We start from the raw sequence: 144,179 nt of genomic DNA, 5'->3' as shown, positions 1-144,179 counted from the left end.
TGTAAAAAGAAAATGAGTCTAACTTTTAGGACATAAGATCTGTGAGCTTATGGTCCATTAAATGTATAACAATCTTCATTCTCATAATTTTGCTACCTTGTTGGCTAAGAGATCTGTCTAGGTAGGGTTGCCAATATCCAGCATGAATATTAGCAATAGGCACTGCTCCTCACTGACTCCCCTTTATCAGTTTGCTCAGGTTTATGAGCAAATGTGATAACTATTAAAGAATCTTGCATTTTGACCTAGTCTTTTCCTCCTTCTTATCTTCCATGGCCAGAATTCATCAGGCTTCACTGTTTCTAATCTCCTCATTCATGGTTCCTCTACCCTGCCTATAAAAGTGGGGAAGAACAGAGTGCTACAAGTGCTTCAGGGATGGTCCACGGTTCTATACTATAAACTTCTCTATACCGTGAACTCCCTCACATGAAGGAATTTCTTCCTCCTGTTTGGTTTTAACCCACTGTCCAAAACTAATCGCTCAATAAAAGCATTAAAAGAAAACTGAATATGTTGAGTTAATTCCCTTCTTTGACTTTATTTCTCCCTGCAGCTAGATTAACAACCCAATATTTGCTCTCTTTTTTGAACAACTACATTTAATTTAATATGGGTTTTGTATCATGTTACCCTCCTAGGCTTGTACTGAGTTTCATAGTACCCCATGAGTTGGCAGCACAAGTAGCCAAAGTAGTGAAACCTCACTGTCCAGGACTCTACTATTGTGTAATGAAAATCATCAGATCATCATCAGTTGTTTCTGTCTGCCTGGCTTTCCTTCCTCCTTCCCTTATATCTGCAAACCCCTTGTTCTAGAGAGTTTTCTTCAGCAGCTCCATGTAAGTCTGATGTAATTGCAATACTCAGGAACTTCCCCTTTTGAACACAGGCACAATCATGATGTGCACATGCATGACATACACATTCCCCAGGAGGTACCATAATTCTTCCTGCAATTGATTGGGGCTTAAAGTTCCTTGTTATATACGCTACACAGCATTTAGGACAGTAATTTATAACAAAGGAGGACAAAGTCCTAAAGAAAAATAACTTGGAGAATTATTCAGAATGAGACAGATTGCCAAAGTCACTGAGATCCCTGGACTAGAGATATTTTGTTTGTTTGTTTGTTTTTAATCAGGACTAATTGTGATTAGGTACTAACAGACATTGATATCTGAGAAACAACACAGAGCAGCGCCACCTGCTGAGATCCAATGTTGCTCCCATGTTGATATCCCAGAATCCATCTGTGACTCTGTGCTCGCCCTCAACACCATCTGCAAAGTTTATACTTTCATTATTGATAACAGCTTCTCTTCCTGTTTTTATTACAATCTAGCATCCCTACAAGCAAAGAGGTGACTTAACAGTGACAAAGCTTCATATCTGAAGGCTGAGGTCTGATCCTTGCTCTTGTCCCTGTGATAATTGATTCTTGAATAGTTGTTGACTTTTATTTACTTTATTTATGCCTTCTTATACACATTTTTATCTATCATACAAGCATGCACTCCTACAAATCACACATATTCATTAGTAAATATGATCATAATACGATGTCCCTCAATTTAAAAATATAATTTATGAATGATCATAATTTTAGTTCTACTTATGTTTCTGATAATTTATTTCTTTGTTTTGTTCTGTTAGATTCGTAATATGTTACTTCATTTTTCATTGTAGTTAAAACATACATAACTGCGGGGCTAGATCTCCGGCAGGAGGTAAGCATGAACGACTCGCCGGGAGGACAAGCTTGAAGCAGGTCTCGTTTATTGTTGCGCAGTTCCGGAATTATATAGCCCCCAGCACTCCAACCTCCTGAATCCTCCCGGAGTTGATGTAAGGCACTAGTGGCAGGCACCGATTGGTCCCCCGGGGGAGTGTGGGGAGCGTGGACAGATCGTGGCCGGCAAGCCGGGCAGACGTGCCTGTGGGCTACATTTCCATGAGCAGGAAGTGTGCTTCTACTGCTACTCCAGCTGACTCAACCAGATCTGACCAACTCTACCCACACATAACATAATTTTACTATATAGTAAAGATTTGTGGATAATAAATGTACTCACTGCCTTACATCTGAAACTGTTACCTCTCTGTACTTCACTTTGACAATAAAGGAAAAAAATTAAAAAGGACAAGAAACAAACAATATTCATAACCAGGACCTTTTTCATCTTCCCAATGAATATTGCATAACCATACACATGAATCACCCATTCTGCTCTGCCTCAACCCAACAGTTTATATCCTGCTGAATTTTACTACTGTAGTTGTTTCTTAAAGGTGGGCTTATTTTCATCCATGGTATAGCATACATCAAGATCCTCTTCCTTTTTAGGAGGAACAATATTCACATTTTTTACAAAGTTGTCCATTGAGGTACATTTGGTTTGCTTATACCTTTTGTCTACTTGTGTATAATGGTTCCATGAATATAGTTGACAATTTTTTTGTCAGTCCTGGGGCTTGAACTCAGGGCCTGAGCTCTGTTCCTGAGCTTGTGTTACTCAAGAAAAGTGCTCTACCACTTGAGCCACAGTGCCACTTCTAGCTCTATTGAGTAGTTTATTAGACATAAGAATCTCACAGAGTTTCCTCCCATTCACATGTTATTATTATTAATTATACTCTATTGCCTTGTTTGTTTCTTGTCTTTAATTTTTTTCTTTATTGTCAAAGTGAAGTACAGAGGAGTTACAATTTCATATGTAAGGCAGTGAGCACATTTCTTATCCAACTTGTTACCTCCTCCCGTATTTCCCCCTCCCCCCACCCCCTTTCTTCTCCCCACCCACCATGAGTTGTACAGTTGTTTAGACCAAATTGTTTTGCAAGTATTGCTTTTGCAATGGTTTGTCTTTTTATCCTTTGTCTCTCAGTTTTGGTATTCCCTTTCCCTTCCCTAGTTTTAATACACCTATATATGGTATCCAGGGTACTAAGATCAGATACAGTGATAGCAGGGGTATAACCATAGGGCGGGAATACAAGAGAAAAAAAAAGAGGGTACTGTTTCACACAGCATGCTGAAAATAATTACAACAATGATAAACCACTTGTTTCCATAATGTGGAGTTCATTTCACTTAGCAGCATCTTATGTGTTCATACGGGCATAGCTATTGGGCTATTGTGATCTTCTGCTATGACTTGCCTAAAAATATGCTAATTATTCCCTATCAGACCCAAAGAAACATGGACTCTATTTTTCTTGTCCTTATAATGTCACACTGCTATCAATGTGTTTGGGTCTATGAGTGTTTTTAGAGTCAGTAGTGTTTGTTTGATGAAGTTGGGTGCTCCTGCATTTGGGGTATAGATATTTAGAATGGTTATATCTTCCTGTAGGAGATATCCCTTTACCAGTATGTAGTAACCTTCTTTGTCTCTTCTTACCTTTTTTAATTTGAAGTCAATTTTGTCTGATACTAGGATTGCAACTCCAGCCTGCATATGGGGACCATTTGCTTGATAGATTTGATTCCAGCCTTTCACTTTTAGAAGATGTTTACTTTTGCTGGATAGATGTGCCTCTTGGAGGCAGCAGAAAGATGGATCTTGATTTTTGATCCAACTTCTAAGCCTATGTAGTTTGATTGGAGAATTAAGTCCATTAATGTTGAGAGTTAGGATTGAGAGATGATCGTTTGTTCCTTTCATTACCACTATCTTGTTTAAAGTTGTGTCTTTCCATTTCTTGATCTGATGTTTATTACTTAGGGTTCATTTCTCTGTCTGTATTGGGATCTTGATTATTTTCCCTGTATAGTACATCTTTGGAGATTTTCTGTAAAGCTGGTTTGGTGGAGATATATTGTTTCAGTTTTTCCTTACTGTGGAAGACTTTTTTTGACCTTCTGCTATGAATGAGAGTTTGGCTGGGTACAGAATTCTTGGTTGGTAGTTATTTTTATTTAGTGTTATAAAATACCTAGGAATAACCTTAACCAAAGAAGTGAAAGACCTCTTTGATAAGAACTTTAAAAGCTTGAAAAACGAAATTAAGTCAGAACTAAGGAAATGGAAAACCTTCCCATGCTCCTGGATTAGGAGGATTAATATAATCAAAATGGAAATATTGCCAAAAGCTATCTACAAATTCAATGCAATACCCACTAATATTCCAACACCATTTTTTAATGAAATAGAGGAAGCAATCCAGAAATTCATATGGAAGAATAAAAGACCTAGAATAGCAAAAAAAATCCTAAGCAGAAAGAACAGTGCTGGAGGAATTACAATACCCAACTTCAAGCTGTATTATAAAGCTATAGTAATAAAAACAGCTTGGTATTGGCACCAGAACAGGCCTGAAGACCAATGGAACAGAATTGAAGACCCAGAAATGAACCTACAGAACTACGCCTACTTAATCTTTGATAAAGGAACTAAAACAATAGTATGGAAGAAAGATAGCTTCTTTAACAAATGGTGCTGGCAAAACTGGCTCAACACATGCAACAAACTAAAACTAGATCCTTATATATCACCCTGCATCAAAATCAATTCCAAGTGGATTAAAGACCTCAAAATCAAAACAGACACCCTGAAAACAATAAAGGAAGAAGTAGGAGAAACACTTGGGCTCCTTGGCACAGGACGGAACTTCCTTAACAAAGAACCAGAAAGGCTACAAATCAAAGAAAGGTTGGACAAATGGGACTGCATCAAACTGCAGAGCTTCTGCATGGCAAAGGACATAGCTAGCAAGATAAACAGAAAGCCCACAGACTGGGAGACGATCTTTACCAGCCATTCAATGGACAAAGGCCTCATATCTAAAATATATGCAGAACTAAAAACTTACCCTCTTCCAAAACAAAACCGCAAAGAATCAATAGCCCCTTCATCAAGTGGGCAAGACTTAACAAAGAGATTTCTCTGATGAGGAAATGAGAATGGCCAGGAGACATATGAAAAAATGCTCTACATCACTGGCCATAAAATAAATGCAAATCAAAACAACATTGAGATTCCATCTCACCCCAGTAAGAATGTCATATATCAAGAAAACTAACAATAACAAATGTTGGAGGGGATGCGGCCAAAAGGGAACCCTACTTCATTGTTGGTGGGAATGTAAACTGGTTCAGCCACTCTGGCAAGCAGTATGGAGATTCCTCAGAAGGCTAAATATAGAACTCCCCTATGACCCAGCAGCCCCACTTTTGGGTATCTATCCAAAAGACCACAAACAAAATCACAGTAATGCCACCAGCACAACAATGTTCATCGCAGCACAATTTGTCATAGTGAGAATCTGGAACCAACCCAGATGCCCCTCAGTAGACGAATGGATCAGGAAAATGTGGTACATATACACAATGGAATTTTATGCCTCTATCAGAAAGAATGACATTGTCCCATTTGTAAGGAAATGGAAGGACTTGGAAAAAATTATACTAAGTGAAGTGAGCCAGACCCAAAGAAACATGGACTCTATGGTCTCCCTTATTGGGAATAATTAGTACAGGTTTAGGCAAGTCATAGCAGAGCATCACAAGGCCCAATAGCTATACCCTTTATGAACACCTAAGGTGATGCTAAGTAAAATGAACTCCATGTTATGGAGACAATCGTTATATCACAGTTGTAACTCCTTTCAAAGTCCCATGTGTATCTGTAGCTTCTATTATTGATGATGTTCTTGTATCACCTTCTTGTGGTTGTACCTACACTATCTCTGTAATCTTATCTGAGTATATTGGAAACCGTGTATACTGGTATTGGAACTAGGAAATTGAAAGGGAATACCAAAATTGGGAGACACAGGGAAAAAAAGACAAACAACTACAAAAGCAATACTTGCAAAACTATTTGGTGTAAGTGAACTGAACACCTCAGAGGGGGAAAGGGGAAGGGGAAGGGGGGAGGGGGGTGTGAGGGACAAGGTAACAAACAGTACAAGAAATGTATCCAATGCCTAACATATGAAACTGTAACCTCTCTGTACATCAGTTTGATAATAAAAATTTGAAAAAAAGAAAAAAAAAGAAAACAAAGGACAAAGTGTGAGCCAATGCAACAGCAATACTTACAGACACTAAATTGAGGGTGGCTGGGGACTAGTGGAGGAGGGAAAGTGGGACAAAATGAGGGAGGGGGTAACATTGTTCAACCGAAAAAATGTACTCATTACCTTATTTATGTAACTGTAACCCCTCTATACATCACCTTCACAGTAAAATTTAAAACAAACAAACAAAAATAATGTCATACTGCTATCATTTCAAAACCCTTATTTGAATCAGAAGATTTTTATTTTGGAGCCAGATGCTATCAAATGCACCTATAATGCTAAATAGTCATAAAACTGAGATCCAGATATCATTTATGAAGTCAATCTAGAGAGAACTTCTATGAGATTTTATTCCAAAATAAACTGCAAAAAGCTGGGCTAGTGCTCATGCCTGTGATCCTAGCTACACAGAATGCTGATGTCTGAGGACCTCAGTTCAAAGCCTGTCCATCCAGGATGGTCCATGAGACTCTTATCTCTAAATAATCATCAAAAACTGAAGTGGAGCTATAGCTCAAGTGGCAGAGTGCTAGCCTTGAGCAAAAGCTCAGGGACAGGGCCCCGACCCTAAGTTCAAGCCCCAGGACTGTCACAAATGAAAGCTAGGCTGGAAATGTGACTCAAGTTGTAGATTAGCATCCTATAGAGAATATCTGAAATTTTCTCTCTAAGATCTCAAAGAAGACAAGAATGTCTACACTTCACTACTGTAATATATCATATGCATAGAAGTGCTGGCTAGATTCATTAGCAATAGAAAGAAATAAAAGGCAATTGAACTGGAAACAAGGATATTAAACTGTCACTGTTTACAAATGGTATGATTTTATGTTCAGAATATCCAAACATTCCACAAATAAATAAATTCATAAAAATTGCAAGATATAACATCAACAGAAAATTTGGCATTGTTGCTGTATAGCCAACAACCAGAAAAGAAATCAAATTAAAACAGCTACAAATAAAATAAAGTGCCTGCCAATAACCTTACCTACAGAAGTAAAAATTCTTTATAACAAAGCTATAAAATATGAATGAAAGAAATTGAAGAGGACACCAAAAATAGAAACACATGTCCATAATACCCAAATGATTTATAAAGTCAGGGTGATATGTGCAAAAATAACAATAACATTTTCCATGGAAGTAGAAAAAAATCTAAAATGCATATGGAGGCATAAAAGTACAGCTAAAGCAGTCTGAACAAAATAATGTTACACCAGATGTTATTTCACTACCTGGTTCAGTGGAATAATAAAAATCTGTAATATTTAAAGTGGGAAAAAAGGCTATAGTAATTAAACCAACACAAAAGTAGGCATACAACAATAACATACATAGGCATACAATAGTAGGCATACAATAATAATCAATGGAATAGACAATATGACTTAGAAGTAAACCCACACTTCCACATCTGCTACGGTTTGGATTGAAACTGTCATTCAAAGGCTTATGAGAGCAGTAATATTATGGATGGAATAATCTATAACAGGGTTCATAATTGAATAGTCTATCAGGAGGTAGTAGAAACTATAAGAGCTAAGGCCTAATTGGAGGAAGTAGTCACTGGTCTTCTGCACTTGAAGAATGATTCATGTTCTTGGCCTCTTTCCTATCTGTCTCTGCTTTCCAGACAATGTGAGCTCTGTCCAAAGTAATAGACATAGACTGAAACCTGGATCCAAACTAAATCCTTCCTCCTTTTAAATTTTTTCTGTCTTCTCTTAAATTCTGTTTATCACAGTGATAAAAATCTAACACCAAAGTAACTGGATTGCCCCACAATGACTAGGATTATACACTGAGAAAATGATTATCTTTTCAATATAGGGTGTTGGTAAAATTAGATGAGCACATGTAGAACTGAATTAAATCCCTCTCTCAACACAGTTCAAAAAAGCTTAAGTGAAAAGCTTAAAACAATGAGACTAACAGAAAAAATTATGGAGGAAACTTTTTGAGACATTGGAATATGCAAAACTTTTTTTTGGAAATACATAAAATCAAAGTAAAAATAGACATCAAAATAAAAATGTTCTTCAGTACAAGGGAAGTAATCAATAGAGTTAAAAGATCACCAACAGAAAGGGAGAAAAAAATACCTAAATAGACATTGACTAGAAGAAAACATTTATGTAGTCAAAAAATATGTTTTCAGGGACAATGCTCAGGCCCTGAGTTCAAGCCCCAGGACTGGTGTGTGTGTGTGTGTGTGTGTGTGTGTGTGTGTGTGTGTGTGTGTGTGTGTAATGTGTATATGTATATATTATAAAATGCTCAGCAGAACCAATCATCAGGAAAATACAAAAGAAAAGCTTGAAAGACAAGAGAGACTCATGTCAATGGCTCATGCCTGTAGTCTTAGATACTGAAGAGTCTGAACTTTAATCATGGCTCAAGTAGTAGAGCACTAGCCTTGAAGAAAAATGCCCATGCCTAAAGTTCAAGACCAAGCTCAACATAAAAAGATAGACAAAAAAAAAAAAAAGAAAGACAAGAGAGGCAAGGACAGGTGGCTCAAGCTTGTTATTGTAGCTCAGAAGGCCAAGACCTGGAGTATCATGGTTCACATTTAATCTAGGTCCATGAGACTCCATTTTCAATCAAGCATCAAAATGCTGGGCTGGTGGCAAAACTCAAGTGGGAGAATGCCAGTGTGAGCAAGAAAGTTGAGTGAAATCATGAGCCTGGAGTTCAAACGCTGGTACCAAAATAAAACAACAAGAATTTAAAAGACAAATGATAACAAGAACATGAAAAAAACAACTCTTCTAAAATGAGAGTGAAAATGTAAATAATAGAATGTAAATAATAGAAAACAGTATGGAAATAACCTCAAAAGTTAAAATTTGGCCAGGCACTCCCATACCAATCATACTTGCTTCTCAAAAGGCTGATATATGAGGAGTGGCTGCATAAGACTCTTATCTCAAATTTACCAGCAAAATGCTGGAGTTGGAGCTGTGGCTCAAGTGATGAGAGTGCCAGCCTTGCATGGTAAAAGCCAAGCAACAGTGGTAGAACCTGAGTTTGAGTCTCAGTACCAAAGGAGAAAAAGAAAACCAAACAATTTCCACTCTCATATGGTCCAGCAATTCTACTCCTGACTATGAATCCAAAGGAAATGAAATTGGTGGGTCAAGGAGTTGTCTGCTCTCCCACACTCATTGCAGAACCGTTCACAAAGTCTCCATCAATGCATGGATGGATAGACAAAATGATGCTTATGCACAATGAAATAATATTCTGCCATGAAATACAAATGACTATTCATGAAGAAACACTCAACTTTATTAGCCATCAAGGAAAGGCAAATCCAGACAACACTGAAATTTTATCTCATCAACATCAGAATAACAATCATCAAAAACACAAACAACAAAAATTGATGAGGTTGTGCGGGAAAAGAAACTTCATAAAGTGGTACTGGGAATGTATACTGGTGCAAATGCTAAGAAAGTCAGTATGTAGATTACTCAAAAATCCAAACATGCATCTAGCATTATCCCACTATTCCACTCTTGGGTATATTTGCAAATGAGTCAAATCCGTACACAAGACAGACATCTGCCTACCCATGTTTACAGCAGCTTTGTTTAAAATAGCAACAGTGGAGCTGCCCAAAGTATATATGTGTGCACATGCATGTGCACATGCACAGATGCACACACACACACACTCACACTAACATGTAACAAGATTGTAACTGTGAGACTTTTGGAGTGGAGGAGGAGGGAGCTTTCTGCCTTTCATGGTGATGGCAGGTGAATGATATTGAAATACATTGCATCTATGCATGAAGATGACATAGATAATCTCATTCAAAGATACTTAACAAAGTGGGTTAGATGATGAGGAAAAGAGAGAAGGGGAAGGAATTATAATTTAAATGTAATACAAAATCAATATGTGAAATAGCATGGTTAAACTCCTCTATATGATATGTAGACACTGAAAGAATGACGAGAGTAGAACAAGCTCACGTGGATCGGAGGAAGAAGAAGGGCATAAAGAACATAAATGATAAACAAGGTGTTTTATATGCATATATGAAAATAAAGCAATGCAACCTATTAAAATTCTTTTTAACAGGAAGGAACTAAAAAGTGGTTGTCACAAAAGCCTTCAATGTGGATATTGTATACTACCAGTGTCTTACAAGGTATGATAGATTTACAATAGCATTTCAAAATTTATATAAAAATCCCAATATAATTAAATTCTGGGAAATTTTTCTTTCACTATTAATAATTTTGTTTAGAATTCTGGAAAGTTAATAGTTCCAATTTTTTTCTTATTTATTGTCAAAGTGATGTACAGAGAGGTTACAGTTTCATATGTTAGGCATTGGATACATTTCTTGTACTGTTTGTTAACTCCTCCCTCATTTCCCCTCCCCCCTCCCACTTTCCCTCTCCCCCCCCCCCATGTGAGTTTTTCAGTTGTTTTACACCAGACAGTTTTTCAAGTATTGCTTTTGTAGTCGTTTGTCTTTTTATCCTGTGTCTCTCGATTTTGGTATTCCCTTTCACTTATCTAGTTCTAATACCAGTATTTACAGTTTCCAATGGACTCAGATAAGATACAGTGATAGTTCAGGTACAACCACCGGAAGGGGATACAAGAGAATCATCAACAATAGATGCTAAAGTTTCACATGGCACGTTGAAAATAATTACAACAGTGATATGACACTCATTTCCATAACATGGAGTTCATTCATGGGGCATAGCTATTAGGCTCTTGTGATCCTCTGCTGTGACTAGCCTAAACCTGTGCTAATTATTCCGTATGAGGGAGACCATAGAGTCCATGTTTCATTGTGTCTGGCTCACTTCACTTAGTATGATTTTTTTCCAAGTTTTTCCATTTCCTTATGAATGGGGCAATGTCATTCTTTCTGATAGAGGCATACAATTCCATTGTGTATATGTACCACATTTTCCTGATCCATTCGTCTACTGAGGGGCATCTGGGTTGGTTCCATATTTTAGCTATGACAAATTGTGCTGCGATGAACATTGTTGTGCTGGTCCAAAATTCTTTTCTTGTTGATAGAGACTAGTTTTTTTACTCATGCAATTTTCAAAAGACAAATCTGCATTTCAAAAGCTGAATTAAATCTTTCCATTTTCTTACCAATGGGGCAATGTCATTCTTTCTGATAGAAGCATAAAATTCCATTGTGTATATATACCACAATTTCTTGATCCATTCATCTACTGAAGAGCAGTTGGGTTGGTTCCATATTTTAGTTATGGAGAATTGTGCTGAGATGAACATAGCTGTGCGAATAACTTTAGTATGGTCTTCTTTGTGATCCTTTGGATAAATGCCCTGAAGTGGGATAGCTGGGTCATAGGGAAGTTCTATGATTAGTCTACTGAGGAACCTCCAAACTGCTTTCCATAGTGGCTGAACACTCCCACCAACAGTGTAGTAACTTTCCCTTTTGGCCCCATCTCTGCAAGAAACTATTGCTATTAGTTTTCTTAATAATGGCCATTCTTACTGGGGTGAGGTAGAATGTTGTTTTAATTTACATTTATTTTATGGCCAGAAATGTTGAGCAATTCTTCATGTGCCTCTTGGCCATTCTCATTTCCTCTTCAGAGAAGTCTCTAAGTCTTTAGCCCACTTATTAAGGTTGCAGTTGTTTCTTTGAGGATTTGCTTTGGGAGAACTTAATTTTTGAATTCTAAATATATTTTAGATATGAGGCCCTTATCTGATGTATGGCCAGTGGAAATCTTCTCCAAGTCTTCTATTTATCTTACAAGCTATGCCCTTTGCCATACAGAAGCTCTACAGTTTGATACAATCCCATTTGTCCAACCTTTCTTTAAATTGTGTTTCTAGGTCTTCATTAAGCAATTTTAACCCATGCCAAGGAGCCCTAGTGTTTCTCCCTCTCCTTCCTGCAGTGTTTTCAGGGTATCAGCTTTTACCTTGAGGTCCTTGGTCCATTTGGAATTGATTCTGGTGTGGGGTGATATATAAGAATCTAGCTTTAGTTTTTTACAGGTGTTGAACCAATTTTGTCAGCACCATTTGTTGTAGAGGCTGTCTTTCTTCCATCCTATCTTTTTAGCTCCTTAATCAACGTTTAAGTACCCATAGTTCTGCAGGTTCATTTCTGGGTCTTCAGTTCTGTTCCATTGGTCCTCAGGCCTGTTCTTGTGCCAATACTAAGCTGTTTTTATTACTATCGCTTTGTAATAGTTTGAAGTTTGGTATTTACATTCCTCCAGCACTGTTCTTTCTGCTAAGGATTGTTTTTGCTGTTTGGGGTCTTTTATTGTTTCATATGATTTTTTTTGGATTGCTTCCTCTATTCCATTAAATAATGGTGTTGGGATCTTGATGGGTATTGCATTGAATTTTTAGATAGCCTTTGGCACTATTGCCATTTACAAAATGGTCAGACTCACCCAAAGAAACATAAACTCTATGGTCTCCCTTATTGGTAATAATTAGCATATGTCTAGGATAGTCCTAGCAGGTGATCACAATAGCTCAAAAACTATGTACATATGATCACAGAAGATGACGCTAAGAGAAATGATCTCCAAAATATGGAAACAAGTGGATTATCATTATTGTTGTTATTTTCAATATACTATTATTTCAGTATACTAAATTATTTCTTTTTTTATGTCCATCTTCTCTGATTTAGCACCTGTTGTCACTGTATTTGATTCTGGCACCCTGGATATTCTATATATGTCTGAATTAGGGAAGGGAAGGAGAACATTAAAATGTTGAGACAAAGAGTAAAAGGCAAAGCAATGCAACAGCAATACTTACAGGACAATATGTTGTAGACTAACTGTACAACTGATGGGGATGGGGAGGAGGGAAGATGGGAGAACAAATGAGAGAAGGAGTAAAAAGGTGGAAAAGAAATGTACTCACTACTTAACGCATGTAACTGTAATCCCTCTGTACTTTACCTTGACAATAAAAATTAAGCTTTTTTAAAAAGAGAAAAAAGCTGGATTATCAGTCAAAGAGGAATAGCCCTGAGATACAACTGTAGTTCTTATCCAGTCAAAATTTGCCTAGTAACCAAAATTCTCAGAGTTTCTTAAGCCTTCTCTACAATCTCTTTTCAGTTTTGATTTTCTACTTTTGCAGACCACAGATATCTGAATCATAGGCTAACTGTCTCAAGGAGAGGGCAATTGAGAGAGCAGAATGTCTCAACGTTTGACTAAGTTTAAAATTTGAAGACTAGAAACCATACCTGAAATTTTTCACCTAAGGTAATTAATCAGGTTAAGAAGTGATTTCATCTGTTAATTCATTTTCAGTGTTTCTTTATATCTAGACCACATAGATTCAGAATTTATTTTTTGCCTCTTCCTTCTCTTTCTAGTGGTATATCTCTTGTCCCTTTGGTAACTTAGCCAGTACATAATACCAGAGCTGTTCAAACATATTAACATCCAAATGCTGAAGTACACTTTATATCTGTAAATGACTAGTTATTTAAATGTTTGACTTAGCACAAATTAATGACTCATTTGTTCCAGTTGGTTTTTGAAATAATAAAAACCAATTTAGGTGTAACTTTACATAGTTTAAGCTAGGAAAGGTGGATTTCCTAAAAATTAATGATGGAAAAATTTTTGGATCTGATTAATTAAGTATAACAAATTATTACTCAGCAATACAACACATTTAACTAACTTGTGCATATTCATAAATATATCAGGTGGAAGTAATGCACAGACTGATCTTAATAAGGAAAGCAGATATAATATCAACTAACAAATGAATTTCTTCATATTCTAGAACCAGTGATATAACAAGGTGAAATAAAAAGAGTTCAAGTGTTGGCATCTGATGCATTTTCAAATACAGCCTATCAATGGAATAATCTACTAAGAAAATAATCTATGATACTGAGAAAATTATTTACTTGTTTTGAGTTCTAACATATATATCATAATATGGACAAATATAACTAAATCTGAGGACTGTTCTAAGAATGATAATAATAATCTTAAACAACATACAGCAATAGCAAAATATGATAAGCATTTGGAGTCTTTAGAATTGATAACAAGAGTCCCATCATTTTAATCTGTTATCAAATATCCAAAAGTCATTCTTAGGCTACTAACACTAGAGGATTTTTTTCACACTTTAAAATGTTATATTTGACATTTTCATGTTATTACATCATACATTCCTTAAATGACAGAGACAGTACTTGGATTTTGTTATTCTTTTTTGCCCACAAGATAGAAGACAGTCATTTGATCTGGGGCAAGTTTTCCATAAAGTGGCACAGATTAGCTGTAAAACGCACTTAAAAATAAGAAGAAAGGGGATCCCTTGCTCATTAGATATAAAAAGTGTGCACTCAGTTTAATCACTAGTGTCTCAAATTATGTTTCCTGAGATGGAGGAGGGGTTCATATGTCTTTTTTTCCAGAACACTTATTCCCGCTCACTTATCTTCATCTCTGCTAGATACTCTGTTTAAAAGCCACTCGCAGAGAACTAGCAAATTACTGCTATTCTCATCTCTTCTACTGCGACAGCAGACACTGTCAGAAGCACCAAGATCTGGTTAGGGGCTGAGAGATTCTGCATGCAAACATATGCAGGGTTTCCTAGACCAGGGTAAAAATAGAAAAATAAAACTGTCAACCGTCTGGGAGATATACGCAAATATGCATACATCTATGCATAGATTAAAACATTCATCTAACAATTACATTACATAAAGATAGAGATCTGCCTGGGCAGTAGTGGCTCACCCTTATAATTCTAGCTACTCAGGATCCTGATATCTGAGGGTCACAGTTTGAATCCAGCCCAAGAAAGAAAGTCCCAGTGACTTTTTTTAAATTGTAAAGGTGATGTACAGAGGGGCTATAACTACATAAATAAGGTAATGAGAACATTTCTTTTTGAACAGTGTTACCCCCTCCCTCATTTTCTCCCACTTTCCCTCTGCCTGACTCCCCCGACCCAAGTGTGTAAAGCTCATTTCCAACATAGCCTCTAGTGATTATCATTGTTACATTGGCTCACCCAAAAACTTATATACATGGCATAGGGTACCTAAATCAGAAACTGTGACTTACAGGGAATAAACTGGGTTGGGAGGGGGGGGGTGGAAGTAATAAAACAAAAAGAAATAAATGAAAACAATACATTAAAAAGAAAAAATATATATTATTTCCACATCATGGAGTTCATTTCGACTAGCATCACTTTATGTGATTGTATGTACATAGCTATTGGGCTATTGTGAATGTTTGCTACGACTATCATAGGCATATACTAATTATTACAGATGAGGGGAACCATGGAGCCTATGTTTCTTTAGGTCTGGCTTACTTCATTTACGATGATTTTTTATGAGTCTTTCTATTTCATTATGAATGGGGCAATGCCATTCTTTCTGATGGAAGCATAGAATTCCATTGTGCATATATACTACATTTTCTTGATCCATTCATGCACTGAAGGGCAGCTGATTTGATTCCATACCTTAGATATGGTAAATAATTGTGCAGTGAACATAGTTGTGTTAGTAACTTTATTGTGGCCTTGTTTGTGATCATTTGGGTAAATGCCAAGGAGTGGGATTGCTGTGTCATAGGGGATCTCTATGTTTCGTCTTTTGAACCTCTATACTGATTTCCAGAGTGGTTGAACAAGTTTACATCCCCAAACCATTTCCTTTAAAATCAGGAAGGAGAAAATAATGTCAGCTCTCTCCACTCCTGTTCAATAATACAGATAGTATTGTGATTCCTAGCCAGAGCAATAGAGCAAGAGACAAACTTAAAGGGAATCCAAATCAGGAAAGAAGTAAAACTCTCCCTTTTTACAGATGGCATGATCCTGTATTAAAAGAACCCCATAGATTCCTCTCCCAAGCTCTTAAACTGATCCAAAACTGTGGAAAATTAGCAAAATATAAAATTAACCCATGAAAATCAATACCTTTTCCGTATGTCCACAAAGAAATGAGTGAAGCTAAAATCAGGAAAACAACTTCTTTTTTAATAGCCTCAAAAAAAATCTAGGAATTAGCTTAACAAAAGATGTGAAAGGGCTGGGGATATGGCCTAGAGGCGAGAGAGCTTGCCTCATATACATGAGGCCCTGGGTTCGATTCCCCAGCACCACATATACAGAAAACGGCCAGAAGTGGCGCTGTGGCTCAAGTGGAAGAGTGCTAGCCTTGAGCAAAAAGGAAGCCAGGGACAGTGCTCAGGCCCTGAGTCCAAGGCCCAGGACTGGCCAAAAAAAAAAAAATAAATAAAAAAAGATGTGAAAGACCTCTATGACAAAGATTTTTAAAGCCTGAAAAAGGAATTAAAACAGACTTAAGGAAGTGGAAAAAAAAAAAAAAAAACATGCTCCTGGATTGACAATACTACTAAAGGCTATCTACAGATTCAATGCAATACTCATCAATATCCCAACACCATTCTTTTTTTTTTTTTTTGCCAGTCCTGGGGCTTGGACTCAGGGCCTGAGCACTGTCCCTGGCTTCTTTTTGCTCAAGGCTGGCACTCTGCCACTTGAGCCACAGTGCCACTTCTGGCCATTTTCTGTATATGTGGTGCTGGGGAATCGAACCCAGGGCCTCATGTATATGAGGCAGGCACTCTTGCCACTAGGCCACATCCCCAGCCCCCCAACACCATTCTTTAATGAAATAGAAGAACCAATCCAGTGACTCGTGTCTCCTCTTAAGCACCAAAAAGAAAGCCAGAAGTGGAGCTGTACTTCAACTGGTAGGTTACTAGCCTTAAAAAATTAAATTAAATTTAAAAAAACACACCTTAGAAACATCACACAGGCCCTCAGTTCAAGCCCTAGGACTGGGACAAAATAGAAGGGTAAGGTAGATCTAGAATGAAATGTATCCTATATGGAATTGAAAGAGAGTACTGCCTACTAACCTTATAATATACCAATATATACTCTGCATAGCAGCAAATGCAACTTATTCATATACATGATATTTAGCACATATTAGCTATAGGCATAGACTCTTGGATACAAATTTACAAAACTTGAACGCATGTTTATTTCTTCTTTTTTCTTTTACTGTCAGTGATGGGGCTTGAATTCAAGGTGAAGCCCCTGAGTGTTTTTGCTCAAGGCTAGCACTCTACAACTTTGAGCTATAACCTCACTTCTGGTTTTCTAGTTGCTAATTAGAGATAAGAGTCTCACAGACTTCTTTGCCCTGATAGGCTTTGAACCATAATTCTCATATCATATCTCAGTCTCCTTAGTAGCTAGAATTACAGGTTTGAGCCACTGACACCCAGTTTGTCTGATTCATATATAAACATGTAACTGGGTTACCATAAGAGAAACTATGGCAAGGTAGATCATTTTGGTATAATGAAGGGCAACATATTTTTATTTTGAAGGACTGTACTTTGTCAAATTGTCATGTTAAGCTTCTCTCTCTTAATATGTCTTTCTATGATACCCCTGATTTTCTTATCAGTGTACTTCCCACTCAAAATGAATAGTTCTGCCCATTGTTACTAGTGCAGACCCTGCCTGTTCTCAGATTACTCTTCAAAATCCATTACCTAATTGAAAGATTTTAGCTGTTCCCTCCAAACTGATCATTCGAGATGTGTTTGTTGACACAGCAAAATCTTCCACACAGAGTACATACTTGTAATTAACTAAAAACATGGTGCTTTTTAGAGAGACATGTACAATAACTTTGCCAAAGCTTAGGATGAAACATATAATACAACCAGACTACAAGCACCAGAAGGTGATTATAAATTCAAACCCTGCCTCTATCAATTAATGGCTGTCTAATCTTAGACAAATTATCCGTGGCTAATATGTGTCTTATCCTCAGAAATGATATGCTCTGAGAGGACTAAATAACATGATGTTTTAAAATATTTACACAATTCTAGTCACCAAAGTAAACTTTCAGTACACAGCTATTATTACTGTCATAGTAAAAATTATCTGCAAAACTAGACAATATTGATATCAGCAGTGTTATTTTAACAAATGTACCTCTTGCATTTGAAGATTTAGTGATCCCCTAGAAAACATTATATTATAAGGTAGGATAATGATTTTATGACTAGTCTGTCCATAGATAAGCTCTTTCTGGATATAAATTTCTTTCTTGATTAATAGTGATATGTTTAAAATGTAGTAGTCAAAAACAGATGTTCTATTTCCAGCAATTAAAGGCAAGAATCCCATATAAAGTAAATTCCTCTAAGACATGGTTTTCTTATTTTGCTAACGCAAAGTAAAAAAATAAAAATAATCTATACCTTCCATTTTTACCAAAGCTAAGTGTCGATGTAGTTTGGATTTCCCAGCATCCACAGATCACTTGCTGTGCTTAGAGTCCCTTCTTGTTAAGGAACATGAAGAAGCAATGCTTGCTCTGCTCTCTTTGCCACCCATATACACTCATGGAGAGGGTGCATTAAAAATACACATGTGAGAGAGCAGTTCACAGGGGTATTCATTTTAGAAAATGGATCATTTCCTACTTTCACAATGAATGTCTTGTGTATTATACAATGGACTATTTCAAATGAATGTAATTTATTCTGTCTGTGTAATAACTCATTTAGGGGGGAAGAAATAGCAGAAGAGAGAGGGAATGAAGAGCATATTTGAAATACCATAATAAAAGTCTTGATGAAATTGATATGCACTAAAAAACACATAATAAAAAAGTCAAACAGACTTGTATGGAGTAGGCATGCACCAGCTAATGATGAGGGATAATGAGGGTGAATATGGTCCATTTAGCCAAGTGGTATGTGTGAAACTAGAACAATGAAACCTGTTAAAATTGTTTTAAGAAGTGAGACTTGATTGGGTAGAACAGCACTGAGAGTGAGGTTGATTGGTGTACCTTGTTCACATGTGTGAAAACTTCCTGTTACAACTAATACATGCTAATAAATACAGTGGGAGGAAGAGAAGATCATATATTCGAAACAGTGTTTGTGTTTGTGTGTGTGTGTGTATGCTTACATGAGTATATGCATCTGTGAAATGAGAGGCACTTACTGTCTATAACATGATAAATTTTCAAAAACTTCTATTTCTCCTCTGTTCATCTTACTTCCCTTTCATTTGTCATGTTCTCAGATGATTATTTCTACCAACTGATTAGATGAAGGAAAAGAAACTTATTTGAACCAAACAGATGTCATTAGAACTAAGATACTTAGGTGAGAAAGCACTGACTCAAAACCAGCCTGGGTGCACTGTGGATTCTACATATATGAATTATAGGGTTGGAGAAAATCCATCTCGTGCATACACCGTAAGGCAATCCTTTTCCAGTTGGTGTACTTACAGGACAAATTTGCTTCCTAAACTATCAAGTAGCTCTTACTATTTTATAGTATCTACTATAGTCAACAGCAGTTACAATTCTTTCGTTTATTTTATTAGAGTAGATTTTTTAATGAAGTCATTATATAGAAATAAATGAAAATACTTAAATGAATTATTTATTTATTCATTCTTGTCATATTTACTGAGTACCTAATATGTTTCCAAGCATTGTGCTGCGTGTTAAGTTTACAATATTTTTAATGACATTTAGAAATAATAGTGCTGTAGGTAGGATGACAAGTGTTAACATCAAACCATTACATTTTAAAAATTAAGAAAAGGAAAGTACCTTACAAACAAATCATATTGAAATGATCTATTATAAGAAAGAAATAGTCTGTGAACACTGTATATGTGCTTGATACATTGTAAATTGCATATGGGTCTACCTGACCTAGACAAGGGATGGAAAAACAGGTTGTAAGATATCACAAGAAATGTACACACTGCCCTACTATGTAACTGTACCCTCGTTGCACAACACCTTGTAAAAAAATTTTTTTTGCTTAATTAATAATAAAAAAATAAAAATAAATAAATAAATAAATAAATAAAAAAGAAAGAAATAGATAGGCTACCTATATGTAGCCACCCACCTAGTGAACGGTCAGGAGAGACATCCCTCCACAGGTACCATGTAAGGTGAGACCAGAGTAAGGCAAAGAACCAGAATGAGGGAAGGCAGCTGCTATGTTCCAAGGCCCAAGAGAAGACTAATAGACTCAGCAAATAATAGACTAATCAGAGTTACAGAAGACAAGACATAGATGGGGCTAGAGTATCATAAGTCTCAGAGACTGTGGAAAGCATTTGGATTTTGCTCCAAATGTAGTTGAAACCTTTTGATGGTCCTGAGTTCTGTGTGGAAAAGGGCGAGGTAGGTAAAGGGAGGATGATAAGGAACCAAATGGTGGCAATTCAGACTAGGACAGTCACCAAGGTGATAGAGCCAAATGGATGGATCATACTTAATGATGGAATGGTTTGGGAAAGAAGGAGAACAGGATTGCCCTACTGTTGTGTCCTAAATAAAAGAATAGATAAGGAAAAGCAGGAGAGAAGTTTAGAGTGAAGAAAAATCAAGCATTATCTTTTATTCCATAAAGTTGAGATTCTGTAGGAAATTTCAAGTCAAAATAAGACATTAACCTTCAATAAGTAGTTTTTAGAACCACTGCACTATGCAGACAGTCTGGGAACAGCACAGGAAGAAGGGGAAGAGCCCAGGACAGAGCGTGGGGGCAGCAGGTTCTACTCTGCAGAGCAGAAGTCACAGAGGGTCCTGAAAGCCCAGAGAAGTGAGTTTCTCAGACGAGGAAAACTTACTTTATCCATGCGGCAGAATTGGACTGAATGGAAAGCGCCCACTGGAGTTGGCAGCAGAGAGCTCATTGCCACTGGCCACTAGCAGTGGCAGAAAGCACAAGCTCGGGTGAGGGGGACTAGAAGGAACTAAGGATCCCTGTGAGGGCTCTGGGAGACACCAAAAGGGGCCACAGGTGGGTATGGGATTTTAGTTGGGAAAAAGCAGAACCTGTTTGTGTGTTAAGGGAGAAAAAACTCATTGGGATAAAAAAGCACTACAGAAAAGTAATAACAGAAAGAATCATATCCTGCAGGCAGAGAGGGCAGCATCCACACCACAGGCCACGGCCTGACCTTTGAGAGACATTGAAACAGAGGGACAAACATGGGCACAAGTATGGTGACGTTTTCTCAATGAATTAAGAATTAAAGCTGTCAACTCAGAGAGAGAGAGAAATCATAATTCCTAAATGATATTAAGTCCCTGATTTAGCCAGAGATTCTGTGAAGCTACTTGTAAGATTGTATGGATTTCACCTAGCAAGCTTCAGTTGTTCTGTTGCAGGCACAGAATCACAATGGCTAGTTTTTACCAGTCTTAGAAGAGACGGTAAAAGAAGCAAAGAAACTGACAGGTGTTTGTAAGGAAATGATGATAAAGACTAGTCTAAAGCAGGATATCAAGCAAGAATGACAGCCAATAAATTATAGGTAGACCATAGCATTTCTGATAGTGGGTAGTAACTGAGCAGCTGGAATGAGCATGAGAAGATTCAGTGGGTCTGGAAGTTATCGCTTTTGTTTACTTTTGTGCTGGTACTAGGGCTTGTGCTCAGGTTCTCTCGTTCTCACTTTTTTTTCACTTAAGGCTGGCCCTTTACCACCTGAAACACACCTTTCCTTACAGGTTTCTGCTGATTATTTGAAGATAAGAATTTCTAAGACATTTCTGCCCTGGCAAACTTAGAACAAAGATCCTCAAATCTCAGCCTCTGTGTACATCACTTTGACAATGAAAAAGAAAAAAAAACAGCCTCCTGAGTAGCTATGATTACAAGTGTGAACCACCAGAACCTAAACATCATGGAGGTTTTATTTGTAATGTATGTCATATCCGTATAGCTATTCATAGAATAAATTGATTTTATTAAATATATGTATGTTAAATACATGCAGAATATATATGGATTGTGATTATATTATATTGGATGATTTCCATGACTACACAATGCATGGTATCTTTACATTTGATTCCCCAAATAAAAACTAGACCCCGGAGAAACAGAAAAGACTTTGTTAATTCATTTATACTATGATGCAGAGTCATAAGGAGACAACCTAAATATTTCTAAATACTCTATTTCTAAACTTAGAAATATTTGGATTGGTTTTTGAGTCTGCAAATTAGTATAATGTTTCAGAAAACAAAAAATAAGTAGGTAGCGTCCAGAGAAATAAAATTTCAGTGATGTTGTGCTGCCTATCATTAATACCAATTGCTTGGTGATAACAAGGCAATGCCTACACAGTTCTCAGTTAAATAACATTGAGTTTATAATTCCACACCCAATTCAACTGTCTAAGCAAATAGTATTTTTTAATTTTCCCGCGGTGTGTGTTGATTTGTTAAAAGATGCTATGATGTATGCTAAGTCCCTGCCTTCCTCCAAAATTGTATAAAACAGCTGGGAGCCTGAGGCTCAGGGCCTCTTGCATCTGGGGACGCGGAGTGCTGAGTGTGAGAAGGACCAAGCTAGCTCGAAATAAACGCCCTTTTTGCTGCTTTCATTGGTCTTGGTCTCTGGAGGTCTTTCCGGGGATCCAAACTAGAGCATTTCAGAAGATTTCTAAAAGATGCATTCAAATACAATGATAAATACACCAAAAGTTAGCTATATCATGAGATCCAAGGCAAATAGAACTCATGAGAAAAAGAAAACAAACCAATGCAACAAGTCTAAAACTCGGTGGATTCAAGCCAGAAGAAAAAGCTAATTTATAGTTTGTCTTCAAGAAGAGCATAGGAGCCAGGCCCTGGAAGCTCACACCTATGATTCTAGCTATTCACAAGGCTGAGATTTGAGCATCACAGTTCAAAGCCAAGTACAGGAGAAAAGTACATGAGACTCATAGCTAAGTTATCCAGCCGAAAGCTGGAAGGTGAGGTATGATCAAGGGGCAGAGTGAAAAGCTAAGCAAGATGAAAAATAGAAGATAAACAAGAGAAGGAGGAGGAGGAGATGGAGGAAGAGGAACATGGGTAATCAATAATCTTGTGATTAGGAAAAGCAAAAGCATTCACTAAACAAAAACACAAGTCTGAAAAATATAATTTCTTAAAAGTACAATAAATATTTTAATATGAAATAAAGTAAAATACATCATTGTTTTCAAATAATTATTGAATATAAAGAAAATTCATTAACCTAGAAAATTTGATAAAAAAATGAATATACTTCATTAGTATAATTGTTTATATAAAGATATATTCAATCAACACATTTTATTATTGCAACAGAGGCAAGCTAACTTTTCCAGAGTTAAGAAATAATTACAGTGTAGCAGCAAGAATATTTGCACAGAAATGAAAAAGAGCATAATGCATATCCTGGGTAGTTTCCACTCCCCTCTGGAAGACACTTTCCACCACTTCATATATTTCCTTTTCCTTGTTTCCTCCCAGTGTGGCCTACACTGAGAACTGCTCTATCAATAACAAAGCAGACACCCTTTGAGGTATCTGAAGCCTTTATTCCACAGAACACATATTGAAAGGATATGTCCGGGCCATCCCAGGGGACCATGCGGAGATAATCACAGACAGGAGAAGATTTATAAGGATGTTTATTAGTGGGGCCATAGTTCCCACGGGAGAGGGAGCTACATGGCATCTGAACCTTATCCAGGTGGCAGCTTCTCTCTCTGGGGGTAAAGGGGAAGTAGGAAGGTCATAATAGTGAGTAGGAGTGGCTCATTAGGTATGGGTGGATCTGGGAGCTAACGGGAGGAGCTGAGGACCTGAGGCTAGAGAAATGCTAACACATATAAACCAGTGAATGTCTCTTCAATTTCCTCTTACATAGAAAGAAATTTCAAAAAGCAGTTTCTGAAGACAATAAACAGCTGTATCTTGGGGTGATAGTCTCCCTCTGGGTGCTGAGCTCACAGGCACACACACCCTTGGGGTGCTGCACTTGCATTGTGAACACGGGTGCAAATAGAAAATCCAGGGAATCAACCTGCCAGGTGACTACTTGACCTTTGGTCTTTCTTCTGTTACTAGCTATAGATTATCTATCAGATCCATAGTGTATGTTAGCTTCCTAGCAAAGGTGAAAACATGGCATAATGTTCAAAAAGATTTCTGGTTCTCTATACAAAAACATTCACCTGTTATACAGTGGAATGAATTCTGATGACTGACATATCTGAGTTAGCAGATGTGTCAGTGCTAACTTGAAGCAACTGGGAGCTTCTGGCTTACTAGGAACTATCTTTCATCTTTTATATAGTTACCCCAAGAAAACAGTATACAGAGATTGTAGTTTGTTGTGAATTTATTTGCTAATGTCATATCAATTATAAGGAAAAGAACCAGGATATGAGTTTCATAATTGAGCTGGAGTTTCCTCTCAAAGCTACTGCCTTAAATAGTGATTTTTTCCTATATGCCATTTTTCATGCATCAAGAACACTAACACATTATATTGTGTGTGTATGTGTGAGTGTGCTAGTAATGGGATTTGAACTCACAGCCCGGGCCCTGTTCCTTAGCTTTTCACTGAGGCTAGTGTTCAACCATTTGAGCCTAATCTCCACTTACTTCTTTTTGCTTGTAATTGCAGGTAAGAGTCTCATGGACTTTCTTTTGCCTGGACTGACTTCAAATTACATTCCTTTGATCTAAGCATCCTGAGTAGCCAAGATTACAGTTGTGAGCCACAAGCCAGGCCATTATCAAGTTGATGAATCTGAAAATTAGGGAAATACAATTAAAGAACAAATAATTGAAGCCCAGATAAAGCATTTTGTAGTTTTGTCTATTATTCAAATAATGGCATACTTTATCAAATTGCTGCTTTCTCAAGAACAGCATCACAAATTAACAAAAATAAAATACCTGATAATTGCTCTACTTTTTTAAAAATGTTGAAAAAGTCTCAGAATGATGCAGGACTTTTTAAAGATTACAGAGAAAATTTTCTACAAGAATACAAAATGTCTTTCAGATAATTTATTCAAAAGTTATAAAAATAGCTGCTTTCCTAACTTAAAGTATGATTTCTGACCTCTTAATTATTAAGATATAACTGCTGTTTACAATGATGAATTTAGAATTATGTGATATAATTTGTAATTATTTGTAATTATTGTCCTATTATTTAAGGAGAACATTCTGCCCTATGGAAGTTTTTACATATATAGAAATATAGAATACATATGGAAATATATATACATATATATACATTTACATTTTCTAGATAAAGCATTAAAGCACATAATAGGGGAGCCTTATTGGGTTTGCTTTCTTTTTAGATCTGAGTTTCACTTTTACATCTAATTTTAAAGGACAGAATCTGTCCATTCTGTTAATTCACCATCTAACTGAGCCAATAGATTTCCTGGAAATGCTTGGGAAGATTTATGAACACTTTAGTTTGTATCAAAGATTTAATGCCACATGGAGTTCTGTTTCAGATGAAAATCACTAGTGGAAGCTTTCACTAGGCTTTCTTGTGAGCATGCTTGAATGAAGGTACTGTAAGATCAAATAACATGTCTCTTAAGTAACACTCAGGTTTTTTTTTTCAAGTAGTTTGGGTTGCTGTGACATAGGATAGATATTTGAGTGGAATTTTTCATGCTTTTCTTTCTGTTTTCTACAGAGAGTTAACGTGTACAAGGCTGAATTGCAGTAATGAGTCTTTGAGCCAAGGAGAGCTTAAAAGATGTCTCATTGAAAAAAAAAAAAAGATGTCTCATTGTTCTCAGGGAAAGTTAGGCACTGCAAACATACATTATTTTTCACAATAGAAAGAAGTCAAGCATTCACAATACTGAAGCTGAGTCTTTGACTAGTTTCTGTTATGAGTCACTTCTTGGACTTGGAACTCTAACTGAAAAAGAAGCTATGCTTCAAGAAGTATCTTGTAATTGCAACTAACTGATTCTTTTATCTCTTTCAAATAGGGATATATATCCATTTAATTGGGTAATTATACTTTGGAGGAAAATGTTAAAAAGTTTCAGGACTTTTGGGAAAAGGAATCCAAGAACCAGCATTAAGAGCAAATCCCACATTGAAGTAAGGCTGTACTCATTCACAGAGGAGCACAGGTGCATCAGGATCAGTGTGTTGACTGTGTTCACAACACTGCTTCTTGGTGATTTCCTCATCATTCAGTAATTAATTTTAGCATTATATTTGTAGCTGGAAAAAAACTCACACTAGTTCCTTGATCTATATACAGCATTATTTTAGTGAAAAGGATAAGTAGAAACTCTGAACACACTCTTTCTCCTAAGGAGTCACACACTATACTATAGCTCATCAGTACTGAGAGTCATTGAGGTCACATTATGGTAATATAGAAGCAGTGGCCACCCATCATATTGCCAGTTAATCCATCAGCCTAGCTGTTGCCAACACTGGATGATCAAGGGCAAAATGACAGTGGATTAGTTCACTAGGATATTGTATAGATCTATTGGCCTAGTGAATGTATTCTCTTGTGCATCACATGAAGTGCAATAGATAGGTTTCAATAGACAATTATTTCTTTCCTGAGTTTGGCCATGCAATCAGAATTAGCTACTACTCTGTAAATTCATTTTGAGATGATGGTCTTCCATTATTGAAGGTTACTGAACATGTAAACAGCTCTGGAATAGCAAGTTACAATATCCTCTACTTACATTTTTGCTCTGAGCTTGGATACTTCTAAATTCTGGGTCATAGATCTTATCTTAAACTTTTGTAAATAATTCCATAATAAACATATTCTCCCATTATCAGGATTAAAATTATACCAAAAAAAAATGTTAAACATGGGCTGGGAATATGGCCTACTGGTAGAGTGCTTGTCTCGCATACATAAAGCCCTGGGTTTGATTTCTCAGCACCACGTGTATAGAAAAAGCCAGAAGCAGTGCTCTGGCTCAAGTGGTAGAGTGCTAGCCTTGAGCAAAAAGAAGCCAGGAACAGTGCTCGAGCCCTGAGTTCAAGCCCCAGGACTAGAAAAAAAAAACACATAAAACATGTTACATCTTCCAGAGCATTATAGATAGTTGTTTTTTGTTTGTTTGTTTTTTTTTCTGGAGACAATTCAGGCTAAGAATTGTCATCTGTAGTAAAACTGGAAACAATGTTGCAGATACACCAGGAAATCAGAGATACCTATGTGAGCAGAAAATGAGCAATTGAAGGAATTCACACCATGCTAGCAAAGGTTTCTGATTTGCAAAATAAGGCATTATAATTCTTATTTGGATGGTAAAAATTTGTCTTCAGGTATAAAATGGAATGTAACAGAGGAAGATAGCTCTATAACATTGGTAGAAAGGACAAAGTAAGAGATAACTATAGAAAAGTTATAATTTGTTTAAATTTAAGTGATACAGTAAGGAGAGAAATTGGTTCCTTAAGCTACTTTGTAAAGGTCAGAATTTGACAATTCCATCGGGAGTTAATCTTCCCCAGTGGGATATCAATGAAAATCTATGCACACTGCTGAGTATAATTGGCAGAATAGAGATAAGACTACCTTTCCCATTCTTCTTGCTTTTATTCAGTGTTCAAGAGGGAAACCTGTATTCCCACCATGTATCAAACATATACCTGTCTTTCCCTTTCTTTTATGTCACCACTGACAGTAATGAAGAGGGCCCTTGGACTCTGCTCTTTTCTTTGATCAAGATTTCTTTCACTTCCTCCATAGGTGTTTTTCTTTAATTGCCTCACCATTAACCACAATATCAGTAGTGACTTCAGAGAATCACATTATATCAATGCCTGTTAATGGTGCCTACTAACAAAATTCTAGAGCATCACTCTTCCCTAGAGTGCAATTATAAACTGTCAAGTCTATGCAATGATTTTTGTTTGTGTCTTTTCTCTAAAATAGAAGCTCCTTGAAAGCAAGAAAATTTTGTCTGATTGTTACACTTACCTTGTAATTTCTGATACATGAGAGAACACAAATATATTCAATTATCAGCAACATAAAAACTGGCTAAGAGGAATCCACTACCCACTGGTATTTTAGCATCTCTTCTAACCTAGTATTCTGTGAATTCTTGTCAGTTGTAGATCAATGATATATCAATGGATGACCTAATTAGCTTTTGGGCTTATGAATAATCTGTTTTCAAAAAGTACATGTTATTTGGGAAGAGGGCCCATATTGTATGCCTTTATTTCTATAACTGCAATAAGCACTATATATTTCATAAAGAAATAAGTAAATAAATTGGAAAATTATATTTATATTAAAAATACATTCATTTCACTTTAATAGAAATGTAGAGTAATATAAAATTAAAGTCGATGACAAACAACACAATAATTTGAAAAAAAAGTAAAACGTTAAAATCACTCATGTTAAAAGAATTTAGTACCTTTGAAGAGTCCATTTTTTTGTAATTCTTCAAAATCTCTCTTGTTACCACTTATTTTGGTTTCTAAAACACAGATTTTTAACAAAAAAATAAGAGAAATGCATCAAAAAGACAATAAAATCTGCTTGTTTACACTTAGTAAATTAATGTATATTAAAACATATTAAGAATAATGAGTATATAAGATAATTTATAAATATGTGAAGATTTAATGTGCAAAGAGACAAGATTAAGGTGAATTGATTTCTCAGTTTCTTGGGTATTTTGTAGAAACTAGTATTATAGTAAAACAACTTATTGGGGTCATGGCTGTAAAGCATAAAATAAATCTAGAAGCTAAAAAACTCAATTAAATTTTTAATAAAATATAAATAGTTATATAAATTAAAATTCTGCTTATAACAATGTACTTTTTGTAAGGTCCGCCCCAAGAGGGCTCCATGCAGATGCCCCCCAACTGGTTAAGTCTCCACCCATAATGCATGGCCAGAGAGAAGGGCGACCCTCTCCCAGCCCTGCATTATCTAGGGCAAAGGCAGGGGGTGTGGCCAGGTGGATTAGGATGTGACCTCAAGGAAAGGGGAGGTAACTGCCTCCAGGTCTGCTGGTTACCCAGGTAATTGGGTGGAGACTTCACTAGGTGTGGGGGGCATCTGCATGGAGCCCTCCTGGGGAAGACCTTACACTTCTCAAGAATTATTTTTCTTAGGAAACTACACACTAAGTTTAAAAAATAAAAATAAGTTTTAAAAAGATAAGTAAACACCTTGGAAGGTATGCAAGTGTAAACAAATGTGTTGACAGGAATGTGGAACATTCAGTGGAGTGGCTCAACAGTGGAGTTTCTTAGGAAGGCTAAATCAAAGATCAACAAAATAAACACCAGCAAATGAGTAATTGAAAGAAATTGAGTGGGATCAGGGAAAAGAGTAGAAAAATGAAGAAAAGAAAGCCAGGGGAAAATACAGTTTAAAAACCAGTATATGCTATGCAATATGGAGGTCAGATCTGGCCAGCGCCATCATTGGCTGTTGAGGGGTGTCAGACTGATTCCATCTCCAATTAGTTAAAGAGAACAGAAGCTGACTCCACCTTCACTAAGATTTCCCCTACCCTATCCAGAGAAGTTCCCCTTCACTGTGATAAGATTGTGTAAACTGCTTGACCACCCAAGTAGTGGAACATTCAAGGTTAATCCTGTGCCCTCCCAAGAGTAGGCGTATGTAAGCCCCACCAAATCCATGTGCCAAGTCTAACTAAAATGATAGGTTTGCTCAAACAGTTGCCATGAGGCAGATTGTAACTCCATTGGCCACCTGCATGTGACCTGGCATGCTCTGTAAGTGTTGTAACCTCATTGGCCACCTGTGTGTGGCAGGCTTGACCATGTGGTATTTGCCTTTATAACTGGCCCCCGAGTGTGGCCCCGAGCCCACGGTCCCATCTCGAGTCTGGGCCATGACCCTGGCCAGTCAGTATACTTTTTAAAAAAATTTTTATTATCAAACTGATATACAGAGAGGTTACAGTTTCATACGTTAGGCATTGGATACATTTCATGTACTGTTTGTTACCTCGTCCCTCATTCCCCCTCCCCCCTCCTCCTTTTCCTTTCCCCCCCATGATTTTTTCAGTTCATTTTACTTCCACAATAAAACAATCTTTTTACTTGAGACTGTCTCTGAGTGGTGGACTCTTGGAGGGATGGGGGATACTCCCCCCTCGGGCCCCATTACACTGTGGTCCCCTCCCTTGGGCAGACCCCATTACATGCTACACACTTACTAAAAGGGAGGAAAAGAAGTGTTGGGAGGGAGGAATGAGAATGTTGGAAGGTGTGACATTTATCTCAATGCATTGTGTTCATAAAATGCCTTGTTGAATGGAAACTGCTTTGTATAGCTACTTAAAGATAATATTTGAGAAAATGAAACAACTGGCAACTGCCAGTTGGGAAATTGAAAAGATGTGTCTGGGAGAGTCAGAGGCCTGGCTGCCAGTCTAAACTGGGTTCAAATTCTTTAAGTGGGTTGTGCCAAAGGAAGGAGCAGTATCCCTCTTACCTGAGTGCAGTCATCCTAGCTGTCCCCCACAAGACCTCTCTCCTCCTCTCCCCCTCCCACTTTGTCCTGTCCATTCTCTCTCCTTCCTACTCTGTCCTGTCCACTCTCTCTCCCTGAATCATGTTTCAAAGGTAGTGTAAACAAAAGAGTCTGCTAGACTTGATCTCCATAACAACTAGCACAAAGCCAGGATGAATGCATGGCTCAAGTGGTGGTAGAACATTAGCCCAGCATGACCAAATACAAAGTGTCTATGTTCAAATCACAGTAGATAGAGCACTGCCAAAAATATAATAATAATAGTCTATACATTTAATGGTTCATGTTAAGTGTAAAAGTTTGTAGAATGGGTTTTATTGTCTAAAAGAAATATATATATGATGTAGTGTCTGAGTTTAATTTTATGTTTAGAAGTAAAACATTTATTTTTGTTTCTATTATATTCCCTTACTGTGGTTGTAAGCCCGCTATCACTGTATCTCATCTGAGTACCCTGGATACTGCATTATATGTGTATTAGAACTAGGGAAGGGAAAGGGAATATCAAAAGCGAGAGACAAAGGATAAAAAGACAAATGATACCAAAAGCAATACTTACAAAACCATTTGGTGTAAACCAACTGTACAATTCATGGGGGGAGAAGGGAAGGGGGAAGGGGGAAGGGGGGAAAATGAGGGAGGAAGTAACAAGTTGAACAAGAAATGTACTGACGTTATGTATGAAACTGTAACCCCTCTGTACATGACTTTGACGATAAATAAATAAATATACAAAGAAATGTATTGACTGTCTTACATATGAAACTGTAACCCCTCTGTACTTCACTTTGACAATAAAGGAAAAAAAATAAATAAAAAAGAAGCAAAACATTTAAGTAAATGATGATAATTTTAATAATAGAATAATAATAGAATAATCACATTAATTGTAATATTGGAAAATAAGAATTACCACACTTATATGTTTAATCTATTAAATTTATAAAAAGTCATCTAAGAATTTTAAGTGGTTTCATCTGTAGGGCATGTAAAGTACTTAAAACATTTTAAGTTAAATTTATAAAGGTAATTTAAGATTTTAAGAAAATTTAATTTCTGGGGCTGGGAATATGGCCAAGTGGCAAGAGTGCTTGCCTCATATACATGAAGCCCTGGGTTCATTTCCCCAGCACCACATATATAGGCCAGAAGTGGTGCTGTGGCTCAAATGGCAGAGTGCTAGCCTTGAGCAAACAAGCCAGGGACAGTGCTCACACCCTGAGTCCAAGCCCAGGACTGACAAAAAAAAAAGAAAGAAAATTTAATTTCTCTAACGCCTGGCTTAGAGGTGACTGTTAAAATCTGATAGATTTATTATGAAGATGAAAATATTTATAAGTTAATACCAAAAACTTGTAGATCCATTTATTGTTTTAATCTAAATATAAAGCAAATTTAACATCACATGTTAAATAAAAAATTATTTTATGCACCAAAATTGCCATCAAGAGCGTAGAAAACTCTATCAATGATAACAATGAATACAGACTTTAGTAAGCATAATAATATTTTGTAGTTACAGATCTCATATCCATGTAAATTTATCTCATTTTGAGTACCAGAATATCCCCTAGTTCAATTATCTACATCTTACAACTTATGACTTTAAGGAAAAAAACACCTGATGGGCTGGGAATGTGACTTAGTGATAGAGTGCTTGCCTAGCATGCATGAAACCCGGGGCTTGGTTCCTCAGCACCACATAAACAGAGAAAGCTGGAAGTGGTACTGAGGCTCAAGAAGTAGAGTGGTAGCCTTGAGCAAAAAAGAAGCCAGGGACAGTGCTCAGGCCCTGAATCCAAGCCCCAGAAATGACAAAAAAAAAAAAAAACCTGAACTTACAGTTCATAATGTACAATTATAATTATATATACCTTCAGATATGTGAAAGTAAAAATAACTATCAAAACATAATTATGACTGAGCTGCATTCTATTATTATCAGGAGTAAATAAGTGCTTATGTAATAAAATACTTAAGTGGTTTACTGGTTCTTGGAGGGTTCTAACAACAGACATACTAGCTAATGGGTTGGGAGCTATTGGGAATAAGAAATGTATATATATATACATATATAACTAAATATATATGTTCATATATGTGTATATAGTAATATGTTTACATAAACATTTATATAATAAAAGAGAATATGGAGGACAGAAGGAAATCAACTTCTTGATAACAGTTGTCTAATCTGATATTATTTGTACTTTTTGTTCCCATTTACAATATCTCTGTACATATTTCTATAAAATATTGATAGAGTTAAATACCAGAACATTCTTCTCATTATTAGTTATGACTAGAAACAAGGATATTATATCAAATAATTTAAAAGTGCATTTCTGTAGATTGAAGTAACATAATCATGGCTGCATCCTGTCTTCTTCTTTCTTTCCTCTCCTAAAAAGGTAACAAAATATCACATTCAATAAAACAGATATGGAGAAGATCATAGATAATAAAGCAAGGCAAAAAATGTTAAGTGTTCCTCTACTCTTATTTTCTCTACTTGAATGTGTGGTGGTTTCTTGTCGTTAGTTTAGTGCATGTATTTCTCTTTCTGTTATTTTTATTGGTATCAGTGTCCCTGGATCCACAATAGAAAAGTGCTAATCCACTCTAGCTGTGTTCCATTGCTATATGGTTTTTCTTTCTAATATTATTTTAGTTTTGATAGTGCAGAGCAGGATTTGGGAGACTCTGAAATATACACTTTGGTAGAGATGTATTTCATCTTTGTAAGTTAGATTTTTAAGAGAATGAATAATTCAAGTTCTTAGTAATGTAGTTATACATACACCTATAAATAATTGGTGTACATTACTTTCACAAAAGGAGTGTTTTCCATTGAAAAGAGACAAGTGAGCTTTTGGAATACTTCTATTTTCTTACAAAAAGAAGGTGCATTTCACAGGATACTCTAAACATACTGATTACACCTAAACAATAAGGCTTCTCACCCTGAAGTGACACCAATAGTATTTCTGCTAAGCACAAAAGAGAAGAATGACAGTATCTTCTCCAAAATAGCTGGAAATAAGACTATAGTTACCTTCTATTCCTTTCCATTTAAAAAAAAAAAAAAAAAACCCAAGGAACAACCTGACCAGTTAACCTGCCTTCACAATTACAGGGCAGTGATGATTGCGTGTATTTGGGGCTGGCATTACTTCCCTTGACTCCTTTCAGCAAAGGTGCCATATTTCAAGTGAAATGATTCTAAGACAACGGTGCTCATTATAACAAATGCAGTTCTCCAGGACTGGAAACACTTTGCTCTCAGCTTCCTGGCTCAGTGTGTTCCAGATTTATGATGATCTCAGAACTGCAAACCTTGAAGGATGCTTCTTCTTGGCTAGTGCTCACATAGAGGGTTCTTTTTTAAACTGGGGTACCAGATACCAGAGGCCAGGTGAACTTTTTCTTTACCACCAGGCAAGTTAAAAATAAGTAAGAAAGCAGATGTAACCTGGATTCCTCGCTCGGGTTTTTACAGATTTTCTCAAGTACCTACTAGTGTTAGGACCATATAGACTTACGTTCACATCTAAAAGACTGCTGAGATAGTCTAACTTCCACTAGGGACATTTGTGACAAAAATACATGCTTATCTTTCTTTATTTTTATTATGAGCGCAAAGAACATTATGTTACAATTCAGGACATCAATCTAGCATAAATGACAACTTTCTCTATATTTCTCATCTTCTAAGTAAAAAAATCAGTACTAAATTTTTCTGATCGACTCATCTATTATAGAGCATCTAGGCTGTTTGCTTAACTTGGCTATTGTGAACAGTCCAGCAATGAACATGGATGGAGCACTAATATTTTTATAATTCATGAAATTATCAAATTTAACCACAAGGCAATGTTTTATATTGTCTTTTCAGTCTTTTAATTAGAGTAATAAAAACTTACAGAAACGTTGAATGATGTATCTTCTGGCAGAGAACAAATTGGGAAGTAACCTCTGTATTTTGTGGTAGCTTTGAAGGACATCTATTCAGCTCACTTGCCTGTTTTAAAAAGCATGATCTTACTTTTTTAAAGTGGTTACTCATTTAGCAGTGACTCAGTAATAACTTACATGAGCTCTTTGTGCAAAACTTTGTTACATTTGAGATACAGATCTTTCTATCATAAGTTTATGTTTTAGAAAAGGAAGGAAGAGATGTCCATCACCCAATATGAGTAAATATTAGCTAGTGTGTGTTAGATGGTGGCAAATATCAAAGTACAAATAATTCTTAGTAGATTATTGAAATACCAACAAAGCAGAAAAGGGGCTGCTTGTTTATTTATTTACTTATTTATTTATTTTATTACTTTTATGTAGTCATACCAAACAGCTTTCAATTCAATATGTCATTTTGAGTATAATATGTCTTGATCAATGTCACCTCTTCCTCCATCCTCCCCCATTTCCCCAAACACAATTCATCCCTGTAATTTGACTGGTTCCTTTTCCATGTATGTACATTGAATATTATGACTGCTTTTGCCCATCCTTCCTTTCTTCATTCTTCTGCCTGCCCCCTCCTTCACCTTACCCTCCCCACACAACCGTGTTCCAGCTCCCTGGTATTCATTTTGTTAAATTGTAAATTAGTTGTGCAAAGAGTTATTCCACTAGATTATTCCTTTGTATACATCATACTTTCGATATATGCTTGTGTTCATATGCATATGGCCATGTATATGTTTACATATATTTATATTTTAGATCTAACTTCTACATATAAGAAAAAAACATGCATCTTCTGCCCCTCTGGGCTTGTTTTACTGTATTTAACATAACATTTTCCAGCTCCACACATTTCTTCTCAAATAACATAATATCATTCTACATGATGGGTGAGTAAAATATCATTGTACATATATAATCATGCCACACTGAGAGTGGTATTGGGAGACATACGAAAAATTAGTGAAAGGGATGATGTTGATCAAGATGCATTGTACTTACAAACTGGAATGTTGAATTGAAACCCTCTTTGTTTACTACATAGAATAATATAAACACACTATAAAAATTTAGTTATATGATATAAGCCACTAGTGGCTCTAAGCTATAATCCTAGCCACTCAGAAGACTGAAATTTGGGGACTTGTGGTTCAAAGACAATATGGGCCAAAAGTTCTCAAAACTCCATATTCAAAATAGCTATGATAAAACTGGGCTCTGGTTATGATGCAATTAGTAGAACTCCAGCTGGGCAAAAAAGCCAAGCAAGAGCATAAGGCCCTGAGTCTAATCCCCACTGCTTATATACATAAAAATCAACACGATGATTTGAGGAGCAGTTTTGTTTTGGGGATTCATGCTGCCCTTCCCCCTGCCCTGGGGCAGTGTAAAAAGCTAGCCACTCCCATCTTCTGGCTTCAACTGAAAGAGAAGTCCCTGCCCCTGGGGGGACAAGCACGTGTGTGCCATCATGGCGGCCGAGCCCCTAGAGACCCAGCTCCTGGAGGGCTGTGGTCTCTGCCCATAGAGGAAGTTTCATGACATCACCTGATGGGCAGCCCAGCTCAGCCAATCGCTAACTTCCAGCTAGTCACCCCAAGTCCCTCTCCTTCCCGCCTTCGTCACCATAATAAATCCCTCTGAACGAGTGAGACCAGTGGACCATCCAGACCGACTCCTTGGAATTTCTTTCCTGCGTCAGCTCTGGACATGTGAGGGGGGACTGACAGGGAAGGGGATTTCGGCATTTCTCCTCAGCCTAGCGAAGTCCACAAAGATACACTTTACTCCTTCTGCTGGCAGGAGGGGTAGGGCTGAGTTTCTTTCATAGTTGGGGATTTGAGCATCTCCCCAGGAGAAATGGGGAGAGGGGGTCTAGAACCCCAACATCTGGGGCCCAACGTGGGGTGGGCAGAGGAACACACGACCGGGAATTTCAGGGTTCAGTAACCCCACAGACTTCGCTGAGTGATTGGGTGCAGAGAAGAAAGTGCCCATGCAGAGGCAGGCAAACGCATAGAGAGAGAACAGAGATGGGCTCACGGGGCTTCGTGAGTCCCTGGACACGGCGCCTAAAAGAGTTGGCCTGCCATGTCAGCTTTGCACCAGGCGGGGTGGAGTGGGGCACTCGTCCTGCGGAGACGACAGAGGAGCACTGGGGATGGTGGCGGCGCAGGCGGATGCAGTTCCTGTAGCGGGTGCCGCCATCCCGCCCAGGAGCCCTCGCCCACCTGGCATTTCCAGGTCCCGATCTGCGAACGGGTCTCGGAGGACGATCTGGGGTCTGCGCGGCCTCGGGCGGCAGCAGCACCTGGGGCATTTGCAGCCACTTGGGCCGGCACCCCCGCTAGGGCTCACGAGCGGTAGTGAGCACCTGACTCTGGGGACATGGCGGCAGCAGCGACTGCGTGCTTGGGGCGCCTGGGGCGGTTCTCCCGGCGCTGGCCCCCTCCCTCTCCTTTCCCCTTCTGAGACCCGCTGCAGCCTGGCAGCTGTGAGCGGCACAGACTTTTGGGCAGAAACTGCTTTATGCTGGCTCCCTCCCCCCGCCTCTGAGGCCTGGGAAGGCTGGCTAAACCGCTTTAAAGGAGACAAAAGGGGTTCTCAGTTTTTTGTCAATGTTTGCTAGTCAGAGATTTGTTAACTCTGAGTTTGTGGGCTAAATCCTAAACTTGGTTAACAGATGAAAGAGATTCCAAATTTTCCCGCCGCAGCAGCTGGGCAGGGACTCAAGAGACTGGCAGTCTCGCTGCAGCTTTGCGGGGCTAGAGCCTGCTGCCGGTCTGTTAATAAAAAACCCACTGTGCCTGCAGCATTTCTCTCTGTGTTAAACTCGCAGCTACAGGCTGAGTGAGAAAACAAGGAAAAGCCTCAGATTTCCGACAAAAATGGAGTAATTGGAGATATTTTAAAAAGGCAAACAATAGTTCTGATACATCAATAAGTAATTTGGTTGGATTTCCTATAATTACCAGTTCAATGATACTAAAATTGGAGGAGTTTTTCCAGATGGATGGAAAGTTTGCTTATCTGGTGTGATTTGAAAAAATTGTCATGTTGGGAGTCACAGATTTGTCTTGGGATTGGGTGCCTAGGAGAGGTTTCTTGTTGTTTTTTATCAACCACATGGTTCTATTATGGGTAAAATAATACCATTTGCCACTGGAATTCCAGAAAACTGAAATGGCCAATCAGAAAAGCAATTTTAAGAGTGCCCAGGTTCATATGTGTGTCTGTGTGTCTGTATGTCTGTCTGGTAAAACATAAAATCAAAACAAAAATGAGTTTTCAACCCAAACCATTCATGTTCGGGTGCAAGCGAATATGTCTAAGAAAAACTCCAAAAAGGTTCAAATATACAGCATGTGGTACAAGTACCATGATATAAAACCAGTGTCTCATTCTTTATATTCAGTGTGTTAAAAGGCAAGTGTACATCTATCTAGTCATGACAATTCTTTGGCATAAATTAAGATTTTACCTTCCCATTTTTCTCTCCTGTGTTCTCATAAACTCTCAAGATCAAGAAATTGGAATCATTTCATACAAATGTAACTATTAACCTAAATTTCTCTAACCCAAAATTAAACATTTTGCTTCCTAGGATGCAGGTCCAATGCGTGTGCTAGCTGTCTGTTCCCAAGCTGCCTGGTTTCACTACTAATGATTCCTTGGTCTCTCTCTCTCTCTCTCTCTCTCTTTCTCTTGCATTGGAAACTGCTCGAACGATTTATGAGCCTTGTGAGGATTTAAATAGTCCTATCCTAACAGTTACTCCAGGTTAAATCATCATAGCTATGTTGGTGGCCACAGAGATAGCCTTGTGGATTTTGTGATTAAGGAAATCCTTTTACCCTACTTAAACCAGAAGGGCATCAGCCTACAAAAGCCAGAAATGTTGGAGGATTTTAAATATCAACCAGTCTGTGTAGAAATTTTGCAGGCAACCCAAGACAAGATGTGACTGTCTACCCAGAGATGCCATTGCAGCCTTGCCCAGATCTCTCCATCGCATGGCATGGAACCTGCTAATTTGGGGATGAAAGATGCAGCCACTGCTAAAAGTGAAAATTCCACACTGCTTTAACCCTTTGCCCCCGGTTGTCATTTATCTGTGTTCTCTTTCACCTGCTGGTAAGATCAAATGGCGTGATTCAGATTGATGGCACATAGATCTCATGTTCTCTAAGTGTTACAGCAAAACTTTAACAGTTTTTGGTCAGCTTTCAACAAGTTACAAATAGATTATCTCTGTTGTTTTCCTTGTTGCTCCAATTGGAAATAAAAAGGGCTTTTATATCTAAAACTCCTTGGATGCAGTTCAAAGCCAGCTCGGGCAAAAGAAAAATCTCTCTAAAACTCCACCTCCCAGTTAACCAGCAAAGAGCCATTGAGAGCTTGGCTCAAGAGAACCAGCAAAATGCTGAAAGCGGCACCGTGGCTCAAGTGGTAGAGTACTAGCCTCGAACAGAAGTGCTCAGGGACAGTGCTCAGGCCCCGAGTTCAAAACCCATAAATGCAGATGGGAGCATGCCATCCCAACAACAAAAGCTGAAACTCCTGGGACTCAGCCAGTCTGGGAGATGGGAATGTGGAGTGGAGTGAGAGGAGAATGGTGTCATATCCTAAATGGAGATGCCTTGTCTCGCCCTTTCAAAACGGATCAGAGCCGGGAAATCGAGAGAAATAATACCTGTCCTTTTTCCTTTTTTTCTGCCAGTGTGTGTGTGTGTGTGTGTGTGTGTGTGTGTGTGTGTATATATATATATATATATTTTTTTTTTTTTGCCTCTGACTGGCTACACCAAATCGGTTCTCTATCACTAAACACTTCTTTCAGTCATTCCTCCTTACTGTTCATTTTACAATTGGGTTTATGCTCCAAATGGAACTTTTCTGGCTTATGCCCAGGGTATGTTCTATGCCATTCATGTTAACTAGCCCTATAAACTTATCAGTCTTTTGCCTGACCTTTTCAAAAGTTTCTTTTAACAGAATAACATCTCTGACTGAGATCATCACCTGGGAACTTGCCATTCATAGCTGTCACCCTAACACAGACCTGAACCCTGGAGGCCCCAGTCCTGGATTCTTCTGAGTATGCCCAAGATGCAGGAGTTGGCCAGAGGAGACCATGGCACCCTCTGGCCCTAGTGACCATTCTTGTGGTAATGATGGGAACTTTTGCCAACCACACTGGACGGTGCCAGGCTGATCAGGGGCCCTTGATTACGTCGCACCCTTTCAGCAGGAAGTAGCTACAGAAGAAAAGACCTTCGCCCATATCCCCAGCCCAGCCCGGTGCCCATCTACGTCATAAAAGAAAAAAAGAAAAGGGGATAAGGGGGTAGCCTCCATGAAGAGGTAGCCCCCATGATTAATTAAGAATAGTTATGCTTATATTAAATATCTTAAAAAATTTTAAATCATCCCAAATCAGTGTGGGATAGAGCACTGTATGTGTCTTTCCAGATTGGAAAACTAAACCCAGAGCACTTGCTCTGAAGAAATGTCTTTTGCTTTCTCTAGGAAAACAAGGACCATACTGGATTTCTTCTGCTCTTCCAAGAGAATATAGAAAGCCTGCCTGCATACAACAGCGGTAGCGGTATAAAAAGGAGCCAGCTTCCCTTCCCTGTTTGTTTGCTTTCTCAACTCTTCTTTGAGCATTTCTTGAGGCGCAATATTTAGCTGTGGCAATGTGGCTTGCAGTTTTGTACAAAAACTAAAGAAATTTTGCACCGTGTTTCTTCCACTCCTCTCCCCCTGATTTTTGGTTTAGGGGGGTCCCGTTAGAGGGAAATAGGAGCTGAGGGTTTTGACACTCAGCCCCAATGTTTCATGATAAAAATGTTTTTTAAAAGTAAGCATAAAGGTTTAGCGCCTTCACCTCAATGTATAAAAAAAGGAATGTTTTACTAACCACATGTGCTTAAGTTACCAGCTACTGTGAACGACCAGAGATGCCAAAGCTTCAACCTGCTTCTACCTCACCGCCAAAAGAGGAAAGATGCCCGCATTATCTTTTTTTTTTTTTTTTTTTGGCCAGTCCTGGGGCTTGGACTCAGGGCCTGAGCACTGTTCCTGGCTTCTTTTTGCTCAAGGCTAGCACTCTGCTACTTGAGCCACAGCGCCACCTCTGGCCATTTTCTGTATATGTGGTGCTGGGGAATGGAACCCAGGGCCTCACGTATATGAGGCAGGCACTCTTGCCACTAGGCCATATCCCCAGCCCTGCCCACATTATCTTGAATGATGCAGAAACAGGCTACGGACCCCAACTTCTCTGGACTAAGCCAAATGGATGGCCCCTTACCTACCCCTCACCCCTTTTGTGGGAGGGGACCCACATATATATTTTATGTCAGCATTTGCCTCATGCCTACATATGCCATGTGTTTAGAGCATCCCCCTGCTAATTTAAAAATCAAAAAATGAGCAGATGTTGGGGATTCATGCTGCCCTTCCCCCAGCCCTGGGGCAGTGTAAAAAGCTAGCCACTCCCATCTTCTGGCTTCAACTGAAAGAGAAGTCCCTGCCCCTGGGGGGGATGAGCACGTGTGTGCCATCATGGCGGCCGAGCCCCTAGAGACCCAGCTCTTGGAGGGCTGTGGTCTCTGCCCATAGAGGAAGTTTCATGACATCACCTGATGGGCAGCCCAGCTCAGCCAATGGCTAACTTCCAGCTAATCACCCCAAGTCCCTCTCCTTCCCACCTTCGTCACTGTAATAAATCCCTCTGAACGAGTGAGACCAGTGGACCATCCAGACCGACTCCTTGGAATTTCTTTCCTGCGTCAGCTCTGGACATGTGAGGGGGGACTGACAGGGAAGGGGATTTCAGCATTTCTCCTCAGCTTAGTGAAGTCCACAAAGATACGCTTTACTCCTTCTGCTGGCAGGAGGGGTAGGGCTGAGTTTCTTTCATAGTTTGGGATTTGGACATCTCCCTGGGAGAAACAGGGAGAGGGGGTCTAGAACCCCAACAGTTTTGCACAGTTAAAATACAGTCTGTGGGGGAACAAGTACCTGTAGAATGTTTGTGGAACAGTCAAGCAGGTCTCTATCTCTGGAATAATGAGATAATCAAAAGAAAGAATATAGCACTGGTGCTATATTCTATATGGGATACAGTATGGACATGACACCTTGTACATTTTTGGATATTCTGTGCCTTTAATTGTAAGTGAGGCACAAAGCCATCAGAGAGAACTGAGGAGGAGAAAAACAACCCACTTAGAATGCATTACAATATCATTTTGGGTGATGAGTTACTATGTACAGCCAGCTGTAATGGAAGGATTATATTTGCTTAGACAAAGCCCACACAGTGGCACTGGGAATTGTGAGAAATAGGGTGATTATTGGTATTGGTACTTGGAGCCAGAGTCCACAAGATTCCTAGTTGGATGGATGAGTGAGCACTGGGAATAAAGGGAAGAACTGTGGAGGACTCCAGAGGGTGTGACCTAGGAAACTAGAGATGTCTACATCCTTTTGAAACAGTGAAAACTTTTGGAAAATAAAGCATGATGGAAATTATCATGATCTCAGATAACTTATGTTTTTTCTTTTTCCTATCTATGTATCTATCTGTCTATCTTTCTATCTATCAATCAATCTATGCTGGTAGTGAGGCTGGAGCTCAAGGCTTCACACTCTTTTTTGGCTTTTTTGCTTAAGCTTGGTAGCCTACAACTTGAGTCACACCTCTACTTCTAATGTTTTTGCTAGTTAGTTGAAAATAAGAATATCTAGGACTTCATTTCCATAACCAGCCTCTAATGACAATCCTCAGATCTCAGCCTCCACAGTTACCAAAATTAGAACCATGAGCCACCAGTGCCTTATGAGTTTGGCTTTACATGTTGAATATTTGGATATTTAACTTGCATAGTAAATTTGACTTGCCTACTTGATATTCAAGTGGATAGATGTAAGTTTACAGTATAATAGTAGCCATGGATGGAAACATAAACATTTAAACAATTACTATGTATACTTAAAGTTTTAAAGAATGAATGTTATCAATATGCTTATAATTATAATGCTTAAATTTTTATAATTATATTATATTACCATATAATATAATTCTTATTATTTTAAGTTCTTAATTTTTTTAATTATAATTTTTATAATACCTACAATATAATTTATTTTTTAAAAATACACAATACTGGGCACCAGTGGCTCATGCCTATAATCCTAATTACTTAGTAGGCTGAGATCTGAAGATCACATTGGAAGCCAGCCCAGTCAGGCAAAGTCCATATGATATATCTCTAATAACTTATCTGTCCATGGATGGGAATGTGGCTTAGCTGTAGAGTATTTACCTGGCATGCATGAAGCCCTGGGTTTGATTCCTCAGCACCACATATACAGAAAAAGCCAGAAGTGGCACTGTGGCTCAAGTGGTAGAGTGATAGCCTTGAGCAAAAACAAGCCAAGGACATTGCTCAGGCCCTGAGTTCAAGCTCTAGGAATGGCAAAACATAAAATTATCTCACCAAAACCAAAGATGGAGCTCTAGATCACAGGGTAGAAAATGAGCCTTAAGTAAAAGAAGCAAAGGGACAGTATCCATTTCCAGCAGAATTAAGGCTCATAGGTCTGATGTTTAGGGAAAGACCAAGACAGAGCTAACAAAGACAATAACAAATACCCAAAACAACAATTATAAAACCAGATCGTGCAATTTCTTATAAGTCAGTAGAGGAAAAGAAAGTCCTTCAAGAAAAAGAGAACCATTACTTCTAGCCCAAGTAATATGACATCTGGGAATTGATCATTGAATTTAACAATACAAATACCATAGATAACAAGGCTCTGGGCAAAGGAAAAACTTATCCGATTGAGTTTATGAAACAATAGGAGGAGATAATTCAAGATTGCAAGTACAATTTTTCTGAGAAAATATGCTCTAAAATGAAGTAGAAAATGAAGTAGCTGTCATGGGGCCATTATAAGGATGGCACACACAATATTAGCAACCACTAGAGATGTGTTACTTTCTTAGCTCCAGAAGACTTAAAAGTTGGAAATAGATAGACTTGTTGTCAATTTACTCAATAACTGCTTACTGTTTGTTTGTTTTAGTGGTGCTGGGGATTATAGCCAGGGCCTGTGCATGCACTTGCTTTACTACCCATGTCCCTATTCCACTCAATCAACACTGATGCATGCTCTCTTTATGGCATGAACTTGTTCAGAGTGCTAGACATACAACTCAGACCCCTCAAGAGAATGCTTTTGGTGGGGTTTTTTTGTTTTGTTTTGTCTTGTTTTTTGCAAAAGGTGAAGAGTTCCTAAAGAAAATGAAAACAAAGTTTATTAAAGAAGTGCAACTATTGGTTGTGAGAGATAAGTGTTGAATAAATTCCAGTTCAGCAGATCCCCACGACCATTTTAATGCTTAACAATTATTTGGAAATATGTACAGAGTCGTAAAATGGCTATTAGAGGAGAAGGGTGAAGACTAAATACAGAGAGTTCCACACGAGTTTCAGGAGATGCCAGGTACCAATGTTCTTGCATTAGGTCATGAAGACAGTGTCTACCTTACTAGCAATGATGGATGCAAGATGCTCAAGCCGTGACACCCACAGTTCTACTAAGGAGGTTAGTCAGGTAAGAGGGCTATCTGTCTGTAAGGTAACCTGTGTTAATTCAGTCTCTACCCCTGCCAGAAGTCAACTTTATACCATCTAGCCCAAAGCACCCAACATAACTTCCATTTTTACAATAAACCATCTCATGCAATCCCTGTTCCTGAGGTAAAGAAAGTGTTTTAAGCACAATATTCTAAGGTATTAATTACTACCTCAAAAAATCAAGTTCTCTCTTTAGAGCAAGTTCTCTCTTATTTCAATGTAGATTCTTAGTGTTTTAAATAAACGTTCATTCTTTAAATACTTAATGTTTCAAAGGATCTAGCCTTGTTTTTATAAGCATTCTCAGCATCTAGAAGCTCAACTAGAATTTCTGAATATTTGAACAGTTTAAATAGATTCGCCCTTTCATTCCTTTGACTAAACACACCTGATAGGTGTTTTATATTATGTGATTTTTAAGAAGACTCTGCACCAAATCAACTGTGTCCACATTGATAAATTATTTCTAATTACTACTCTCCTGAAATAATTTAACAATTTTTATTCAGAAGATGAAAAAGATATAATGTATTTTGTGACAGCTGAGCACTACCATGCTATCAGAAAATCTTAGAACAAAAATAATCTTCAACAGATATGAGAATATTGAATTTTAAATCCATAGTTTCTCATACTGAAAACATTTATGTCAAGTTAGAAAACCAAAAGGGTTAGAAAAATGAACATTCATTTATGGTCCAAAAATAAGATGACTAAAATGTAAAAGTCCTATGAAATCTAATCCATTACCACCATCAAAATGTTTTATGAGGGGCTGGGGATATGGCCTAGTGGCAAGAGTGCTTGATGCTTGCCTCTTATATATGAAGCCCTGGGTTCAATTTCCCAGTACCATATATACAGAAAACGGCCAGAAGTGGCACTGTGGCTCAAGTGGTAGAGTGCTAGCCTTGAGCAAAAAGAACCCAGGGACAGTGCTCAGGCCCAGAGTCCAAGCCCCAGGACTGGCCAAAAAAAAAGAAAAAAGTTTTATGAATTCTTAAAAATACCACACCACAACTAATCCACACATACTTCCTTTTAAATTTTCTGAAGTCTGTATTGTTTTCATCAAAAAACAAAAAACAAATATGACGGCTAATAATTCATGCAAATGTCATTTCCAACCCCCGAACATTCAATTCATACTTTTCTTACAGATATATTCAGAAATGGAAACATGGAAGCAAGTCTAAAATATCTATTTACATATCTCAAAAATATGTTTAATGAAGAAATACCTGGTTGTTGTGGTTTAGATTATCTGGGATTGTTTTTGGTAGTGAGAGGAGGAAAGAGGTGGAGAACATGGACTTAGTTTGGGTTACTTTGCACTGTGTCTGGGCTTGTGCTGTATTTGAAGAGTGCTTCATTAATGAAGCGTTCTTTTCTTTCTTTCTTTCTTTTTCTTTTCATTTTTGAGTGCCAGCAGTGAGGCTTTCACTGGTCTTGGATGCTGCCCAGGCTGGTTTCAGACCATGATCCTCAAATCTCAGCCTCCTAAGTAGCTAGGATTAAAGGTGTGTGCCAAAAGAACCTGGCTTGCTCTTTATTTCTAGAGAGTGCATTTTATCAAACCTATTACTGAGAAAAATGAAGGGTATATATTAATTTAGCAAATATTTAGCTAAGCATAACCTAATTAGGGTTAAAATGTATATTGTTTTTACTGTTCTGATATCATTTTGTAGACAGAAAATAGGGAGTCTGGATAATTTACCTAAAAGTATTACCTTAGTAAGGCTCTTAAGGGAAATTTAGAACTAATTTGATATTTTAAAGATGCTTCCTTCAAGAGGACCCACTCACAAGCCATTACTAAGGGTCACCCACGGGTCCATGGAATAAACAGTATAAATATCTGTGCATTGATAATGAAGATTTACTATATATTCAGTGTTCCTTGGTGCTGTGTAACAGAGAACCATCCCCCAGGATATAACCTGACAAAAAGAAAAGATGCTTAACTCAGTGATTACAATCCTTTAATGGTGTGTACAAAGAGTTTAAAATCTACCATAGAACATTGTTTATTCTTAGAGGCTAAAGAAGATAACAGGAATGCTATGCCTTAAAACATAAATTATTCAGAGAAGGGTACTATGGGGTGGTTATTTAAAGCAATATTGACCAAGGAAAAGGAAAGCACAGAATGGTAAAACTGTGGAAGATTTAGATCATGGCATGAAGAACATTTGTGTGAAGACCTATTTTAATATATCTGGAATTCATTTGCTATCCAATAGGTAACAGCTTAGAGGGAAATCCATAAGTATATTAGAGTTTCTTTAATACTTGCTTTTCTACTTAAATAAAACAAGTTCTGTCTAGATTACATGGCTTGAAATAACAGAAGGCCTTGAAAGACAACTTTGGATATCAAAGATAAAAGAGGTCCTTTCATCCCCACTGTCCTTCCAGTGGCATATACTTCAGCATCACCAAAAAATTTCTATAACCTGAACTGTGCCAAAGTTAATAGGAATACAAGCACACAAATAAAGATATGAGAAAAGAAAAACAAGGGTGCAGTGTGCCAGCAAGTGATGCATGAAGCACATCTCCATTGAGAAAACTGTATGCAGTGAGTATAAAAAAATATTCCCAAGAATGGCATGATCTAATAATCAGACTTATAGCACTTCAGTATGATTTTTCTTGCTTTACTCCAAACTTGGTGGGTATACATACATATATAAAATTATGCTATATATGTATACTTATGTATATATGTACATATATATCCTTGCAATCCACAGGAAAATATGTGTGTAAACACACTTATGTGTATATGTGCACATATATACATACATATATACACACATATACATACCATACTTATAATATCATTGGAAAAGGTGAAAAATTGTGTCCTATGCCATAGTGCCATATATCAAAGTAAAAATAAATGTTAGAGGAAACATTTTGAATTCCAAAAGAGTTTTATTGTACATTATAAATACAAACTGAGGAATAGAAAATGACATTCCCACAGAGGTTTGCACAAACTATGTAGAAAGATGAAAGTTTTCTCTCCAAAATGGTAGGATAGAGTAGGTTCATGATTTTTGAAAAAACTTATTTAAATTTTATCTGACAATGATAAACTATATGTGATGTATAGGTAAATGCCTTCTAGACCTTCCCCATGAAAATGATTATCTTGATTGGCATTAAGGTATTAGCAATAAAGTTGCAGAAAATATTGCAATTTCAATCAGAATAATGTAGATTATTTAAAATAATTTTAAGGCTTTCTTTTTGAACAACATTATTTTCAGTCATGCTGAGTATGAATATATGACTATATTATAGTTATAGATCTCAGTTTAAAATGGAAAGGAGAAAGTGGATATGATTATTAGTAGAGAAAACCTATTTGAGGTTTTCTGTAACATTCCTAAAAGTGCAGCAGCAAGTACAGGAAGACCATTATAGAATAAATATATATATATATGTGTGTGTGTGTGTGTGTGTGTGTGTGTGTGTGTGTGTGTGTGTGTATTATGGGAGAAATTATAGCCTTCCATACTCCTAAGACTGTTTCCTGAATACAGAAGTGATGTACACATGTAAAGTTGATATAGTTACAGGAGTAAGATATGTGAGAAGTCAGCATCTTCCTACTACTTACCATTATGACATCTGTTCTTCCACATACAGCATTTCTTTGCAATAAATGTTTCAATCAGTTCCATAATACCTTGCCCAAAATTGCTTGGTTTTTAATTTTCCTTTTAAAATATTCTTTTACTTTAGAATTGTGTCCAGAAAACCTGTAAATATATGAATATTTCATAACTGACACACATTTTCTTTCTCATTAAGGTCTTATATTTACATGGTATTCCTGTTAAGGAGAAAATATGACTATATCATTATTTATTAAACGATATTCCTTATTCAAGTTTCCTTATTTTTGCCCAAATATTTTTGAATTCTTAAACTCTAATGATATCATATTTTATTTGTTTGACCTACCTTCTTAGGGATCTTTGGCTGTTACATTATCTTAACAATTGATAACCTTGGAGTTCATTTCGCTTAGCATTATATTATGTGTTCATATGGACATAGCTATGGTAATCTTCCCTTAGAACTATCCTAGACATGTACTAATTATTCACAATGAGGGAAACCATAGAATCTATGTTTCTTTGGGTCTGGATCACTTCACTTAGTATGAATTTTTCCAAGTCCTTTCATTTCCTTATGAATGGGGCAATGTCATTCTTTCTGATAGAGGCATAGAATTCCATTGTGTATATGTATCATATTTTCTATCATTGTTGTTGTTATTTCCAACATACCATGTGAAATTCTGCTCTTTTTCTTTTGTCTTTCTTTCCCATAGTTTTACTCCTGATATCACTGTAACTGATTTTAGTACCCTGGATATTGTTGAATATATGTGTATTGGAACTAGAGAAGGGAAAGGGAATATCAAAATGGAGTGACAAAATATAAAAATAAAACCAATGCAACTGCAATACTTACAAAACCATTTGGTGTAAACCAACTGTACAACTCATGGGAGGGAGAGGGAAAAGAGTAGGGGGGAGGCAGGGGAAAAATGAAGGAGGAGGTAACAAGTTGGATAAGAAATGTACTCACTGCCTTACATATGAAACTGTAACCCTTCTGTACATCACTTTAACAAAAAAGAAATGAAAAAATGATAAACTTAATGATTTTAAAAATGGATATCTGCTATTTTGTGGAATGGTCCCTTGCTAGGATTCTTCCAACAGTTTCATCACAACTAGCCAGTGTTTTGTGCATGAGCACAGAGCTAAAGAGTGTATAAACATATTCACTAAAATACGGTAACCTTAAGGAAGAATTCAAATAGTGTAATTCCTTAGAAAGGCAAACTCAAAGATGAAAAAAATAAATGCCAAGAAGCAAGTACTAGAAAGTGGTGGGTAGGGTTAAGGGGAAAGGGGCAGGAAAATGAAGAGTGGAGGTGATACAGTCAAAGACTTTGAGTTTATCCTACAAAATTACAAAAAGGGAGGGAAGGAGTAAATTGGGAGGTGTGGGTGAGAATTTGAAAGGGTGACATTAATCAAGATGAGTTATATTCATGGCATGCTTTGTTTAATGGGGGAAGGGGAATGAGTACAAGCCTCCTTGCATTCAATGAAGACAACATTCTATCACTATGATTTTTCACTGAACTTAGTCACAGTGACTTAGCTGCAGTGTGTCTAGGAAGTTTATGCCATGTGAAGTTACCTATTCCTTTTGTACATACTTTATGCTTTGTGAGGAAGCTATTATTCACAGCTCACAAGAAGGATTTAAAATTCTTTCAAAGATAGAGCAGGCCCAGATTTGCTTATTTTATTATTCATTGATATCAGTATACACTTAGGGAAATTATTTCTTTTGCCAGTCCTGGGGCTTGAACTCAGGGACTGAGCACTGTCCATGGTTTCATGTTGCTCAAGGATAGCACTCTACCACTTGAGACACTGTGCCACTTCTGGCTTTTTCTGTATAAGTGGTGCTGAGGAATTGAATCCAGGGCTTCATCCATGCTAGGCAAGCATTCTACCACTAGGCCACATTCCCAGCCCTGGAAAAATTTTATAAATTTCAGTATAAAAATGCTTCAAGTTTTTCTAGCTTTTTGTCATTGTTAGTAGCTCTCCAGATTCACAGAAGTGACCTGGTGTCTCTCCAAAGGATATTGTTTGAGTACTGATTTACCAGCACTACAACAGTTCTAGGAAATCACTCTACATTTCCAATCCATTCAATCATCTCTCTTTTTACTGAAGAATAAGGGAAAGAAACATTACCTAGGAGCTAGGTGCTGTCATTGCTGCCAAGCTAATTTCTGCATGCTGATAATTTAACTATTGAATGTGTATAGAGCTGAGTAAAGATAAGTAAGTGTACCTATGACTTCTTTATGTTAATGCATTAGCATATGGATCAGGCCAATATGCATCCTTTTTTTGTAAGCTCTTATGCTGTCATGGAGAGTTATGGCTCCAACCATTAGCCAACCATTGTGTACTATAACATGGATAAAAAGATGGTAGATGGATAGATAGATCAGTAGATAGACAAATGTTTTATACATATATATGTATATATATATATATATATATATCCTTTCTCACATTCTGAATGCCAACCTTAACTTCTTAAATTATTTTTATTTCAAATACCACAGTTTATTCTTCCTATTATTAAGGATTGTGCATTTTGACAAAGGACTGATGTCTTATAATCATATATTAAAGGATTAAACAAAACACTTCAGAGGACTCTTCACCTACTCAACTATTAATCACATCCTACACTTCAGACCCTATATCAGGAGCAAAGCTATACAAACAGCGTACATATAACACAGGTAATACCTTGAACAAGAAAATGTGGTATATTTATGCAATGAAGTATTTCTCAATCATAAACAAGCCTGAAGTTATGGCATTCTCAAGGAAATGGATGGATCTGGAGTAAATATGCATGTTCAGGAAGATAATGAACACATTTCTCTCATATGTGGATGTTAAAACTAAGACATAAACACATTCAAGATCAGACAGATGACATACAGATAGAATAGATAAACATACTGATAGATAATGAGTAAAACAATAACACTTATTAGAGTGAGTGATAAGAATCTGGCAGCACAAAAGTGACTAGATTCTGAAAAGTGAAAGTAAGAAAGGTGCAACTACAAGGGATCCACAGAACCCATTAAATTAGAGAGAAACTTTCAAGTAGAAGAAAAGCAATGAGGAGTTTAAAACTAGTACCAGAACTCTCAACATGGGTCAGTGAATCCAGACATTAGCAACACCAGAAAAAATCAAACAGTACCATTAATGGAATGGCAAATTAGGCTTTAGAAAAACCAAACACTCTGAAATCCCTACTACCAGTTCAGGGAGTGGGGAGGAAACTACTCTGCAATGAGAGGCTATGCTATAGGAACTAATAGTATTCTATGTCATCTGTATTCCCATAAGGTGACCAAGAATCATCATTTTAAGGAGGTTCCTGTGAAACAGGTTAAGAAAATAATCTATCTTTAGTCTCTTGAGGAACTGCCATACTACTTTCCAGAGAGATTGAAAAAGTTTGCATTTCCATCAACAGTGTAGTAGCACTCCCTTTTTGCCACATCCCTGTTAGCATTTGTTATGGTTAGTTTTCTTGATAGTGTCCATTCTAACTGGGGTGAGGTGAAACATTTTTTTAAAATTTTAATATTATTGTTAAGGTGATGTACAGAGGGGATACAGTTACATGCATAAGGCATACATGCATAAGTACATTTTTATCATACTTGTTACCCCCTCTTTTATTTTTCTTGCACCTTTCCTCCCCACTAATCCCCCCATGGGGTGAGGTGGAATCTTAATGTTGTCTTGATTTGCATTTCTTTTATGGCCAGATATGTTGAACATCTTTCACTGTGTCTATTGAGCATTCTTACTTCTTCTGAGAAGACTCTCTTTAAGTCTTTAGCCCATTTATTAATTGGGTTGCTGTTTCTTTGAGGATTTGCTTTCGGCAAGTTTAATTTTTTGAGCTCTAAGTATACTTTAGATATGAGGCTCTTGTCTGATGCATAGCTAGTAAAGGTCTTCTCTGTGGGCTATTTATCTTGCTAGCTATATCCTGGGCCATTCAGAAATTCTTCAGTTTGATGCAATCCCATTTATCCAGTCTTTCCTTAATTTGTTGGACATTTATTCAATTGACCAAAAAATCAGTCCACACTAAAGCTACCAGCACAACAATGTTCATTGCGTCATTATTAAACATAGCTAAGAAATGGAATCAACCCAGATGCCCCTCTGTGGATGAATGGATCAAGAAAATGTGGTATATATACACAAGGGAATTCTACTCTTCCATCAGAATGAATGATATTGCCCTGCTTGTGAAGAAATAGAAAGACTTTGAAAAAATTATATTAAGCAAAGTAAGCCAGACCCAAAGAAACGTACTTTCCATGGTTTCCCTCATTTATACTAATTAGAATGTGCCTATAAATCTACAAGTAATCAAATGGATAGTAATAGACAAAAAAATTACACTTGGAGATGATAAATTAAACAAAACTCTAAACATTCACACAGTCAGACCAACAGAAATCACAAGGGCTCTATAACTATGTGGATATGATCATATAAAATGATCCTTATAAAAATGAACTCCAAGAAATGGAAACAAGTTATTTTTATCGTACTGCTTGTGGTTTTTAATCTTGTTTTTTTCCCCTTTTGTTGCTGTTTTGATTTCTATGCCCTTTGCCTTTTTGTAAATTTATCTGTTTGGGAGAAAGGAAAGGGAAGCACAAAATTGTTGGAGCAAAGGATGAACTAATTCTGCATTGAAACTCAGTAGACACTGTTGAAATTGAACTATAAAAGTTGGGAGTGGGTCAGGAGAGGACAATCTAAGAGAAAAAGAGGAAGGGTGACACTGTTCTCATTACCTGACTTAGGTAACTATAGCCCCTCTGTACATCACCTTTACAATAAAAAAAAGACAAGACAAAAAAGAAAGAAAAGAAATGAATCCAGTTTTAAAACCACAGGACACTTTGCCATAGACCTTCATTGTAATTAAGTGAAAAGAGGCAGAGAGGAAAACGTCAGAGTAACAGGCAGGGAACAGCAAAAGTTTAAGTTTCTGGTTTAGCTGACATTATACAATAGTTTAAGACAGTTTTCTTTTGTGTAACAATACATATTTAAGTTCCCCTAATGTCTTTCTTTGACTTGACATTAATTTGCATTTATCCTGAATACTGTTCCACACTCTAGTACTATTCCATACTATGTTACCACACTTGAAAGTAGCTTGTAGATTTGGGTAACTATAAATAAAACTCCAGGAACATTTAAATAAAGAGGGGGTTTTTTGCTCATAATTGTTTAAGTCAGTTCAGCTTCTGGACTTTACAATAGGACATTAAACATTTTGGGGATTGTACTGATGTCTTCTAAATGGACAATAGCAATTCCCAAAAGTTCTGTTTTGTTCTGCATCTTATCCATCAATGACCAGGGTTTAAACTTGAGATATTCTAAGAAGTGTGCAAGATTATCTTGTTGTATTTGTTTAATGTACTGATAGACATGAGGGATCTTCTGAACATTAAAGATTTCTACTATAACTAATGAGTTATTCTGACTAACTCAGCTATTTAGCCTACATCATTATTAAATATTTTATGGAACAGCAACTTCATTTTGGCTATTATGACTAGTGCTGGCCATATAAGCAGCAAAAATCTCTCACATACCTGCAATCACAGATATTCACTAGGTAGAGATCTGAAGAGCTGGGATTTAATCTTAGGTAAAATATTAGTGAGACTATCTCAACATATAAATTAGGCATGATGGGTTACCCTTGTAATCTCAGATATCTCTGAGGTATGGGTAGAAAGAAGACAAGCTAATAGAACAAAAGATAACTCTGAGAAAACATGCTAAATCCAATGTGAAAAATAACAAAAGCAAAAAGCAGGGGCCTGTGGATCAAGAAGTAGAGTGCATGCCTATAAACTGTGAGGCCCTGCATTTGTTCAGATAAATATGCAAAAGAGAGATTGCTAGTTCAGGTAAGAGTTCCAATTTTAATTTTTAAATTAAGCTGTATAGCCTTTATACCAGAGCCATTTTTTCCAGATTGGCCTTTTATGGACAATTTACATAAGAGATGTTCACAAAACTCGCCCATATGCTGTTACATTATTATTTCATTGTTTTTATTATAAAAATAACTTATCATTTTGTGAATGTAACATGTTTATTCACTCACCAGTTCATAGACCTTTGAGTTGTTTCCAATTTAGGATGTTATCAGTAATACTGGCATTTATATCTGACTGTAGGATTCTGTGTGGTTGTAGGTTTTCTTTTCTCTTTGACATTTTGAAAAGCTTCCAAAGTATTTCCAAACAGTATGCAAATTTCCCTACATACCACATACATATAAAGGATTCAATTTCCACACATTCCTGGCACTGCTTTGTGCCCTTCATCTTTTTTATTATTTTTACTATAGCCATCCTAATGAGAGTAAAGTTATATTTCACTGTGGTTTAAACTTCCATTTCTCTAGTGCATAACAATGTTAGAAGTCTTTTCTTGTGCTTTCTTGGCCATTTATGAACCTTGGCTAGAGATTTTATAATTGTTTTGTCTTTTTATTACTAGACTGTAAATGTTCTTTATATTTTCCAACACTACTTTATTACCATGTATATGTATATGTATGTATGAGTGTATATAGATACATATATTCAAATAGTTCCTTCATTTTTAAAGTTGTGTGATTACTTTTTATGACTACCAACTTTAGGAAAACTTTTTAAATTTATATATAGAAAATGCATCCATTTTATTCTGTAAGTTATAATATTGATGCCCAATCTAGGAAAGCATTATGTAATACCTGTTATAGATATAAACTTTTCTGTGTCTTCTAATAATATAGTCAGTCTTTAACATTTGTAGATTTGTAGACACATAACTCGATTATACTGTTGGTAAGAATATAAACTTGTTCAACCACTATGTTGAGAGGTCAAAAGAAGGTACTCCATACCTTACCTTTTTAAAACCTGAAAAACAACAGACTTGGTACCTTATAGATCATGATAGTTCAAAGATTTCGATTGCTGTATAGACCTGCCACACATACCACACACCATGTTTTAGAGTTGATGTGCTCCCACACGAGGAATTTCTGTGTTAAACAGAAGTCTATATTTTTATTTTTTTTTTAATTTTTATTATAAAACTGATGTACAGAGAGGTTACAGTTTCATATGTTAGGCATTGGATACATTTCTTGTACTGTTTGTTACCTTGTCCCTCATACCCCCTTCCCCCCTCCCCCTGTCCCCCCCTGAGGTGTTCAGTTCACTTACACCAAACAGTTTTGCAAGTATTGCTTTTGTTGTTGTTTCTCTTAATTTACCCTTTGTCTCTCAATTTTGGTATTCCCTTTGAATTTCCTAATTCTAATACCAGTACACACTGTTTCCCATACACTCAGATAAGATTACAGAGATAGTGTAGATACAATCACAAGAAGATGATACACGAACATCATCAATAGTAGAAACTACAGATACACATGGGATGTTGAAAGTAGTTACAACTCTGATGTAACAATCATTTTCATAAAATGGAGTTCATTTCACTTAGCATCATCTTATGTGATCATAAGGGTATAGCTATTGGGCTCTTGTGATCCTCTGTTGTGACTTGCATAAACCTGTGCTAATTATTCCCAATAAGGGAGACCATAGAGTCCATGTTTCTTTGGGTCTGGCTCACTTCACTTACTATAATTTTTTCCAAGTCCTTCCATTTCCTTACAAATGGGGCAATGTCATTCTTTCTGATAGAGGCATAAAATTCCATTGTGTATATGTATCACATTTTCCTGATCCATTCGTCTACGGAGGGGCATCTGGGTTGGTTCCAGATTCTCGCTATGACAAATTGCGCTGCAATGAACATTGTTGTGCTGGTGGCTTTACTTTGATTTTGTTTGTAGTTTTTTGGATAAATACCCTAAAGTGGGGTTTCTGGGTCGTAGGGGAGTTCTACATTTAGCCTTCTGAGGAATCTCCATACTGCTTGCCAGAGTGGCTGAACCAGTTTACATTCCCACCAACAATGAAGTAGGGTTCCTTTTTGGGCACATCCCCTCCAACAACTGTTATTGTTAGTTTTCTTGATATATGACATTCTTACTGGGGTGAGATGGAATCTCAATGTTGTTTTGATTTGCATTTCCTTTATGGCCAGTGATGTAGAGCACTTTTTCATATGTCTCTTGGCCATTCTCATTTCCTCATCAGAGAAGTCTCTTTGTAGGTCTTTAGCCCACTTGATGAGTGGGCTATTAGTTCTTTGCGGTTTTGTTTTGGAGGAAAGTAATTTTTTAGTTCTGCATATATTTTAGATATGAGGCCTTTGTCCATTGAATGGCCGGTAAAGATCTCCCAGTCTGTGGGCTTTCTGTTTATCTTGCAAGCTATGTCCTTTGCAGTGCAGAAGCTCTGCAGTTTGATGCAGTCCCATTTGTCCAACCTTTCTTTGATTTGTAGCCTTTCTGGGTCTTTGTTCAGGAAGTTCCGTCCTGCGCCAAGGAGCCCAAGTGTTTCTCCTACTTCTTCCTTTATTGTTTTCAGGGTGTCTGTTTTGATTTCGAGGTCTTTAATCCATTTGGAATTGATTTTGGTGCAGGGAACAGAAGTCTACAATCTAATACAAAATGATTTTATAATTAATTTTATACGTTTAATTTTTGGTTATTTGGGAAACTATAACTTTTATGTTTTTGACTGGCAGCAGTGGCTCACATATAATCCTACCTACTCAGGACTAGGATCTAGAGAATCATAGTTTAAGGTTAATTCAGGCAGAAACATTAGAAAGACTCTATTTTCAGAATAGCCAGAAATAAACCTAAACTGAAGGCATGGTTTGAGCAGTGGAACAGTGGCTGAGTAAGTTAGTCAAGTAGCACAAAGCTTTGAGTTCATATCATAGTGCTGGCCAAAATATTTTAATCCCTATGATCAATTATGGCATTCATTTACATTAATCTTAATTTTATTACTAACACAATTATATTCATTTAAAAGGTATAAAAATATAACTCTACAACATTTTAGTTCTTCAACTACATACTGGAAATTACATCAAAGGACAATGCTGTATTTAAGTAATCTAAGAAAGTTTGCTCTACCATAGTGAATCACAGAGTCACTGGAATCTACTTTTAAAATCTCCCTGTAATAAAAGGAAAAACCAATGCAACAGCAGTACTTAACAACTATATGGTGTAAACTAACTGTATAACTCATGGGGGGAGAAGGAGATGGGGAGTGGGAGGGGGAAATGAGGGAGGAGGTAACAAGTTGGATAAGAAATGTATTCACTTCCTTACATATGAAAATGTAACCCCTCTGTACTTCACTTTGACAAGAAAGGGAAAAAAACTCTCCCTGTGTTTTTCACAAACCACAGTAACCTTATGAGCCACTAAGCTTATCATGAGCCAATGAAACCAAATACCTCCCATGGGCACCAGATGAAAAGAAAGCCAAGAGGGTCTGTGGAAGATTTTGAACAATTGCCACTGAGCTCATGCGCATCACCCTCACAGTGCTCCCACACATACAACAATAGCACTATTTTCTCATACTATATATTCTCACTAATAGCTGTTCATTTGTCTCTCACAATACACAATTATACTATGTTAAATATCAGGTTAATGCTTTTATTGTTATTATTTTATCAAAAATATGACAGTAGAATAGTGATCCCAGACATCCAAAGAGGTCCCATGCTCCTTGAGCAGCTAGACTCAAGCTTTAGTCATCAAAGCAAATTCATTCTAAACCTGAATTTTATTTTCTGATACATATATAACATAGAAATGGTTTAAAAACTCAAGTAGAAGTTAAACACAGAGCATTATTAAAATAATAAATGGAACAGAATGTAAAAAGTTATAAGGATACCATTTTTATCAAATAAACAGTTCGCAAAAGTTATCTGTCCTTTTACTATCACTTGAAGCAAGGGAGTCTTGGTATATCAGAGAAATAAAATAAATGCACAAATATAAAATTAAACAAGAAATCAAATAACATTAATTGGTCTCATAATAAAAAGAAATGAGGAAATGGAATAAAACACGACTATGAAAAAAATCTGATTTTAGTACACTTGAAAGCTTGCCAGTTACCAGATTTCTATAAAAAGAAGCACCATTATTACTGGATGTTGGACAGAAATATTCAGAGTACAGAGGGTGTGATTGCCAGAGATAGTATTTAGGTTGGGTTGAGTATATACTGTTATGACAAAGACCACATGAAAATACCAGGGCAGCTATTTTACACAATATAATGTTCATTACTAAACTAAATGCAGTGTGATAGTGATATAAATCTTCAACAAAAAGATGGTGTGCATGATGTAACAAAAAGACATATATAATACAGACATAATTTGCACTTTCCAGCTGGTTAGCTCTAGTATGTTCTATTTTATTTTATCATCTTTCCTGTCTCATTTTTCCTTATGCAAACTGAGTTGGTCATGCTACAAGTTAACATTCCAATGCTCAGAGTAGAAGGTGATGGTATCTGGTAATGTAGTCACTGTAAAGCACCTGACTAGCACGTGCAAAGTTCTGAGTTCAACTCTCTCTCTTCGCAGATGACATGATCCTATACCTAAAGAATCCCATATGTTGGGGCTGTTTTCTCTGACCCGGCTCAGAGGCTTATTTCTTTCTCTCTTATTACCCTCGTATCGTCCTCTCCCCTAACCCTCGGCCTGCAGGTATGTCAGGGTGGGACGTAGGGGTGACTCCGGCCTGGCGTGCGCGCGACCCACGTGGTAATGTGGCCGCTATCCTTCCCTGGGAGCTAGCGTACATAGACCACGGAGTAGGCTTCTGAGAGCGAACTAACTTTATTGAGGGAAGGTCAAGGGGAGATGATTCCGAAGGGAGAGGGTTGGCCAGGATTCCAATAGGCCATGAGCTGTCACGTGACTCCCAAGGGGCTGGTCACTTGACCTCCAAGGGGCTATGTCACTCTGAGCGCGCCAAACCAGGGCGGGGCTGGTAGGCGCCAGGCTGGCTGCCAGCTAAGTCGGGGGTCTATTTGCCAAACCGGTTTCTCCGGATTCCAATGTAGAGAGGATGGAAGGGCCGCATTCCCCAGCTGGGGGAGGTGCCTCAAGCCCCTTCCATCCAGGGGAGAAAGATAGACCCCAACACCATAGACTCTACCCCCAAGCTACTAGAGCTGATCCAAAACTTTGGCAAAGTTGCAGGATATAAAATAAACCTTCAAAAATCAACGGCCTTTCTCTATGCTAATGACCCAAAGACTGAGGCTGAAATCAGGAAAGCAACGCCCTTTGCAATAGCCCCCAAAAACATAAAATACCTAGGAATAACCTTAACCAAAGAAGTGAAAGACCTCTTTGAGGAGAACTTTAAAAGCTTGAAAAATGAAATTAAGTCAGAACTAAGGAAATGGAAAAACCTCCCATGCTCCTGGATTGGGAGGATTAATATAATCAAAATGGAAATATTGCCAAAGGCTATCTACAAATTCAATGCAATACCCATTCATATCCCAACACCATTTTTTGATGAAATAGAGGAAGCAATCCAGAAATTCATATGGAATAATAAAAGACCTAGAATAGCAAAAACCATCCTAAGCAGAAAGAACAGTGCTGGGGGAATTACAATACCCAACTTCAAGTTGTATTATAAAGCTATAGTAATAAAAACAGCTTGGTATTGGCACCAGAACAGGCCTGAAGACCAATGGAACAGAATTGAAGACCCGGGAATGAACCCACAGAACTATGCCTATTTAATATTTGATAAAGGGGCTAAAACGATAGTTTGGAAGAAAGATAGCCTCTTTAACAAATTGTGCTGGCAAAACTGGCTCAACACATGCAACAAACTAAAACTAGATCCATATATATCACCCTGCACCAAAATCAATTCCAAATGGATTAAAGACCTCGAAATCAAAACAGACACCCTGAAAACAATAAAGGAAGAAGTAGGAGAAACACTTGGGCTCCTTGGCACAGGACGGAACTTCCTTAACAAAGACCCTGAAAGGCTACAAATCAAAGAAAGGTTGGACAAATGGGACTGCATCAAACTGCAGAGCTTCTGCATGGTAAAGGACATAGCTTGCAAGATAAACAGAAATCCCACAGACTGGGAGAAGATCTTTACCGGTCATTCCACAGACAAAGGCCTCATATCTAAAATATATGCAGAACTAAAAAATTACCTTCCTCCAAAACAAAACCACAAAGAACTAATAGCCCACTCATCAAGTGGGCTAAAGACCTACAAAGAGACTTCTCTGATGAGGAAATGAGAATGGCCAAGAGACATATGAAAAAGTGCTCTACATCACTGGCCATAAAAGAAATGCAAATCAAAACAACATTGAGATTCCATCTCACCCCAGTAAGAATGTCATACATCAAGAAAACTAACAATAACAGTTGTTGGAGTGGATGTGGCCAAAAGGGAACCCTACTTCATTGTTGGTGGGAATGTAAACTGGTTCAGCCACTCTGGCAAGCAGTATGGAGATTCCTCAGAAGACTAAATATAGAAATCCCCTATGACCCAGCAACCCCACTTTTGGGTATTTATCCAAAAAACCACAAACAAAATCACAGTAAAGCCACCAGCACAACAATGTTCATTGCAGCACAATTTGTCATAGCAAGAATCTGGAACCAACCCAGATGCCCCTCTGTAGACGAATGGATCAGGAAAATGTGGTACATATACACAATGGAATTTTATGCCTCAATCAGAAAGAATGACATTGCCCCATTTGTAAGGAAATGGAAGGACTTGGAAAAAATTATAGTAAGTGAAGTGAGCCAGACCCAAAGAAACATGGACTCTATGGTCTCCCTTATTGGGAATAATTAGCACACGATTAGGCAAGCCACAGCAGAGGATCACAAGAGCCCAATGGCTATACCCTTATGATCACATAAGATGATGCTAAGTGAAATGAACTCCATTTTATGGAAACAGTTGTAACTACTTTCAACGTCCCATGTGTATCTGTAGTTTATACTGTTGATGATGTTCATGTATCACCTTCTTGGATTGTACCTACACTATCTCTGTAATCTTACCTGAGTATATTGAAAACCGTGTATACTGGTATTAGAATTAGGAAATTGAGAAGGAATACGAAAATTGAGAGACAAAGGGTAAATTAAGAGAAACAACAACAAAAGCAATACTTGCAAAACTGTATGGTGTAAGCGAACTGAACACCTCAGGGGGGAAAAGGGGGAGGGGGGAGGGGGGTATGAGGGACAAGGTAACAAACAGTACAAGAAATGTATCCAATGCCTAATGTATGAAACTATGTCCTCTCTGTACATCAGTTTTATAATAAAAAACTAAAATAAATAAATAAGAAAAAAAAAAGTTCTGAGTTCAACTCCCAAAACCATACAACAACAAAAAAGATTAGAAAGCAAAATATAGAAGTTCCATAAATAAACATAGAAGACTGTGAAGAAAGACAAGTTGATACAAGAGGTAATTGTAGAAAATTTTCAAATACTAACATTTCTGAATATGTATACAGTGAGTATAAAGTCACTATGCTCTAGTGTATTCACTGTGCAGTTACTCATAATCTTATACCCACATTTCCTTGTTTGGTGTCAGCTGGTGGAAGCTGGTTCCTTGCACATGGCTTCTTATAGCTCAGACCTAGACCACAAGGTTCAAATATCCAAAGGTAGGGGTATTGCAATGTATGGTAGATTGTGTCTGCCACCCTCTGCCATCCAGTTTGCCGTCTAGCCCACCGTGAATCCCAGCCCTGCCAGATGTGCGTTCCTTCACTTCATCCCCCTCCTCCTGGCAGCCACGCCCCTCACAGCCTTGGCTCCAGGCTCAGGATCTCCTGCTGATGAGGCCTGGTGCGGATGAGGCTCTTGGGTGCAACTCATAAAGCCCAGCGTAGGGTACAGTTTCCATCGGTGTACCCTTGAGAGTTGAGAGAAAAATGTACCTTTGTAGAGTACAATGGTAAGACTTTCGTAGGGTAATAGTTGTAGGACAACTAAAGTGAGTCACTGCTACCTGGTAGTGCTGATACCCAGCCAGGTCAAGTTCTTCTGGACTTCTGTTAAGTTTCCAGGCCTAGAAACAACCCTCCTTAACTCTCGCTTATACTTTTAGGCTTTCGTTATGCCAAATCACTGGTTTCTAGGTTGTCCTTATGGGTTATTTTACTCATTGTTCTTGCTGCATGTATGATTCTGAAGTATTGGTACATTACCGCTTATTGTTCTCTTTTTCTAGTTTTCTTACTGACCCCATGCAGTATCAGGTCTATTGCAGCATCCTATCTGTCAGCTTTCTCACTTTCTTCCTCTCATAGCTCACATCTTTCAGATGCCTTTCTCTATTGAATGAGAAAGAACTCTGGCATGGCATCTAGTTTTTAATTACCCAGTGTAATGTTATTGATGTCAGAACAGAAGGCCAAAGCAGTAATTCACTCCAAAAATCCTAGATGAATAAATGAATTCCATCAAAGACACCGCAGTAGTATGAGATGCTGTTCTGGTTCTTGAGGAGAAATGCTTTGATTCTACTAGCTGTACACCAATTAAAATGCTCCTACCTAAGTAGGAACTATAGTTCCTTCAAAAAGGAATTTGCAAGTGCAAATTACATTCAGGGAGACACTGATGTTTACATTCTAAGCTTCATCCATGTGGGTACTGTGTACCCTTCCTATGTTGCACACTCAAGTAAACTCATACATTAAGAGACTTATAGGGGGTTAATCATTTCATTAGGACTTCTAGTGCTCAGGGCCTGAGTCCAAGCCCCAGGACTGGCCAAAAAAAAAAAAAACCAAATCAGGAGGACTTCTATAACTGTAACTTTTCTGATCAGTTTCTGAGTTTGATACTCATAAAAGAGATAACAAATGTATTAACCATCCTATGTTGGCCTCATAGTTTTGGACAGATATTCTTAATTACATGACCATATGTTTTGGAAGTACTGGGGGTTATAAGCACAGGGATGTGTGTACTTTCAGTTGGCACCATGCCACTTGAGCAATGACTGCACTTTTTGCTGATTAGAGATGGCGTCTCATGGACTGTTCTGCCCAATCTTTTTTCAAACCAAGTTCCTCAGGTCTTAGACACCTTTAAGCTAGGAATGCAAGCATGAGCTAGATATTTTTTAACTTCCGAACCAAAGGAATGATGAAATGCTTCAATTCTAATTATTAGAACTGTCACATAATTTGTAGTCATAGCCATTTGATTCTCCCAAGCCTGCTTGACTACCTGCACTACTGGCCATGATAATAAGAGGTAGTGTTCTGGTAAGGAAATTATTCTTCCATTTTATTGAATCAACCAAATATCAGAAATTAATTCAACTGCTAATTTTCTAGTCACTTGCCTAGTGAATTTTTTTAACAATTATGGTTTCCTAAAGAAACAGATGGCATCTATGAAACAAGATAATTTGATTAAGATATAATCATAACAATAGTAAAAAAAAAAAAGGGATAAGACATTAATCAAAGACAACACTACTAACCAGATTCTGATAGAAATAGTGATGGTGTTATTTTCTACAGCAGCCATAAAAGGTACTCACAATAGCAATAATTGTCTCACCCTTCTGGAAGACGGAAATAGGAAATCAAAATGTTTTCTCTCATGTTTTGAGAACAATCCATTCTGGTTTGGGGGATATGGTCAATCCTTGAGTTCTTTGGCTTGCAGATAACCCTGTAATATTTGCTTTCCCACTCTCATAGTGACCTTCTTTGCTTTCCTTTTTGTCTCTGTCTCATTTCTAATTATAAAGACAACAATCCTGTTTAATTTAGGGCCCATCCTACTTCAGTACAACCTTTTCTTAACTAACCATATCTTTAAAAAAAACTATCTGCTTCCAATATTCATGACATCTGTTGTACTAGAAAGGGTTTTATGGAGGCAGATGGGTCTTATTCAACCCAGTACAATTTTATAGCATATACATTTGAGAGAAGTTGTACCCTTTAGAAAAGTAATATAACTATCATGAATTAGTCTAGAATGGATGAAGCTAGGGAAATGAACATGCAAATCCTGTTTTTTTCACCTGGTTCTCTTCCATGCTCCCCATTGACCAACACCACCTGGGAACTAGAAGAAATGGGTTGGTTGTATTGTCTTCATTCTATGAGAGATTGTGAAGGGTAATAAGGTAGTAAGTGAATCATAAAGACCAAAACACTTCCAACATGCTCCCAAAGGTATCCACAGAAATCTAAATAGTTCACTTGTTTCTCAACTGAACATTAATAAAAGTAGACAAAAATCAAGTCATGTTGGAATGGATAAAAGCAATTGTATTTGACCTGAATTTTATAAACCAAAAAATAATTTATGTTAATAGAATTTGCCAGTTTTTAATATGGATTTTCATCCTTCCTTTAACTGCTTAAGAAGCAAAAATTGATGAGTACTCCAGAAAAGTAAAAAAAAAAAAAAAAAAAAAAAGTCTTCTAAATTCTCATTTTTATTTATTTTATTTTTTTTCTTGTTTATTGTCAAAGTGATGTACAGAAAGGTTACAGTTTCATACGTTAGGCCTTGGGTACATTTTTTGTACTGTTTGTTACCTCCTCCCTCATTCCTCCTTCCCCCTCCCCCTCCTTCTCCCTCCCATGAGTTGTTCAGTTGGTTTACACCAAATGGTTTTGCGAGTATTGCTTTTGGAGTCGTTTGTCTTTTTATCCTTTGTCTCTTGATTTTGATATTCCCTTTCACTTCCCTTGTTCTAATACCAGTATATACAGTTTCTTGTGTACTCAGATAAGGTACAGTGCTAGTGTGGGTACAACCACGGGACTAAATTCTCATTTTTATAAAGTTAATTTTATAAGAAAACACAAAAATTATATTCCAGCAGAAAAAAAAAACAATTGATTTTCCTGAAATACTTAGGAATAAAGAGGGGTTGTTATTTCTGTTCAGGAATGACAGAGACCAGACCATTTGAAACTGATTAGGAAAACATCCTCATGAGTTCTGGTCTTCCAGCTCAATGATTCCATTTTGAAGACCTTTTGGAAAATTATGATTGATATTGTTTATATATAAAGTTTCTATTATCCAAAGCAAAGGTTCATTTCTATCTCTAAAATAGCCACTAATTCTTCATTTAATGCCAAAACAATAGCATGTCTTGGTTAAATTGACTGCAACAATTGCTAACATATATCAAAGGAAGATACCATTACCTTCCTCATCACTGGAGCCCTCCTATCCACAATAAATCTATTAAGAAAGTTTCAACCTATGCTAAGGAGCCCTAGTGTTTCTCTTCTTCCTTCCTACAGTGTTTTCATGGCATGTACTTGTACCTCAAAGTCTTTGATATATTTGGAATTAATTCTGGTGTCGTGTGACATATAAGAATCTAGCTTTAGTTTTTTACAGGTGTTTAACCAATTTTGCCAGCGCCATTTATTGAAGAGGCTGTGTTTCTTTCATCCCATTTTTTTAGCTCCCTTAACAAAGATTAGGTGATTATAGGTTCATTTCTGTGTCTTCAGTTCTATTCCATTGATGCTCAAGCCTCATTAATAAGTGAGCTAAAGACGTAAAGAGAGACTTCTCTGAAGAGGAAATGAGAATGGCCAAAGGCATATGAAGAAGTGCTCAACATCCCTGGCCAAAAAAATCAATGTAAATCAAAACAACATTGAGATTCTACTTCACCACAGCAAGAATAGCCATTATCAAGAAAACTAATAACAGATGCTGGAGGGGATGTGGCCAAAGGGAATGGTATTACACTGTTAATGGGAGTGTAAACTTCTTCCACTACTCTGGAAAGCAGTGTGAAGGTTCCTCAAAAGGCTAACCATAGAGCTTCCCTATGATCCAGCAACCCCATTTTGGGGCATTTACCCAAAGGATCACAAACAAGACCATACTAAAGTTAAGAGCAGAACCATGTTTATTGCAGCATTATTTACCATACTTAAAATATGGAACCGACCCAGATGCCCCTGAGTAGATGAATGGGTCAGTAAAATGTGGTATATATACACAATGGAATTATATGCTTCTATCAGAAAGCATGATAGCATCCCATTCATAAGGAAATGGAAAAACTTTAAAAAAAAATCATACTAAGTGAAGTGAGCCAGACCCAAAGAAACATAAACTCTATGGTTTCCCTCATTGGTAATAATTAGTAAACATCTAGGATAATCCTAGGAAAAGATCACAATCTATGTACATATGATCACATAAGATGATGCTTATTTCCAAGATATGGAAACAAGCAGTTTATCATTGTTGTTATTTTTAATGCACCATGTGAAACTATTACTTTTTTCTTTTGTTTATCTTCCTTATGGTTTAACCCCTGTTGCCACTGTATTTGATTTTTGTGCCTTGGGTATTGTATATATGTTTGTCTAAATCAGGGAAGGGAAGGGAACACTCAAATGGGGAGTCAAATGGTAAAAGAAGAATGCAGCAGCAATACTTACAAGACAATATGTAGTAAATCAACTGTATAACTCAAGGGTGGAGAGGATTGGGGAGGAAGGAAGATGGGAGAAAACTGAAGGAGGTAATAAGTTTGCCAAGAAATGTACTCACTACCTATATATGTTACTATAACCCCTCTGTATGTCACTTTGACAATAAGCAACAACAACAATGAATCTAGGCTAGCAGTCACCAGTTCTGCACTGTTAGTAGTGAACATCCACTAAGCAGAAGGCTTAGTAGCTTCCATCTATGTAGTTCAGCACTTGATATAGAGCACTAGTCAGTAAGGGATGAATCTTTGACTTACTTACATTAACTTAAAGAAGTATGTCTGCATCATTTAGAAATTTAGTGCAACACCATTACTTTCTTATGTGCCTACTGTTCTTTGGCTCTCTCCCTTGTTATACTTTCATAAACCTCATGTCTCAAGGCTGGAGACAAAAGAGAACAGTTTTTCATACTATGCAGTCCTCTCTGCTAAAACATTGTAGCTAAAGCCAGGTGCAATTCTAGCTACTGCGGAGACTACATACGATCCTCAGAATTGAGGTTCTGCCTAGCCCCAGCTAAGGTAGAAAAACCTTCATCTTTAATTAACCAGTAGTTCTCCAGGATGGAATTAAATAAATGTAGTCTTGTTTAAGTTCTTTGATTATCACTAAATTCTGCATTTTCAACTGCTTGTAATAGAAATAAAATTTGCCATTGTACGTCCAGACAAGAATTGCCAAAATGTGTTTCTGAGTCTTTATTAAGAAAGTTTCAACCTGTGCCAGGAGCCCTAATTTTTCTCCTATTACTTTCTTTAAAATGTTCAGGGTATTTGCTTCTACCTCAGGTCTTTGATCACTTTGGAATTGATTCTGGTGTAGGGTGATATAAGGATCTAGCTTCAGTTTTCTACACATGTATAACCAATTCTACTAGCACCATTTGTAAAATAAGCTGTGTTTCCCAGTACACCTTCTTCTCAGCAGCCTATGGATCATACTCCAAAATAGACCATGTCATAGCCCACACAAAGAACCTCAGCAAATACAAAAGTATTGACATCATCCCACGTATTATATCTGAACACAGTGGATTAAAGGTAACCCTCAATAACAATGGTTACCACAGAGGCTATACACATTCTTGGAGGCTAAACCCCACACTGTTATCCAAAACTTGGGCCACAGACCAAATTAAAGATGAAATCAACAAATTCATAAACCACAATGACAATGAAAATACATCACAAAGAAACCTATGGGACACAGCTAAGGCAGTACTGAGGGGAAGATCATTGCTCTCAGCACTCACATTAAAAGAATGGAAGCAGAGCAGGTGAATAACCTCACGATGAAACTAAAACAACTGGAGAAACAAGAAATGATTGAACCTAAAATGACTAGGAGGAGAGAGATCACAAAGATTAAAGAAGAGATAAATCTGATTGAAAATAGAAAGACCATTCAACAAATAAACGAGACTAAAAGCTGGTTCTTTGAGAAAATAAATAAAATTGACAGACCCCCTCAAAAGACTTACAAAAAGAAGAAGAGAAGAGATGCATATACGAAAAATCAGGGACTCCACCGGAAAAATTACAACAAGTACACACGATATTCAAACAATCATAAGGAACTATTTTCAGAATCTCTACTCACTAAAAAACAATAATTTTACAGAAATGGATCAATTCTTAGAGAAGTATAAACTGCCCAAACTGAACCAAGAAGAAATAAATCAACTAACTAAACCAATAACTTACAGTGAGATACAGGGGGTAATCAAGAACCTCCCAACAAAGAAAAGCCCAGGCCCAGATGGATTCACCAATGAATTCTATAAAACCTTTAGTGAGGAGCTAATACCAATACTCATCAAACTCTTCCGTGAAATAGAAACAGAGGGAGAAATCCCAAACTCATTCTATGAAGCTAATATCATACTCATTCCCAAACCAGGCAAAGACCCAACCAAAAAAGAGAACTACAGACCAATATCACTAATGAACACAGACGCAAAGCTCCTCAATAAAATATTAGCTAACAGGATCCAGAAACTGATCAAGAAAATTATACATCATGACCAAGTAGGCTTCATCCCACAGTCACTAGGATGGTTCAACATCCGTAAATCAATCAATGTCATTCACCACATAAACAGAACTAAAATCAAGAATAACATTGTCATCTCAGTCGATGCCCAAAAAGCCTTTGACAAAAACAACATCCATGCTTATTAAAAGCTCTGGAGAGAACAGGAATAGATGGAACATTCCTCAAAATAATAAAAGCCATATACAACAGACCAACTGCTAACAACATATTAAGTGGAGAGAAACTTAAATCATTCCCCCTAAACTCAGGAACAAGACAAGGATGCCCATTCTCCCCACTTCTTTTCAACATAGTGTTGGAATCCCTAGCCATAGCAATAAGGCAAGAGGAGGACATCAAAGGGATCCACATTGGCAAGGAAGAAATCAAGCTATCTCTATTCACAGATGACATGATCTTATATCTGAAGGACCCAAAAAACTCAGTCCCCGAACTCCTACACCTAATAATCCATTTTGGCAAAGTAGCAGGATACAAAATCAATCCACAAAAGTCAGCAGCTTTTCTGTACACCAGCAATGTACAAGCAGAAAAGGAAATTATGGAAACAATTCCATTTACAGTAGCCAAAAAGAGAATAAAGTACCTAGGGATCAACCTAACCAAGGACGTGACAGACCTATTTAATGATAACTATAAAAATCTAATAAGGGAAATCAAAGAAGACACAAGGAGATGGAACGACCTCCCATTCTCATGGGTAGTCAGAATCAATATAGTGAAAATTGCCATATTGCCCAAATTGTTATAAAATTCAATGCTATCCCTATCAAAATCCCAGTCACATTCTTCACTGAAATAGAGGAAGCAATCCATAAATTCATATGGAACAGCAAAAGACCTAGAATAGCCAAAGCAATTCTAGGCAAAAAAAAAGCAGTGTAGGAGGTATCACAATACCAGACTTCAAGCTCTACTATAGGGCCATCATAACAAAAACAGCCTTGTATTGGTATAAAAACAGAACAGAAGATCAATAGATTAGAATTGAAGATCCAGAAATAAAACCACACTTACAGTCAGCTGATACTCGACAAAGAAGCTAAAGACATAAAATGGAATAAACATTGCCTCTTCAACTACTGGTGCTGGGAGAACTGGGCAGCCATATGCAGAAAACTCAAAGTAGACCCAAGCCTATCACCATGCACCAAGATCAACTCAAAATGGATCAAGGTCCTCAATATCAGACCTGAATCCTTGAAACTACTGAAGGACAGAGTAGGAAAGACGCTAGAACTTATAGGCACAGGAAGGAACTTCCTGAATAGAGTCCCAGGGGCACAACAAATAGAGGAGAGACTGGACAAATGGGATTACTACAAATTAAAAAGTTTCTGTACAGCTAAGGACATAGCCACCAAAATAGAAAGACAGCCAACCATATGGGAAAGGATCTTTACCAGCACAGCAACAGACAAAGGCCTAATATCTGTCATCTACAGAGAACTCAAAAAACTAAGTCCTCCCAAGCCCAATAAAACAATTAGGAAATTGGAAAGGAGCTAAAGAGAGACTTCACAAGAGAAGAGATAAAAATGGCAAAGAAACATATGAGGAAATGTTCAACATCCCTGGTAGTAAAGGAAATGCAAATAAAAACAACCCTGAGATGCCACCTCACTCCAGTTAGAATGGCCTATACTCTGAACTCAGGCAACAACAAATGCTGAGGGGGTGCGGGGAAAGAGGAACCCTTCTCCATTGTTGGTGGGAGTGCAAATTAGTACAACCACTTTGGAGAACAGTATGAAGGTTTCTCAAAAAGCTCAATATAGACCTACCCTATGACCCAGCCATACCACTCCTAGGCATCTATCTGAACAGCAGGTCCCAAGATTTCAAAAAGACATTTGTACTTCCATGTTTATCACAGCACAATTCACAATAGCCAAAATATGGAAACAACCCAGATGCCCCTCCACAGATGAATGGATCCAAAAAATATGGTACCTATACACAATGGAATACTACATAGCGATTAGGATTGGTGAAATATTGTTATTCACAGGGAAATGGTCAGAACTTGAACAACTAATGTTGAGCAAGACAAGCCTAGAACACAGAAAACAAAGGGGCATGATCTCCCTGATATATGACTGTTAAGATGGGGTGAAGGGGAGACAGTAGAGACCAGGTCTGTGAAACCAAAAATTTCTTGTCAAATGGTATTTCCCACAGGAGTGGGTCAGCGACCCAACATTATGTAACTAAAACCGAACAACTACTCAACATATAAAGGTCAAAAATTGACCTCTCAGTGGAATACAATACCTCAAAAGCTATGGATGTACGTTCATATAAGACTACTGTCGACATATTGTCTAATGTGGACATTACATTTAAAGCTGTAGTCGAATTTTCTTGGGCGTAGGCCACGTGGCTACTGTATATGTTTTTGGTACACTGTGTATTGTATATATGTCTACCTGTCCTAGGGAAGGGAAAAAAAAACAGGGTGTAAGATATCACAAGAAATGTACACACTGCCCTACTATGTAACTGTATTCTTTTTGCACAACACCTTGTCAAAAAAATTGTGTTTAATTAATAAATAAATTACAAAATAAAGAAAGGTTGCACAAATGACACTGCATCAAACTGTAGAGCTTCTGAAGTTGCAGAGGACATAGCTTGCAGGATAAACAGAAAGCCCACAGATTGGGAAAACATCTTTGCCTGCCATACAATGGCGAAAGGCCTCATATCTAAAATATATGCAGAACTAAAAAAAATTAAATTCCTCCAAAACAAAACCTTAAAGAACCAACAGACCCCTCAACAAGTGAGCTAAAGACAGAAAATGAGACTTCTCTTAAAAAGACATTTCTCTGAAGAAGAAATGAGAATGGCCAAGAGACTGAGTACCCTGAATACTGTATATACTGGTATTAGAACTATGGAAGTGAAAGGGAATATCAAAATTGAGAGACAAGGATAAAAGACAATCGACTCCAAAAGCAATACTTGCAAAACCATTTGGTGTAAGCCAACTGAACAACTCATGGGGGGAGAGGGGAAGGGGAAGAGGACGGGAGAATGAGGGAGGAGGTAACAGAATGTCCATTATCAGAAAACAAACAATAACAAATGCTGGAGAGGATGTGGCCAAAAGGGAATCCTACTACTTGTTCAGCCACTCTGGAAAGCGGTTTGGAGATTCCTCAGAAGGCTAAAAATAGAACTCCCCTTCGACCCAGTAGCCCCACTTTTGGGCATGTACCCAAAAGACCGCAAACAAGAACACACTAAAGCCACCAGCACAATATTCGTCCCTGCACAATTTGTCATTGCTAAAATATGGAATCAACCTAGATGCCCCTCAGTAGACGAATGGATCAGGAAAATGTGGTACATATACACAATGGCATTTGTATGCTCCATTTGTAAGGAAATGGAAGGACTTGGAAAAAAATTATACTAAGTGAAGTGAGCCAGTCCCAAAGAAACATGGAATAATTAGCACAGGCTTAGACTAGTCACAGCAGAGGATCACAAGAGCCTATTAGCTATGCCCCTATGAACGCATAAGATGATGCTAAGTGAAATGAACTCCATGTTATGGAAATGAGTGTTATATCATTGTTGCAATTACTTTCAACATGCCATGTGAAACTGTAGCTTTTTTGTTGTTGTTGATGATACTCTTGTATCCCTTCCTGTGGTTGTACTCGTGCTATCACTATATCTCATCTGAATACACTGGATACTGTATATACTGGTAGAAGTGAAAGGGAAATATCAAAATCGAGAGACAAAGGATAGAAAGACAAATGACTCCAAAAGCAATACTTAGAAAACCATTTGGTGTAAACCAACTGAACAACTCATGAGGGGAGAGGGTAAGGGGGAGAAAGGAATGAGGAAGGTGTTAATAAATTGTACAAGAAAGATACCCACTGCCTTACGTATGAAACTGTAACCCCTCTGTATATCACTTTGACAATAAAGTAATTATTCAGAAAAAAGTGTTTTCATTGCTAAATTTCTCTATACATGAACATACTTCGCCTGTGTTCACCCCTCTATTGCTCTTTCTTGCCCCTTCTCCCTCATGCTATCATTTTTAACTTTCTTTTTTTTTTCAAATTTTTATTATCAAACTGATGTACAGAGAGGTTACAGTTTCATACATTAGGCATTGGATACATTTCTTGTACTGTTTGTTACCTTGTCCCTCATACCCCCCTCCCTCCTCCCCCTTTCCCTTCCCCCCCCCGAGGTGTTCAGTTCACTTACACCAAACAGTTTTGCAAGTATTGCTTTTGTAGTTGTTTGTCTTTTTTTATCCTGTATCTCTCAATTTTGCTATTCCCTTTCAATTTCCTACTTCTAATACCAGTATACATGGTTTCCAATATACTCAGATAAGATTACAGAGATAATGTGCTTGCGTCATTTTTAACTTTCTAGCAAATTTTCAAATGATTTTCATTATGGCTTTTTAATATGTGCATACTGTGTACTTTGATCTTTTTCCTATTTTCCAGTGCTTGCCTCCAAAACACCCTTTTATGTGCATGCTCTTTTTTTCAATGAATACATTTAAAATTCCCACAGTCTACTTAATAAATGTTAACTTGTTGACTCATGGAGTATTTTTTCCATTTGTCTTCAAGAATTTCTCCAAGAAGTAACTAATGGACCTTAGTAAAGAATCCCATTTTTCACATAAATCAGAACCTAGGAAAGAAGGTGATTTTGTACATAATACTAAATAATTATTGTATACAGTAATCAGTGGGCACTCCTAGAAGAATGCTTAACTTACCTATAAAAGCTATTATAGAGAAAGGTAGTGAACAATAAACTGAAACTCTACTGTGGATAGATGGGAAAGGCCTGTCAACTCCGTTAAACCCATGCTTACACATCATAAAAGCAAGTAGTATCGAAACCTTTCAAATAGAACTAAACATTTCTCTTAAAAAAGAATTTTGCATAATTAATCCTAATAAGACAGCATGTGGCATAAGGAATGACATCCATAAGAAGCATTTAAATTCATGGAGAGCTGCCGGGCTAAATTTTACTTCTCCTTTGTGGAGACGTCAAGCCTTTTATCCCCTTATGTGTTCCCCTTCCACTCTTTCTCTTGGCCGCCTGACCTGCGGGCAATCCAAGGTGGAATGGGGGCCACGATAACCTCGGTTGCATGGGACTGCGAGAATGCCCTCCCCCCCCATACTCGCCAAGGAGGCTGGGTATGCATGGACACCTCGTAGTCAGCTTCAGGGGCTTCCCAAAGTTTTATTCAGAGGAGAGGTTTATATAACAGTAATGGTGGCAGGAAGAGGAGCGACTAACTGGGTATTAACGATTGGCTAATGAACTGTCCCTCACGGTGATGTCATGGAACTTCCCGCAGAGGGGGGAGATTACAGTCCCCCCAGGACCGGACTCCTGGCTCAGCCGGCACCATGGTGGCACACATGCTCACAGACGAGAGGCAGGGATGGTTTGGCTGCCTCTTCCAGTTTCGGACCCGGAAGCAGGTAAGAGTGGATAATAGCCACACAATCCCAGGTCTTAAAGGTATAGCCATCCCCTACAGAGAGCGAGGGAAGAAGTGGCATGTCCAAAGAGAAATTTACTCTTCATAGATATGTACTTGTGTGACTGTAACCCCTTGTACATAACCTTCATAATAACAATTTGAAAATTAAAAAAGTGATGCCTTGTACACATAAACTGACATAAGTTAGTTGAAAACTTTTGTACAACTACCAAAAATAATGTAAAAATAACCCATATATTAAATAATAAAGCAAAGTGAATGAAACTAGTTGAGTGTCACTATAGCATAACAGGAATTCAAGAAGACCAACATGTCCTGAACCCTACTCTCAGCTTCATAAAACTTTACCCAGCCTTCTTTCTGACTCTAAACCTTGGACCAACTTTCTTGGAGCATTTATTTTAGAAATTCACACCTTCCCTTTTTTTTCTCTCTGATCCACTAATATATAAAAATTTAAAACTTTTAAATTCAGCACTACTTTTCTTAATAACTTAGGAGCTATCCTTTATAATACATTCATCAAAGAAAATAGCACTTTTATGTCTAGTTTCTTGGAGAGGTCTAGCCAAATTCTATCAAGTCACTTGCACTAACTTGAAGCTTCCTTCTTACCAAGAAAATGAACTTTTCCTACAGGAAAACACAACTACCAAATGCAAGGTTTTGTTACCTTTCAGGGGGTCTGTAACTCTTATCTATCCCCCAGCCCTTCTTTTCAATGGATTGGCGCTCAGACTGAGTTCTGCTCTTTCTCCTCTCTCCTTATCACAGTAGCTTTAGGTGATATGGAAGCATTTGAGGGTTTTAAGAAAAATGGATAACCAGATCATTTAGAAAGATACCTTTTGGGAAATTTTAAAGGAAAGAAAAAGACATATTGAGAGAGTAGCAAAAGTTCCTGTCCTGTTAAGGCTGAATGTGACACACAAGCCTCCAGAATTGAAATCAAGTTTTGCAGTAACTCACGGGGTGGCTTAGGCTACTGCTTAATTTTGTAGAATGTGTTTTTCTAGCTTGAAATTCTCAATTGAAACTGCTCCATTTGGTAAATTTATTGAAAATCTTCCTCATATCATGTCTTCTGTGGTTTTCTTTGATGCTTTTAAGAATAATTACTTCAACCTCTAAAATACATGAAACAAAGCTGTACCTTGAAGTGTCATTTTCTTGATTATGTCTCTGTTTCTGTAAGAGTGTGCCACATTTTACATAAAAGGAAATAGCCATTTTATTTATATTTAATTCTTCAATGTCTAGCACATCCCCTGTTATAAAGGCATTAGTAATAAAGGAATTAATAATAAAGGCAGTGATAAGGAAACATGGCTTGTCAGAGTTAACATAAAAAGATGAGGACTTTATGAACTCTAAGGGGAAGAAATATGGCTAATTCTGGATGGCAAAATACAATTTCTGCTATTATGTACCAAATCATATAACATACAAGAGAAATACATGTATACTCATATTAAAATTAGGTCATTTGTATGAAATAGATTGAAATGGAGATCATCATGTTAAATGACACTCAGAAAAACAAATACTGTATATTTTCTCTCATAAACAATTATATGAATGTAAAAGAGGATTCCTTGGGAATCTTCTGCTTTCAAAGCAGGAGATGACAGGAGCAAATATGATCAAACATACCTATTTTGAAATAGAATAGTGAAACCCTTTAAAAAGTATAAAATGGGAGTATGATGGGATATATGAAAGAGATAATAGGAGTGAATATGTTCAAGTATATTTTATGTGTATATAACACTTCACAATGAATCCCTTAGTAGAGATAATATATGCTAATAAAAAAGGCTAGTTCCTATCATATTGCCTAGTCATACTCTTTAAGGTTATAGACTCAATGGACTCAAAGTCAGTATACAAGAGACATGCCAATATATACATGTTAATCACACATTACTATTCACAGTAGACAAGTTACAGAATGAATAGGTGCAAATAAATGGATGGATACAGAGAATGCCTTTCTTTCTTTCTCTCTCTCTCCCTAGCACACATACACACACACACACACAGAGACACACAGACACACACACACACACACACACACAATTTGCCAGTTACTTAACAGAACGAATCATATTTGCAGAAAATGGTTATAGAATGGGAGATCATGATGTGGCATGAAATAAAGTCAAGTATCACCTGTTTCCTCTAATAGAATAATAAGTAGAACCTACAAGAATGATATGAAAGTAAAAGAACTATTAAGAACTATCAAGAAAAATAAAGGAAATTAGAGAAGTGAAGTGTTAGGGAGGGCAAAGAGGAGAGGAACATGGTTAATTTATATTGTATGAATTCATGAGCATGTCAAAATGAAACTTACTATTTGTATATTTTAATATACACTAAAATACCAATTCTTTCTTTGTCTTTTCTTTATACAACAAAGGCACCTAAGGCAAAAATCAACATGCTTTAATACTCTAATAACTACTGAAATAAAATATAGAAAATATTTTAATCATATACAAATTATAAAACTTATGAAAAATATTTCTTAAGTTTGAAGTTCTCTGTTTAATTATATAATATACATTTACATATATAATTATATGTAGTATACTCATGTATTTATATATATATATAGAGAGAGAGAGAATATGACCAAATTGAATAGCTCCTTAGGAAATATACTTAGTGAAAATTGTCAAGTACCGTTTTAAATTTTTTGTAATATTTTTATATTTACTTTTAAAATGACAAATTCTGTGTAGCTAGCATCACAATGAATTAACACCAACTGTTCCAGGAATTAGCAGAATCAGTTCCTTATTCTCCTTAAAAAAAAAAACCAAGATAATTGTTTTCATTGAGCTAAAGCCATGTCTTTATTACTTTGGTGATTTTTATTTTGTAAAAGAAATTTCATTAAATTTAAGTTACTTAAGGATCTTGTTTTGCTGCTTGATTGTTCTTCAAAAAAATACACATGGTATAAAATTTACATCTCATTACTATTTTATTTGAGAAGAATAGCATAAAACCAAAATTTTACTGTTATCCAGCAGACAATATATAGTAAGTAATGAAGTTTAATGGAATGTTCAATGATATTGTCCATGTGCAGCAATATAGGCTTAAGTATAGCAGAAGGAAATATCTTAGTGTGGGAAGAGTGTTGTCACAAATGAAAGATGAAACTGTTACAGCTGAAATACCAACTCAAAGTCACTCATAGAAATACTTCTGGTCACACATGAGTATTGTGCGTCATTTAGGAATTAAGCTTTATTTACACTTTTCTGTGGTCAACTTGATACAGATTCCACACACTTTCAGCCTCTTAATCTCCTTAAACCCAAGTTTTCTCAACTATCAGATTATAGTTAAAACATTTAAAGTCTTATTGAAAATTGATAAATGAGCTAATTTCAAAAGCAGCAGAAAAATGTTGCTGTTGCTGTTATTATGCCACCTATCCCAAATTAAAATAATCATAACTTTTCAACCTCCACCAAGAAATATTAACTGTAAGGTATCACAATTATCTGAATTTATAAAGATTATGTCTTCAAAATCTTGGTAGTTAATATATTAAACAGTGGAATCAGAACATTTGTTGTAAATTTATTTTCTTTAAATGTTGCAATAAAGTGATCATAAATATATTCCATAACATAATAAAATCAACACATTAAAGTTACAGTTCTTATATGTGTAGCATATAGTATCCAAAGCATATTATGCTTTGTAGTAGATAACCATAACTGCTCAACAAACCATGGTGCTCCTCTTTATCTCAATGGGGACAAATCTTAAAATAGCACTCACTTCAGTATTAAAATAGACTTTAAATCTTAAAATAGCATTCACTTTAGTATTAAAATGGACTTTACCCTGCTGTTGATTTACTAATATAATAATGAATACTTTCTATGGTGCAAGACGAAAAGCAGAGCACACAGTCAAATTTATCATGCCATCATAAAAGTCTAGAATTCTGAACACTCTAGTAACAATAATTAGTATATTCAAGATAATAAGCATAATTTGATCAATTCTGTACCCCCACATTTCAGTCTTAAAATATAGATTTCCTCCACTACCTTCCAGAGTCACCCTTGAGTAGGTAGCACCAAAAGACCATCAACCCCATTGATACTGAAATACCAGGAATGGTAAGAAGATAATAATAATAACAAAGAAAAGGTGGTAGGAAATCACATGAGACTCTGATCTACCTGCTCAAGCAGTATGCTAGTCCTTGACCTGGATATGCTAAACCCCAAATTTTATATAATACTTCCTAATTTCCAACAGAATGTTGCTGCCTATGTGCAATTTCATAATGCACTACATTATAATTCTAAGCAATTTTGTACCTGTTAGCATTTCCCTAGCCTCAGATCCTCAGCTCCTCCCACTAGCCCCCAGAACCACCCATACCTAATGAGCCACTCCTACTCACTAGTAACTACTTCCCCTTTACCCCAGAGAAGCTGCCACCTGGATAAGGTGCAGATGCCATGTAGCTCCCTCTCCCGTGGGAACTATGGCCCCACTAATAAACCTCCTTATGAACCTTCTTCTGTCTGTAATTATCTCTGCATGTTCCTCTGGGATGGCTGATACCTATGCTTTCATTGGTGCTGAAACCCGGGAAAGGTACCCCGGTGGATTTGCTCCCCCATTTCTGGGGGATTTCTAGCTGCCTCCGGGACCTATTCTGCTGTCCTAAGCCCACCCAGATGACCACCGAGGTAACTTCTCCTGACTGAGCCCTCTACTTCCATCCACCATGACAATCTACAAATTTGCCCTTACACCCAGGGTAAGTGGTCATCTAAACGAGGACTCGGATTTGATTTTCCAATTTACTGTAGGGCCACAGGGCCGTGGCTTCTGGGCCACACCAAAAATCTTGGCGCCAAGTTCCGAGCCCCACTCAATGACCGTAACATAGGGACACAGCGCTGCGGCCACAGGGCCACACTCACACTCACACTGTCTCAGTCTGAGACACAGTGATTGGGGTGACAATTCCATCGCTGATTGCCTTTCACATTTCAGCTGACCAGAGTAATACTGAGGGGGCTGGGAATATGGCCTAGTGGCAAGAGTGCTTGCCTCATATACATGAGGCCCTGGGTTCGATTCCCCAGCACCACATATATAGAAAATGGCCAGAAGTGGCGCTGTGGCTCAAGTGGCAGAGTGCTAGCCTTGAGCAAAAATGAAGCCAGGGACAGTGCTCAGGCCCTGAGTCCAAGGCCCAGGACTGGCAAACAAAAAAAAAGAACAGTAATACTGAGGATGCTTGGTATTTAACTCCTCAGCTTTGCTAATCACTTACCATGGGAGGGGCACAATCATCCACCACAACAGATTTGAAACTCCAACCAGTGTGAGTGACTATTAGCCAAGAGCTTGGATTTTCTCTAGTTTAGCTCTGCTGGTCACTCATCAAGTGGGGAACAGTCTAACTGCACACAATCTTACAAATTCGGGCTTACATAACTTCTATGAGTGCTCAGGCAGATGGAGTTCTCTCTCTCTCTTTCTGTCTCTCTCTAAACTCTGCCTGCCTGCCTGTGATGGGCTGGTACAAGCTTCCAAAGGTACCAATATTTGTTTAACATCTGTTTTGATGTTTGTTAAGCTTGGAGATTCAGTTAAGTTCTATTTGTTGTTGGCTAAATCTTGTTTTCTTTAACATTGACCACGTGGACAATAGAATTAATTTTAGCAAGCACCATCTTGGTTCCATCAAAGTTCCAAAAACTCTTGGAGGTGGAGTCCCACCCATCCCCCAGGTAATGGGCATGCAAAATTCCTTGACTTCCTCGAGGCAGGGCAGGGACTTGGGAGACTCAAGCTCCTGGTAACCCTGCCCCCCACTCTAAATTCTGTAACTTTGGCCATGCAATTCAAATGCTAAACTGGTTTCTCAAAATGTGGCTTCTCCATTTCCTCGCTGGATAATCTGTGAAAATTTTTTGCTTACTAGGAAAGGTTTTCTTTTCTAACTGACCATGTGGTTCTAAAATATGGGCAAAATAATATCATTTTGCCACTGGAATTCCAGAAAACTTACACGGCCAATTAAAAAAAAATTCTAAGCGTGCCTCAAAGCTTGTGTACAAGTGTCTGTCTGTCTGTCTGTCTGTTGGAAAAACATGTAAAATCTGGCATCATGGTTTCAAAATTACTTGCTTTTGACTACTATTTTAACTTACTTTAAGTCTTCTGTTAAACTTTCCTTTGCAGCCTGGGGGTGGAGTCTCAGTGCACCATACTCCAAGCCAAAAGAAAAAACCCAGGTTTTAAACCCAAACCAATCATGTTCAGGTGCAAGCAAATGTGTCTAAGAAAAACTCCAAAAAGTTCAAATATGCAGCATGTGGTATAAGTACAATGATGTAAAAACAGTGTGTTATTCTTTATGTCCATCTATGCTAAAGCTCAAGTGTACATCTGATCCTGACAATTCTTTGGTATAGACTAAGATTTTGCTTCTCCATTTTTCTCTCCTATGCTCTCATAAACTCTTTAAGATCAAGGGACCAGAATCATTTTGGAATGAGTATGGCTGCTAACCTCAATTTTCCTGACCCAGGATTAACATTTTGCTTTATAGGATGCAAGTCGACATGTGTGCTAGCGCATGGACTGTGGACATGTGTGCTAGCTGCGTGGACTGTGGCAGTCCATGGCTACAGGAAGCTGCCTCCATAGTCTGCTCCCAAACTGCCTGGTTTCACAACTAGTGATTCCTTATTCTCTCTCTCTTGCAAAACTGCTCAGGAAATCCAGGAGTCACTGGTGATCTTCCTGTGAAGATTTTGACAGGCCCTGAGTGCTCCTGCCCTGGCTCTGGACACCCCCCCGCCCAGGTTAGAGTTGGGTTTATAGCAGGCCTATGATGACAGAGTTGCAACCGAGACTTACTCCAAGGTTAAAAACATCAGAGTTGTGTTTGGTGGCCACAGAATTGCTTTGGGATAACATTTGTGTCTTCCCCCTCCATGTCTCAGAAACTGTTTTGGCTGCTGCAGAGAGCAGACTTGGTTGGCCTTTGGTCTGTGAGAATTTTGTGACTAGGAAGATGGTTAAAGACCCAAGCCTTCTAAAATATTTTAAAGTTGTCACCCTGCTTAAGCCAGTAGGGTACCAACCTACAAAAGCCATAGTACTGAGAGTAAGCAACCAGGGAACACTGAGAGATTTCAAATGTCTTAACCAGTCTTGTGTAGAAATTTGCAGGCAACCCAGCAGGAGGTGTGACAACCTGCCCAGAGGACTCTGAGAGATGCCACTACAGCCTTGCCCAGATCCAACCCATCTCTCCTGCCTGCCTCCATCACACATGACTAACAAAGCCTGCTGATTCGGGATGGAAGACACAGCCACTTTGGATCTGCTGAAGCTGAGACTTTTACATTGTCCTGACCCTTTGCCCTCTTGATTGTCATTCATTTGCCAGTAAGGTTAAATGATATGATTTGATTTTATGACATATGGATCTCATTCAGTCTGCTGTTCTCTAAGTATTACAGCAGAACTCTAGCAAGTACTTGTTGGTCAATTCTCAACAAGACACAGGTAAGCTGTATTCCTATTGTTCTCCTGTTGCTCTAATTGGAAATAAAAAGGGATTTTATGGCTAAGACTCCTTGGATTGCAGTTCAAAGCCAGCCCAGGCAGAAAAAAATATCCCTCTAAAACTCCATCTCGCAACTAACCAGCAAAGAGCCAGACTGGAAGCTTGGCTCAAGAAAACCAGCCAAATGCTGAAAGCAGCACCGTGGCTTAAATGGTAGTGCACCAGCCTTGAACAGAAGTGCTCAGGGACAGTGCCCAGGCCTTAAGTTCAAATCTTGTGAATGCCAACTGGGACAAGCTATCCAAGCAATGTGCACCTAGACCTTCGGGACAAGGTCTATCCTGAAAACAAGGAACTATGGAGAGGAGTAAGAGGAGATGAAGTCTCATTTTAAATGGAGTCAATTTAAACTTGCCCTTTCAAAATTAATCAGAGCTGGGAGATCAAGAGGAGTAGTTGTTTACCCACCTAATGTCCATACCTGTCCTTTTTCCATCTGGACAGAAACTTGCATTCTTGCCCTAGTTACTTGCTATTTGTATATGTATATATATATATACTAGCCTCTGACTGGTTATTTCCAACCAGTCCACTATCCCTAAACATTTCCTTCCTGCCCTCAGTCCAGTTATTCCTCCTTGCTTGTAATGGGCCACAATTGGGTTTATGTTCCAAATGGAACTTTTCTGGCTTGTGCCCAGGGTGTGTTCTCCCATGTTGTTCATGTTGACCAGTCCTGTGAACTTGTCAGCCTTTTGCCTGACCTTTTCAAAAGTCTCTTTTAACAGGATAATATCCCTCACCGAGGTTGCCACCTGGGAACTTGAAGTTCAAGGCCGTCCTCTTACTACACCGCTCTGCCCAGTGCAGATCTGGATCCTGAAGACCCCAGGCCCAGGGACTCCTTGATGTGCCCAAGCTACAGGAGGTAGCCAGAGGAGACCATGACACCCATTGGCTCTGATAACCATTCTTGTGGAAATCATGAGGACTTTTACCAACCAAACTGGATGGTACCAGGCCAAATGACGAATCAGGGACCCCTGACTACTTTGCCCCTTTTCAGCAGGAAGTAGTTCCAGAAGAGACACCTCCACCCATACTCCCAGCCTGGTACCCCTCCTCTGTTATTAATAAACAAGAAATGGAGGAATGTTAGCATTTCCCTAGCCTCAGGTCCTCAGCTCCTCCCACTAGCCCCCAGATACACCCATACCTAATGAGCCTCTAGTAACTACTTCCCCTTTACCCCAGAGAAGCTCCCACCTAGATAAGGTGCAGACGCCATGTAGCTCCCTCTCCCGTGGGAACTATGGCCCCACTAACAAACCTCCTTATGAACCTTCCTCTCCTGTCTGTGATTATCTTGGCATGGTCCTCTGGGTTGGCTGATACCTATGCTTTCAGTACCTGGTATGGAATAGGTAGAATCTAAGTCTCATAATGTCTTATGTCTTGTTTCCTTTGATTGGATATTCAGTATTCAGTTTTTATTTGAGTCATTTTTTATTTTCAAACAAAATGCCATTACTAGCAACAAAAGGCATCAAATCAGAGTGGGAAATGTCAGGTCTGAGGGCTACCAAAGTCCTGCAAATCATGTAGTATAGGACTGAAGAGACAAATATTTTCTTTGCCAAATGCCAGAAGCCTATTTGCCTATATTGATAATTTTTCATATTTCATGAATAACGTTAAAATATCCAAGTATCTGTTGGCATTAAAAGGCATTCCTCATGCTGGGTTGAATCATAGTGCTCTAATTCTGGCTTGCCAAATGTTCAGTTCAGCATTTCTCTCTGCCACGGGTATGTAAGTGAAGTACTAAGGAACAAGCTATATATACCTTGCACCACAACTTGATCTGATTCAATATTATTTCTTTCTCAAAGAAATTTGTTAGTCTTACTGCTTATCAAGAATCTAGTCCACAGTAAAAAAAAAAAAAAAAAAAAAAAAAAAATGAGCTGGGAATACGGCCAAGTGGCAAGAGTGCTTGCCTCGTATACATGAAGCCCTGGGTTTGATTCCTGAGCACTATATAAACAGAAAAAGCCAGAAGTAGCTCTGTGGATCAAGTTGGCAGAGTACTAGCCTTGAGCAAAAAGAAGCCAGGAACAGTGCTCGGGCCCTGAGTTCAAGCCACAGGACTGGAAAAAAAATGATGCAAAACAACAGGCTAATTATTCACCCTTGTTCTTGTGTATCAGGAAGCCCTCACTCAGTGAGGCTTTCTCTCCAGCACAGACTCTGCCAGTGATGAGTGATGAACATCCACTTTGGAAGGAGGTCACCAGGCTTCTTAACGTCTAGAGAGCAGATGTAACCACACCACAGGCGGTGGCTGGCTGTTGTGGGGGTGATGATTTTGTCATACCCAGCTATTTCAAACCTCCATTGGTCAGAAATGAGAGGAGGCAAGCCCCCTGGTTTTTTCAAGGGTATACCTTGGGAATGCACACAGAAAAGCGATGGGTGCACCGTGGGGTAATGGGAAAGCCATGGTCTCCTTCTGTGAGCACAGTGGGTTAGGTAGGTAGTGAGCGAGTCGGCCTGGGCACTAGCAGCCTGGTGCTGGTGAAGTGGAACGTGTTGATGGGATGTTGAAAGTAGTTACAACTGTGATACAACAATTGTCTCCATAACATGGAGTTCATTTCACTTAGCATCATCTTATGTGTTCATAAGGGTATAGCTATTGGGCTCTTGTGATCCTCTGCTGTAACTTGCCTAAACCTGTACTAATTATTCCCAATAAGGGAGACCATAGAGTCCATGTTTCTTTGGGTCTGGCTCACTTCACTTAGTATAATTTTTTCCAAGTCCTTCCATTTCCTTACAAATGGGGCAATGTCATTCTTTCTGATAGAGGCATAAAATTCCATTGTGTATATGTACCACATTTTCCTGATCCATTCGTCTACTGAGGGGCATCTGGGTTGGTTCCAGATTCTAGCTATGACAAATTGTGCTGCGATGAATATTGTTGTGCTGGTGGCTTTACTGTGACTTTGTTTGTGGTCTTTTGGATAGATACCCAAAAGTGGGGCTGCTGGGTACTCCAAAACATCTTAAAAAGAAGGAAATAAAATTAGAACAACGTAGTTGTGCTGGTGGCTTTGCTTGTAGTCCTTCAGGTAGATGCCCCAAAGTGGGGATTCTGGGTCTTAGGGAAGCTCTATGTTTAGCCTTCTTAGGAACCTCCACACTGCTTTCCAGAGAGGATGAACAAGTTTTCATTCCCACCAACAATGTAGTAGGGTTCCCTTTCGGCCACATCCTTTCCAGCATTTGTTATCACTGGATTTCCTAATAATTGGCATTCTTAGTGGGGTGAGGGGGTATCTCAATGTTGTTTTGATTTGCATTTCTTTTGTGGCCAGAGATGTAGAGTACTTTTTCATGTGACTCTTGACCATTCTCATTTCCTCTTCAGAGAAGTTTCTTTTTAGGTCTTTAGCCCATTTGTTGAGAGAGCTGTTGGTTGTTTGTTATATCCTTTGCCCTGCAGAAGCTCTGCAATTTGATAGTCCCACTTGTCCAGCCTTTCTTTGATTTGTTGCATTTCTGGGCCTTTGTTGAGGAAGTTTCTTCCAGTGGCAAGGAGTTGTAGAGTTTCTCCTATTCCTTCTTGTAGAGTTTGCAAGGTGTCTGATTTTATTTCCAGTTCTTTGATCCATTTGGAGTTGAATTTGATACAGGGTGATAAATAGGGGTCTAGTTTTAGTTTGTTACAGGTGTTGAGCCAGTTTTGCCAACACCATTTGTTGAAGAGGCTTTGTTCCAACCTACATTTTTAGCCTCTTTGTCAAAGATTAGGTAGCTGTAGGTTTGCAGATTCATTTTTGAGTCTTCAGTTGTGTTCCATTGGTCCTCAGGCCTGTTCTTGTGCCAGTTTATTGCAGCACAACTTGTCATTGCTAAAACATGGAACCAATCAAGATGCCCCTCACAGATGAGTGGATCAGGAAAACATGGTACATATACACAATAGAATTCTATGCCACCATCAGAAGGAACAACTCTGTCCCATTACTAAAGAAATGGAAGGATTTGGAAAAAAATCATACTAAGTGAAGTGTCCCAGACCCACAGCAACATAAATTCTATGGTGTCCCTCATAGGGAACAGCTAGTACATGAATAGCCTAGTCATGGTAGAATATCAAAATACCCCAATAGCTACACCTATATGATTACATAAGAAAATGCCATTGAAATGAACTCCACGTTACAGAAACAAGAGGTGTACCACTGTTGTAATTATTTTCAACATGCAATGTGTACTCATACTATATTTTTCTCTTCTTCCTCGTCTGTTTGTTTGACTGATTGGTTTGTTTAGTTTTCTTTCTCTTGTACTCCCTTCCTGTGGCTGTACCCTGGCTACCACTGTATCACATCTGAATACTCTGGATACTGTTTATACCGTATTAGAACTGGGGAAGGGAAAGGGAATACCAAAATCGAGAGACAAAGAACGAAAGGACAAACCATTCAAAAAGCAACACTTACAAAACCATTTGGTGTAAACCAACTGCACAACTCTTGCGGGGAGAGGGAAAAGGGGAGGGGAGGAGGAGAAATGAGGGAGGAGGTAACAAGTAGAGCAAGCAATGTACTCACTGCCTTACATATGAAACTGTAACCCCTCTCTCTGTATCACACTTTGACAATAAAGAAAAAAATTGGAACAACAGACTCCAAATAACAAGTTCCAAACAGAGAGGTAGCAAGGAAATACTAGGGAAAGAAAAATTGAAATGAAAAGTCAGATAAAAATATTTATTTCTACAAAGTATTTACTAAGCTATTAAGTGTAAGTAGTAAAAAAAAACATGAATATTAGTAGAATGTTTTGTAGCCTTATGTTACATAGGGAGGTATCTGATAAGTAGTAACATAGAAATATCAAATACAAAAGAGTGGATAAAGATAACCTGAAAATACCAACAATAAAATTAACCACAGAAATAAAAACCAGATAAATACGGGAGGCGTATGATGAAAGTGGTGACATTTATCAACATGTGTTGTACTCAAGTTGACATGTTCAATTGAAACTCTTTTGTACAACTATAAAAAAGTTTAAACCTAAGCTTTTAATATTAATATAAAAATTGAATTATGGAATATGCTGTAATATGACAATAGAAATAATTTATAATGAAAAGTGCTAAATTATTCTTCCTTAGGAGAAGTCTGACACTGTCAAACATTGTGCCCAATTAGAGTCCTTCTTCCTTAGCAGACATTCTAATGTCAGATTTGACATGAGCTTCCTTGAGAATTTTAAATGAGACATAGTTTCTGAGGGGAGAAAATTTTGCTTAGTGAACATCTCTAATTTATATTTTATTCTGTGTGACTGAGGCTCTAATGATTTCATAATTCTGCATGCACATGAAATTAAGAAACATATAACAAATCAGGAAGCAAAGCAGGAAACTATTTCCTGCTACCGCTTTAACAAATACTACAAACTAAGAAGTTCCAAATTTTACTTATCTCATGCTGTATATTGGTCAAATGTCTAAGTAATTATGGGATTAAGTCAAGACATCAGCATGGACACTTATTTTCCTTACTATTGTCTTTGGGGAAGCATTCTTTCTGAATCATTTGCTTGTTGGTCAAGTATAATTCTACATGGTTTTAGAGCTGAGGTCCCCAATTCTGCACTGGCTACTAGACACAAGGCCAGTCCTCAGGCAAAGATGACCTCAAACTAGCAGTGTTGAGGCACACATTTCCACACATGGCTTCTCTCAACATCACCTTTGGTAGCATAATTTCTATCTTACCTGCATCACCTATCTAATTTGAGTAACTACAGCAAGTTCTCTGCCTTTATGGGTTCTCATGGGTTGTGTAGACTCATCATAATCTATGATGGCAACCATACTTTATGTCCCATAGCCTTATGTACACATAAAAAGTCTTTTCTGTCATGCAGTATAACCTCTAGACAGATTCCAGGTATTAGAACATGGCTATATTTTGTGAAGCATCCATTATTTAGCCTACCTTAGAATGTGTTAACTTTTGATAGGATTGACATATGGCATGAATGAATGTATGGTTACCAGCACACTCACGAGCGATTTCACAAAATTATTCTTTTATGCAAGTCATCTATGTTAAGGCAGAGGATGAATCATTTTAATGCTGTTAAGTATTTTGTCCTTAAAACTAATATGTGCCATCAGAAATACAGAATTTAAAGGTATAATGACAATCTACCATAAATTCACAGAGCAATCTTTAATAATAATATGATTAGCAATAAAAAATCTTCCTCTGTATAACTAACATAAGCTAACAGAAAGGTTAAATTAATGAAAATAATTAATTAACTGAAGTAATAAACTAACAAAAATAGTAACATCTTGTCCTGGGAAAGTTCAGATAGAAAAAGATGAAATAAAAAATATAGCTGGGCATAATAGCAAGGCGTAATTCCAGATATTTGGAAGGTGGGGACAGGAGGATTGTTCTCTGAAGCTAGCCTAGGAACAGAACAATACTTCATTGACAAAGTAAACAGAAAAGTTATTATAACAAAAAAGAGGAAGCAGAGGAGGAGGAAAAGAAGCAAAAGTAGAAGCAGATGAAATAATAATGACAATAAGGTCATGACTTTAGTAATAGAAAGCTTGACTAATAAGTAAAAGGCCAAGTGCAACCCCCTTGACCAAATATTATATATATGATATAGATTTTATATAACATATTTATATATTAATGCATTATAATATTATATATGCTTAATATATTATCTATATTATATAATCTAAACAATACAATAATAAAGTTCAGCTTATTTATATTAATCTTTACTTATTATTGATAAAAGATATACTTTTCCTTGGATTATTATCAAACATTTACAAATATTTATAACTCAAGAAATACCAAAAGTAAGCCAAGTGCTGGTAGCTCATGCCTATAATCCTGGCTAGTTCAGGATGCTCAGATCTAAGGATCATAGTACAATGCCAGCTCACGCAGGAAAGCCTATGAGATTCTTTTCTACAGTTAAGTACCAAAATACCAGAAATACGTTTGTGGCTTAAGTGTTAGTATGCTAGTGAGCAGCTCAGGGACAGTGCCTAGGCCCTGAGATCAAGCACCAGGACCAGTACCAAAAAGGAGAAGAAAGAAAGAAAGAAAGAAAGAAAGAGAGGGAGGGAAGGAGGGAGGGAGGGAGAGAGAAAGAGGGGAGAGAGAGAGAGAGAGAGAGAGAGAGAGAGAGAGAGAGAGAGAGAGAGAGAGAGAGGAGAGGAAAAGTCAGGCAGGCATGCATGCACCCAAATAGAGTTGTGGCTCACATGGTAGAGCAACAGCCAAGCCCAAGGTAAGCTAGAGGGAGGCCCTTGAGTTTGACAAACATTTTCTGTATTCCACTTATAGTTTTGTGGTTTTGTGTCTTATAATCCTCTGCAATCCAATGTGGTATTAGTATGAACATTTTACAAACATGGGAACCACAGCACAGAGCTACTAAGTGAAATACTTAGGGATATAAAAGTAGTTTATGGCAAATTAAAGTAGTTTTTGTATAGAATTTGTCTTAACCACCATGAAACATTTAATCTGAAAACAAACAATAAATTCAGAAATTTATTACATAAAATAATGAAATTCCTAAATTTTAGGCTTAATTTTTTCATTTCCCCCCAAATTTCATATGTGAAAGGTGTGCACTCACAACTAACCCTCAGTAGGGCTGTATGTGGGGATTAGATCTCTAAGGAGATGTTTAAAATAAAATAATCTGTCAGATTAATGTCCTTAAAAGAGTGACATTTATCAAGATAAATTCATAAACTGCTTTGTAAAATGTATAACTACTTAAACATGAACCAGTGCAACAGTGAGACTCACAAAACTCTATGTTGGAAATGAACTTCACAACTTGTTGGGAGCAGAGTCAGGAGGGGAGGGAAAGTGGGAGAAAACAACACTGTTCCACAAGAAATGTATGCATCAAGTTACTATGTAACTGTATTCCCTCTGACATCACCCTTACAGTAAAATAAAATAAAATGAAATTTAAACACACACACACACACACACACACACACACACACACACACACACACACACAGATGAGCATACTCCTGGCCAGTTGCACAGTGTAATGATTCCCACTGTAATACCAGCAGTGGGGAAGTGGAGGCAGAAAGACTGCAAAGTTTGAGGTCACCCTGGTATACAGAGCTGTAGATGTGTATACAGTATATAAATACATTTTAATAAATAAACAAACATTAATGCTTCCAGGCCCTCTCATCTCATGTACACAGAGAATAAGGGCAGGCAATGAGAGCAGAGAGAGAAGACAACTGCTCAGTGCAGGAAAAGCCCTAGAGACCTCAGTGTCGCTAACACCTGGGTCTTCAACTTCCAGGCTCCAGGTTTTGAGAACTCATTTCTTAGGTATAAGATGTTCAATTCAAGCTATCTTTTAGGGCAGGCTTATAAGATTAGTGCACCTGTGGGCTGGGATGTAGCTCAGTGGCAAAGCACTTGCCTAGCAAGTGCATTGTCCTGGGTTCGATCCTCAGTACCAAAAAAGAAAAAAGGACCAAAAATAGTACAGTTACAAGATTAGTGCAAGCACCATTGGAGTATTTTTAAATTTTTAAATAGTCTTTTTGTAATAGAGAACCCCAACCCAATGTGATTGTTGTATTGAAAGTTATATAATTAAACTGTAGTTTTATATAAAAATGATTAAAGATATAACTTTCAGGAAATATGTTATTTCAGCCTGTCAGTTTGTATTCACGTTTCTTATTATTTCCACATTGAGTCAACATACTGTAATGGACCCAAAACCACAGTTCCAAAACTGGATCTTTTTTTTACCTAAACCCACCCATGCTTCATGCTCTAGCCTCCAAAATTGTTACAGAATGTACTGGAGGCATAGCTCAGAGATATAGTACTTATTCCATATATAGGACTACAAGAAAACAACAACAACAACAAAAAAGAACAACAGTGGCTCACGTTTGTCTTCTAGTTACTCAAGAAGTTGACATCTAGAGAATCACGGTTCAAAACCAGCCATTGCACAAAGTACCAAGAGAATCTATCTCCAATTAATCAGCAAAATGGCAAGCTGTAAGCGTGGTTTACGTGTTAAAATGCAAACCTTGAACAAGAAAGCTGAAAGAGAACATGAGGTCCAGGGTGAAATGAACCTCTAAGATCCAAGAGACAGTTGGTTAAGTTTTGTAAAATAAAACCAGGCACTCTTTTCTACATAACCTACGTCAAATGGAAATGAACTACAGCTGGTATGTGCATCGACCAACATATGAAAAAAGAAAGTTTGAATAAAGAGCTGAGTAGAGAAGTAATTGGAGATACATTAGGTGCTGGTGGGATATTTTAAACTCTAGTCAGGCTATCTTGAATGAATTAGTGTTCTTAAACCAATTAGGAGGTCTTCCTCAGCTGACTGACAATACCTCATGTTGTACTCCTAGCTACTCAGGAGGGTGAGACCTAAGTATTTCAGTTCAAATCCAACCTGAGCAGCCAAGTCCATGAGACTCCTATTTCCAATTAATCACCAAAAAGCTGGAAGTGGAGCTGTGGCTTGAATGGTAGAGCAACAGCCTTGAACAAAAATGCTGAGAGAGCACACCCAGGCTCTGGGTTTAAGCTCCAGCACAGGCACAAAAACAAAACAACAACACAAACTCAGAAACAGAACTTTGAAGTAGGGAATACTACTTTAAAGCTAATTTTTAAAATGGACATTTTAAACTTAGCTTTTGTAAAAATAACAAGTGGTGGTGAGAAAATTATTCTTAAAATACTACACTATCTGTTGATAGGCCAGAAAATAGTTCTTCATTGAGCACAGGTACTAGGAACAGGTGCTACGATTATTGCTCTGGTCAGCAATTACTTTCAAAACTATGCATTTACTAAATAGAGGATGGAGAAACATGCTTAAATGATAAGGTGATGTGATAATTTTAGAAGCTACCTAGCTAGAGAGTTTATCCTTCAGACTGAATGTAATACATTGTAAAAGTAAGTCTTAATTTCCTTGAACTATATATGAATCTAATAAAGGCAAATCAACTCAAAAAATTATAAGGTGAATGATTGCTCATATCTAGGTTCATCTAACATTATTTTCAAATTTGTGTTTCAATTTTAATACTTTTTATTATTTTATCTTTATGGTTTTTTTTTCTTTTTCTTATTTATTTTTGGCCTCAGGCAATCTCCATGTTAAGCAGCTCTGTGCATCTACATTTATTTGAAAAGAGTTTCTTACATTCTCAAAAATTGCTGAAAATTGAAACTGCAATTTTTTGGTATACATTTGCAAAGAAACTCATTTTTTATTATATGCTGAAAGTCTTGTCTCCTGAATGCTTGAGGCCACTCAGTCAACTGGCATGCATAATTTAAATACATGGAAACTCAAAAAAAAAATCTAGATATAAGCTCGAACTGCAGAAAATAGAACAGAAACACTCTTTCTGGCAAATTTCCAATCCCATGTGTCAAATTTCATTTCCTATTGGAGGAGAGAACATTTTAATTCTGATGATTTGTCATTTTATCCAAATAATTAACTTTTTTTTTTTACATTGCTGCCCTTTCTTTTAAGGAAAGGAGATTGCATCCTTGCATAGTGATGATCAGAATGGTCGAATCATACAAATCCTGTTTGCTTTTCTGAGAATGCCATAGAAACAGAATCCTGTAGTCATCTCTACCCACTTTTATTAGTATAATTTATTTGATATTTATCCATGTTTTTAAATACCAATAGTTTATATTTTAACTGAGTAGTAGCCCACTGTTCATATAAATAGTCTTTCATGCAATCACCAATGGAATAAATTTAGATAGTTTTCAGTTTGAGGGATTATGAATAAATTTGCCACAAACACTCATGTACAGAACTTTGGATGTTGATAATGTTCTACTTTTGGGGGATAAACCTGGGGTTTATGGTAAGTAATATGTTCAACTTGACGAGAAACCACCAAATGTTTTTGAAGTGGGCATGCAATTTTGGACTGATCAGACATTTTGTTCAGGTTCCATTTCTCCTGCACCTTTATAGGAATGTTTTTGTTATCAGGTACATCTATTTAATCCTGTTCATCAATGTGCTGGGATAACTCTTTGGATTTTAAACCTTTCCTTAATGATGAATGATGTTCAGCATTTTTTAAATATATTTATTAATCATAATCTATCATTTTCTTACTGAAATTTCTATTCAAAAACTTTGTCAATTTGAGTTGTGTCTTGTTTTGTGTTGGTTTATTACTGAATTTGACCACTTTATATACATTTGTATATAACATATATATGTTTTATATGACATAACTATGAGTTGTGTTTTAGAGTTATACCTTTGTTTTATATTATTAAATGTTATTGTTCCTAATTCAAGGTTTCTGCTTCCAATTTATCTTCTTGTTTGATAACTTTTATGAAGTCTAATTATGTATTTTTCCTTTATATATCATGCCTTTGGTGCACTATCTTTTTTTTTTTTTTTTTTGGCCAGTCCTGGGCCTTGGACTCAGGGCCTGAGCACTGTCCCTGGCTTCTTCCCGCTCAAGGCTAGCACTCTGCCACTTGAGCCACAGCGCCGCTTCTGGCCGTTTTCTGTATATGTGGTGCTGGGGAATCGAACCTAGGGCCTCGTGTATCCGAGGCAGGCACTCTTGCCACTAGGCTATATCCCCAGCCCCTGGTGCACTATCTTGATCTTAGCCAGCCAGAAGATATTCTTCTGTTTTTTCTTTAGTGTTAATGGTTTTACAATTTAATTTGTAGTTCTTTGGTCTATTTTTCATTTATATGATAAATTGTATGATAAGCTGTCAAAGTTTCTTTTACTTTCCTTTGTCTCTTTTTATTTTTCTTCTTTTCTTTCTTTCTACCTTCTTTTTTTTTTTTTTTTTTTTTTTTTTTTTGGCCAGTCCTGGGCCTTGGACTCAGGGCCTGAGCACTGTCCCTGGCTTCTTCCTGCTCAAGGCTAGCACTCTGCCACCTGAGCCACAGCGCCGCTTCTGGCCGTTTTCTGTATATGTGGTGCTGGGGAATCGAACCTAGGGCCTCGTGTATCCGAGGCAGGCACTCTTGCCACTAGGCTATATCCCCAGCCCTTCTACCTTCTTTTATCTCTCCATTTTCCCTCTCTCTTTACATAAGATGTTGAATATTTTCTTGCATCATTTGTTGAAATGTCTAAGTTTTCAATGGGTTTCCTTCTTTTCCATCTCTTGCAAGTAAGCATATTTTTAATGTTGGTTTTATTATTAATAATAATATTTCTGAAACACTTTTCATTATGACAAATCTATTCCAAAACCTATGTGTACCCCATGTCTGCATTTTCTCTTTTTCTATCATTCACAGAAAAGTGTGACAGTGTGCATGGTTATTGAAAATTGATTTGACTCAATGACATAGAGTTCCATAATGACATCACATACAGAACCTGTTATTCCATAATAATATTTTACATGAAAGTCAGAAAAATACCGATGAATAAATAATGGTGAAAGAATGCACACCAAAAAGTTATCTTAACACTATGCATCTCAAATGGAGCTTAACAACATGCATGAAAGTGCTGCTATATTAACCAATGACCCTAAAGCCTAATTTTTTTGTTGTTGTTGTTGTTCTGTCATTTTGTTTTATGATCTGTTTGAACTTGTTTTTGAATCAATGTTTTAATTTATTTATTGTCAAAGTGAAGTAGATCGGGGTTACATTTCATACATAAGGCAGTGAGTACATTTCTTATCAAACTTGTTACCTCTTCCCTCATTTTTCTCCCACCTTCCCCTTTTCCAATTTCCTCCCCTCCCCCCAGTTGGTTTATAGCATATTGTCTTGTGAGTATTGCTGTTGCATTGGTTCTCCTTTTACCTTTTGTTCCCCTTTCCTTCCCTAGTTCTGATAAATGTGTATACAATACTCAGGGTACCAAAATCAGTTACAGTGACATCAGGGGTAAAACTATGGGTAAAAAAGACAAAAGAAAATGCCATAATTTCACATGGTACATTGAAAATAGCAACAACAATGATAAACCACTTATTTCCATAAGTTGGAGTTCATTTTGCTTGCCATCATCTTATGTGTTCATATGTGCATAGCCATTGAGCTAGTGCAATCTTCTCCTAGGACTATCTTAGACATGTAGTAATTGTTAGCATTGAGGGAAACCATGGAGTCTATGTTTCTTTGGGACTACTGGCTCACTTCACTGAGTATGATATTTTAATTCGTATAGCTATTTGTTAAAATTTATTAAATAGATGTCAAGGCACTGTTCTAGAGGCTGATAATAAAACAAAACAAAAAAAAAACTAATGTTATGCTCCATGATCGTACATTTGACAATTTGTAAGGAGTTAGTCCCTCTGAGTATGATTTTTTTCCAAGTCTTTCCATTTCCTTATGAATGGGGCAATGTCATTCTTTCTGATGGAAGCATAGAATTGCATTGTGTCTACATACCACATTTCCTTGATCCATTCATATACTGAGGGGCATCTAGATTAGTTCTATATTTTAGCAAAGGTAAATTCTGCTGCAATGAATATAGTTGTGCTGGTAGCTTTAGTGTGGTCTTGTTTGTAATCCTTTGGGTCAATGCCCAAAAGCGGGGTTACTGGGTCATAGGGGAGTTCTACATTTAGCTTTTTTTCCCCTTATTTATTGTCAAAGTGATGTACAGAGAGGTTACAGTTCCATACGTTAGGCCTTGGGTACATTTCTTGTACTGTTTGTGCCTTTTAAGGAACCACACTGCTTTCCAGAGTGGTTGAACAAGTTTACACTCTCACCAACATTGTAGTAGGGTTCCCTTTCAGTCACAACACCAGCAGCATCTGTTGTTATTAGTTTTCTTTATAATGGCCATTCTCACTGGGTGAATCAAAATTTTATGGAAAGATAAATTTGTGTGTCAGTTTACTCACAGTAAAACTGTTACTATCAATTATGAGTAGCGATCTAGGTAGACACAATATTTCACTTGTCATCAACTACCTGACTGCTTGATACATAGATATCAAGAAAAAGTATTAAAATATTTTCTTATGACTTTCTTATAGGTATTTACCACACAAGTTTATCATGGGGCTATGTTTCCACTATAAATTCTCTAGGTGAGTATAACCATCTGAATGACAAATCAATCCTTGTTTCTTGTAAGTTAAATGTAAAAATCAAAGAGCAAACATTTGAAAAGTCATAAGTAAGAAGATAAAATTGGATTTCATATTCCAATTTCTATTGATTAAAACACTTCTATGTGTGTATTAATATCAATTGCAAAGATAAATGGTTATTAAGTCTCTTCAATTAACCTTTGTTGTCACTTGTTGAAATTAGGTAACTCCACATTTCTTTTTTTTTTTTGGCCAGTCCTGGGGCTTGGACTCAGGGCCTGAGCACTGTCGCTGGCTTCTTCTTTTGCTCAAGGCTAGCACTCTGCCTCTTGAGCCACAGCGCCACTTCTGGCCATGGGAGGCAAGCACTCTTGCCACTAGGCCATATCTCCAGCCCCTGTAACTCCACATTTCTTGATTTCAAATACTTACATGCAATGTAAATGATAGGATGTCACATAGTGTGAATTATATGCAGGATATCATGCAATTTAACTTATTGTATTTAAATTTATAACAATCCATACAAAATGAAACAACAAAGAAACAAGGAAAAATATTATTCAAAGGACATATCTATCTATCTACCTATCTATCTGTATGGATGTGTATGTGTTTTTTTTAGTATTTTACATTCATAGTCAAAGAATAGTATCCCCAGACACTTTTATATAAAAGGTACCTTTAAAATACTTCTTATTGTATGTAATTTTGATCAAATAAACTATCATTTACATCATTTCACAAAATTGAATCTGAAATTATGATTATTACTATCAGTTGTCATTAGTCAAAACAAGTGTTGTAAAGACTGGTATTTGGGCTCTTGTGATCCTCTGCTGTAACTTGCCTAAACCTGTACTAATTATTCCCAATAAGGGAGACCATAGAGTCCATGGTTCTTTGGGTCTGGATCACTTCACTTAGTATAATTTTTTCCAGGTCCTTCCATTTCCTTACAAATGGGACAATGTCATTCTTTCTGATAGAGGCATAAAATTCCATTGTGTATATGTACCACATTTTCCTGATCCATTCATTACTGAGGGGCATCTAGGTTGGTTCCAGATTCTAGCTATGACAAATTGCTCTGTGATGAACATTGTTGTGCTGGTGGCTTTACTGTAAATTTGCTTGTGGTCTTTTGGATAGATACCCAAAAGTGGGGTTGCTGTGTCATAGGGGAGTTCTATATTTAGCCCATTAGCTATTCCCTTATGAACACATAAGATGATGCTAAGTGAAATGAACTCCATGTTATGGAAACGATTGTTAGATCACAGCTGTATTTACTTTCAACGTATCCTGTGTATCTGTAGCATCTATTATAGATGATGTTCTTGTATCACCTTCCTGTGGTTGTACCTACACTATCTCTCTAATCTTATCTGAGTATATTGGAAACCATGTATACTGGTATTAGAACTAGGAAATTGAAAGGGAATTCCAAAATTGAGAGACTCAGGGTAAAAAAAGAAAAACAACTACAAAAGCAATACTTGCAAAACTGTTTGGTCTAAGTGAATGGAACACCTCATGGGGGGAAAGGGAAAGGGAGTGGGGGGAGGGGGGTATGAGGAATGAGGTAACAAACAGTACAAGTAATGTATCCAATGCCTAACATATGAAACTGTAACCTCTCTGTACATCAGTTTGATAATAAAAATTTGAGATTAAAAAAAAAGGCTGGTATTTTAGACCAAAAATGGCATCATGATTCTTCGTAGTCTAACTGTGCAAGAAAGTAGACACTTAACTTGGATGAACATGTAGAGATAGAAAGGGCAGCCATGCTTGTCCAACCTAAGAAAAAAATTACTTCAACCTGTGCCAAGGAACCCTAGTGTTTCTCCTATTCCTTCTTGTAATGTTTTCAGGGTATCTGTTTTTACCTTGAGGTCTTTGATACATTTGGAATTTATTTTGGTGCAGGGTGATATATAAGGATCTAACTTTAGTTTTCCACAAGGTGAAAACTTTCTAAATAAAGACCCAGAAAAACAGCAAATAAAAGAAATTTCGACAAATGGAATTAGATGAAACTGTAGAGCTTCTGCATGGTAAATGACATAGCTTGCAAAATAAATAGAAAGCCCATAGATTGGGAGAAGACCTTCACTAACCATACAACAGACAAGGGCCTCACATCTAAAATATACTTAGAACTCAAAAAATTAAAGACTTAATATACACAATGGAATTATATGCTTCCAACAGAAAGAATGACATTGCCCTATACATAAGACTTCGAAAAAATCTTATTAAGTGAAGTAAGCCAGACCCAAAGAAAAATAGTTCCATGGTTTCCCTCATTGGTAATAATTAGTATATGTATAGGGTAGTATACATAGGGTAGAAGATCACAATAGTTCAATATCTATGTACATGTGATCATAAAGGCGATGCTAAGTGAAATGAACTCCAAGATATGGAAACAAGAGTTTGAATGTACTATATGAAGTTATTTCTCTTTTCTTTAGTTTTTTTTCCCCTGTGTTTTACCCCCTGTTGTAGTTGTACCCCACTGTATTTTATTTTAGTACCCTGGGTATTGTACATACATTTATCTGAATTATGGAAGGGAAGAAGAAAGACCAAGTGGTGGGACAAAGGACAAAGGGAAAAACAATGCCACAACAATACTCACAAGACAATATGTTGGAAATAAACTGTACAACTGGCAGGTGGGGGCATGGGCGAGATGGAAAATTGGAGAAAATGAAGGAAGGGTAACAAGTTTGACAAGAAATGCACTCACTACCTTATGAAGGTAACTGTAACACCTCTGTACATCAACAAATTGGAGAAATCTCAATTCAACAACTTAACAAAGCAACTCAAACTCCTTGAAAGAGAACAACAAGCCAAACCCAAGGTAATAGATGGAAGCAAATAATTAAAATCAGAGCAGAATTAAATGACTTGGAATCCAGAAAAACCATAGAAAGTATCAACAAAATGAAGAGTTGGTTCTTTGAAAAAAATCAACAAGATATACAAACCCCTAGCAAACCTGACCAAAAAACGTAGACAGCTCAGCTTGTCATTTAAAATAAATTTTTAAAAATTACTTTAGAAGAGGAAGTGAAGGAGGTAATATCCAATTAAGGGATATTTTCTACTTTTGAAGTATATTTTCCTGAAGCACTGAGTCCATACTGTACCAACTCCTACTAGACTTCAATCACATCTTACCTACTCAGATAAGGACATTATTTGTGTGTGTGAAAAATTCAAGGAGATCGAGAAACATTTTTAAAAATTCAAGAACACTCTCACAGAGAAAATTTTCAAGAAACGATGAATCCCTCCAAAAACTTATGACAAACTTATTTGGAGATACAAGACAGCTGCTAAATGAATTTTGTCTTTGGTATACTTTATAATATTTAAATACTATTACAATGGAAATTGCATATATATGCTGTATGGTTAACAGTTTTCATTTGCTTTGCTTAATTAACTCTTCAAATTATATTTTGATAACAGGTATTACTGATTTTCTTCTAATGTTGGTGACATATATCTTACCATGGAGGAAATAATGTTCCCTTGAACCTAAGAAAATTATTTAATTGTTTTAGTTTTTTTCAACTTTTTATTATCAAACTGATGTACAGAGAGGTTACAGTTTCATACGTTAGGCATTGGATACATTTCTTGTACTGTTTGTTACCTTGTCCCTCATACCCCCCTCCCCCCTCCCCCTAACCCTATCCCCCCTTGAGGTGTTCAGTTCACTTACACCAGTTTTGAAAGTATTGCTTTTGTAGTTGTTTCTCTTTTTTTACCCTGTGTCTCTCAATTTTGGTATTCCCTTTCAATTTCCTACTTCCAATACCAGTATACACGATTTCCAATATACTCAGATAAGATTAGAGAGATGGTGTAGGTACAACCACAGGAAGGTGATACAAGAACATCATCAATAATAGACGCTACAGATACACATGGGATGTTGAAAGTAGTTACAACTGTGATACAACAATTGTCTCCATAACATGGAGTTCATTTCACTTAGCATCATCTTATGTGTTCATAAGGGTATAGCTATTGGGCCTTGTGATGCTCTGCTATGAATTGCCTAAACCTGTACTAATTATTCCCAATAAGGGAGACCATAGAGTCCATGTTTCTTTGGGTCTGGCTCACTTCACTTAGTATAATTTTTTCCAAGTCCTTCCATTTCCTTACAAATGGGACAATGTCATTCTTTCTGATAGAGGCATAAAATTCCATTGTGTATATGTACCACATTTTCCTGATCCATTCTTCTACTGAGGGGCATCTGGGTTGTTTCCAGATTCTCGCTATGACAAATTGTGCTGCGATGAACATTGTTGTGCTGGTGGCATTACTGTGATTTCATTTGTGGTCTTTTGGATAGATACCCAAAAGTGGGGCTGCTGGTTCAAAGGGGAGTTCTATATTTAGCCTTCTGAGGAATCTCCATACTGCTTGCCAGAGTGGCTGAACGAGTTTACATTCCCACCAACAATGAAGTAGGGTTCCCTTTTGGCCACATCCCCTCCAACAATTGTTATTGTTAGCTTTCTTGATATATGACATTCTTACTGGGGTGAGATGGAATCTCAATGTTGTTTTGATTTGCAATTCTTTTATGGCCAGTGATGTAGAGCATTTTTTCATATGTCTCCTGGCCATTCTAATTTCCTCATCAGAGAAGTCTCTTTGTAAGTCTTTAGCCCACTTGATGAGGGGGCTATTGGTTCTTTGCAGTTTTGTTTTGGAAGAGGGTAATTTTTTTAGTTCTGCATATATTTTTAGATATGAGGCCTTTGTCCGTTGAATGGCCAGTAAAGATCTTCTCCCAGTCTGTGGGCTTTCTGTTTATCTTGCGAGCTATGTCCTTTGCCATGCAGAAGCTCTGCAGTTTGATGCAGTCCCATTTGTCCAACCTTTCTTTGATTTGTAGCCTTTCTGGGTCTTTGTTAAGGAAGTTCTGTCCTGTGCCAAGGAGCCCAAGTGTTTCTCCTACTCCTTCCTTTAGTGTTTTCAGGGTGTCTGTTTTGATTTCGAGGTCTTTAATCCATTTGGAATTGATTTTGGTGCAGGGTTATATATAAGGATCTAGTTGTAGTTTTTTGCATGTGTTGAGCCAGTTTTTCCAGCGCCATTTGTTAAAGAGGCTATCTTTCTTCCATACTATTGTTTTAGCTCCTTTATCAAAGATTAAGTAGGCATAGTTCTGTGGGTTCATTTCTGGGTCTTCAATTCTGTTCCATTGGTCTTCAGGCCTGTTCTGGTGCCAATACCAAGCTGTTGTTATCACAATAGCTTTATAATACAGCTTGAAGTTGGGTATTGTAATTCCTCCAGCACTGTTCTTTCTGCTTAGGATTGTATTTGCTATTCTAGGTCTTTTATTGTTCCATATGAATTTCTGGATTGCTTCCTCTACTTCATTAAAAAATGGTGTTGGGATATTAATGGGCATTGCATTGAATTTGTAGATAGCCTTAGGCAATATTGCCATTTTGATTATATTAATCCTCCCAATCTAGGAGCATGGGAGGGTTTTCCATTTCCTTAGTTCTGACTTAATTTCATTTTTCAAGCTTTTAAAGTTCTCATCAAAGAGGTCTTTCACTTCTTTGGTTAAGGTTATTCCTAGGTATTTTATGTTTTGTGGGGCTATTGCAAAAGGAGTTGCTTTCCTGATTTCAGCCTCGGTCTTCGGGTCGTTAGCATAGAGAAAGGCCGTTGATTTTTGAGGGTTTACTTTATATCCTGCAACTTTGCCAAAGTTTTGGATCAGCTCTAGTATCTTGGGGGTAGAGTCTATGGGATTCTTTAGGTATAGGATCATGTCATCTGTGAAGAGAGAAAGTTTAACTTCATCTTTTCCTATTTGGATCCCCTTTATATTTTCTTCTTGCCTAATTGCTCTGGCTAGGAATTCTAGTACTATGTTGAACAGCAGGGGAGAGAGTGGACATCCCTGCCTTGTTCCTGATTTTAAAGGGAATGGCTTTAGTTTTTCACCATTTAGAGTTATGCTTGCTGTTGGTTTGTCATAAACTGCCTTGATTATATTCAGGAATGTTCCCTGGAATCCCAGTTTTTCTAGGGCTTTAAGCATAAATGGGTGCTGGATTTTATCGAATGCTTTTTCCACATCCAGAGATAAAATCATGTGGTTCTTTACCTTGCTCCGGTTGATATGGTGGATTACATTAATTGACTTGCCAACTTTGCATCCCTGGAATGAATCCAGTTTGATCGTGGTGTATGATTTTTTTTTGATAACCTGTTGAAGTCGATTGGCCAGAATTTTGTTGAGAATTTTTGCATCTATGTTCATCAGGGAGATTGGTCTGTAGTCCTTTATCCATGATGAGTCCCTGCCTGGTTTTGGGATGAGGGTTATACTGGCTTCATAGAATGAGTCTAGTAGTGAACGTTCTCTTTCAATTTCATTGAAGAGTTTGAGAAATATTGGTGTGAGTTCTGTTTTGAACACCTTGTAGAATTCTGCAGTGAATCCATCTGGACCTTGGATTTTCTTGGATGGGAGATCATTTATTGCCATTTCTATTTCAATACTGGATATGGGTCTGTTTAAATCTTCATGTTTGAGTTTCGGGATATGAATTTTTTCTAGAAAATCATCCATTTCTTCCAAGTTCTCGAATTTGTTGGCATAAAGATTTGCAAAACATTCCCTTATTCTTTTCTGAATTTCGGTTATTTCTGTGATGATGTTACCTGTTTCATCTCTTATCTTGTTTATTTGAGTCTGCTGCCTTCCTTTCTTGGTCATGTTTGCCATGGGTCTGTCTATCTTGTTGAATTTTTTAAAGAACCAACTCTTTGTTTTGTTGATTCTTTCGATGGTTTTTTTGTCTCTAATTAATTTAATACTGATTTGATTTTAATGATTTGCTTCAGTCTATTGACGTGGGGTTTGGCTTGTTGTTCTCTCTCAAGGAAATAAGGTGCTTCTTTAAATTATTGAGTTGCTGTTTCTCCAGTTTGTTGAAGTATGCACTCAGAGATACAAATTTTCCTCTGAGTACTGCCTTTGCTGTGTCCCAAAGGAGCTGGTACTTTGTGTCCTCAACTTGGTTGAATTCCATAAGCATTTGAATTGCTGTTTTAATTTCTTCAACGACCCTCTGATGGTTCAGCAGTGTGTTGTTTAGTCTCCAAGACTTGTAGTATTTTCTGTGGTGGCTGATTGAGTTGAGCTCTAATTTTATTCCATTGTGGTCTGAGAGAATGCATGGAATGGTTTTGATACTTCTGAATTTGTACAGATTTTCTTTGTGCCCTAAGATGTGATCTATTTTGGAGAATGTTCCATGTGCTGCAGAGAAGAATGTGTATTCTGTTGTTGCTGGGTGTAATATTCTGTAGATGTCGATTAAGTCTAGCTGGTCTATGCAATTATTTAGTTCTGTGGTTTCTTTGTTCAGTTTTTGGTGTGTTGATCTGTCCAGAGGTGATAGTGGGGTGTTAACCTCCCCAACTATCACTGTGTTTGGGTCTATGAGTGTTTTTAGAGTCAGTAGTGTTTGTTTGATGAAGTTGGGTGCTCCTGCATTTGGTTTGTAGATATTTAGAATGGTTATATCTTCCTGTAGGAGAGATCCCTTTACTAGTATGTAGTAACCTTCTTTGTCTCTTCTTACCTTTTTTAATTTGAAGTCAATTTTGTCTGATACTAGGATTGCAACTCCAGCCTGCTTATGGGGACCATTTGCTTGATAGATTTGATTCCAGCCTTTCACTTTTAGAAGATGTTTACTTTTGCTGGATGGATGTGCCTCTTGGAGGCAGCAGAAAGATGGATCTTGATTTTTGATCCAACTTATGAGCCTATGTCGTTTGATTGGAGAATTAAGTCCATTAATGTTGAGAGTTGGGATTGAGAGATGATCGTTTGTTCCTTTCATTATCACTATCTTGCTTAAAGCTGTGTCTTCCCGGGGCTGGGGATATGGCCTAGTGGCAAGAGTGCCTGCCTCGGATACACGAGGCCCTAGGTTCGATTCCCCAGCACCACATATACAGAAAACGGCCAGAAGTGGCGCTGTGGCTCAAGTGGCAGAGTGCTAGCCTTGAGCAGGAAGAAGCCAGGGACAGGCCCTGAGTCCAAGGCCCAGGACTGGCAAAAAAAAAAAAAAAAAAAAGCTGTGTCTTCCCATTTCTTGATCTGATGTTTACTATTTAGGGTTCATTTCTCTGGATGTATTGGGATCTTAATTATTTTCCCTGTATAGTACATCTTTGAAGATTTTCTGTAAGGCTGGTTTGGTGGAGTTATATTGTTTCCGTTTTTCCTTACTGTGGAAGACTTTTATTTGACCTTCAGCTATGAAGGAGAGTTTGGCGGGGTACAGAATTCTTGGTTGGTAGTTGTTTTTATTTAGAGTTTGGTATACTTCATTCCAGGCTCTCCTTGCTTTCATGGTGTCTGCTGAGAAGTCTGGGGTAATTCTGATTGCTTTTCCTTTATATGTGATTGTTTTCTTTGCCCTAACAGCTTTGAGTATTTTTTCCTTGCACTCTGCTGAAGCTGTTTTGATCACAATGTGTCGGTGGGAGGTCCTATTCTGGTCTGGTCGATTTGGGGTTCTAAATGCTTCTTGTATCTGTATAGGCCTTTCCTTCTGGATGTTTGGGAAGTTCTCAGCTAATATTCTGTTAAATAGGTTGCCTATCCCATTAACCTCTTTCTCCAAGTTTTCCTCAATACATATTATCCTTAAATTGGGCTTCCTGTTCGTGTCTTGAAGCTCCTGTAGTGATCTGTTTTGTTGATTGGACTGGATTTGTATTGATTTTTGATCTTTCTCCATAGAATCTAAGGAATCTTCAGCTCCTGAAATTCGCTCCTCTGCTTCAGTTAGTCGAGACTGTAAGCTAGCTACTTGATTTCGAATCTCTTTTCCTTCTGACTGGTCTTTCCTGATGATTTCCATGTCATTTCTTAGGTCTTGTATGGACTTCTTTACTTCATTAACTTCATTACTTTGGTTTTGAGTCTTGTCTCTTAAATCTTTAAGCTGGTTAGCTATCTTTTCATTTGACTCTTGAAGTTCATTTATCTTTCTATTTGTGGATGCCATGAAATTCTCCATTAATTTTTGCTTTGCCTCTTCACGCTCTAGAATAATTGGCTGAGGAGATTCAAACTTTTCATTTATCATGTTTATCAGTAGACTTTGTAGAGCATTTTGGGGGTTCTCTTCTATGTCTTTGATTGACTGCTCTGCTTCCTGCTTGTTTTGAGTGGGGGATAAGACTTCATTGTTTACCATCTTTCTTGTGTTCCTTCTGCCCATTTGGACAGGGAATGCCAATCTACAAGAACCTATGAGCACCGTTTAAGACCCAAAGCAGCCCTTACCAAGCACTGTTGTGTAAATTTTACAAGTTCACAGTTATATACAGATACCCTGTATACCTGTCTATAAAATTAGATTTGGTGTTCCTAAAGAATACAATTTCAATATAGCAACCAATCCTGGGCCCTGTAATCAGTAGTTACTTATTTACTGTTACAACCATATAAGCAATTCTTGTTTTTATATTAAGTTCTTTTAGGACTGGATTTCTCTATGAACCCCTTTGATTCACTCAGATTAAGCTGGGATACCCTCTATCCAATAACCAGGAGTCAATGGAAACTGGAGGTCCAGGCAGTAAGTCAGGAGGGTAAGTTGGAGGTAGTAAAGAGAATAGAGTAAAATGTATTGGGGAGGGGGGGTGGTGGTTTTGGTTTAGTTTCAGTGATGTGGAAATGTGGAGAAGAGTAGAATCAGTAGAAAGAACAAGGTTAAAATGATTGACAATGGAGAGTTAGCCGAAAAGAGTAGAGGTGTTATTCATAGGAAAGTAATTTTTAGAGAAAGAGAACGCAAAGAGAGAAATAAAGTAAAGATAGTGGAAGACAGATGCACAAAACAGAGAAAAATTATTTAAAAAAGAAAAAAAGCAGAAAGGGAACAACCCAAACAAATAGCAAAGAAAAAAAACTTGATAAAACAAACAGGTAAAAACGGAAAACAAAACAATCAAACAAAAAAAAAAAAACGACGATGTTTCAGAAGTGAAAAAAAAAAATGGAGTCCTCCTTGTTTGGGTGGTCTTTCCCCAGTCTCTGGTTTCCTCGCGATGGTCTGCAGTCTATTTTGCTGCTTGGCTGTGTTTGACTTGATTTCAGTTTGCAGGGAGTGGTTCTGTTTTGATTCTTCACCTCTGTTGGTGGAATCCTGGGTCTCTGTGGTTTGCACAGCTTGCTGGCAGTCCTTGGTGTCCCCTGTAGATGGGGACTTGAGGAATCTCAGGAACCGTAGCTCCTCTGTCTGCTGTGGGGCCCCTGCCTTGAACGCCTGGCTATGAATAGGCTGTGGACTCAGCAGGGTGGGGCGCCTCTGGCCTGTTTTATCCAACTGAGAGTTGCTTGCCTGGGGGAGGCTACTTGCTCCTGGGCGGGGCGGCCTCCTTGGTGGAAGTGGCTATGGAGTGCAGCTCCGGTTCAGGCTGGGAATTGGGCTTCCTCTGTGACGGGACTGTTTAACTTTCTCAGGAACTGTTTGTTCCCCTGTCTGGTGTTTCCATGCCACCAGGAGCTGCTTGCTGCATTCCCTTTAAATTTAGAAATTCCGGTGGGCAGGACGGGGCACCTCTGGCTGAGCCATGGCCCAGGACTCGCCTCGCACCTGGGCAGGGGGCGTTCTCCTGGGGGGAGCTGGCTCTCACAGGTCGGTCCCTCTTGCCCTTTTCAAAGATGGCTACTTTGACCTCACTTTGCCCAGGCCTGCTTTAGTTCCAATCTGGTCTGACCCAATGCCAGTGGCAAAGATGGCACTTTGCTCTGGTGGTGGGGGAAGGGCTGCCTTCCAGAAGCTGCTCTGTGGGTGTGAGTGGGAATGTCTTTCGTGGGGTACTCACACTTTCTCTGTGATTTCAGGTCGTCCATGCTCAGCCGCCGTCTGGAGTATTTCTCCCTGGTCTATGCTGTGTGCTTTAGCTGCGTGGCTTGTGGGTTGCTGTGCCAGGCGCTGTGCCGGCGCTGGCACTGGCGTGGCAGTGGGACGCTGCCCAGAGCTCAAATCTGTGTTTTCAGACGAGCAAAGTCGATTTTTCCTTCCTGGCCAGAATCCCTGTACTGTTAGAACTTACTCTAGCTGTCTTTCTAGGCGTAAAAGTTTCTATGGGGTGAGAAAACTACAGTGTGTGAGGGAGTGCAGCTAGTGCTCTGCAGCTCCTCTGCTGTCTTCGTAATTGTTTTATTTTTAATTTCAGTGAATAAATGTAGTTGCACTGAAGTAAACATAGTGGTATAAGTATATTTAACAATTCATACTTTTTATAAAAACAATGAAGAGAGATTTTTAAAATTAGCTACATAATTGACAAGGAGACTTAAAAAGGGGAAGACACAGAAAGAATATGGCTGAAATTTGGCATAGCCGAAGAATTGACTTTGAATTTTCTCACTAGACAATAGTAGTCAGCAGACATATAAACCATAAAATATGATATAGTTAATTCTGTACACACTATTAGAAAATATGTAACTGAGACTTGGTTTAAATATTTTTTAGAGTTTGGCTGGCTGCTGTGAACACACAGGAGCAATACAAGCTGCCATTCTATGAGTGAACTTCTAACCAAGTTCTGTAAAGTAGTTATTCCATATCTATTATTGAGAAGGGCAAGGTGGTTCCATTTCCTCTGAATTGTGATGAGGTTTCTTTCACCAATTTGAAGACATGCTAGAAATACATGTCTTCTAAGGTGTTAATGTCTGTGCTTTCACTTATATCCCTCATGAAATATATTTGAACACACTGAAAAAAATATTGTTTCTCACTATCATTTAGGCCATAAGTATATACTTAGCTTATACTGAAAGACAATTATAATTAGCTTTGAATATATTTTAACAGTGCATGTTTAAAGGGATTGTTGGTAGTTATTTAGCTTTTGCAGTTAGACTACCTCTGAATAATTAATCCTCAACAATATTGGGTAATTCAGACGCTATCATGAGGCTAATCTCCAAATGGTCAGTTCTATAACCAACAAGGTACACAAGAATAAAAGATGCATTGACTTCTGAATAGGCACATTAAAATAACTAGACACCATTCAAACCGTGCTACTGATGTTGGAAAATCCAAAACCTAGATGGCAACATTATAATTTCCTGAGGAATAGATGGATTTGAACTCTTTCTGCCTTTCTGTGACATACAACAAATCTTTCCTGGAAACCAGGACATTTCCGTTCTTAACTTCCATTTTGAGATAATTTCCTCCTTTACCTTTTCTACTATCCCCAAATGATTAAAAACTGAAATAAAACATTTTTGCTCTGTCTCTGCTGTATTAAAAAATGTCTCTCTGTTAAAAACACATTTCAAGGCAAATACTATTTAATTATTTGCTTCCAGATTGGAAATGACTTTGTGAAATACCTACTATAGAAAGTGTCAGAAAACCAGGAATGCTAATTAAAAGAAATTCACAAAGAGCCAGACTAAAACGGAAAAGTATTACATATTTGTAAGTAGCAGATGGAAGAAGGAAAATACATTGTAGAGTTACAATTTATGTGTGTAATGCTGGTATTAAATGCCCATCAGGAAACCTAAGCTATTTATGGTGCAGAAGACAGCAGGATCACATGGGTGATGGGTCTGAACTCTGCACTGGCATCTTCAAAATAAGATAGTTCACTTAAAGAGAAAACCAGAGTGAAAGGGATGGTTCAAGAGAGTAAGTAGTTATTTCTTCTCTCAACTTCAACATTGAAAGTGCCAAGATAATTTGAAGTGAATTTCTAAAAACTAAGAATATTGTTGTTCATCAAATGTTGGAATGAATAAGTACATTCAACAAACTACAGCCCTCAGTCAAGACTAACATACTTTTAAAAAAAAAATTAATTGTAAAATGTATATACAGAGGGATTACCATTACATAAGTCGGGTAGTGAGTACATTTCCTTTTGAACGGTGTCGTCCCCAATTCTCTTCCAGTTTTTCCCCTCTCAACTTTCCTTCCCCCTCCCAAAGTTGTATAGATCATTTCCAACATAGTGTCTATTGGGTTTCACTGTTGAATTGGTTCACACTTTGTCCCACCATTTCTGTGCTTACCCCTTCCCCTCCCCAAATCATAAACTTATACACAAGACAATGAGTACAAAAATAAAAAATAGTAGCAACAGGGGCTGGGGATATGGCCTAGTGGCAAGAGTGCCTGCCTCATATACATGAGGCCCTGGGTTCAATTCCCCAGCACCACATATACAGAAAATGGCCAGAAGTGGCGCTGTGGCTCAAGTGGAAGAGTGCTAGCCTTGAGCAAAAGGAAGCCAGGGACAGTGCTCAGGCCCTGAGTCCAAGGCCCAGGACTGGCCGAAAAAAAAAAAAAAATAGTAGCAACAGGGAATAAACCAAAAGAAAAAAAAAAGGAAAGAAAAATGGAAAACAACAACAAAAGAACCACAAACAGTATAATAAGAAACTCTTTGGGTCTGGCTCACTTCACTTAGTATAATTTTTTCTAAGTCCTTCCATTTCCTTACGAATGAACACATAAGATGATGCTAAGTGAAATGAAATCCATGTAATGGAAACGATTGTTATATCACTGTTGTAACTACTTTCAACATGCCATGTGAAACTGTAGTTTCTATTGTTGATGATCCTCTTGTATCCCCTTCCTGTGGTTGTACCTGAGCTATCACTGTATCTTATCTGAGTCCATTGGAAACTGCATATACTGGTATTAGAACTAGATAAGTGAAAGGGAATACCAAAATCGCGAGACACAGAATAAAGAGACAAACGACTACAAAAGCAATACTTGCAAAACTGGTGTGAATGAACTGAACAACTCTTGGGGGGGAAAGGGGAGGGGGGAGGGGGGAATGAGGGAGGAGGTAACTGTAATAGGGAGGCCAGATCTGCCCAGTGCCCTCATTAACTGTGGAGGGACTACAGGTTGACTCCAGCTCAGATTAGAGCAGAAGCCAACTCCATCTCCACTAAGCCCTCCCCCACCCTATTCAGGGAAGCTCCCCTTTACTATGTAGATTGACTACCTGAGGCCTGGGAGCTTCAAGAGAACCTGTGTCCTCCTCTTTATTATGATAAGTTATGTAGATTAACCACCTGAGGCCTGGGAGCTTCAAGGGAACAGGCTGTGAGTAGGCATATCCGCCTGCATCATGTGCGCCCCGCCAAATCCATGCATCAATTCTAACTAGAATGATAGGTTAGTTCAAATGAATATTATGAGACAGACTGTAACTCTATTGGCCACCTGCGTGCAGCCTAGCATGCTCTGTAAGTGTTGTGTCTTCATTGGTCACCTGTGTGTGACAAGTTTGTCTGTGATGTTTGCCTTATAACCAGGCTGGAAGGCCACATGGGCAGGTGGTCCCAGCTCCCGAGTCTGGGCTGCACACGTGCGGTTGGGCCCAGCTCCCAAGTCTGGGCCCTGATCCTGCACACGTGGTCGGCAGTTTCGGCTCGGCTGCGACCAAGGCCGGTCGGTTCACTTTTTGTTCACTTTTTACTTCCCCAATAAAACTTTTTGTCACCTTGTAGCTGGAGACTGTGTGGTGGACTCTTGGGGGAACCAGGAATCCCCTCCCTTGGGAGGAGACCCTGTTTCATTGTAGCAAACCCCCATTCTACTTCAGTAACAAACAGTAAAAGAAATGTATCCAATGTCTAACGTATGAAACTGTAACCTCTCTATACATCAGTTTGAAAATAAAAAAATTTTTTTTAAAAAAGAAACTTCTTCATTCCATTTCTTTGAGTTCATTTCAATAAGCTAAAATAATGCTTTTCTACACACACTTTTCCATGTTTTTAGGACAGTTAACAAGATGGCACTAGGACAGTTAATCTGGTAATCTTTAATGAATGAGCAGTACCTGAGACTAAAGAGATTTCCTTTCATGGAATGAAATCACATATTCACAAACTAGCTAAGAAGTCAAGTGAGGTGCTAGTGGCTCAAGCCCCTAATCCAAGCTACTCAGGAGACTGAAATTTGAGGATTGTAGTTTGATGCCAATCCAGACAGGAAACTTTGTGAGACTCTTATTTCCAATTAGCCACCTCAAAATCCAGAAGTAGAGTTGTGGCTCAAGTGATAGAGCTCTAGCCTTGAGCAATAAAGAAAAGCTTAGGGACAGTGAGGTAGTTGCTAGGGACCTGCAAAAACAAAATCCAAAGAACTCTCCTGTGTGTCAGAATTTCTTTAAGGTAGAACTTGAGTAGGTTGTTATATAACCTTAACCATATTCTTTCATATGACAAACCCATAGCAAGCATTATACTTAATGATGAAAAGTTAAAGCAATTTCCTTTAAAATCAAGCGCCAGACAAGGATGTCTACTCTCTTCACTTCTCTTCAACATAGTATTAGAATTCCTAGCCAGGGCAACAAGGCAAGAGGCAAATATAAAGGGGATACAAATAGGGAAAGACGAAGTTAAACTCTCTCTTTGCAGATGACATGATCCTGTATTTAAAGAACCCCATAGACTCTATTTCCAAGTTACTTGAACTGATCCAAAACTTTGGCAAAGTACCAGGATATATAATAAATCCTCAAAAAAATCAATGACTTTTCTGTATGCCCACAATGCAAAGGGTGAGATGGAAATTGGGAAAGCAACTTCTTTTGCAATAACCTAAAAAAAAAAAAAACTTAGGAATAACCTTAACCAAGTAGGTGAAAAACCTCAATGATGAGAACTACATGAGTTAGGTAGTGAATGTAATTATTTTTGAACCATGTCACTCCTTCCCTTGCTCTCTCCCAGTTTTTCCCTCCCATCGCCACCTACAGGATGTACAATTCATTTTCTACATAGTGTCTAGTGAGGACCACTGCTGTATTTGTTCACCCCCTCAAGTGAACACACTGAATGATTATGTATATGTATATATGCATATATATAATATACACACAGAGATATTCACACACACACACTCATACTGGGACATGATAAATTATATGGTTCTCTACACATGCAAATATTGAGGCCAAAGGGGGACATGCATAGAAGTGGATCAAAAAGGCTCAATATCTAAGTCTATATGATCATATAAAGTAATATTTTATGAAATGAGCTCCAAGAAAAGGAAACAAGAGATTATTTTAGAAATTATTTTAAATCATAACTAAAAATAAAAAACTTTCCATTTGAATAATGTATCTATGAAGAGATTTAACTTGAGTGATGGAAATTCTTCACAAAGACAAGTAATTGTCTTTATGTAAATAAATCATTTTATGATTAAATGAGTTTGATCAACAATGTAGAATACTGTAATTCCTACATTGCTATACTTAAGAGTATGTGCTTACATATTCTCTTAAAGGAGAAAATTGACTGTAGCAATGCAATGCGGTAATTGCAATTTAAATAGGTAACAAGGTAATTGTTATCTAAATGTAGAGTAATATATGCTTTCAAATGTTATATCACCTCGTAGCAGTCTGCTGCCTGTTTGTTTCATATTAGACTCTTTCTCTTGTGTTTCTTTCTTTCATCTTCTGAATAGTCTTGCAGTTCATTCCCTTTATTATGTCTGAAAAGCCTGAGTCACAAAGAGCTTTCAGTGTGCAGTGTACTGCAGATCTATTCTTATTTTCAATGCCTAATTTCATGTAAAAAGGCAAAAGTTAGACTCAATATTAGGGTAATTTTAATAGAACATTTGCATAATACAATTTTCACATTTTGTAAATCAAATCAGCTTGCTCCAAATAATCTTCTTGAGGATACCTCTCCACTATGCATCAAACTCTACTATGCATGACTGAGTTGGGATGAAAGTAGAAAAGAACGCCTATGGGAAAAAGACTGAGGTAAGATTTCATGAAGCTATTAATTAACAATCTTAGAAGAACTTAAAATTTCAGAAAATTATGCATTTTTAAGATAAGCACACCTATTATCTAATTCTTCAATTTTAGTCTCTGTTGGGCAACTTCCAGCTCAGATAATCTTTCTCAGGCATAATATTTTTACTTGAGAGAATTCATTTTCAATTTAGTAGTAAAAGGTAAATGGAGTTTTAAAGGGCCTTTCTCAACCCATTGCCATCAAACAGGCATGACTAGTATAGCTTGCTCTTATTTTCTTCTTAGTCTTATTTTACTGAATGGGTGGTTGGAACATTTTTCATGAATTATTTTCCTATTTTTTTAATATATTGACTCTATACATTTTTTTTCTGGAAATTATTCTGAAAAGCAAAGTAGAAAAATGCTAGCAAAGTCAAATGTTTAATTCCTATTCACTGCAGAGAAAAATACAAGTTTAAGAAACATACCCACAAATAGTGGCTGTCACAGCAAGAAATAGAACTGCATGTAATGATTTTATACCATTAATATTTGTGTTAAGTATAAAACTTGTCTCTTTTTCTTACTCTATGGATATGTCAGGCTGTGTATCATGTTTACAACTCTAGGTATTATAATAATATTAGTTTAGCTAACTAATTTACATCATAACTTCCTATTTCTTTTTCATTTCTAGATATTCTGTCCTCACAAATTTAAGCAGATGTTTTTAAAGAGTCTTATAACTCAAAGGTGATCAGTACAAAAGAAAGTCTCTCAAAACAACCCTAATTAACTTCCTAAGGGCCTCCGAACTTCCTTCTTAAATCCAGGTTTCCACCTGCTCACAACATTTTTCCTCTTCTGACAAAGTTGCCTCTCTGGAATAGACATTCTTACCTCTTACACCCACATATTGCCTTTGATGTATGATTTTCTATGGAAGAACTCACCAGGGTTTCAGGATACTCAGCACAGCAAATTTTAGCCTCCATTCCTTCATTCATAATGATGCATAGCCACATACCATATCTATTCTTTGCCATTGGAAAGCAGTTTCCTTAATGACCCAGCATATCTATTATCTCTTATCTGAAGCATTTCACAGTGAAATACTTTTTAATTCGTCCTTTATAGTTCCAGAATATATTATTTTCTCATATATTTAGCATGAAAATCAGTCTGCCTTATATCAAAAGTAATTGGTCCTTTTATACTTACCTCAGTTTATTTATACTTACCTGAGTTTATTGTAATCTCTTCATTGTCCTCCATGACTGACAATTAGCGTAAATAAATGCCACCTAAGTCTATTGATTTCAGTTGAATTTCTAAAACTTATTATCACAGATGAGTAATTTCAGTTCTATTTAGACTTCAGTATCTGAAGCAGCTTTCATGATGCTCTTTCCCGAGTCAACAACACCTCATTCAAATTCTTCATGACCTATAGTCAAGGAATTTAGGTCCTGGTATGCTACAATTTTACTTGATGATGGGGCTGGGAATATGGCCTAGTGGCAAGGGTGCTTGCCTCCTATACATGAAATCCTGGGTTCGAGTCCCTAGCACCACATATATAGAGAAACAGCTAGAAGTGGTGCCGTGGCTCAAGTGGCAGAGTGCTAGCTTTGAGCAAAAAGAAGCCAGGGACAGTGTTCAGTCTCTGAGTCCAAGGCCCAGGACTGGGAAAAAAAAAATTTTACTTGATAAATTTGTGCCTATAATGAATGATTCACATTATTGATAACTCACTGCACTCTGATCTTTATTCCTTTAATGGCCTGTTCCGTTTATATGTACTTGACTGCTATTCCTGCAGAAGGCATTCCAAAATAATTAATAAATCAAAAGAGAAAGAAGGAAAATTACAAGGCAAAGTAAATGATTTTATTGTCTTTCATTGGTAATTTGTTTTTCAGGATGAGTTTTACCAATATGTATTGTTCTTAATACACTTTAATGCTGGTTACTCAATGCAATCCTTAGTTTTTCATTCATAGCATGTATTTAACAAGTCTACTCACAAAAGAAATAAGGAAAGAAAGAAAGAGAAAGAAAGAAAGAAAGAAAGAAAGAAAGAAAGAAAGAAAGAAAGAAAGAAAGAAAGAGAGAGAGAGAGAAAGGAGAGAGAAAGAAAGAGAGGAGGAGGAAGAGGAGGGAGGAAGGAAGGAAGGAAGGAAGGAAGGAAGGAAGGAAGGAAGGAAGGAAGGAAGGAAAGAAAGAAGGAAGGAATAGTAGTAAAGGGAATAGTTTCAATAAGGCCATAGGCACATGGAGGAATCCAGTAACAAAGGACAAGATTCATAAAAAAAAAAAAATGTCACTTGTACCATTTGGCAACTTGCCACCAAGAGTCTCTCTTTATTAATATTATTTCCTTTAATGAAACTTCCTTACTGCCTTATACATAGGCATTCTGCCATCTAACAGATGGGTCTGCGCTCAAGACGGCAAGAACAACATAGGAACATCGAATATGGCTCTTTACCATGTTATTGTCAATTTATAGTATTTAAATGACTGTTGTACTTCAATGCCATGTCTGTAAAAAGGGACTAAATAAATATATCAGTTACAACTACAGCAACACCCAGGGGCTAATAAACAAGAGTTTTCACTTCAAGATATTTTTACATTGTTTCTTTGAATATTATTAAGAAAGCCTAAAAGCTTCATGCTTTATAAACAAATACAAAGAATCCAAGGAAATAAACATTCAACAAGACATTAATGCCTCTAAGAGTATGACCATTTTTCTACAGGCTGATCAGATTTTTCTTTATAAAACTTGTCTACTAATAAAACCATGACTTTACAAAAGGACTTCTTTGATAACATGTTATTTTAATTTGAATCACTGATTTCTAACATCAGCATAAGATACATTTTGGTCATCAGAATGTCAATTTTTCCTGTCTTTACCCAATAACCAAATTTGTTTCTCATAGTCTTAAATTTATAATCTTATATCAAACAAAAAAAAATGAAGTCTGTAAATAAAATACCCATTGTGCTCACATACATATTCTGAGCTCTGAGAAGTGCTGCTGAATCATGTGACAACACATGAAAACCCACATTAAACTTTCCAGTCATTTGTGAAGGAATAAATGATAAGACTTAGATTTAAACTCTTAAAATCAAGCCACACTTTTCTTGTAACTGATGACTAATTATGCATACATTTTATCTCTATGCCCTAATTTCTTCTCTCATTAAACCTGAAGCTCCTGTCTATACCCTGAAGACGAGCTGCAGTGCTTATTTTGCCTCTTCCTTTTGATATGCTTCTGTGAGGTACTAACCCTCTTTTCTCTCTGCTTCACTCTCTTTGGATTGCTGGGGTGAGTGGCTGGCCTGATATGTGGACGCCCTGGAATTGGGCTATGGGCTAAAACTTCTCTCAGTGTGGGTAAAATTGCAGTTTGTAGAAGATGGTGTTTTGTGTCATTATATCCTCCTAGAGATCCAATCAAAGGATTATCATCAACCTGTTATTATTGACAGGTGATTTAAATGGCAAAGACACCGCTGGGCATGTCTAATAAGCCAAGTATTACCTCGAGCTGCCAGAATAATCAGGAAATACTGTTGGCTCAGGAGACCTAATAAGAAGAGTGCCAACACATAGGGATATTTCCTCAGTAGGAGGCACCTGAGGAATCTCCAAAGATACTTCCAAAATAACACCTTGTTCATCTTGCCCTCCTAATTTTCCAGACAAAAATATTCTCCTGTGCCCATGAAAATCTGACCTCTTTTCCTGCTAAGCTCTACAGAATCTAGTTTAAGATGTTAAGTGTTTTATTTAAACATATTAACTGATGCTAATCACATATTTTCTTCCTACTGGTTTTTCCACAACTTTTGTTCCATTAAGAGCCAGGACCTTTCATTCCCCCCAAACCATACCCAGAACTCTGTCCTTTGGTTCTTCCCAGACTTGACTTTACCTGACACCTTAATTTAATAATATTGTGTTCTGGAGAGAAAATTGGCTAGTCCTTACTGGTAGCCAAATAAACTTTAATGACCATCTAACATATTAAAGCTATAAAATTTGCTTTAAAAATCCTAATGTATTTAAGTATAAATATCTCCCAGTAGATAGGTATCCTCTGTGTGAGAGGAAAACAATGGGAAGGATTAAAATTCAATCACTCCCCTAAATGCCAGAATAGAATTAATCTGCCAGGCCTTGATGAAAATTAAAACATAACTACTCAACAGACATTCATATGGTATTATTTTTGAACGAAAAGAAATGTTAAATAAAGTGGCTGGCTCACAGCAGGCACTTAATAAATATTTAAAGAATTAGGAAATGAATGCCTTTATTTTCACATTCTGATTGTGAACCATATGTAAACCCTGCTACCCAGGAACTCTTTAATGATTATTTCCCTAATCCCTAAACAGAATTATTATTTATATTTATAATTTATAAACCATTTTATAAGCAAATTAATTGTAAGTTCTAAGGTTTTTGATACAAAGGTAATATTCAATTTTGAACTTTCCTTAGTAAATATGGTCACTTGAAAATATTAGAGACTAAGAACAGCTTATTCTTCACTTATTTATGGAAAAAAATACTGACCAGTCAGGTTTGATGAGTGTTGGGAGCCCAGCTAGCAGCTAAATTCTTCCTGACCTCTGGCTGTGTTTTCAAGGACATGCAAGGACATGGCGTAATGGAAAATCGGAAATGCTTTACTATGTCTGCCATGAGTCCATTCTTATGCTAACCAACCTCATCCTGTCTTAGCTATAGTCGGATATTGCTAACTCCAAGGTTTTTGTGTTCTGGAATTTTAAGCCTATGCTGTTTCCTGGTTTTCAAACTGCATATAAGCTGGAAGTTAAGAATAAACATGGTGGGGCTGGGGATATGGCCTAGTGGCAAGAGTGCTTGCCTCGTATACATGAGGCCCTGGGTTCAATTCCCCAGCACCACATATACAGAAAATGGCCAGAAGTGGCACTGTGGCTCAAGTGGCAGAGTGCTAGCCTTGAGCAAAAAAAGAATCCAGGGACAGTGCTCAGGCCCTGAGTCCAAGCCCCAGGAGTGGCCAAAAAAAAAAGAATAAACATGGCTGTAGTCTTGAGTTTCAACCTTATGGCTGCAGACCTCCCATACCCCATCTTTGTCTCTTGTCTTTTTTCTCTTGCCTTATTTTTCCTTTTCCTTAATCCTGGCCTCCCTCAGTCAGGATTCCAGTTCACTGCGGGCTGGCTCAGCAGGGGTGAGGTTACACCATAAAGTAAACAGCAAGAAAACTCAATGACTTGAAATAATGAAATATAGCCTTCAGTGACATTAGATGTCTATTGCAGGTTCACAGGAAGACTCTACCCAGTTCAGTGTTATTACTCATTAAGCTACTATGATTGTGTCTACCTCATTTTATTCTTCCATAACCACAGATGTGGGGAATAGATAGAGGTGAAACAAACACTACTTTTTGCAGCTGCTTTTAGAATGGTACATGTCACATTTGTCAAAATGTTATGCCCCCCCAAAAAAAATTTTACCTGCTATTCCTGGGTTTAGTAGATAAACATAGGTATTAATCCCCATTGTGTGACATTGTATGACACAAAGTGAGTATTGACATAGTCTACCTCAAATTATTAGGTCTATAGTATTAATAAACAAGGTGATCCAGGTAGGTATGGGGTCTGATCAACCCTATTGTCACCTCATTAAGACTGAGGACTACTTTTTCTCTATTTTCCTTATCTGAAAAAAAAATTGTTCAAACTGTAATTACGGATGATAATTACTATATTTATTTCACAGAAGTAATCAGAAAATGAACAAGTTTTTACAATGAGATGAACTACAGAAAACACCTATAGTACAAATGGCCCACAAATAAAGATCTCTTTAAAGAGCAAGCCTAATTCCTTCTCATCTTGTTTTGAGAATGCCATTGGAAGAAAAAGAACTAATAATAAATAATCATAAGGAAGTTATAAAGTAACAAATAAATGCTATATCAGTTTTTAAAGATTATGAACCCTCTGGCTTTACTGAGACTAGTGGGAATAAAGAAAGGTAATGGGGAGAGAAAATTTGAGGAAATTCTGGCACAATCATAGTAAAGATAAATGTATAGTCTTTCTAATCAGTAGATCTCATTATCCTTTGGACTATGTTCATTTGAAAAATAAGTTATTGATTTCTTCTAGCGTCTCAAAAAAAGGTATATGACTCCATATTGGGGAATGCTCCTAGATGGAACAGCAAAACTGGTTTTAGAAAGAACTGCTCATTGGTTGGCCAGTCATATCTAAAGGCTTATGATATGATGGAAGTACTATGGGTTTTGGTGAAAAACTCACAGGCCTTTTGAATATTGGCTCTATTAGTTATGTTTCTCACTGAGCTTTAGAAATTTTCTTCAAAATGGAGATGTGAGAATAGAAGACAAAATAAAAAATTCAAAAGGATAGGTGCCTAGCTCAAAGCTTTTCCTCATGCCTTTGGTAATCCATGTTTCAGAAGTTTTAGGACCCTGGCCCAAACTTCTGTGTTTCACAGGTCAGCTCTTGCCACCTAACCCAATACACCAAAGAGACACAATGGAGGCCAGAGAAAGGAAACGTAATTGACTTACATAGATACAACATAGGAAGAGGCAAGCTACATTTCACTGTATCTTCCTTATACCGATGTTTTATTTTTTTTTATAAAGCTCAGTTTATTTTTATTTATTTATTTGTAATTTTTTTGCCAGTCCTGGGCCTTGGACTCAGGGCTTGAGCACTGTCCCTGGCTTCTTTTTGCTCAAGGCTAGCACTCTACCACTTGAGCCACAATGCCACTTCTGGCTGTTTTCTATATATGTGGTGCTTGGGAACCCAGGGTTTCATGTATACAAGGCAAGCACTCTTGCCACTAGGCCATATTCCCAGCCCCATACTCGTGTTTTCTTTAGGTTTAAATAGTTAATGTCAGGGAGAAAGGTATGCATATAATGAATGAACCAGTAAGTTGGTTGGTCATGGGTGGCAGTCACAAATGGTCCAGTTGCTCATTGTCTCAGGATTGGTTAGGGCCTAGTTATAATAAAAGTCATTGATGCCTGGAAAGTGGTTTGTCCTGAGGAGGCTCTGTTATTCTTTTCTTTAAGAGTAGTTCCCACGTTAAAGGTGTTATAGGATCAGTCCTGTTTTTGGAATACAAGGTTACTATGAGAAGGGGTTTGGGCAATGGAGCCAGAACATCCGGCTTTTATTCCACTTTCAGTTAATTTGTGGACCAAAGATACAAGTTCTTTCCAACAAAAAAAAGCTTTTCAGTATCTGTTACACCTATGTGTCATCCTTTCTGCTGTATATTCCCTCCAAACCATGTGGTATATTTTCCAAGTTCTTACTTCTTACTTCCACATGAAATACAAAAGTTTGGAATGTACTATTTTGGAGATTTCTGAAAAAAAGTAAGCATAGAACCACACTCTATGACCTAAAAACACCACTCTTGGGCAACTACCCAGAATATTACAAGACAGGATATAGTAAAGACACTTGCGCATCTAAGCTTATTGCTGCATCATTCTGATGACCCAAAATATAGAAGCAGCACAGATGCCCTAGAACAGATGAGAAGATCAAAAAAGTGTATATATATACATATATGTATATATATAGTTATACATATATGTAGTTATAGATAGTTATATACATATATAATGGAATTTATTCATCAATTGAGAAAAACAATATTACATCATTTGCAGCAAAATGAGTAGGCCTAGAAAATTTATATTAAGTGAAGTAAGTCATGCTTAGGGAGACTGCTACCTATTTCTTCTCATATGTGGAAGCTAGATCTAAAATACAAACATATGTGATAACATACACATGATCATATTCACATACACATTGACTAAGGACAGTATTCTAAGGAGAAGAGTTCAACAATGTGACTCCTTTGAACAATAAGCAAACCATTTAACAGTATGAATAGCAGGAAGCCAAAATATGTTCTGAGTGGAGGACAGTGAGAGGGAGTAAGGTGAGCAAATGTCATCATATCCAATGTATACCATGTAAAAATCAAACTAAGTAATTTGAGGGTAAGGATAGGAATGGATAAAGGCAGGGGGAAATGATGGAAGGAACAGCATTGGCCAAGATGCATTGTACTCATAACCTGATTTTTGGAATTGAAACTCATTTGTACAACTACTAAATAGAAATAAATATTTTTTAAAGTTAGTTTTTTGTTTTGTTTTGTGTTTTTTAGTTTTTATTATCAAACTGAATTACAGAGAGGTTACAGTTTCATACATTAGGCATTGGATACATTTCTTGTACTGTTTGTTACCTTGTCCCTCATTCCAGAATATCTGTCTCAGGTAATGTTTTCCTGAGTCAATAATACAAAATTATCACTAATAATTGGAATTGTGGTGGTGTCTTTCTTGTAACACCAATTGCAAAGTGTGTGTGTCCTGGGATTCAGGACAGCCAGGTTCCAGTCTCAGCTATGTCACTGAAGGATATTGGACAAGCCATTGTCTTTGTGAGCCTGAATTTATTCAAGTGACGAATTGGACCCTCATTCTAAGATTCTTTTCAATGCCTTCAAATTATGATTTTAGCCCTGGAAAGGTTCCTGGGAGGAGGATATAGATTGTCTCCACTTTTCTTTTAATTAAATTTTAAACAACAACAACAAAAAACACTAATTGCAAGTGTCTAGAGATAAAACAGCATGTACAGTTTGCCTTTTGTAAGGTTTCAGCATTATAAAATATCCAGGGACAAAGTATATTGTCAATAATAATTTCATGATAATAATCAAAGGCGGAGAAAAACTAAATCTAGAGATGAATAAAAATAAAAATAGTTGTACCCAATTAATGTATGTGGAATCTCTAACCAAGACCTATATTGATTAGCATGATCAGATTCCCCTAACATAGCTATTGATTACACAATACTTAGTACTCAAATATAAATTATATAACAACATAGAATACAATCACTCATACAAAGAGGTCTACATTTATCACAGTACCTATAGTTGTAATCTTTAGTTTATTTTTCACTGATGCTTTATATTATCTTCTATGGCTCATGAATATCATCATAGCATGGAAAATATAAAGCTATTTAGTTAAAATAAAAGCTATATTTTAGAATACTAGAATATTGCCAGTACTTAGAGATAACTTAGGGCCTTATGCATACCAGATAAGCCCTCTGTCACTGAATTATTCCCTAACCTTCTATGACTTGTAAATGAAATAAATACCAGAGATTTGAATATGTTTGAATATGAAAGGCTTATTTCCAGCAGAAACAAAGACTTTGAACATCACCATAACATTACAACTATAACTCTAAAATAAAAATCAATTTCATAATACATTTTTAAAAATTTTATTGTCAAGGTGATGTTTGAAGGGTTACAGTTCCATAGTTAAGGTAGTGAGTACATTTGTCATACCTGTTACCCATCTCATGCTTCATCCACCTCCTCTCCCTCCCACCCCAACCCACCCCCAAGGCGTACAGCTAATTTCCAACATAATGTCTTGTGAGTATCACTGTTGCATTGGTTCACCCTTTTGATGTTCCCCTTCCCATCTCTAATTCAGATAAACATATATACAATACCCAGGGTACCAAAATCAAATACAGTGACAACAGGAGATAAATAGGAAACAAAACAAAAGAAATAATTTCACATAGTACATTAAAAAACAACAGCAACAGGGCCTGGAAATGTGGCTTAGCATTAGAGTTCTTGCCTAGCATGCATAAAGCCCTGGGTTGGATTCCTCAGTACCACATATACAGTAAAAGCCAGATGTGGCTCTGTGGCTCAAGTAGGTTTTGTGCTAGCCTTGAGCAAAAAGAAGCCAGGAACTCAGGCACTGAGTTCAATTCCCAGGACAGCAAAAAAAAATAAAACCCAGCAACCAAGAAAAACCTCATTTCCATGTTGGAGTTCATTTTGCTTAGCATCATCTTATATAGTCATAGTTCATAGAGAGTGAGCTGTGTGTCTGTACAAAAGAAAATCAACCTTCTTTTCTGAGGTTTTATTAGATAATATCAAATATAATCACAATTCTCTCAAATAAACTCTTTTCTGCCTGAATCATGTGGAAGTTCCTTTCAGCAAACCTTATCTCTGGAGGGAGAGTGTCAGGAATTGCCCCCACCCTCTTCTTTCTGAGGGTTGATCCACCTCATGGTTGCCCCTCATAGGAACCAAACTGCTTAAGGAACCCCATGTCAGACCGTTTACCTTTACCATTGACAGCCATGTACCCACTATACTCTCTCCTGTCTATGTCTTCTGCAGGCCCCTCTATTCCTGCCACCCCTCAACACGGCACTGCACCAGTGGAATCCTTATGCCTTTGGGCCAGTCTTTTTTTGGTTCAGGGATGCTTAGAGTGAGAATTTGACTCTCACTCTAAGAGACTTAGAATGAATAGGGATGCCTTTTACCCGTTGCCTCTTCTGCTATGTAATCACCGGACTCCCCCCTCATGTTTCTTATTTCAAGGGGGTCCCATCTATCTTTCCCAAGCTGCGGCACTCCTTGGGATGTCTCCGATACTCTTCAGATACCCTTCTACTTAAGGACTCCGTAAAGACAAAATGACTCATTTTTATTACAATGTTCTCAGAGATCTGGGCAATTTCTGCCAGAGGTTATGTTAAGGCTTTCTTTGCTCTCTTTGTTTATCCTTCTTTCTATCTGTCTCTCTAAACAAATTCTGTCAACCTTCAATCCTGTGCCTGCTAGGCCTGTGTGGATGACACGGGATTGGGGTGGCCATAAGCATACCAGCCATCTCCTCCAGAAAAGTAACTTTCTTTGGCTTGTAAATATAGTAGGTGCAGTTCAATATTTATGTGTGTGTCTCTCTCTATCTCTCTCCGTCTATCTCTCTGTGTCTGTCTCTCTCTTACACACACACACGCACACACACACACACACACACACACATAAACACTTGAATGGTCTAGTCCACTTTTCCCACCCAAATATCCCATAATGGGAGTAGTTAGCATACCAAGAGCAAACCTGTCCTTTTTGTCTTTGGGACTCAGACAATATCCATTTTTTTTCTCTTTCTGAAGTTTACTTAGTTTAAAATCTGAATTCTTTATTTCTTCCTTAAGGCAAAGCTCTAGGATGCTGCAAATGGCCTCCTCAAGAAATTGTTCCCTGGCTGGGGATATGGCCTAGTGGCAAGAGTGCTTGCCTTGTATACATGAGGCCCTGGGTTCAATTCCCCAGCACCACATATACAGAAAATGGCCAGAAGTGGCCCTGTGGCTCAAGTGGCAGAGTGCTAGCCTTGAGCAAAAAAAGAAGCCAGGGACAGTGCTCAGGCCCTGAGCCCAAGGCCCAGGACTGGCCAAAAAAAAAAAAAAAAGAAATTGTTCCCTCTCACCTCTCCCCTAATGGCAACTATCCAACTGCTAAAGCATTCACCTCTTTAGCACAGTTTAGCACAGGCGTTTGAAAGAGGTGCCACCTCCTCCCCTTGCAAATCTGGTTTGAGCACCTCTCCCAGTTCTCTGCAGGCCCTGAAGATTGATGACCACCTAGGAGGAAACAGAGGCCATGTGGTAGGCTTTCAGATGACCCCTACTCTTCCATCAAACTTATCCCTCCTCCATCTACCAAGTTGTTCAAAGTTCAATTCATATGCTAACATGGCTTGCTAGCAAAGTTCCTCTAAACATCTAGGTCTTAATTATCTGTAAGAATAAGAGATTCTTTTTGCTTATTGGCAAAAGCTTCTTTTTCCTAACATTAACCACATAGTTCTCTCATACAATGGGCAAAAATCTGTTTTGCCACTGGAGTTCCAGAAAACTTAACAACCAACTTTCATTTTTTGTCTTTTCTTTCTTTTTTTTTTTCTAGTACTGGGGATCAAATTCAGGACGTTACACTTGCTAGGCAAGTGCTTCACCACTAAGGTACATCCCAGCCCCCCAACTTTCATTTTTAAGACCTAAATCTGCCTTAAAATTTTTTGTGCACTGTGTGTGTGTGTGTGTGTGTGTGTGTGTGTGTGTGTGTGAACATGCTGAAGACAATCTCATTTCAATGCATATAAAAAAATTGTTATCGGGCTGGGAATGTGGCCTACTGAAAGAGTGCTTGCCTAGCATGCATGAAGCCTGGGTTCAATTCCTCAGCACCACAAAAACAGAAAAAGCTGGAAGTGGCTCTGTGGCTCAAGTGGTAGAGTGCTATCCTTGAGCAAAAGAAGCTCAGGGACAGTGCCCAGACCCTGAGTTTCAGCCCCAGGACTGGCAAAACAAAAAAAAAAGGAAAAAAAAATGTCATCATGGTAAGACTATGTCTTGAGTTTAGAAAACCAAAGTTTACATGGTTTTTTTATGTCAATGTCCTTCAAATGAACACCTTTTAATCCAAATGCTATTTTTGCTGTCGAATATGTCTGTTTCCAAAGTATATAAACTGCTTTGGATACAAAGCTGACAATGGTGTCGATCTTACTTAGTATCCTAATGTGCTATATATATTTGGATTGTTTAGTCAGTTGTTATTTCATCATGACTACTATTGAATTTTGCCTTTGCAGATCTTCTGTAACAATTACAGTCAAGCCCACAAGGGACAGATGACTCATACACACTTGTCAGACGTAACTTTTATCTTTAATAAGTTCCAGGTAAGCCCTGCTTATGACTATTTCTATTGATTCCCTTGTTGCTTCAATTGGAAATAGAAAGGCGCTATTGGCAAAATCTCTCATTTAATCTAACCTCAAGCTCTCCATCATAGGACTCAGTAAACTGGGTCATGGCATCCCAGAAACAAGCAAAAACACCAAACAGGACATCGTTCCAGCAAGAAGAGTCCGCCTAGATCCCCTGGGACAGAGTTAGCCTTGGAGACAATGGTTCACCCAAAGGCAGGTGGAAAAAACTGCACATATAAGAGGGAATGGTGCCAGATCCTAAGTGGGAGTCTCTTTGTGCTTGCCCTTTAAAAACTGATCAGACCCAGGAGATCAAAAGAAAATAACATATAAGCATGCCTATGTGATGTTCATACCTATTTATCGTCTAACTGGGCAGGAACTTATATCTATTATCTGCTATTTCTATTTATAGTGAGCTTCCCACCCATACTTTGTAATCCAGACATCTATAATCCAAATATCTATTGTTCAGTTACAGGTTATGATCCAGGCCTTCCACCGGGCTCATAAAGAAAGAAGACTGCCACATGATTCAGTCAGGAGTAATTAGGGACATGATCCACCAACTACAGGATCACCAGGAACACATGAGACAAGAACTAGCCAAGTGATCCAATTTCTTTTTTCCTTTCTGCCCTGAATGGATGTCTGCCTTTCCTTCTGCCATTTGTGGGCCCTCTAATATTGTTTATTGTTTATTGTTCAGCCCCTGCATCATAAGACTTCTTTCAGATTTTACCTAGAGACACATACACACATTCACTACCAAGGAACTGTTACCATTGTCTTGTCCTAGCCACAATTTGTTAAAGGAAAGTGGTCAGTTCATTAAACAATATCCTCCTTGTTATATTTTTGTTGCAACTTGTATAGTCATATTCAGAACAGTTACTACGCCAAGTTTGACATTTAATAGAAAACTAGATAGGCTCAAATTCTATGCACTTATATATAAACAGACCATCTGTACCATATAAAGACACAATCAACTTACTGTACACATTTTAGAATATGCTTTGAAAGATGAGTCCATTAAAATTTTAAATATGTCTTGTTGCTAGAATAAAAATCTATTGGACATACTCAAAGCAAAAGCCAATTTTATGTGATTAGTCAAAAGCTAGTATCAAGCTATGTAAACAAATAATATAAAATTATGTTAGTAAATAGTAAGTCATTGTAGATAATACTGAGCCTTTAAAATTCTCATTCCTTGCTTATCACTATGGTGACATTATTAAGTCAGAGAAATTTAGTAAAGGAAATAATGTGAAAGGTGATTAAGTGAACAGCATTATGTATTCTTATTATATCAAAATAAAAGATATATTATGAATTGTTAGCAGCAATCAGCATCCTAAGAATATTAGCTACCACAAAAATGAGTTCAATAACAATATTTGTTTGTATTACCCAATTACCAAAGAAGATCCTGATATTTGGAAAGAAATATAAACTATGCTCTAGGGCTGTCCTGTATTGTAAAGCGTGAAAATTATAGCATTACAGAATCTCTTAATATCTAATAAATCAGCTAATTAGAAGTTCTTTTGATGTACTGGAAATGCAGCTATATTTCAGGCAAACATTATACCTTTTAACCAAGAAGTTCAGGGTTTAGGTGAATTTAGAATAAAATAACAGCAGTGTAATTCAACACAAGTAATTAATCTTCCTAAATTGTCATTGAAGCATGCACAATGGTAACAATGAGATCAGCTCGACTTCTGTATAGCATATAGATGACTGTAACACATAAACTCTCACAGAGCTGATGGCATCATACACTTGGCCATATAGTTAACATAGAAAGATCCTACTTCTTGAAAAATTAAATGAAGCTATTGTATTTATGATATCTTTAAGACCGCATTCCTTAGGATCATTTCTATAGTATGAATTGATTATGTCTCCTTCATTTTTAGTTATGAATATTTAGTGAATCAAATCTTATGTTAAAAATAGGTACTGAGCTGGGTGCTAGTGGCTCAAACCTACAATCCTAGCTACTCAGGAGTTGAGATCTTAAGACTGTGGTTCGACCTGAATCCTTGAAACTACTGAAGGACAGAGTAGGAAAGACACTAGAACTTATAGGCACAGGAAGGAACTTCCTGAATAGAGTCCCAGGGGCACAACAAATAGGGGAAAGACTCAACAAATGGGACTACTACAAATTAAAAAGTTTCTGCACAGCTAAGGTCATAGCCACCAAAATAGAAAGACAGCCAACGATATGGGAAAGGATATTTACCAGCACAGCAACAGACAAAGGCCTGATATCTGTCATCTACAGAGAACTCAAAAAACTAAGCCCCTCCAAGCCCAATAAACCTATTAGGAAATGGGCAAAAGAGCTAAAGAGAGACTTCACAAGAGAAGATATAAAAATGGCAAAGAAACACATGAGGAAATGCTCAACATCCCTGGTAGTAAAGGAAATGCAAATAAAAACAACCCTGAGATACCACCTCACCCCAGTTAGAATGGCCTATACTCTGAACTCAGGAAACAACAAATGCTGGAGGGGCTGTGGGGAAAGAGGAACCCTTCTCCATTGTTGGTGGGAGTGCAAATTAGTACAACCACTTTGGAGAACAGTATGGAGGTTTCTCAAAAAGCTCAATATAGTCCTACCCTATGATCCAGCCATACCACTCCTAGGCATCTATCCTAAACAGCAAAACCCAAGATATCAAAAGGACATTTGTACTTCCATGTTTATTGCGGCACAATTCACAATAGCCAAAATTTGGAAACAACCCAGATGCCCCTCCACAGATGAATGGATCCAAAAAATATGGTACTTATACACAATGGAATACTACATAGCGATTAGGAATGGTGAAATATTGTTATTCGCAGGGAAATGGTCAGAACTCGAACAAATAATGTTGAGCGAGACAAGCCTAGAACACAGAAAACAAAGGGGCATGATCTCCCTGATATATGACTGTTAACAAAGGGAGATGGAGAGACAGTAGAGACCAAGTCTGTGAACACTGTATATGTGCTTGATACATTGTAAATTGCATATGGGTCTACCTGACCTAGACAAGGGATGGAAAAACAGGTTGTAAGATATCACAAGAAATGTACACACTGCCCTACTATGTAACTGTACCCTCGTTGCACAACACCTTGTAAAAAAATTTTTTTTTGCTTAATTAATAATAAAAAAAATTAAAAAAAAAAAAAGACTGTGGTTCGAAGCCAACGGGGCAGGAAATTTCTTCAGACTCTTCAATTAATCAGAGAAACACTGGAAGTGGCACTGTGGCTCAATTGTACAGATCTACCCTTAAGAAAAAGGAACTCCCAGATAGTGCCCAAGCCCAGAGTTCAAGCCCTAGGACCGGCAAAAAATAAAAACAAAAAATAAAGTAGGTACTGAGTATTAACTGTTTATTATGTATAAAATTAAATATTTAAATTCTGTTACTTTCACAATAATCTTCTAGAGATCTATTATCACACTCTTTTGTCAAATAAGAAAACTGAGATTTAAAAACTTTAGATGAGTTACCTAGGGTAATGTATATTTTTATCTGTAATGGAGTAAAAATATGAACTCTGACCCTTTGGTTACAGAGGAAATGTTTCTGAACAACATAAAGGGAAGGCTTGCCACAAATAACAGATAATGGAACTGGAGATTTTACTTTCATTGCTTGAGTGCCTTTGCTGGCAATTTCCCTGGCTTTCAGCTTTCACTTGACACCCATTTTTTTAGTCACTCTTCCAATAACTGTGAAAGCCTCTAATTTACATTCTCACTTCTTCACAGCTGAAAAAAAAATGAACTAACCTCTATGTTTCTAACTAAACTTCAAATGTTGAAAATACTTGATCAGTAAATGCATTTCCATAATCCTTAAGCTGGAAAGCATTCATGTTCTATCCAAATTTCCAACTCATCTTGGAGTATATAAATTTCTGAATGTACTAGTGTTTTATTATTTAATAATCAACTATGTAGCCAATGAAAAAGAAGCCAGAACTTTCAAAAATTACTGATTAAGAATATGAGTGTTACTTAACCTTGCGATTTCAGCTATAGCAAACGTCTTAAGTGTCTTAAAGAATATAAACATCTTGACAAAATTTGTAGACACGGGGAGGAACATTTCATTGTGCTGCAAAATTCACTACTAATTAACTGATGCTTATAAAGGAAAACATGGCTGTGCTGACAAGTACAATAGTGAATAATATGAGGATAGTAAAAACAGAGCATTACTGTATCCTCTTGGTTTAGTAATAGATATCAGTAGTAGGCTCATTCTTGATTGAGCTTAAAAAGAAAAAAAATGTTGTGAATCACAACACTTATAAGTTCTTATTGATATTCTGTTCTATCTCTACAACATGGTTACAAAGAAGAAAAACACATCTTTCCAATTGTAGTAGTAGTAGTAACAACAATAATTTTATGACATGCATTTGCCAAACATACACGTTGGACACACTGGAAGCAGAACACAGTTGTCTACTTCAGTCCTTAACACCAGATAGTAGAGTGTTTTCTTGAAATTTTATATTAAGCTGAATACTGTGGCATTTTACCTACCATTCTACCATCCCCTAGCATTTGTTCTCAAATAATTGGTATTGTGATTGTGCATTTTCACCTGTTGTCTCACTAAAGGAATGGTACATAATCTTGCCTATTTTTAACTACCTTGAAACTCTCTCAGACGTGAAGTATCTCAGAGAACAAGTGAGAGAACTCCGAGTGAACCTCTAGCTGATCAGTGTGAACCTCTGGCCAAAAAGAAGGAAAAGACAAAACTGTTAGTATCTCAGATAAGCCTAGAACCTATCTCTTAAGGAAGAAAAATTGTAATAGGAATTCTATGCACATAATAAGCACTCGATAAATGGCTCATCTTGTCACTATAAATTATTTGCTGTTACCAGGTCTCATTCCTTCAAAGGAGAGAGCAATTCAAACACTGAACAAGAGAAAAGATTTTTTATAATAAATTATATTCTTCCTGCATAATTTCAAACAGAAATCTATCTTTCCACATTTTCTGTTTTGCTTCTTGTCCTTTTCTTTTTTAAGTTTACACTCCTAAAATTTACTGTTATAATCTGCTCAGGGTTTTGTTTCCATTGTAACCCAAATAATAACTACATTTAACTCCCTTTCAGATTCCTGTATGTCTGACCACAAATCTAGACAACCTTACCTGCTAGAAAATCATAAGCCCTCACCAAAAGAAAAGACAAAAAACATTCAGAACTAGAAGGTGTTTGTTTTTTACATTAATTCTACAGTTTTTATTAAAATAATGAATAAAACTAGGCAGTGAGGATAGCTTTTGGCTTTCCAAGAAAAAGAAAATCCTGAATTCATTCCTCAGAACATACACACACAGAGAGACACATACATGCATAAGCACACATAGACACACACATAAACACACCTATACACATACACAAATACACTCAAACACATACACATGCACACACATACACACAATTGTGAATAAAATATTTTTTGTTGAACTCAAAATTTCCTAGTAGGAAAACAACAGCAATAAACAATAACAGCCTCTCAGGTGCACAGAACAGCCTATTTTCCATCACATCTAGATCTTGTAAGACCCACCAATGTGTTATAATCATTTATTCCTAAAAGCTATAAGCACAAATCCTAAGGTTGTTGAAAGGCAATTTCTCAATAGACCAACAGAAAAAAAATTACTCAATAATACTTAAGAATATGCTGAAATCTGGTCCTCCACTGAGCTCCTTGCTGAAAATACGTTTAGAATGTCCTTTTAAAAAAAGTTTTCCCAGTCACTGAGCCCTCGCTTCCAGGCACAAAGTCCCTACGCCTGCCGACTCCCACAGCTGAGGAAAAGGAATCGGAATGCAATGTTATGTTTGCTATCCAAAACCTCCACTCTTTCGAGCCCTTCGCTGATGGAAGTAAGGGTGATGACCTGGCACTGAGTATTATATCCACATAAGAGTTCAACAGAGAAACGGTAGGAAGACCCTGACTACTGTCCGAGGGATCACTGATGATTATGAGAAAAAGAAACTAGAATAAATTTACCTGCAATGGTACTTTAATTGAGCATCCAGAATATAGAGAAGTAAGTCAGCTGTAAGGTGACCAGCGCAAGAATGTGTCAGCTCCTGGTAAAGATTGGACTGTCTAAGGACGAGCAGCTGAAGGAAGGTTTGTGGGTTTTAAGTGTGTGTAGCTCACTGAAGCTTAAGAGAGGATTTCCTTGTGATGAGAAGAATTTCCCTTCTGTTCCTGGTCACAAGTTTAAAAACCTCATAGCTTGTGTAATGTAACCATTTGGGGTCTGCCATTAATTTGGACTTGTGTAACTCCTTCATGTAATAAACTGAAAAGAGCCATTTGTTTAGTCTTGAAGTCCCTCATTTAAACCGAGGTCAAGCACTAGGCACCTGGCCATGTCCAGCCTGCAACAAAGCAATCATGTGAAGTTTCAGTTAATCCCAGACCCCCTGTGTCACAGGTGGCAATGTCTGACCAGAAGCTTCCTCTGCAGCTTCCTATGCTCTAAAAGAATGTCACTATTGGAACCACCCATGGTATTGCAGAGAGAATGGGATAAGGCAGCAAGCAACAGCAGTCGTGCCACTATGGAAGGCTTGGGTTGACCAGACCTAGTCTAGATAGGGGATATCCAAAAAAAAAAAAAAAAAGATAGGAGACCAGCCTAATAAGAGTTAAACTTTTGACAAGGGAACAAACTTCAGACTGAAGTCATCTGTCACGTAGCTAGCCGTACAGTTTTCAACTAAAGTAAGGCTGCCCTGTGCCATGTGAAGTAATAGAGTGGTTTTTGGTTTTCTTCTCCCAGTTTTAATGTTATGTAATGTATTTAAGCCCTTATTAAAAAATAAAACTTGTCTGCAGAAAAAAAAGTTTTTTCTGCACATATTCATGGAAAATCATGGCAGAAACAGGCATAGTGTTAATGTTCTTAATGTTCTTCTCAGTAATAACCATCAAAAAACAAATTCTTTGTGTTTAAAAACGATGCCTGGGCATATGCAATACAAAATTTCCCATGCAGACCTTGCTCATCTCTAGAAGATATTAACTCATACTATTCCTGTCTCGCCTCTGCTACACTATTTATCCCATCACCTTCACAGTAACTAGGAAATGCAAAAATCATCCGTAGTCCATGTTCATGGACAAATAAAAAAAAAAACTTTGTTCCTGCATATATGTAAAGCAATCTTGACTTACCAAAAGAGATTTTGAAATTTGTTCACAACATGGATGAGCTCAGAGGACATTACATTAAGTGAAATAAGCTAGTCTCAGAAAGAAAAAGACTGCCTGATAGCATACCTATAGAGTAGCCAGTATGTAGGGTGAACAAGTCAAAACTAACATTAATACTATAAATACACACAATCTCAAATTCTAATTCCATACAAATAATTGAGATGATTATACAGCACAAAGTGCCTGAAAATTCCAGAACTTAGTAGTTGTTGAGTCTCTTCTAACAAGTTTTTAAATGAATCACTCCATAAGTTTAAAATTCATAAACTGGAACAAAGAAGTGAACATGCTATTTTATATTTGTCTCAGTATGGTCCAAAAAAAGATATTGAAGTAGCAATCAGGAAAAGTGGGCTCAGAGTAATCTCTTGATGCACTTATTTCTGTGTCAGCTGGAGTAATAGAAGTTACAAAATACAGGTTGTCCAACATCTTCCTAATTCATCTACTAGGGACCAACTAAACTGAGCACTCAATACCATGCTCTTAAAAGATGTGAGATAAAAATTGGTTGATTTTTGTGTTTTAGACACAAGATCCAAGCACAGCCCTGTTTCTTACCTTCTCAGGCACTACCCTGGAATTCAGCACTGATAGAATTAAGCACAAATGTGAGTGATAAGAATGCAGACATGAGACAATTATTTTACTTAAAATTCTATTTTCTATCAGAGTGATAATGCAAGCTATATGCTGTAATAGAAAGACTAAAACTGTTTGCCAGAAGACCTGAGTTCTAGTCTCTATTTCATTATTTATAACATAATCTTTAACAACCCTTCTTCCATCTGTGCATTTTAACCTACATATTGGTCCTAATGATCCTTGCTTTGATTACTTCCTAAATTTGATTTGATAGAGATAGATACATAGATAGATAATGATACACAGATAATGGTAGATAGGCAGACAACCACCTATCCATCCCAGGGTCCACATAACCTACTCAAGTTCAACAAAATTCCTCCTGCACAACTTTAGGTCCATCATTGCTTCCTAGGTTCTAATGCTTCTGCACAAAATTTCCCAGAAGCATATTTTTCTTAACAGATGCCATAAGCATTTTTTATTATCAAAGTCACAATCATCCTACTTGTCCTTCACTCCAGCCTTCTCTTCTATGTGGCTTCATTCCCACAAACCCAGTATGTCCCCTTCAAAATTATACCTAACATGTCCCTTCAGAATTATGTCATTGAGAAACAATTTTATATTCTTCCCATTGGGTTAATACTCTCCTTATTGGCTCTTGGGTTTATTTTGTTTGAAGTATATTTGCTTTGTTCTCTTATCTGCTCAAACTCTGTAATTTTAGTTTTCCTTCAGTCTGAATGTTATTTGCTTTATAAACATAAAGAATTCAGTGTCAGTGCCTGCTCCTGACACCAACATGGCGTGAGGCTGCTAATTAGTCCCACATTTAAAATATTTTTTGTGGAGGAAAGAGATCTTGTTTCCATTTTAAAATGTGAAGTATAGAATTGTATTAACAAGAAACTGAGGAGAGTTGAAGGAAGGAGAAATGGGAACACATTGGTCAGTAGGAACTATGCAATCATTAATAAAGTAAAATACTATAAGGCAGTACAGCCTAGTAGGGTGACAATTATGTACAGTATATGCCAAAAAAGACAGAAAAGATGTTTTTAAATACAAGGAACAAATAAGTGTTTGAGGACATACAAATGTTCATCATTAATATATACATGTATGTGTACATATAAATGTATTGGATATCACACAGAACCACAGAACCATATAGAGTTTTGGTTTTGGTTTTAAAAATACTAAATGTAAACTATCAAACACATACAAAAATTTATCCCAACTAAAAATAATACACAACAATGAGTACAAATGAGTACAAATCCATGTACACACCAACTTGAATAATTAATCAAAGTTTACCATAACCTTAATGCTTCATTTTTTAATCCCTCCCCAAACTGCCTCTTTATAGGTTATCACATCCTTTGGTGACTTCCTTTCCTAGACTGCTTTCATAGTGTTGCACTGACAAAGCTGGTCTCTTTTATATCATAAAACGTTTTTTAACCCTTCACATTTAAATACACAATATCCCTGGAACTAGGCATGTCTCTGTGTGTGTGTGTGTGTTTGTGTGTGTGTGTGTGTGTGTAATTTTAATGTATATTGTGGGGTGTCAACTGTAAAATGTTATACTTTTCTTATTGTTCCTTTGCCAAAAATAATATTAATGGCCTATACCTGGGCTACATCTTATCAGGCAATAACTGTGTTTATTCCAATTCCATACTTTATAGTCTAAATGGAGAGGACTGATTTTGCTATTTTAGTGTTCTTCAAATGTGCTTTGATTATTTGGTCCTAGCCTAGAATAAATTTTAGCATCAAATGATAAATTCTGTACTGAAAATTTGTTGAATTTTCATTGAGATGGAATATAATTTATTAATGATTTAAGAGTAATAGTATCTTTATGCCAATCCTTGTGATATATATGTGTGTATATGTACATATATATTCTCCTTCACATATGTGTCTTGCATGTATATATACACACATATTATATGAATTTCTATGTAGTAATCTATCTTCTTTTCTACACTTCTACACAAAAGTTCAAATTCATTGTGTTCATCTGAAGTAAGATTCAAAGAACACTGGAAGGAAGTTTAAAGTAAGATAAGTAAGAAAGCAAGCAAGAAAGGATGTAATGAATTAGGTTACAGCTGTAGAACTGAAGCTTTGCATTATTTGAATGTAGTCTTGCACTAGGTCCTGGTATGGGCAACATGCAATGGTACTATATACAAATTAAGTACAAAATAAAAATTCCTAATGAAACTTCTTTATAGTCAGGGAATAATTTCACAGATGTTCAAAAAAGAAACAGACACAGATGATTCAAGATAGGTTTAATGTCAGCTCAGAACAAAAAAGAAAGAAAGAAAGAAACCTATGAGATGTCATCTCCTATTAACTAGTAAAATGCTGGACTGGAAGCACGACTCAAGTGATAGAGCACAAACCGTGAGCTAGCATGCAAAGTACAAGGCCCTGGTTTCAAATCCTTCTACCAGCAACCAAAAAATGCGGGCAAAGCAGTGCAGAGAGGACTGAAGGTGGATGAGAAGAAGAAGAAATTTTTTATTGCTGGAATAAATCAATAAAAGAGTGTTTGAAATCACCTCCTCAGTTGGTATTGTTACTACATGTGAATGGAACACATTCTCCATCAAGCCATCTTCTTTTTTAATCCAGAAAAGAAATACTAAAAACAAAACAAAATTTAACCCAGGTGCTTGCAGCTCACACCTGTAATCCTAGCTATTCAGGAGGCTGAGTTCTGAGCAGGGAGGTTTGAAGCCAGCCTGCAATTAATCTCAGAAAAAGTCAGAAACTATAACATAATTTCCTCATTCATACATTGATAGAAAGCAAGATGATTTCTTCAGACAGCCTTGTCAGTTCCAAAATTCCACTAACTATGAATGAGATCCGCTCTCTCACTGATTCATTTTATGCTGGGAAGCAGATGCCTCTAAAATGGTTTCCAAATGTCCCTTGTGGTTGGGCTGCCACCTCCCCTAGTACTATCAAGTTCAAGTTGTTTGCCTTTCTTGAGCCAGGTTCTTGTCTCTAAAGTCTTACTCTCCACCACCCCTCCTCTCACCAGCGGCCCCCCCCCGCCCCCCCCCGGCACCGTCCCGTTTTCTTTTTGTTTACAACTGACCCATTCACATGATACCAAGCCTTTGTTTGGTCCCTTCTTAGTAAGAGAATGGATTTTTCAGAAATATAGTTCAAATAGTGATCACCTCTCCTCTTTCCTACTTCACAAGACTTTCAGCATATCCCACATATTTTCTGTTTCTTTTGGCACAAATATGTAGATATATGAATATTTCTTTATTCTATATTTTTGCTTAAGCTTTTCATTCACAATTTATGCAGAAAAACAGTGTGCTTAATTTTTACTTTTTGTGTGTAATTCATTAAAATTTCTGAACATACAGGACTTAAGGTTTATTTTCTTGTTAGTTTTATTAGTTGATTTTTAATTGGATACACTTATTTTTGTATGTTTCTTAAAACAATTTGACATGGAAATGTTATTGTAGGCCATATACAAAAACAAGCCTTAGACTCAATTTAGGGTTTCTTTTTTTCCTGTACCTTCTATTTGTCAATGTAATATAAGTTATCATTTCTACCTTTATCTCAGGTAATGTCATTTATCCTACCATAGCACAGGAACATTCCTTAGCCTGATTTTTTGTTTTGTTTTGTTTTTTTCTCTTCATGTGTTTTAAACTTGTATAAAACATTTATAATTTCCTCATTTGTGCATTGATCACAAACATGAGCTCCTCAGGTATAGTGACAAACTTAACATTTTTATGGCTTATTCTCTCTTCTGTGTTTCTGACTTTCAAGCCTTGAGTCATTTCCCATTGGTTAAGGACAGTTATTTAGTTTTACACTTTTGTTATATATTTTAGTTTATTTTTATGCTACTGGGGATTGAACTCAGGCTCTCATGTTTGCTAAGGAAGTATCCTGTCATATAAACCAAACCTGCTTCTGTTATTTGTTTGTTCACCTAAGGTCTCATACTACTTTTGACATGGCTGTTCTAGAATCTGTATCTTCTTCCCTCAGAGATCTTGAGTTCCTGGCAGGTGCCCTATGCCCAACTCTTTTTTGAACAGCTGCTAGTGATAAATTCTTTATTTTTTAGAAATAATTTTGCTTGGCATGGAATTCTGTATTTGCGGCTATTCTCCTTTGGCAGTTTAAACAGATAAATCTACTGTCTTCTGGTATCATTCATTTATTAATGGCAAAGCTTTCAATGTAATTTTTAGTCTTATGAAAATAATATTCCTATTTATATGGCTTCTCATAAGCTTTTATATTATATATTTGCTAAAGCAGTTATACTGTGTCCACATATAGAATTTCATTTCAAAATTTTAACTTTTTATTTTGAGATAATTAAAATTCACATACAGTTTTTGAACTAATTAATTTAGACAGTCCATATAGTCTCCATTGAGTTCCATCAATGTGAACACCCTGAATAACTGTGGAACAACATGACAATGAACAAGTAAATGTTAATTCAATCCCTCTTCCTTTGTGTCTTTCCCAATTTTTGTATGCATTTATTTCTGTTAAAAAGCATGGAATTTGCTTTTCATCACAGGTGACCACTGCCACAGTCAAAATACAGAACATTTCCATGACCACAAGAGTCACTCTTATCCTACACTTGAATTTACATCCTGGCTCCTCCATCATTCCACCTCTAGTGCTAAGCCCCTGGCTTATAGCTTTATCATTTCAAGAACTTTACAAAAAGATATCAAATACTATTAGTTTTTTCTTACTTTTTTACTTAGCACAAGTCCCTATATATTTAATAAAGTTATATAAATCAAATTTTGTTTACTCTTATTGCCTATTCCATACTAAATGAATACATACATTCACCCACTAAAAGACATTTGAGTGATTTCTAATTTACAGTTATTACAAAGAAAGCTTCTATAAACACTTTGGCATAGGTTTTATGTGAATATAAATTTTTATTTCTTGAAGGTAAGGAGCAGGAATGTAATTAATGGACAATAAAATAGTAATATGTTTAATTCTTGAAGAAAAAACTACCAGATTCCTCAGAATAAGGTAGCATTTTACATTCCCACCAGCAATGTATTCCATCTATGTATATAATATTGCCAATATTTGGTTGTCTCAGTACTTTTAATTTAGGCATTTTGATATCTCATTGAAGTTTCAAATGGTATATCATTAATACTAATGAAAATTTAAAAACCAATGTTAATAATCATGTCTGTTAATTTAATTAACATTGATAAATATATAATGGGTCACTCTATTTTTTTTCTTTATTGTCAAAGTGAAGTACAGAGGAGGTACAGTTTCATATGAAGTACATTTCTTATCCAACTTGTTACCTCCTCCCTCGTTTTTCCCCCATCTCCCCACAACTCACCCACTCCCACCATGGGTTGTACAGTTGGTTTACACCAATTGGTTTTGTAAGTATCACTATTGCAAGAAACATGGACTCTATGGTTTCCCTCATAGGGAATAATTAGTACATGCCTAGGATAGTCATAGCAAAAGATCACAATAGCTCAATAGCTATGCCCTATGAACACATAAGATGATGCTAAGCAAAAATAAACCCCAAGTTATGGTAACAAGTGGTATATCATTGTTACAGTTATTTTCAACATGCCATGTGAAACCATACCACTAGGCCATATTCCCAGTCCATGTTTTACATTTTTTTGGTATATTTTAATCCTAATAATGGGGAAATATATTTATTATGGAATTGTTTACAAAGTTTTAAGATAAGAACTATAACCCAGAATTTAGAAGTATCCAAGCTCAGAGCAAAAATGTGAGTAGAGGATATTATGCAGGGGCTGGGAATATGGCCTAGTGGCAAGAGTGCTTCCCTCGTATATATGAAGCCCTGGATTTCGATTCCTTAGCACCACATACATAGAAAAGGCCAGAAGTGGCCATGTGGCTCAAGTGGCAGAGGGCTAGCCTTGAGCAAAAAGAAGCCAGGGACAGTGCTTAAGCCCTGAGTTCAAGCCCCAGGACTGGGACAAAGAAAACAAACAAACAAACAAAAAGCATTGTGGAGGGAAACAAGTCCTACTGCACTATCTATTCCAATTTCCTAATTTACAAAATCCATGAATACAGTAAATGTTCACTAAGTTCATTTATGAATTTTATAGCAACAGAAAGTGGAAACAACAAACTGCAACAAAGGCTTTGTGATGTTTGAGGCTTTTTCCTATCTGTCATTATAAGAAAAAGCCCTGCTATTTTCAGTCTCACTTCCACTAAGGTTTTACTTTCAGAAAGAATAAGGGCAACGTGTCTCATGTAACTTTGTTGATACTTAACATTGACTCATAAGTGACAAGGTTAACACTACTGGCTGAAGCAAAACTAACAGTAGAAACTAATTTTCTTATTAGTACTCCATAATTGTTGATGACCACAAAGTCTCTATTTTTAACTTTATCACTTGTTTATGATCACTTTCCAAAGGAAATGGTAAGAATTCAGTCAAAATTTTTATTAACTTTATTGTATAATAGTTTATGTTGAGATGTTTAAGTAATTCATACTTTGTGAATATTAGCTTTTTTCTTTTTTTTTTTGCCGGTCTTGAGGCTTGGACTCGGCGCCTGAGCACTGTCATTGGCTTCTTTTTGCTCAAGGCTCTACCTCTTGAGCCAGAGTACCAGTTTTGGTACTTTTTCTGTTTATGTGATACTGAGGAATCAAACCCAGGGCTTCATGCATGCTAGGCAAGCTCTCTACCACTAAGCCACATTCCTATCCCAGCTTTTACATTTTCTTAAATTATGAACAACTTAATTAGGATATAGAAGCAAAAAGACCTACTATAATACCTTCATATTAAAAGTACCAGTGGCTCACACCTGTAATTCCAGTAGTGCACACCTTTAGTCCAAGATACTTAGGAGGCCGAGATCTGAGGATCAAGGTTTTAAAGCCAGCCAAGGAAGGAAGGTTCACGAGGATCTACTCTCTAATTAACCTGAAAAAATCCAAAAGTAGAACTGCAATTCAAGTGGTAGAGTAGTAGCCTAGAGTGAAAAATACGCAGGCCCTGAGTACAAGACCCAGTATAGGCACATGTGCATACAAACACACACACACACACACACACACACACACGTGCACATACACACACAAAGTACTCAAAATATCTAATAGTAGTTATTATTATTTGACATTTTCATATTTTAACCACTTGCATCAGATTTTTCTTCAATCAAAACAAGGTCATTATATAAAAAATCTAAAGGAAGGTTGTAGGAATTGTTATCAGTGTTTCATTTGAAAATTCTAAACCAATTTGCTTACTATGTGATTTTCATTCAATAAGTAAAAATTTACACAGATATTTCAATATGCAAAATATGTGTCAGTGTTTACTAGCCCGCAAAATATTAAGAAATTTTAATGTAGGGCAACTCAAAGATATTTAGCAAAAGCCTATTTTGTGAATAATTATTCTATAGGAGATAAAGGTATGAGCTTTAAAAATTGTTCTTGTCAAGTGACATAGCAGTGCTTGAAAATTAAACATATCTAAAAACATAGGAAGAAATAAAAAGGCCTAAAAGTAGAGGCGAGAGTGGGTGGAAAGACACAATAAATGTGGAACTTACTTGGAAAAAGAATGAGAAATGTAAAGAACATGACAATTTATTATACAGAAAATGGTGGCCAGCTGTTCTACATCCCTAATGAGATCCACCACAGGAAATTGGTTTCAACTGTGTTTCCTGAGGACTGGGTTCTACATGAGAATGATTCCTAAGGGAATGCGGTTACTCTGTTCTTAAAGAGAGGTATATGTACATAAACACACCATGATCCCTCTGTCCCTTGCAGCTTCTCAGAGGGTGGTCTAATAAACAAGTGCTTTCCTGATGCCAAAACCACACTTCAAGCAAGAAAATATTTCTTGAGAGCATGATTAAGCTTGAGAGCAGGTAATTTCAAAAAGTTTTGCTAATTGTCTCAGAATATTCAGACAGAATATTCTGTGGGAAGTGATTTAGTCAACCTTCCTTAGAGAAGGACCAATGGCTGACCAAGAACACTCATCTCAGTAAATTTCATGCAAGATTTTTACCATCATTTTATAAAGGAAAAGCTAAGGTCAATAGCTTGACAATAGGCAAATAACTTATATGTGGCAGAGACCAAACAAACTTCTGAAAGGGAAGGATGAATTAAACTGCAACTGAGTTTTGGTTAGAAACAGAGGTCCAGCATTAGGCAACACACACACACACACACACACACACACACACACACACACACACTAATAAATTGGCTTACATCAAAAAACTTGATCTCACAAATTATGAAATCAATTCGCTCAAAAAATCCATCATTTCTCTCCTGATCTCTTCAATACTGAATACCATTCATTGATTTTTGTCATGTATATAATGAATGTTTGCAAAACTGTTCAAATGTGCCATGTTTATATTTTTATTTTTTTAATTTATTTATCATATCCTTCAAAACTTGTATCCGTATCCCCTTTGGAAACTTCTGTTTATCTACTTACAAAAGTGGGTTATATTTACACTTGTTTATCTACTTACAAAAATGGGTTTACACATGGGTTTTCTGTATCTGGTTTTTTCTGGTTCAACTTTTTTTTTCTTTTTTAAAAAAATATTTATTTTTATTGTAAAGGTGATATACACAAAGGTTTAGGTTACATGGTCAAATAAAGAGTACATTTCTTTTTAAACAATATCACTCTTCCCTTTCTCTCCTAGTTCTTCCCTCCTGTACTCAACCACAAGTTAGATACTTCATTTTCAACAGTGTCTAGTGAGTATCACTAGTACATTTGTTCACCCTTTGTCCCTCCTTTTCTGTACCCTCCCTTATCCTCTAAAAAACAGTTAAATGAACAAACAATACAGAAGGAAATGTAAACAAAAATAGCAACAACAACAAAAAACTAGTGTTTCCATTTCCTGGAGCTCATTTGATAAATATTATTTTATATGGTCAGATGCACATAAATATTATTCCTGTGTGATCCTCCCCTAAGGAAATCCTCCTTGGGCTTCACTGTGTGAATGTCTAGACACTTGTATAGTTTATCATGTCATAGTATGTTTTTTGTTACTTTTAAATTTTTTATTTTTATTGATAAGGTAATGAATAGGGGGTTACATAAAGTAATGACACTTGTTTTTAAATAATGTTACCCCATCCTTCATTTTCTCCCACTACCCCTCCCTACTCCCCTCTCCCCCAAGTTGTAAGGTTGATATCCAACCTAGTGTTAAGTGAGTGTCATTGTTGCATTAGTTCGTCCTTTGGCCTGCTGTTTCTCTAATTCCCTTTCCTGTCCCCTGATCAAATAATCTTATATACAAGACACAAGGTACTTAAAATTAAGAGAGATAAAAAAGACTAAAAGTAAAAAAAATAAAAAAATTATGTACAGTACATAATAAGAAACTCTTGTTTCTGTATTTTGGGGTTCGTGTTGATTCACTTAATTATATATGGTCCTATATATTAAGCAATTGGGGTATTGAGATCTCCTGTTTTTTTTCTCTTATCATCTACTGTGTTTATTTGTAGAATTATAGGCACACTTTAGTTACCACAGTGAGAGAAAACATGTAACCTATGTTCCTTTTGGTCTGGCCTACTTCACTGAATATAATTTTCCAAGTATTTCCATTCTGTTATGTATGGTATAATATCATTCTTTCTGATGGATGAGTAGAATTCCATTATGTATATATACATTTGCTTGATCCATTCGTCCACTGAGGGGAATCTGGGTTGATTCCATATCCTAGCTATGATAAATATGGTTGTGCTGGTAGCCTGTGTGGCCTTGTTTATGTTCTATTGGATAAATTCCCAGGAGTGGAATTGCTAGACCATTGCAAAGCTCTGTTAGTCTTTCAGGGAACCTTCATACTGCTTTCCAGAGCAACTGAACAAGTTTTACATTCCCACAAACAGTGTAGTAGAGTTTCCTTTTGATGTGCCATGTTTTTAGTTCCTTCCTACTGAGAAAGTCACATAGATCCAGCTAGAATCTTGTCCTTAGCCTTCATAGGTTTATACCACAGGATGTAAATAACTGTGACTACTAAGATCTATAGTGTGTCCCAGGCCCTGTCCTACTAATATATAATACTCATGGAAATCCAGTAAGTTAGTTGCTAGAATGTACCTAACTGAGAAGGAATTTGAATCACAGGAGCATTAAATAGTAGTTTAGGTAAGGCAAGTAGAAAATACAAGTGCCACTTTCATACTTTTAAATATTTTCTCATGTTGAACATTTCAACTAGTCTTAAGTGGTAATCTTTCACAGATGGAACACTTCATAAAAATAAAGTTTGTGTTTTTTAAAAAATTAGAAAAAGGGAGAAAAAGCAAGCAAGTAGTTTACAAGTGAAAAATAAAAGTGGAATTAATTTGAACATTTTTGGTTGGGAAATGCCTTTGAAAGAGACAAAGGTAAGGAGTGACACAAGAGAAGGTTAGCCATAGGTAAACACTCCCATTGACCCTGAAGAGAGAAGGAAGAGCCACACAAAGGGCCTGAAATGACCTGGATACATTCAGATTACTAACCAAAGCCAAAGTGCTGTGCAGTATTGGAGGCTATTACATGACATCAGATGACGGCCATTTCATTTTAGATCAAGGAAAAAGTAATTCTTTAATTTCTTCCAAATAAGATTTAAATAGGGTCAGGGTGTGGGTGAAATTGTCTGATTGTATTTTTTTTCACTTTTTATTAGAATTTTATTGTTTTATTTTTTCTTATTTATTGTCAAAGTGATGTACAAAGAGGTTACAGTTTCATATGTTAAGCATTGGATACATTTCTTGTACTGTTTTTTACCTCCTCCCTCGTCCCTCCTCTCCCCCGTTTTCCCTCTCCCCCCATGAGTTTTTCAGTTGTTTTACACCAAACAGTTTTGCAAGTATTGCTTTCGTAGTTGTTTATCTTTTTATCCTGTGTCTCTCGATTTTGGTATTCCCTTTCACTTTCCTAGTTCTAATACCAGTATATAAAGTTTCCAATGTACTCAGATAATATACAGTGATAGT

This window comes from Perognathus longimembris, chromosome 4, assembly GCF_023159225.1.
Source record: "Perognathus longimembris pacificus isolate PPM17 chromosome 4, ASM2315922v1, whole genome shotgun sequence".
Classification (NCBI taxonomy): domain Eukaryota; kingdom Metazoa; phylum Chordata; class Mammalia; order Rodentia; family Heteromyidae; genus Perognathus; species Perognathus longimembris.
Note: the sequence above shows the minus strand (reverse complement) of the source record.